This window comes from Scomber japonicus, chromosome 22 (assembly GCF_027409825.1).
Source record: "Scomber japonicus isolate fScoJap1 chromosome 22, fScoJap1.pri, whole genome shotgun sequence".
NCBI classification, from domain to species: Eukaryota; Metazoa; Chordata; class Actinopteri; order Scombriformes; family Scombridae; genus Scomber; species Scomber japonicus.
Genome location: NC_070599.1, coordinates 5412106 through 5537271, shown reverse-complemented (window position 1 = coordinate 5537271; position 125166 = coordinate 5412106). Strand labels below are relative to the sequence as shown.

Here is a 125166-nt window from a genome sequence, read left to right as displayed (position 1 = left end):
CAAGTGAAGGAAAGCAGGTGTTGTTTTTGGTGTTTGCGAGGCATTCAGGGACCTTATGGCATGGCTGTTAACAAGTCCGGACCAGTGGTCTGACCTAAATCGATGCATTCATGTACTGTTGGCTCAGGTGAAGGAGGAGGACATAGAGGATGTGGTATAGAAAGGTCCAGATGATGGCTCCCTTTCTTCTGGCTTTTCTTATGATCATTCTTTCACAGCTTGGAAGCATCTGTTTTGTGTGTATTTGAGTGTGTCTGTGGGTGTGTTTGTGTGTACGTATATATGAGAGGTATTTCATGAGGGCAGGGAGACAAATGATGTTGGTGAAAGAATGAAGGGACCCCACAGTTTGAAACAATGAGTAACGGTATATGTGCGCGGGTGTGTATTTTCTTTTGTATGTATGTGTATGTGTATGTGTGTGTGTGTGTGTGTGTGTGTGTGTGTGTGTGTGTGTGTGTGTAATGGCCACAGTGAACACCCAAGCAGAGGAACAGCTGTGCATGATGAGGCATAGTCTGAAAATATGATGACACAATGCAAATCTAACAACCTCAACAGCTATTACTCTTTTAGATTTGCTCTTTAGATCTGATGTTCAACAGCAATTCTACACTTTGGAAGACCAAATGGACTCAATAGATACACATCTATATTCTATTATAGTCCATTTAGATGAAACTAGTTGAAGAGACTTGTCAGCAGTGGGTGTTACTGGGCTCATCAAATGAACACCTCCCTTCAAAATGTCTTCATATTACAGCAGACCTGCAGGTCCTCCAAGAGATGCACTCAAAAACATTAAAAATGCATTACTTGGTCTTGGATAGAAATGGATAATGCACTCTAAATAGGTAAGAGAGTCATTTTCTAATGTAACATAAATAACTAAAAGGGAAAGTGTATTTTGAGGCCTTTTCCTACACCGATAGTTGAGAAAATAACTGCTAATTAAATATAAAGCTGCAATGATTAAGTGATTAATCGATTAGTTAATTGGCATAAAATGGATCGCCAACTTCTTTGATAGTCAATTGATAGTTTTGAAGCTATTTTGAAAGAAAATTTGTATTTTCAATGCCAAATTCTCCATTCCAGCCTCTCAATATATAAATGTTTTATGATCTCTTTTATGACAGTAAACTAAATATAAGTGTTGTGGACTGTTGGGACGAAGGAAGACATTTGAACACATAATCTTGGGCTTTAGAAACCTGTAACTATTGTCTGACATTTATAGACCAAACAACTAATCAAAATCAAAAACTGCCCTAATGATATATCAACAGATATTCAGATCTTTAATATAAACACATAGGACATCATATTCTGTCAATTAGTTGATGCATTGAATGCCACATTTTACAGTGCCCTCTATGGTCAATGTACATAATGGCAACAATACTGGACCACATTTCTGTAGTACGCTGATACTATTGTATCTGTGATAATGTATTATTGGCTTGTATATCGTTGCTCTAGAGTGCAAACCTTGTATGTCCGAAACTGTTACTTTTCAGGAAATTTAAAAATCCAATGGATCCAATGGTGTAAAAAGATTTAGTCACAAGCTATTTTTAAGCTAACCTTTTTTGTTAAATGATTGTAAAAACCCACAGATAGATATGAAGGGTGACCAATAGCATTGATTTATGAAAATGGTCTGTATGTTATATTTATGATTATTATTGAGTCAACAGTACCACAATGGTCTAACATGACATACATAAAAACTTCTGCACACACAGCATATGAACAGCTGTACAAATGTGTAATAACTGTCCTGTTGTATAATGAGACTTTACAACAGTATTATTTTGGCTTCACACTTTCTATTGCATATCTAAGGATAAACTTTCAAGTACTTTCTGATCTTTACTTCCAAAAAATGACAGAAGTTATGGTTCCTCGATCTCTGACACGACCCTTAAGCCTTTACTGAGTGGTACATCCTCTAAATAGAGACTCTCTGACTTAGCCTAGCATCTGTGAACCATTTCACTAGCCTTTAACAGGAGCTGGGAGCCTCATTCGAATGAACACCGCCCTTACAACTCGCATTACACTGCTCCCTGAAGGTAAGTGAGGTTGAAACTCCATCCGCTTCTCTTTAAATGCATCTACTTTGGAGCGAACCCAAGCCACACCACTTTACTCCGTTTGCTTTTCCTTGGATGTGGCTGAGGCGCTAACGATACAGTCGCTCTTCATCCCCTCTATCATCGTCTTTTCGTCGCTGGCAATCGCTGCCATGTGGGGGGATGCTGGTTAGGTCTGCAGTGCATGTGTATGTGAATGTGTACCATTATTAATTGTAGTTTTAATTGTCAAAATTGATATTACTATTATGACTAGATAAAAGGTGAAACTACTGGTACAGGCTTATCCAGGGGACACAGCGCTTCTTGACACAATTTTAACATGAGATGAATAAATACAGGATTGAAAATCACAATTCAAACTTTGGTCAAACTTTCAATCTTCAACAGTAATGAAGACTGAATAATAAGAAAATGTGCCAACACTTCTATTTTTAATAAGGGGACTATCTTAAGTGTCATTCACAAATACTGTGGATTAATAAACAGTTATCTTTCTATGCTTATATGATAGTATGTAAACCAGTGTTTAAACTGATTTAAATAGGGTTACATACTATCATATAAGCATATATGATAGTACACTCAAGGTAAAGTGAGATTGAAACGGTAATTTAAAAGAAGACTGGTTAGCATTAGCATGTTAAATTCATATCTTTAACAGTGTTTCAGTCGAAAAAACCTTTTAGAGCAAGGATGATTGTACTTAAGAGATCTATATGTTGATCTAAGTACATGAACACATACTACACACTTTTTTCAGGACAAACATTTCAGTTCCACCTAATGCATAAAAGTCAACATCAGATTCAGGTAGTAATTAATTGTGGGTTCATCAATAAGTGACCTCTCTCAAATTACACAGTGATTCAGTTCATGACAGTGAAAATGTGATTAGCACAGCTTTAAGTTATATAATATTGGTTTCTACTGTAAAATGTGTTAAAAAGTGATTTTCAGTAGAAAAACTTATAATGACGACAGTTTCTACATTATCTTTGCAGAGGCGGATCTATGAAAGGACCTTGATGTGACTGAAAGCTTGACCACCCTATCAGATATTCATGGGGGGAAAATTGCTTAAATGTTTCATTGTTTTGTCTTGAAATTTTTTAACGTATGTAACTACTTACCCTAACTAACTAACCCTAACACTTACACCGCTACATCACATTAGGTGCTGTCAGAAGGTGGTTTCGTGTAGCTTACGTAGCAGCTGGATGTAACTAAACATCTGTCTTGCTCAACTTAAGACACTTTTCTCCACAACAAACCAGATCCAGACGCGCCTGAGATCATCCGCGCTGACTAGACGCCCGGACAACTCAACGCTTCAAAAGTCGACACTTTGGATTACGACATGACATAATCGACCTTTTCAACCCAAAGCCCAGAAGACTCCTTGCGTAGGCAAAATTAACCACGGGGAAGACCTGGCCTGCTGTAGCATGTTACCATTTCAGTTTCTGTGAGGAAATTCTGAGGTGTAACATATTCGTTGTTCAATTTTTCCTCCCATATCATATTCATACAAAAAGTTACAAAAAAGTCCAGATTTTTCCAAGCCCACGTTCTATATCCACCACTATATATTTTAATGTCTGTACTATATTTCAAAAAATCATGATGAAAGACACCTACAAGACAAACTCCAAGATTTAGGTGAAATATAAAGATCTGTAGTGAAGTGAAAAGAAGGTGAACGTGGAGAGATTGAATGGAAATAATGGAAGTCTCTGTGGATGTTCAATGGACATATTTTACAGAGTGGATGAGAAAGACAGAGGACGAGTGAGACAAAGGCTCTCCTGTGTACCAACCTCATTGAACTGTGTGTGTGTGTGTGAAGAACTGACTATACACACACACACACACACACACACAGACAGCTCATACCCCCTCAGACAGTGACTCACAGCACCGGGGATTCATCTGTTAAATTCTTTGACATCTTACAGACACACAGACACACACAAACACACACACACACAACCCTCTCCATTATTTTTCACTAATGCTTTTCTTCTACCTGCCCTGCAGCAAAGTCTGTGTGTTATATGACATCTTAATGGAAGAAACCTGCCTGGCTAACACGCTCACTTATCACATGCTAATACACACACACACACACACACACACACACACACATACACACCTCTGTAATACTTGAGCTGATGTTGACTTACACGTTCTTCAACACCTGAAGCTAAGCCTATTATTTATCTTCACACACTGACAGACTAATGTTGACCTTTATTTGAAACCTATTTCAAGCTCAATAAAAGCTTTTGGATTCTGTGCAGTACACACACACACACACACACACACACACACACACACACACACACACACACTGTATTTATCTGTATATCAACCGTCTCTTTTGTCTGTTAGAAAATAATATAAAAATACAAATGTTTTGTTTCATCCCACCAGTAGTCCAAAATCCGAAGACATGCAGTTTATTATCATGCATGACAAAGAAAAGCAGTAAACGTTTTGCACTACAATCCACATTCACCTACTCACACACACATTCACTCATCAGGAGGAGACTAACATTCACTTGCTCCAGGGCACATCAACATGTGGACTGGAGGAGCCAGGAATTCAACAATTCTGTCTTTATGTTATTATATTATATTATGGTTCAATTATAACATGCTGATTCTGAGTCTAATACTGTGTCTCAAATCTCATACTTCTGTTAGTACACTGTGTACACTGTACTTACTTGTGTAGTGCGCATATTTTGACGGGTTAGTGTCTCAAATCAAACATGGCTGTCGTGCACTTACTGGAAATGGCGATTAGCGAGGTTAGCAAGCTAGCATAAGAATTCACGTTATTGTTTGTGGTACCAAATCATTACAGACTGCTAAATAAACCCAATAAACCTACTGATGGCTTATATGTGACAACAGTATAGTGGTGCTTAGTATTAAAAACACATGTAGCCTATGATTTACATTTGTATTGGTGAGGTTCACTGTAGTTACAACGTTCTCAGCTGCCATTACCTGTTTGTACTTATAGTGCACTGAATTTATCCATACCTCTCAGTGTGAACGCACATATGACCTCAAAATATTAACAGAAGTACCATATTTGAGACACAAATACATTAAGGCACCATTATACTGTTGTCACATATGCCATGAGTAAGTTTTTTGGGTTAATGTATCATTTGTTACAGCAAATGCTAACGCTAGCTTGCTAACGCGCTAATCATCATTTCCAGTAATTGCGCAATGGCCGTGTTTGATTTGAAACGCAAATGTCGAAATTTGTGCATTTCACAAGTACAGAATGTACACAGTGTACTAACAGAAGAGTATTAATAGAAGTTAAGACAAAGCATTAGTCTCTGAGAACACAAACAGTAACCTAGCACCATCTTGTAACCTTCTTGCACAATTTCTAATCTCTCTAATCACTTTTGGTGTTTCTTTTCAGTTGAAATGTTTCAAGATCACAGCGAGGGGAAAAGTACCAACAATCAGCTACAGATGATTGAGTTACAAAGGCTCTCTCACGCCTGGACGTGTGTGTATGTGTTTGTCTTCTCAAATGGTATTTTAAAAATGATAAATATGTGTGTGTGTGTTTTGCGTTGATGATGAGTGGAAGTGAAGAAAAGTTAGCAAGGAGATAACACACACACACACACATCCTTTCCACAACCAAAACACAGCCGCTCTCACTCAGAGAACCTGATGCTGAGGTGTGAGTGATGCTGTACGTTAAAGGCTGTTGACAACCTGTTGTTTAAGTTTAACCACAAACTTACACTTCAGACAGCTTCCTTCCTCTCATGTCAACTTACATCAGTTTTGTTTCCATTTTTGGCGATAAACTACTATTTTAAAATGACTGTAGTGTATTTATTGTTCTGTCAGTCATGGATGTTCCAGTTTTGGTGCACAGCTCAACTGATAATCCCCTGAGAGAAATCACAATGTGAGTTGAAGAAAAAGGGGAATGATGGTTTGCTGAACTTGTATTGACAAAGGCTGAACTCTCCAAACACATTAGCCGTTGCGCCGCAGATGCCGACCGTGTCCCAACTTGAAGTTGGGCAACCTCGACTTTTTTTTTTTTAAACACAAGCATTGCAATCATGCATTTCGTCTGTCTCCTCGCAAGCACCGACAGGCAGACAGAGAGAGGCAGAAAGACAGATGTGTTCTGCTAAATCACCTCAGAGCTCCGCGCGAGTGCAAAATGCCTCTTTTTAACTCATTATGGAGACGACTGCCTCAGCCTGACTGTCCTATAGGGGACAATATCAGGACATGATTTACTGAGCCTGGTAACCTAAAGCTGGGAACAGACACTGTTTCCACCAGCATACACAGATTTCTTTGGTATGATGTTTGAGTTAAGTTTGAGCAATCATCTATACTTTCAGATTGTATTATCATTATTGAATTAGATGATACCTCATTGGGTGGTTGCATACAGGCTGTATAGGTTTGATCCAATCATGGAACTTCCATAGCAATGCAGCATTAAGGCTTTTGTAAGGAGAATCATTTGTATCATTCATTTGTCTTACAGAGCACATTACCAATGATTCATTAAAGTCCCACTCCACTCAAAATTGCATTTTTTTTTTATTGTTGAAGTACTTTACTTAAAGCAAAAGTAATACTCAATTACAAGTACAAGTACAAAACTATTAGCAGTAATATGTAGTATGTAGTATGCAGTATTACAGTAAAAGTACTGCACTATTATGAGTGATGTAGTATGCAGTATTACAGCAAAAGTACTGCAGTATTATGAGTGATGTAGTATGCAGTATTACAGTATTACAGTAAAAGTACTGCAGTATTATGAGTGATGTAGTATGCAGTATTACAGTTAAAGTACTGCACTATTATGAGTGATGTAGTATGCAGTATTACAGTAGAAGTACTGCAGTATTATGGGTGATGTAGTATGCAGTATTACAGTAAAAGTAGTGATATATTATTATATATGACATCATTAGATTATTAATAGTGAAGCATCAGTGTTAGAGCAGCATGTTACTGTTTACACGACTTTATATACAGTTAGCTAGTTTAGTCAAGTAAGTACAAGAGTTTTTTTTTTGTGGGGAAAAGATATGTCAGACATGTGTTGTATTATTCAACGCAGAGAATCTTCATATGTCTGAACATGTCTGGAGGGGCCTTTAAAATAAACTGATAAGTTGAATAAAATATCATCATCAAAAGACAATCAGTCCCCTTCCCAAAATGTGCCTTCATAACAGTTTTAGAGCAATCATCTATAGTCTGGGTGTCCAAATTTTGAATGTCAAATTTATGAAGTATTTAAAACCTCCAAAACTTCTACAATGGGGTGAAAAATACTCCCATACTTCCTACTTTTGACAACAAAGGCTGTGAACTGTAAATGTATGTATCTTTTTATCATTATTTCTCTCTTCACAAATGTGACATTAAATGAAAAAAATATCCTAAACTTGATCTTAATGAGAGCATCAGGCTGTGACTGGTGAACACACACACACACACACACACACACACACACACACACACACACACACATACCAATAGGTGCAAGTGTGTGCATGTGTCAATGTAATACACCGTACAGTATGTGCAAGAAAAGGCTGCACATGCCCACAAACACTCACACACTACATCCAATATCTCATCTTTTTTTCTTCCTTATAACTTGTGAGTATGAGGGTAGAGTCCTCACCTGCAGGCAAACACCTGGACATGACAGAAGAGAGAGAGAGAGAGAGAGAGAGAGAGAGAGAGAGAGAGAGAGAAATATTGACTGGAGACAGGGAGCAGGCTGGAAATGTTGGCCTAAAGCAATGAGGATACAAATACTATGGAGGGAGGGAGGGGTGGAGACAAAAGGAGAAGAGACACAAAAGAAAGAGGGGAACAAAAGAATATAGAAAGAGGAGAGGGCCAGAGAAAAAAAACTGCAATTGCAATGCACATAAGACCTGTAATGTCAATCATATTTACGATATTTCGGGCAGCACATGAAGGCAGCGGTTGTAATGCTTGCAGCAGGAGGGGATATAACTGAACACATGGGGCTTACTAACAGGGGGGGCTGTGTATCAAATCTCAGCTCCCACCGTTACCATGGCATTTCAACACACACACACATACACACACACACTGGACCCAGATGTCCGATCGCGATGATGTCATCAGCGGGATCACCAGTATTGACAGGGCTGGGATAATGGAGCCAGCTGTTTTCTTGGGGTTACACATAGGAAGTGTTTTCCACATTAAAAGTGCTGATACACACAAAAAATAGCAAGCAAGTATATTTCTCATTTACACTGAATAAATCGAAGCTTGTGAAGCGCAGTTTCAGGAGCGGGAACACACCCCAAGTACACCCCTTCCGGCTCCTACAAACCCAACCCTCTTCCCCCTCTTTTGTTCTCGTATTCGAGTGTCACGTGCAGGTAGTCTCAGTCAAGCTTTCATGGTCATCCCAGAAACAGATCATACTTGAACAACTGCTACGATTATTACTCCAAGAGCCAACTCACCACGGATCATGAACTGCAGATCAACCCATCCGACTTGACTGAACATTCGTGTGAAACCAGTTCTCCAATCGCCACCCAGAAGCAGACCGCAGCCAAGCGTCCCGGCGGCCGCCTTTCCTCCATCAGCGAGGGCAGAAAACCAGGGAAGCAACGGGCATAGCCGCTGGAGCAGGAGCTTCAACAGTCCAGGTAACTCTCCACCACACCGAACTCGCGGCCCTCCATCCGGCGCCTTGACATCCACAAACGGACCCTGACATCAGCTACCGAACTGCCGCCTGCCTCCAATGATTCCGGCATAGGATGCATTCCCTATCAACCTCAGCTACATTAAACTAGCTTAATTGTTTACTCAGGCAACAACAGCCACCGGGTCTCCCGCGCGTCCGGGTTTTCGCCAAAGCCAAACACCGCACCGGATCGGCACGCAAGACGTCACAGAGTCCTGTAGCCCCACAGCCACAGCCCCCCATGGCGGGGGCCAGGTAGTATTGCGCTACTCATTCTACTCAGACTTTGTCCGTATTTATACCAACGGTACAATACATCAGTTCTACATCATACGTTATCCATCTCCACTACTTTCTAGTAAAGAATTCATAATTCATTTAAAGTCACTTCCACATTGTCTTTTTCCATTTACTAGCTGCAAGCTTCTCGTGCAGCTACTCTAACATCGCTTTGCCATTGCACACCATTACACGCACTTGCACATTTCAAACACAGAGTCACACATTGCTAGTTCATCTAGTCAATCGTCATTTTAGGCATCATCTGCCTTTAAATGCATGTTGTCGGACGTTACTAACACAGTTTATCACAAATACTAACCGAAATCACTCCGTATCGTCCACATTAAAGGCACCGGATTGCAAGCTACTAACACAACTCATCGCAAATACAACTAACCTGAAATTGCTTCTAAATCGTCTGCGTCATAAGCACCCCCTGCTGTTTCCTCACTACAACCACAGTGCTTCACTTAGACAGAGACATCAGGCCCCTGGATGCCTGTGACCCACACCATTTCCCACTACAACCGCAGCGTTTCGTTTAGACAGGGACATCGGACACTGTGATACCAACAACCCATGCCGTTTCCTCACTCCAACCGTAGCATTTCACTTAGACAGGGACATCAGACACAGTGATACCAGCAACCATGTCATTTCTCCTTTCTCATAGGTTCCAAGGGGGTCCTTGCTGCCCGGGCGCTGCAGAGGATCCTTCATACAGCCTCTCCACACCTCATCAAGAGCACAAACGATTCATTCAAATCTTGTTAACAAATTAAATAAATCTGTCAAACATATCTCATTGGTGGTGTGGCCCTTGCTCATGAAATAAACATATTGTCAAGAGGACACATTAATGTAATTATTAGGCCAATTAACGAGGTGTGGCTTTGAAGGCTTGGAGCCTCAAACTACACAAAATAAGCAATATCTCAATTAGCACCTGGCCGATATATATTGGTAAGGGGGGGCACATCCTCCTGCTGTCTCACAACAAGAGGATAGCTGGCTGGAGTCCTTCTGTGTGAACAAGGAAGTCCAAAAAAACAAAAAGAAGAACAGCTATTTGGCTAGTCTCTCACACCTACAGCAGGTCAACAACAATGTATCAGTGGACACTATCCACTCAGACAATACTGTAAATATTCCTAACTGTATTCCAAGAAACCATCTCTTCCTGTCCTCCACTGTCACACCAACCACTTGCATGTCCTGCTTCACCAAGTTAATAAATCTTCCTCTTTTCCTCTCGTCTGACAGCTCCCAATTCTCCCCATATGACCTGCTACCTTACTTCTTCTAGAGCCTTGTACAAGGAGTAAATGTCATTGTCTTCCTTCCTCTGTCCAGATGACACACCAAGTCTTTTGTTTGTTGGCCACAGTTTGACTTTCACTTAAAAGTACGCTAAAGATTGTTAAAATGGAACTCACATTCAGCCTCATTCCACGAAGTGTGAGGTGAGTCAAACCCCTCCATGTTATTTACTGCTCCTCTCTCCTCTGTGTATCTGCAGGTTTACACTGTTGGCTCACAGCTTTATCCTCTCCACAAGCCAGCAGGATGTATACACTTTGTCTGCCTGCTATTGTCCATTGTTACATAACCACCGGCTGTGGTTGAAGCTGGTCCCAGCCTTCCCAAAGCAGCAAAGGAATTACAGAGCCTTTGGCACAAGTATTGTACGCACATACAACAAAGAGTCAAAAACATAAAAGACAAGCAGCTTTTAGAAGTGTTCTTGGAATTCAAAATTAAGGATGGAAACATGTCTGATGAGGTGAAACAATGGAGGGCTAATCGGCACTACCTGTTTTGGAAAAAAGATGAAACCACTGCAACATCCTGTTTTTCAAATCAACATTTTGCTTATTTTTAGACTGCACTTTATTCCTGGAGTGTCCTTCCAGTAAAAGCACCTCAGCTGATGATTTTACTTCCACATCACGGCAAGTGTTCAGTCATCATCAGATATAAAGGTTCAGAATCAACCTGTTCTATTGAAAAGTGCTGAACATTAAAGACAAAAAAAAGACATTTAAAATTACGTATACTTTTTTTGTGCCACCTAGTGGTCGCAAAAGCACATGACAGTGTAAAACCCAGATGGCAGGCATCTTGGCCAAGTCAATCAATAGCCGATCCCCAGACAAAAGTGGACTAGGTACAAAACCTTATCAGATTTTATGGTTGAAACTTGTTTATTTATGCTTAATAATGTTTTTAGTTTGTTATGCTATACACAAGTGACTAATTTTAGCAACAGCAACAAGCTATGACACTGCTAATCAGGAAATATTATTGTTTATGCAAAGAGAAGCTGTAAATGTAAGGAAATAGTTCTATACACTGGTAAATTGTGTTATGCAGTACAATACTAATACAAAATATCTAGGAAAAATTAAAAATGCATTCGGAAGAAAAGCTTGAGTCTCAGGAGGTTAAAAAGATGGCATTTCTGTTACACCTAACATAAAGGTCATGGCAAAGGTCTTGTACAGGTGCTTGCTTTCAGACATTTAACATTGCAGAACTTGTCCTTCTTTCCTCAAATGTAAAAATTGTGGATTTCGAAGGGTTTCAAGAAAGTAATGCCGGATTCCTCTAGTGGTCTGTGTTGGTGAAACTGTGGTATGGTTGGGGATCATACCCATATTGTCTGGGACTGCCCCAAAATACAATCATTCTGGAAAGACATCAAGGAACAAATCCTTTAATTTTTTTAGTGGACAAAGCACCTGAACCCCAGTTTAGCATTGATAATTGATAATGCATATTTTGTTGATGATTGCAAGAAAAATAATTGCTATACATTACTCCTATAGCTAAAAATACCTGTATTTATAAGGAGATGGACACTTACCTATACCTTTATCTCAACCTTGGTTAAGACTGTCATTCTCTATGTGATGTATGGATCTATGGTGTCTATTTAGACCCTATGCAGCATTATTTTATATGTATGTAGCCTACATATGTGTGGATTTAAGCCCAACCTCAAGGTGATTTTGTTCTTTACAGTTAAAATTGTCTGTTAATGTTTATGAATGGCAATAAAGTAAAAAAATAAATAAAAGAAAGTAGTCCATTTTTTAACAGTAAAAATTAAATGATAGTGGCTCACAGCTGCCTTGTACTTTAGCATCAGCTCTGGGGTTTTCAATATTTGCGCAATATGTCATTTATTTCCAATAGAGCTAAAAGGATTAGCCACTATTTTGACAATTGATGCATGATAATGTTTTAAAGCAAAAAAGCCAAAAAACTTCAGCTTCTACATCAATATTCACTGTTTTTCTTTGTTCTGGATGACAGTGAACTAAACATCTTCAGGGTTTGGACTATTGGTCACACAAAACTAGCATTTCATAAATCAAAAAATACACTGATTAATCTTGAAAAGAATTGGCAGTTTAATCAATAATGAAAATGATTTCCAACATCACTTGAAAGCACCAAGTTCTAAACCTACTAAATAGATTTCTAACAATGGTGCCTGATGTTTTATAAGAAGTCATTTCCAGCTTCAGTTGATTTTTTTAATCCCATCAACAGTTCCAGACTAATGTCTAGCTGGTTATTCTATTGTATTTGATTAATTGGATCTGTTCCATGTGATTAAGCTGCAGGAACGCCCTGCTGCCATCCACAGTCTGTTGCATTAAACTGGGGGGGTGGTGGAGGTGAAGGTGAAGGGGGGGCACTAGCTGCTCAATCAGCTGACCCCTGTGGAAACTTTTTATCTCAAAGTGTAATTACTTTACACCCTCAGCTAAATTTCTACATTTTTTGAATGGAGTTTTGAATGGTGAAATAAACCCTTGTTCTATTCATCATAAACTTCCCCTCTTGCCATCCTCTCCTCTCCATTCTCCTTGTCTGGAGGTCAAAACATCTACGGTTGACAGACATCCCAGGCTCCCAGCTGGTCTCCCCCACCTCCTCTTCCTCCTCCTCCTCCCCCTCCCTCTCTGCAGGGCTGCTGATGCTGGGAGCAGCCTGCAGCCTCCAGCCTTTTGCACATCCTCAGTCAGCCAATTAATCACACTCCTCCCTCCTTCCCCTTTCCTTTTCCTCTCCTACACCACATGGTCCTTTGTACCCTCCTATAGTCCCATTCACAACACTGAAGCCCCTGTATTTCCTCCTGACATGTGTTTCTACTCTTATATATCAAAATAATACACTCTTAAACCAAGAGCATGAATAAAATCCATTCTATATCACAAAAAGGAACGATGTAGTGAGATAGAAACATTATGTCATTAGGCCTATGCAGTTTAAATATCATATAAAACGTCTAAATAAGAGGAAAATGTAACACTGACAAAGAAAATAGCGCTATTAAAGACAATAAAGTCATGACTCAGCACTACAAAGACACTAGAATTAGATTTAATAGTATTTTAGTGCTGCTAATTACATTAATAAAAATACCAAAGTGCACAAAATTGACCATTTATCATTATAGCAGCACCACATTAGTCCATAAAGGAATTAAATGTCAACATATTGGGTAGAATTATAACATGCATCCTTCTGCGTTACTTTAAAATCCATTCAGTCTTTTAAAAGGATACGTTCAGGTCAGCTGATCTCCGTCACAACAAACAAACAAACAAACAAGCAGTAAACAAACTGATGAATGAAAGTAAATAAATAAAGTGTTAAAAATCAGCATGAAGCTTACCTTTGTCGTTTTTCTGTGTTTCCATGTTTAAAATAAATATTCCTCTCGGGCCGGTGACAATAGAGGCAGGGCGGGTGCGCCTGTCAAACCCCCATTCCCAACTGTGATTGACAGCAGCGGCGGCCAATTATAGGCTACGTAAGAGGAGGCGGGCTTTGTGGCTTTTACAGCCATGTGGGACACCTTGCTCAAGTGTATCAAGCTTATTCAATCCAATACAACAACTCTGCTTTAAATTCTACCTTAAAGAAGTTTATGTGTGTTCATTTTTTATTGACACGTAATAATTCCTAATATGTTCTCCACCCCATTAAAATATATAAGGAGGGGGCAAAATATTAGGAATATTTTGAATTATGGAATTATATGGAATTATATTGAAACACCATTCAATATAATGCACTCCAGTACACCAGCAATGACCTCAATACTAAAGGTATAGTGAATTAAAATGAATGGATCATTAACTTTGAAGTTGGTATGATCAAGTTAATGCGCTTTATAAAGAAAGATTGGATTCAAAATACAATGAATTTCAAAAATTGGACTTAAAATATTGTAAAAAATATATATATAATTGTTGTAATTACATTTATAAGATAGATTTAAACAAAAGTCAATATATCCCTTTTATTACATTATATTATATGCGATGTGAAATCTTGGGAAATATTCCAAAACTTTCTAAAAATACAATATGAGAATTAACTATACAATTAGTAGAGTGTATACCTTGAATATTACATCATACAACATACATTTGCATAAATACATACATTTGGGAGAAAAGACACATTTTTTCCAAGATGTTTCCTATGTTACAGTCAAGATGTTACCAACAGTTGTTTGGCTTGTGTTGTTCTGTTGGCCTCCAGCATGCTGTCTGTTCTTATTAATGAAATGACATCCATGCAGCACCAGACCACAGACTGCTTTTCTCTCATAAAAATGAAAAGAAAATTATAATAAAAACCTCTTCTTTTATCTAACACCTCTGATTAATTGCAAATGTCTTTTATTGTATTTAATTTTGAAATGTTCTTTTATGCTGACTTTAAAATATGAAATAACATTTTTTAATTATTTTGTGATATTTTTCTACCTATTTCAAATGTCCACAATATACTGTAATATATATACTGTACTATAAATGTTATTGATTTACTTATTGATTACTAATTGCTATATTCTATATGAATTTGCTCTATAAGTTTTCATATCTCACCGTACAATAGGTAGACTGACACAAAGTTATTAATCAATCAATGTATGGTGACAGTTTTAGTTCCCCTGACTTTTGCTATAGCGCCTCCATTAGGTTAACATTTGAAGATTGTGAGTGAAATGCTCAATGTTATGTGTATAAAATGTGTCTACAATAACTGCAGTGCAATGCAATGATAGAAATATCTAGTTGGTGTGGCATGTGAACATAGAATTACAGCAGCAATGTAAAAAGTAGGTTGAAACCAAATGTAATCCAAAGAGAGATAGATCAAGCTCCCTAAATGCTGGGTCAGACATTTCCCCATAATGCTGTAACCACAGGCGCAAAGAGTCCTTTAATAGAAGCCAAAAGTCGGTGCACAGGAGATCAGTCAGTGAAGGCCACCATACAAAATCAGCAGGTGAAAGGCAGAGTCTAAGACAGAAACTGGTCAAAAAATACAAAAAGCTCACAAGGAATAATAATTAATAATAAATAATGCTGGAACACTGTCACAGGGGAACAAGACAAACAGGGAGGAGACACAATGAGACACAGGTGCAACACATTAGGGCAGGGCAGGTAATCACACAGGTGGGAAAAACATCAGGGCAGGAAGTGAAGAACCTAAAATGAGACTAGAGGTATCAAAATAAAACAGGAAACATACAGTAAGACAAGAGACACTAGGAGAAGCAAAGACAGGGGTGTGACTTATGTAACTCAAATGCAACTCTCTTGCCTCATATATACCCATCTTTCAAACTCTACATCCTCAGGCTTCTTATCAAAAATGTGAAGTCGTTAAGCCAAGCTGAGGTAACCCTGAAAACAACATCCTGTATGCTGAGTGGTATGGGTGACAATAGTGATGCTCAACTACTGCACATCTTTATGCATTCTTTCAGGTGGAACATTGTCTAATGAATGCAGTAAATTAAATATCAAAGCAATGAAACAATTTAATTATGCTTGGGATCCCTTAAGGACATGATACATAATATAATAATAAGGACATTTGGTTGTTGTAGCAACTAGAAGGAAGTTATGACACAAACAACTTAATATAGTACAGTCCTATAATACCACAACAAATGCATTGTTTGAGATCTTGGCACATGTTTGTCATTTCTAGTCATTATTTTAATACCAATCCATTAAAGGAGGTCATTTGTAACCAGAATATATCATTTATCAATATAACATTTATTATGAGATGATGATCAGATATCAGATTTGCAACCAATCTAACCAGGAAGCTAATCAGACAAAGAAATCCATCATGCATCAGACCTTTGACTTCATCGCAAAAAAACCCTAATATAACTGTCAAGATAAATCATAAATGGGGTGATAATACAGTTACTTGAATTCAAATGGCTCATAGGGTACACTCATTCCTCCACTTTGAAACAGATTTTTATTTCAACAGGCACTCTCTGTTCCTTTGAATGTCCGTATTGAGAAAGGAACCTCACAAATATTATTTCTCAAAGTGAATCTTACACCATGGGCTTTGTGCAATGTGTGGAGGTCCTCAGTGTTGTTTTCTCTGGGTCAGAGGCCTGTTTGTCTAAAAGACATGAAAGGTCTCGCTGTTGCAATCCAGCCTGGTTGGGTTTATGTCCACTCGCTGCTTTGATGGAGCGTCACACACTGTGGGCTTCATGCTCAATTTGAAAACCACTGCACATATTAGCTGTGTTGGCTTCTTGAATGTAACCCATATCTGATACCAACACATATGAAGCAAATGTGTTTCATCACAGCTAGAAGCAGTTATAAGCCTTTTCCATAAACATGTGCTGGCTTGGTTTGACTCGGTCCATCAGCCCAGCACAACAGGGATTGCATCTCTATCACAACAGGGCTGCCCCATGGATGTATTAAGAGAACTGGATAAAGCATTGGAGGTGGGGCATGAAGCCAAAAAAGCCTTGTAAAGAAATTACCCAAATATTGTTCAGGCTTCCTGGTCATTGGGTCCACAGAACATACGCATCAGAGACTTCTAACAGCCGAACCAGCTAACTTCTGGTTTAGCCCTCCACTAACTTGAAATGGTATATAATCATAGACTCTATAAAAGAAGTATATAATGTGACAATCCTCTTTCCATTTTACTTGTGCTTCCTGGCTCAGGAGCCAGTGGGTGGGACTAGAGGGACAAGAACGACCTGCACCTCTGTAGTTTGGCCCTCAGCCTATTTAGCTGACTGCTTTGTTAATCACTCTGTCTTCTCTTCCTTCCAGGCCTCCACCAGCCAGATGGGTTAGACTTTTGGTTTTGTTTGTTCACACCACACATTTCACTCATCCACACACAGCATTCATGACTGCTTTAACTAACTAGCATTATTGTAATTTAATTAAGTTCATAATAAATATTATTTTAGACACTAATCATTTCTGGTGGTTGTGACACTCAGAATGTATCTACAATTTTACAGCCACTGTTCTTCCCATGACCTGGGAAAAACAGTTGGACCTGGAAATTGTAATTACACAGTTTCGCCACTGTATCAAAATGGCTTCAAAGCCTGGCACCGTTCCTGGGGGCTTTTTGGGGGCCACCCACTTAAAGGTGTGTATTTAACTGACTATGTGCTTGTCTTGAGTCAATGACATTTAAAATGAGCGCCCTCTATAGTGCTGTTTACTCAAGCCCCCTGTTCTATCTCTTTGAGGGTCCTTAACAAGGAAAAGTTCAGGAACTCCTCGCCAAACTACATTTCAGTTGCTACATATACCAGAGGCAGTGCATGTTCCAACTCCTTGTGTCTCATAATTTAGACATATTAGTGTTTGTCAAAACACGTCATTAAAAGTAAAGTGGAAGGGTGGAAGAAGTTCCATCAAGATGCTCAGCCCATATGCGTTTAGAAGGCACACTCAAGAATGAGAATGGGTGACGGCCAAAAGCACTCTTGTCCTGCAAACCCACGCCCATCCAAGTGAGATACCAAGTTTTTGGGGAGTCCCCCATCTTGGATGCAACTCAGCACAACTCAACATGTTTAAACCGGTAATGGAAATGCAAATCAACCGCTATGCTTTGACTCGACGTGGCCAAAAGCACCAATGGAAAAAACACTATTTGAGCCTTTTTACTCCCTCATTAGGTTAATCAGTATAATCTTTAATAATGTCAGACCACAGAAGTCAGACCAGTGGAGTCTGACATCATGCCTGATGGTGGTTGGGTCCAATCCAATCCATGATCCTCCTTGATGCTAATAGATTGCCAATTTGGAATAAAGTATTGGGCAGCTGGAGCTAGAGCAAACTGTAAAGCCGTAATGATTACATGTTGTTTTTTTCCTGCTGTTTATTGACTTGCTGCCCAGCATTCTCACACTAGTCTTTACATGTAGGATATAAAATACTGCTGTAGTGTTGCAGACTTTTTTGCTGACAAAATGAAACATGTTTGAATCTTTTGGATGCTTAAAACAGCAAGGATGATTATTATTGTGGGTCAGACAGCAGACTTCTACACATTTACAGAGGGAGGCAACCTCACTACTACATGCAACAACATTCTACACAGTTGAACTTCAAGTCAGAGGTGTCCAAACTATTCTATAAAGAGCTCATGTGGCTACAGGTGTTCATTTCTTCATTGGCCCAGTTTGTTTTTGTTTTCATTTCTATCCATTTTCTATTATGTTATATTGTTGTTTATTTCATGCATTATAGATAATGAACATATGCAATGTTTCAACCTGATAAAATTACCTTCAAAACATGTATCATAATGGTTTTGGCAAGTTTTTTTTTTGTTTTTTTTAACTTTGCACATACAATGCATTGAGAAGATGGTATTTTTGCTGCAGTATGAACATAGCCAAACCATAGCATAACCTGTCTAGTTAAAATTCTGTTGGATTCTACTAAATGCTTTTGCCTGATAACTTTTTGGAGCTAATGTAACTGGTGAATTGATAATGTTTACTCTTTTTGGCCACTTGGGGGCATCAGAAAAAATAATGAACACAATATTAACAAATCATGTTAATTTGGTATTAACAAACAGTTGCTTATTTCCACATCTGGTAGTTATGGAGCAACATTTTCATTTATTTGGAATCATGATAATTCTCTGTAGAAATGTAGTTCATCACCATAAAGGACGCTTCTCACATTTCACACTGTCATTTCATATATTATTACAAAAATATGAATTATAGCTGCTTTAAAGTTAATCACCAATGACTTTTTTCTAAATTTAAGCAAGGTGACCACAATATTCCCCTTACCTTAACAAGTTGCTGTGAGTGCATAAGCATACTCATAATTAGTTCCTTTAGTTTCTACTGGCAGATATTTATGGAAAAAACTAAATGAAATTTGTTTGTTGGCTAATACATTCAGTATGAACATGTTGCAACATGGCACATGTGCTCATTAAAAACACTTTCTTATTATTTTCAATCAAAAACATAATCCAAATGGCATCAGTTTAGATTCAAAACATATTCACTGTTGTAAAATAGTACACAATTGTAATTTTTGAGGTACAAGCTCGGGCTGATTTTGGCAGTTTCTACTCCTACAACTGCTCTCTCTGGCACTAATCTGCTAATGCTTCCACAATTTTATAAATTTAGCACTAACCCTTAAATCTGACAGTTTCTTACACCAGCCAGTGTTTCAATACAATACACTCAATTTTTTCTCATGGAGATCTTTTAAAAACCATCCAAACATCTATGTTACACACTTTACTTGAAGTAAATAGTATATTATATTATAGTCATTCCATACGAAGAAGAAACTGATTTTTCACAATCATTTAATAAACACAAGCACTCCAATCCATGGCGACTCTGTAGTTTGGATAAAGCACTTTAATAGCAGATGAATATTAGAAAGAAGACATGACGGTTTATGACAACAGTTAGTGTGTTACTTACAGGAGCAAAATTTGATTCAACACTCAGATTAAACTCAAAATTTGATATATTTTTCTTCAAAAAAAAAAAGAGAAAAGAAAACTGTGGTGCCATTCACTCGACACTACACCTTTAAGATCGCAAAAACAATATCCCTTCCTTAATATTGCAATTAAATAAATATCTAACTCAAGCTAATGTAAGCAGCTGACCCGGGCCTTTTTATCTGATGTAATGTAACCAGAAAATAATCAATCACTCAAACCACATTGATGTTATTATTTTCATACATTTCTTAACTGAGGTTATAGGACAAAACCCCATTTTCCCATCCTCATGCATGCCTGAAGAGTTATACACCATGGCTTGTATACAGACAAAAATATCTGGTATATGTCCAGAATATGTTCACATACACCTTACAGTATGTTAGTTGTTGAGTTGATGGATTTACTGCCCAGAAATCAAGCGAAGCCAATGTACTTCAGCTTAAATGTGTAGCTTTGACTGTACGCAACAATTCTTTCAAACAACAAACATATAAAGAGTTAAATCTCTATCTGAGAAGGTATAACACAGTTATAGTATTGAGTTTTAAATCAAGCAAGACCTCACTTGTTATGCTTAAGTGCTGCTGCAGGTCTGTGAAGCTTAACAAAGTCAGCATGGGCTTTTTTGTCTTGTAACAAAAAATCATGATTTCTCTCAGCTGTGTCTCATGATTGCTTTAATGATCCTTTCCAGAAGTCAAAAATAGCTTATAAAAATAATTTCATTTCTGTTTTGTTGATGTGAGTGCCTGTCACTCTGGCAATGTTGCATGTTTGACACCTTTGAACGCCCTGAAACCCTTCTGCGCTGTATGTTTAGTGAGGGATCTGCAGGGCCCCGCATTCTCCTTTTTTATTCCCCCCTCCCTATCTGTGATTCACTGCTCTGTTGTGGCCCCTTTCCAGCCTTGGCTCCCCTATCTGCACAGATTTACGAGGGGCTTGTGTAAGATATGGGACTGCATTCAAACGTATCAGGGCACGCATGTCAAAAACTACCAAGCCAGTCCTCTCTGATTGAGCTTGAAATTGAAAACAAAAGTGTACGATAAGGTGCTCTGACAGTTTTTGAAGTGAAAGATCAGAGAAGCTCAAGTAGTTTTCTTATCTCTGTCTTTGGCCTTGGCATGCTTCAGTAGTGAACGTGTACGATTCTGCAGTCTCTTCACCATCCTAAAGTAATGGCAAGGGTGTAAAAATGAACTCAGTGCAGGGAAAACAACTTAAGATGATGGAGAGACAGCGAGAGAGAGAGAAGGCAAAAACAAATGATATGTAGACAGATAACATGATAAACCCTCACAAATTGAAAACAAACAAGCTGTGGGTGAAAAACTCAAGATAGAAACAGGGAGATAAGTCAAGATTGACAGAGTAGAAGAAGGCGCACATAAAACAGTCAGAACCACAGAAACCTGGAGGAAGGCCTGCACGAGAATTACAAAAAGCTGTTTTTTTTGTTGTTGTTTTTTTTTTTGCCAGGGAGTATGAAAGCGCCTGGATGGGCGGGTGGGGGTAGATGCAGAAACCACATAGGAGGCGAGGAGCATCAACACAGGCCATGCAAACGCAGCTCCTCCTCCGTAAAGGTTGTCAGTCAAACATTCGGACCACATCGCATACAAAAAGCTATAGATGCTGCCTCAACATCGTGAAAATGTTTCCCGCACGGAGCGCCTCTCCGTTGCATCACAGGCAGATGGCATTGCGTTTTACAGGTGGAAAGTTGGGGTATCATGGCGGTGCATATATAGATATTTCAGATGAGTTGTTGTTTTTTTTCTTTTATGCTTCCTTCCAGACAGGACGGGTGATTATTGAGATGTTGCTTGGCGCCTTTTTCTTTTGGTCTAAAAAAGGCGTGCCCTCTTCTTCATGTCGTTCCTCTTCCAGAGAGCCAGGCGGTCAAACTGATCCAAAGTCATGCCGAACACCCGATGGAAGTCTTCAGGTGATAGATGTCTCTGGAAATGCAAAACACAGCAGAGGAATACTGACTTAGTGCAAAAAGATCAATGTTGTATTAATCTTTAAAGAGACCAGTGGGGACAGTCTCAAACTCTACTTGAACACCACTCATTCAAAACATATTCCCTCATTTGGTTTATTGATGATGGAGATGGAGAGTGCTTGTTCAGCTATGCAATGTCTCCAGGGTGGATGGTTGAAGGGAAGAGAGTCTGACTTCGAGACTGAAGATCAGGTTTCTTGAACCGTCTTCAACCAACAGTCAATGTTTGTGTACTTTGACCATAAAGGTGATCCTTCTCTAACCTAAAGGACGTACTCTTGTAGTATTGTTGACTACAACTATAGTTTCTTCATCCAACTGATGATGGCAGCAGATCAGCAAATTGCTCACATGGTTTGTTTTGGAATGCATTAACAAGCAACTATTTTGTTATTTAGGTGTTATAGGATTTTAAGTAAGCTCCAAAGGGTGCTAATGAGTCGAATACACATTAATGATCTATATATAGTGGGTAATGTTGTCAATGCTGTTTTTTAAGGAAGCAAGCTGGCTAGCTAGTATGGCTAGGTATCAGTACTCAATACCTTTAAGGTATTGACCGAATAAATCGACACCAAGTAGTATAGAAACCTCTCCCGTCAAACGATACCTGCATCGATCCTTTTTGCAACCAGAGCTAGAAAATACAGCTATTTGTATGGACTTGCTCACAGCCAATCAATACAAGCATTCTTTAATTTAGTGCGACATATGATTGGTCCACTGCCACAGCAGCTACAACCTGTTTGTGGTGGTGAAGTCGTGGTGAATTTGAGTTAGGGTGTTTTAACAGTTCAGCCAAGATGCCACCTAAACTATTAGGGTACTTGGATTGGTACTGTTCTTGTAATGTTTTAAATGATACCCAGCCCTACTAGCTAGCTAACCAACAGCACCTATATTGTATGGGCTGATTGATAGTGGATACTGTGTAACTATATAACCTACATAAGTCATTATGGCTAGATAGAGACTTTCAGTTAATGTTTCTTCCTAAGAACATGGTCACACTATTAAGTGGTCAAGCAAAATAAATTGGTGCATCGTCATGAAACAGACAGACTGCAGGAGGCTTTATGTACAGTAGTGATTGCTTGCAGTTTGGCAGTAGCTACAGTACCATTAATCGTGGGTAGTTTCAGTTATGGCAAAATAGGTACAAAGAGGTGAGCTCTAACTGGCATAACTTTGCATTATGACAGGGCATGGTTATATAAAATTGAATGTTACAATACAGCTACTAAATAACATCCTCTACCTTGGACTCCTTATTGCAGTTGGTCAACATTACATATGTATGTGTTACTGCTCACTAAAGTTTAAGTACAGCCTCCATCCACTGATCGTGGCAGTTCCAGAGAAAATAATTGATTTTGGCTTGAATATGCAGTGTGATCAACACCAGCTTTCTCTTTGCTTATATTTGTTGAATTTTCACTAAGCTTCACAGAGATAAACCAAATATTCTACTAAGCCAGACAACATCTGGTTCTTTGGCTCAGTTCATCAGGGTTTTTTTTTTTTACCTGAACCAATGAGATTATTTTAGCCTCCAGCTGAGTTCTGCTGCTAAGAAACATATCTGGCACCTGTCTGCCTAAACCTGGCGTGTAATTTTCCCCGTGATGTGCTAATGAAATCTTCTCAGGAGACTCCAGTGTTTACAGCGAGACAGTAGCCAGGAGATTCCTAAATAACAGCAACAATAGCACACTTTGTCCTAGCAAAGTGTGCAATTAGCAAACCAAAGAACCTTTTGACTGATTGCATATATTACCCACTTCTGTTTTATGGTACATCAATAGCCTGCTTTCAAACTGGACTCCCATATACGTCATTCATCCAATCTTTAGACAATGTTTGTGTTCGCCACATAAACAGATGCTACATTGCCTTCTGTACTGAGGTTTAACACACTAAACTGAAATCTGTGCCTCAGAAGTTTATCCAAACAAAATTGCTCTCCAAAACCAAGCTTGGCTCACGCTGCACATTGCAAACTCCTCTGTAAATGTCAAGAATATACCATGGAACAAAAACATGCATGTTGCTGATTTAGACCCAGAACAAAAGCATAAGCCCATTTATTGTAAAAGTTTGGCCATACTGTGCACAGCAGTTGTGAGTCTCTCCGATGATAGTCATGGTAAATTAGAGGCAGGCTGTTGTTGTGTGATGGCCAATAACCTGGTTTCCATAACAACCTGAGTGAGGAATGCAGAGCGATAGATTTCCACCCTGAGGTAACAACATCCCGATCCTTTTTATTTTTGTACCTGTTATGCTGACAGGATAATAATATGATAGAAAGGGACCTAGTATACCATCTCAATTACCAGGAAAATTAGATTTTCTAAATATGTCACACAGTACAGATATCATTACTTGTACTATTAAATAATTTTTTTCAGATGGTGAAGAACCATAACCGTACCTTCTCAAACCACTACTTCTTATTGTTACAATTTTAACTTTCACAAATCAAAAGGTAAATAAGTAATGTCAAATGGTGTAAAAAGTGGCCTGTTTTACTACAGGAACTTTTCCAAGAACTTTTTGGGAAGAAATTACTTCTCAAACAACGCTGCTTTAAACACTCCTACTGGTCTAATTTGTCTAAACTTCACAATTTGTCAAAGTTACTTTATTTAGCTTACTTTAGTGAGGGACTCCTTCATTCCTACATAACTATTCAGCTGAAATGGCAAAATTATTTTACCAAATGGTCCAATTATATCAGCTTTTGTTTGACCTATTTTATCAACTTTTCATATACATACACATACATGTATGCTTGTTCAATGATCCTAAAGCACACTCAACGATGCCATGCTAAAAATGGTCATGACAACATAAACACTGTCTACCTGATGGGGTTATGAGAGAACTCTGTATAATCCTTTCTTCTTCTATTAAAACTAAAGTTCTTTGGAATAATGTATATTTCTAGTAATTTGGCATGAGAATGGTTGAATTTAAAGATATAAATACATGAAAAATATCAGACAACTCTTAATACTGAATGGTCTGTGTGAACTATCTTAGAACAGATTGAACTGCTCATATTACTGATTTACCAAACTCCATATGAGTTTGAACATGTCCTAAAATAATTTGTTATGAGATGTATTAACATCACATCTACAGATTGCTGTTTGTTGCATGCTCTTCACAGTAAATTACAAGCTGCTTCTATCAACAGACTTTTTGTCTGCAGGATGATGACAACACTGCTGGCATGTAAAGTGATGAGCAGATACTATAATAGAAGAAGCATGACACATACACACCCACGCTGTGCAGATACAGAGAGGGGAAGGACACATTTCACCACATTGTAACTCATTCTGAGGACAGATCCAGGCTATGGTATCCATCCTACTTGTATCCATCTTTTAACAAAGTGAATATGCACACTTCACTAAAATGTCCAACTATTCCTATAAGTTTTGCTTCTGTACTTTGAACAGCTACAGGTCAAAAATATCATATTTGGTTGAACCGCCTCATGGAAAAGGGTTCGGTCTTGGCTCTGAGTTTGAGTTCTGATACCGAGTTTAGCTGCTGATTAGTTTGGGTAAACCAACAGCACTTTGGGGTTAAGGTTCAGGAGCAGTGGTGGGTTAAAGAGAGGTTGAAATATTTCTTCAGCATTGACACGAATGACCGTACGACTGCAGTCTAGTGCTGTCAACCACAGAGGGGATCTCTTGCGTCAGTAACACCTCCACATCCCGACGATCCGACTCCTCTTGGGACGATATTCCCATAATCAAAATGCTCACAGGGAGTTCTCATGTTAAGGTTACAGAAGGTTTAAATGTTTTAAGGAGGGGGGGTGTTTTTGAAAGGAAAAAGTTCATGAAACCTCTTCTGGGGACATCAGAGCTACACCACAAGACTAACCAGAATTTGTGGTAAAGTTCTGAAATGGGATTTTTATCCGATGTGGAAGTTTATTTAAGATGACTAAAACATTTGCTGTTTTCAAGTGAGCAATGTTAATGAGAGCTCTGAATCTGTAAATGGGTAGTTACAGAAAAACAGCTGCAGGAAATTAGTTATTACAGGACATTAAGTCCAATTAGGCTTAATTTCTTCATTATAAGGCATACATGTGGGTTAAACTTGCTGTGACCCTTAGAAAGTGCTAGTAATGTAATACAACTTAAGAACCTAAAACCAACAGGACTGCCAATTATATTCACATTTTCAATAAAATCTGACAATTTATTCACTTTAATTTGCACAAAGTACAGCTCGAACTTAAGCATTTTTCTTGCAGTAAAGTGTGCCACAAGACCAAAAGTATGTGGACACCCGAATATTACACCCATATGTGATTGTTGAACATCTCTTTCCAAAACCATGGGCATTAATCTGCTGCTATAATGGTCTCCACTCTTCTGGGAAATCCTTCAACTAGATTTTGGAACTTGCCTGCAGAGATTTGCTCCCATTCAGGCACAAGAGCATTAGTGCGGTCGGGCATTCGCCGACTGTGAGCCAAGCTTTATTGCCCGAAGGTGTTGGAAAGGGTTGAGGTCAGGGCTTTTGTGCAGGCCAGTTCTTCCACACCAAACTGGGAAAAAAACATTTCTCTATGGAGCTGGCTTTGTTCACATGGGCATTGTCATGTTGATACAAGAAAGGGACTTCCCAATCCGTTGCCTTAGATTTCCACTAAATGAAACTAATGGTTTCAATATGCTAAAAACAAACTAGGTCATAGAAGGTTGTCTGACAGTGTTTATACCAGTTTATACCTGTTTGTAATGGCTATACTCAAGGTGGGAGTAAAAATGATCAAAAACATGCCAGTGGCACCTCACACCTTGTAAATATTATTAAAGAATGCAATGTGAGCCTACAGGGCATTGATACCTGCTGTCAACCTAATGTTAGTAATACTAATCACCGCCTACTGACAGTTTATTGTTGCTGACGTGGCAGCAGACAAAAGTGAAATATAATGTAAAGTGAAACTTTTTTTATTCTAAACCAATTCTTATAAAGGTATTTCTGTTTCTATATAGGAATCAAATTGAAGATGCATACACACAGGGCTGTAGCCAAGGTTTAGAAATACTGAGGTCCAAATTCTCCCATTTTTTCCCTATGTTTATTTATTCAGTCAACTGAGCAATTGGATTTTCTGCTGATTTTATCCTCCAAAATGGTGGTCTGAATGCAATTTCAAAGCCAGATATATAATTCTGATGGTGAAATACTAAATCCATTTATGTATTTTCATTTTTTCATCATTTTGCAGAAAGAAAAAAGTAGCAAAATGTCAGATCTTTTGTGTAAAATCGAGGACATGATGGATCCTGATGTCCTCAGTGGCCCTGAATGCATTATACCACCACCAAGATACCAACATTTTGTAACTTTCCTCTTAATTTCTAATATAATCATATATTTCTTTCTAAGATTGAAGCATACTGAGGCATTTAGAGGTCTAGGCTCATATCATGAAAGACAAATGACAGAAAACAAACTCCTGCCCATATACATTTGGCCATAATGTACATATATATTTAATACAAAACAGAAAATAAACTTTTATCCACCTTTACAGAAATTGGAGGTGGCATTTCTTTAAGCTTAGGCTTATACAGTAGCTTCCTTGCTGCCTTACCCACACTGCACACTTCTGACTTTCTAACTTATAACTAAGCTGTGCATTCTCATCCTTATTTTTAATGACCTGTGGATTGAAGAGAGGAAATGACAGAGCAGGGAGAGGAAGATTAGAGCTCACCTCCAGTCTGGTACGATCTATGTCTCTGGGAAGCTTCACTTTCACTCTATGCGTCACTGCCAGCATTTCATAGGGGTAGACCTGGCAAGCACACAAGTAAGCATTGTAGGAGATTTATTAGGGAACACAATTATAATCCAGTGTTCATATAATGCTACCAAGAATATTATTTCTAAGTATTAACAAATGAGGGAAATCTTACCTTGTACTCTGAGAAGGAAAGGAAAGAGAGAGAGAGAGAGAGAATTAACATGGTGGAACAATGAGATTTTATTTGAATTGTAGGCCTATTATGATACAGCCTGAAAATAAATTACAACTAGTGGACTCAACTCTACTTAGAAATATTGGGTTTCAAAAGGCGTCAAAAGCATTATAAAAGGTTGTTCTGCGCGCACACACACACACACACACACACACACACACTCACACACATAAACACACTTTGTTACGAGTTTGGCAACTTACTCTTTGCCCAAGATACAACCGGGACTGTACACACACTCACACAAACACACACACACATGCACACTTATAAACACACATCAATAATTCTGCAGCTGGAAAAATTACATCATCGCTCCACACTGTTACCTCCACTGACTGATCTAGAGCCAGAGCTGCAGGGCTCCAAATGCATGGGAACAATGTAATAAGGGATTGTAAACTGACCTTAGATCTGTACTTAAAAGGAAAGATGATGTGGCCTTTTTGCATATTATCATTTAAAATGTTAGCTAATACTTTTATCTGGAGGTGGGGATTGAATCTGTGACCTTTCCATTAATACTGCACATAGATGTACACACACACACACACACACATGTTGGCTCTGTATTACAGGATTTATAATGAAACAATAGAGTTGCAAAGTGGAATGAGTTCTTCAGAAGTAAAAGTCCTGTTTATTGTCTTTAAAGTAGCTAAGAGTTTGGCTTGAATGGACACAAAACTCAACTGGTCTAATTATCTGGACAGTTGCCATGCAACTATATTATGTGGTTCTCATAGGAACAAGTACATAAAAACTACATTGTAGACATGTTAATTAAATCTCTTTTCTGTTTTTAGTGTCCAACTTAATCATAGTCATCCTATTTCGCAATCTAAAATAATGTTGGAATGATTTTTAAATGATTTAATCTACACATTCTTTTGGAATTGAAAGAAAGAAAAAGGGTCTTTGGAATTCTATCGGGAAGGCTTAAACGCCGATGAAAGACGGTGAGCATTTAGCTAACTAACAGGGAGCTTAATCAGAAGCTTAAAATTACACAATGCAGAAAGGGGATAAAGCATTCAATCTAATTAACTTGGTTCACGTTCAAATTCTGGATCAATCTTTTGCACAATTCAACAACTAATGTGTTGTGTTTGGTTCTAAATGAAGTGAATTTACCACAGCTCATACTGGGGAAGTAGTGGGCAAGAAGATCTCCAGAACACCTGATACTCAAACTTTTACTTTATGACTATGATGTTATACTGCAGATTTAAGGGTTAACATACACTTAAATTAATAAATTAATCATGTGTCAGAAGTACTTTGCAGTTAGAGTCTGCATGAGGTCACAAAGCTGTATGTAATTTCAGCATTTAGCTGATGCACGAATGAGCAATGCAACAATGGAATAGGCTTGTAAACAACTTACATTAGCAAGACCAAAATAAAGAGCTAAGGATTAACAGCCCCACTCTCACCTCTCATGCCTCCCCAGCTCTGGGAGTCTGGGTCCACTTCATCCTCCACCATCTCAGCAGCCTGCAGGAACACACATATACACCTTTTAGACCACAATTCAGGCCAGAACATTGCTGCTTTTCATCAAAGCCTTGTTTCATTTGAAAGCTTTTTAGTCACCGCGTTTGTACTTAATTTGCTCACATTCCTTCAGGGTGACCGACAGGAAGTGAGTGTCACACATACCTCTGACCGTGAGCTTACATCATCTAGTTTGGAAAGACTAAAAGGCAACCGAGAAAAGAAGGAAGCAATCTGTTGGAAAGCGTTTTCCGTCTGCTAATGGAAATTCATAATCTAGGTTGAAAGAAACACGCTCACTAGAAACTGCAGCTAACAAGCTAACGACTAACATTTTGTTAGTAGTGACGTTGAAGAAGAATAAGGAGACACAATATTTAGAATCTAAACTTACATTTTAAGTAAGTTTTACAAGCTGTTCAAGATGCACTGACTAGCTAAGAAGATAGCTAGCCTGTAAATCGATGTACACTTTTTCCCTGCTGGATATTTATTTAGTAGCTAGTTGAATAAGCCAAGGTGGAATACTACACACGTAACCATGCTTATAGATAAGAAGTAGACATTACGTAGAAAGCTAATATGGATTGTGGTTCTTGAGACTCTTGTGTCACGACTGTTTTCTGGCTTTTCGGTCAGTATCACTATAAGGCATTATGGTAATAAAGCATAAATGATGGCAGCATGGCTATGTCAGTGACTCAACCACCTTGGTCTGTCAATAGTCACTATTTGGTACACTGTCATTGCTATTGGGCACATTGTCATTGAACTTACAGATATTTGTGGTTCCCAGCAGATCATTTTCTAATGACTAGGTGAAACCCTGACCTTTTCTCCAGCATCAGAATGACGTTCAAATTTTTAGTTTTTGGTGTAATATCTCAAAAATTATTGGATGGATTGGCACAAAAGTTGGTAGACATTCTTTGTTCTCAACACTTTGTGGTCTCCTGATATTTCATGTTGTGTCACTGTTATGTGCTGTAGTGTGTTTGCTTTGTGTCTGGTGTTGTTTTTTTTCCACTTTCTCTTGCCAGGTACTGCCCTCCTCCTCCCTCAGCTGATCGCCACAGCTGTACCCCAATGCAATCAGCCCCAGTATAAAGGCACCAGCTTCTCCTTTCTCTGGGCCAGCGGGCCATCCGGCAGTGCAGTTGTTGTTGCCTTGTGTGTGACTCTGTGTTAGTGACTTGTAGTGGTGCTGTTAGTTAAATTTAACTGACCGACTTCCTTATTTTAAGTGAAGGTTTTCTGTTTATTGTTCTGATTTCTTAAATAAATCTTTGGTTTTGCCTTCATACTTCAGTTGTCCTCTTGTTTCTGTTATTGGTAAAAACCAATTGTTACTTCCCTCCCCCCTAGATATTTTGGGTCTTAACAGTCAAAATCAGGGTACAAGCTTCATTATAAGATGCATTTTGTTTAATTGTAATGATTAAATGTAAGCATACTAATATACTAGTGTAATATGAACCTGGGAAACGATACAGTCTAAACATAATTTTGGGCATATCAGCATTTAGCCTCAAAGGGCTGCTAGCTTGGCTATAGACTCAGTCTTGAAAGAGAACACATGGCATTCAATTTATGCACTTTTTTATACCATAGCAGAATAAAACAAAACATCCAAGTAAGTGCGATCAAATTTTACTTTAAATGGAGATTGAGCACTACTGTATATCATTCTATATGTATGCAATGTGCTTGCACCAAAATGTATTGTATATTTTAAGTATAATGTTACATAGCTCCACAGTTAATAGAAAACAATATATCTCCCTTCATTCTGCTTCCAACACACTGAATCCACATTGTCAACAACACTAACCAGTCATGTCAGCAAGTGAAAAATAGTTCAATATCTTTTGTGCCATGAATCCGTCATGGCTCCTGAGCTTTCATTTCCTTCTCTGTTCTGTTTTGTCTGCCTGTCCTCTATCCATCAACAAACTCAGAGGGAGAGCAGCAACGTCACATCAGTGGATGATAGACTAAATACCCCCAACGTCCTCATAATAAACTGGAGCCCTGCCTGTGTGGAGTGAATGGTACCGACCGACCTCTGTGTAATGTGATACCAAAACTGTGAGAGAAAAGCTCATTGAAGTTGATTTTTAAAACTGTAGAAAACACTTAAATGGTCTTAAATGCTGCTCTGAAACTTCCTGTGTTGATTAGTGTGGGTGGGAGGTTGTGTGGGGGAGGGAAGTGTTGATTTGATAAAACCCATGGTGTAAACACATGAAGTTAAAGGCCTGTTAGATCAGTGTTTTTCAATTCTGGTCCTGGGGCACCCTTGTCCTGCATGTTTTAGATGTTTCCCTTTTCTAACACACCTGATTCAAATGATCAGCTTGTCAGCAACCTCTGTAGAAGCCTGATGATGACCCATTCATTTCAATCAGGTGTGTTGGAAAAGGGAAACATCTAAAACATGCAGGATCAGGACTGAAAAACAATGGTTGGACCACAGTGGGTGATAAAGCTGGAATAAGAAACAGCACCACCCAGTGGCCCAAATGTAACAGCAGTCAGCTCCAACCAACACCTCCGTCAAGGCCTTTTCTTTCTTTGATCAAGTAGCAAACCCAGAGAGCCAGACCGACTTCCTTCTTGTCTTACAGTTTGCACTTAGAGTTTTCCTGTGCAATGGGGTACTATTATCATTTCATGTGAAGTCAATTTTGGTTTTAGTTCCAAACAGAATGGTAGCTAATCTGGCTAAACTGTTTCTTTACAACTCATATGACCACCAGTTGAACCTATTTTTAGCTAAATTGCCATTCCGAGATCTCACCACTTACTTACTTTAGTGAGTCAGTGTTACCTTGCCTTACCCAGTCAATGACAGAACAACTGTCGATAGCTACGGAAATTGGGATTTGGGTATTTTTCCTCTTCTTCCCCTTCCTTGCAAATTCTCGTTTTTTTATGCTGCCTTGTTTGTCGAATAATTAGTCATATAGAGTCCCTTTACTGTCCCTTCTTTGGTTTAACAATATTTAAAGCTAACAGGTGTTGATTTTTTGATGTAGAAACATTGACATTATTATGATTGCATAGAGGGGCTTTATTTGAGTAATTTCTCAATTTCATATTTAAATTACTTGATTATCACTAAAACATTCTTCTGCTTCTCCGTCTACTTTTTTCACTACCCTACTGGAAACTTTGGAATACTTTTTTATGAATTTTTAATACTTATTATACCCATTTTGTACTCTAGTTTTGACCAAAGCGACCAAATTTGGCAGCTCACCTTATAGATTCCATTCCTTCCATAGCCAGGTAAGGATGCAGACTTACTGTAGGGGAAATCTGAAGAGAGACCAGACATTCATGTTCATTTTACACTCTAGTTTTTGGTCCAATATCTGTGTTGTTTATTTCATGTCACTCACACCAGAGTGAGCTTGTGATTGGCTACTCACTTGGCTGGGAGGTGTCAGTGGGCAGACTGCAGGTTGACTTGCAGGGGTCAAGGTCTTCTGGACCCATATGTCCATCGATCTCACTCTTCAAGATCATCCAACTGGTCCTCTGTAGAGAAAGACGGAAGGACAGAAAGAGAGACAGAGACAGGAAGATGGACAGAAGTGATGGATGATGGAAAAGAATGAGTTAGTGAATTAGTAAATGGATGTATCTGTAGAGTATTAAATGTGACTTGAAAAAAGACAGATATGGACAGACAGATAGACACTTTTGTGTAAACACATACACTCACACCCACCTTGCTATCGTCCCCATCCTGCCAGGATGTTCTAGAAGCTGTAAAACAGTCAGATGTTACAGGATGTCATAGTTAATGTGCTGGATCATCTGCCTCTAAGCTCCAGTGTACTGCACTATTAACTCTAGAGTAAATCACCCGTGGACCATGACATCATCAGCTGTAGACAGCACCTACAGTAAGCTCCACATGCATTGTGTAACTGTACAGTAAAACAGGGTGGATAGCAACCACCAACATTTGTATCAACATTGTTTTTAAAGGGATACACCAACATTTTGGGAGTTTGGCCCATTGGTCATCTGAGCAACTACAGCCCTGATTACCATGATATTTGATATGGATACTCATCATTGCCGTTTTTGACCCCTTGATCTTTCATTTAGTGTCACCATCTGGTGAAAACCTCCCTTTAACTAACACTTTTCTCCATGACAAGCTGTGTTATGGTATTGAGGTGTGAGCAATTTGGAACTCAGGAAATTACATTTTTATAGACCAAAGATTACTCTATTATCAGCAGAATAATCAATAATGAAAATAATCATTAGTTGCAGCCCTACTACACAACTGCTATGTAGTCCAATGTAAATACAGTAAAATAAACTGAGGATAGGTTATGGACACCTGAATTGGGCAGAAATGTTTGGATATACAAATTTAACATGTTTAAATGTGTTTTATATTAACATTGTGTTTTAACCAATCATGCGTACAGATTAGTAATATGGTCACAATACAAAAAGCAAATATAAAAGACCAACATTATGTCTTTAGGTGGCAATATTGATTACCTTCCTTCCTGCTTCATTTTCTCACTTTTTGAATAATTAATAACTAACTGTGATCACTTAACATACTGCATTTTAATGCATTTGCATGTACATCAGGCATAGGTAGCTAGATGACTTTTAATGGACAAACCCAAAACATAAGTGATGCCCTTTTAAAGGCTCTACTACTTAACACAGGTCCAAGGTTCAACAGTGTAGGAGCAATGTCTGTGAAGATTCTCAGAAAAACTCTTTCGAGGACAACACCATACATATTTTGGATAGAGAGGACAGATGGTTTGAAAGAGGAGTGATGGAGGCGATCGACGTCAAAGTAGAAAAAAACATCCCTCAACAAAGGAGGAAAGGCTACCACACCCCTTATGCCCCACCTACAATACTGTCCTTTGATCCCTTCCCAGGAAGCTCACCAACCATTCACATTTGAGCTCATGTAACAACTCTGAGTGTCATTTACACTTAACCTCAGCTGATTCCAACAACTCTAATGACTGTCATTACAACAGCCAGGAACACTAATGAACCAGGTGACAATGATAACTGTCCCACAGAGGTTAAAAACCTGGGACTCCCCAACAATCAGTTAGAACTAAAGAGGTCCATTGGATGAGTGGTTATGATATAGGTGATAGAGCTCCTTAAACTCCTATTTCCACGCAATCTGGTTGAACCCTTTCATGTGATTGACTGTGTTTCTTCAGAAATGCAACATGTAGCTGGAGTGAAACTATAGTGAAAACCACACACCACATTTCAGACACACAAACAATGGAGTAACAGTGATCAAAACAGTGACTGGCACAACACTAATGCCACCATACAAAGTGATGCATGTACCCAACCATTCACAGTGAACAAACAGTCACCACTAAAACCAACAAATGAGCTGGTGAGATGAGTGCAGACATGCATGAACAGGCTGAGCAAATTAACACCCAAAGGACTCAATCCCAATCAACTTCACTCCTAAATATGTTGTATTGTCAAAATACGGTTCTTTATGTCTACATCAAAATGTGGCCATTGTTTGAGTAAAACCCAATTAAGCAAACATTTCTTCTAAAATTTAAAATGTTATTAAAGCAATATTATATTATTAATATTTTCCCTGTCTTTTCTCTAGTTATTTTTAAATCTAAATCTACGAACTAAATCTAGGTATGGCAGGCTTCTGTAAAAAACCTCCTGTGACATCACTGATTAGAGAATAACTAGAAATGCAACCTAATTAAATGTTTCAGCCAGTAGAGAGCAGTACATCAGCCTTTCAAACCTACAGGAGGATTATATGCATGCGAGTGGCTCCAAATGGCAGTGGGAAGCTATTCTAGGTAATGACTACCAAAACATTTTGAGTGGATTAGTTAGAAATGAGCATGGAAACTTAAACTGAGAAATTCTACTGTTAACTTCATGATCGTCAGTATAGAAAATAAAATTTGAGGTAACTTTCCACAGATGTAGTAAGGTCTCAGTATGCTTCTCACAAAGTGCTAAATGTTAGGGGCACTCAATCACAATATCCAACCTTGATAGATTTTGCATTTGTCTATTATGTTGATTTATAGCCCTGAATGGGTGCAGAACTCTTTTCTAGTCCAATGCATGTATATCCATTGGGTCTACTAGACCAGTGCAGGCCCAAGTTAAAAGAAGAAGAGCTGGGATATACAGATGATGAGATGACTGACAGGCGACATGCAACACATCGTGCAGAGACCAGACCAGAGAAGGTAGTGTTAAAGAGGACTATACCATGCTGTCTGTAGATGGGGGGTTTTCTATAGATATTATCTTTGACCATAGTCTCTGGAGATGGGAACAGACGCAGAGGAAAGAAAATGGAAGAAGCCAACATGAGAGGGAGAGAAAGAAAGAGAGAGAATGGAGAAAAAGAAACATGAGTTAGCAGTTACTGGGGGATGGGATATTTTGAAGAAGCAAAGGGGGCGCAGCATAGCTCGATTCAACACAAGACATTTGTCATTTTTATAATGGCACATCAAAAAATCAGCACTTTTTGTATTATTCATGCAACATATTAAAAATAAGTCAATTTATTGGTCTTTGTTGAAGGGGAATGGGAGGTTATTTGATGCAGTTCAATTCATCGACACGCAAAGAATAATATATGAAACAACATATGTTTCCCAGGCATCAAACAGTCCAATTATATTAGCAAATCTTTTAAGAATTTCAAAGGATGTAATAATTGTAAAACCATTCAAAAAGGGGCATCTTAATTAGTAATATAAACATCACAACAATAAAGTTAAAAGTTAAAAGTTAATTTAGGTCATGTTGCGTTAACTGGAATACTAGATTAAGTTCCTCTGGAGGATAATGGAGATAGTATGTTCTTCCATAAGGCTGATCTAATCCATTTTAGTGTCAGTGGACCCAGACAGGCCCCTGACAGAGATGCTTAGTAACAACTGTCACAAATTAAGCCACAGCAGAAACATGACTCACAATAAAACAACATATGTGGGTCATTTATCTGGCTTGTTTCAGTGCCTGCCAGCATCTGAAACAATATCCATATAAAAGCAATAAGGACGAAGACTATGAAAGCCATTAAGTGGATAATCGTTGGCTGTTTTTTCCACTTAACTTGGTTCCAACATGGGAGGTTTTCTTTTTCCTCTGCATGACTGACAGTGCAATAGTCAATGAGAACAATATGTTACATCAAATGGATTTTCCTCTGTGAGAGACTCAAAGTAATGAAAGATACACTGTTTAACATCAATTCCTGTCCAAAAGTATTGTAAATTCTATTATAAGTGATGCAATCTCATGTCAGATCATTGATGTGTCAGATAGCAATTGCTTTAAAATTAGCAAACAGTAGGGACACCAGGAATTAAAGTGCCTGAGAGATCGAAAGAACCACAACCTGGAGGCAAGACATTGACACTACAAAGTACAAAGTGAAGACACTGGGCCTCATGCAAGAACCAACCATATGAACAGGTTAATAAAAATTATATTATAAATATATATACAAGCAAGCAGACCTTTACAAAAAGAGAGGTGTAGAACAAGAATATAAACTTGTTTTTGCATGAGGCCCACTCTAACCAATTTGGTATTAATAATCCAACATATGTTGTTAACTTCACAAGACTTATTGGCATATACCTGTGCAGGAAGAGGCCCAATTCCCTGGAAAATAAAAGTATTACTTGGTCAAAACTAACAATAACTTAACACCAACCAAAAACCTTGCACTGGTTGGCCTCCAGGTATTGAAGAAGTTTTGTTGCAGGGATATAAAAGTCTACACCTACTAACATTGTTGGGTGGATCAAAAGTACAACAGAAACTTTCAACCATTGGAAGGTCAATGAAACAATGCTTTTCAGCTGGGGGTTAAGAAAGTGGTTGGTAAACCAACCTAAATATCAAATACTGTAGACACATTTCTACAAGCAATTCTTGCTACTATGAGTGCAATAACAGTTTTGTAAAGCTTATTTTGTTTTTGTAATGTCATGATTTGGCAGCTTACCTGGTATTTCACCTTCACGCCACGTATCACAGCCTTGTCTATAGAATGTGTAGGGAAGATTAAAAGTTAAGCTGCGAGCCAAGCGGTGCGGTTATGGCCTACCTGGTATGTGGAAATGTCGAGGAGCAGCCACGTATGTAGAAGCAGAGGAGGGGGATTTGCCATCAGAGTAGGTGGATAAGCTTGGGGTACTCCGACCACTTTCACTACCTTCAGTTGGGGACGCAGTTGGGTGAGCAATGGAAATGAAATCAAAAGGGGAAGGGTTTGGGAGGAAAAAAAGGGTGTTGGGGAGCAAAAGGGTAGTGTTATGGTAGGTATATTGATAAAGCTCAAATATAAAGGTTTGATTGTGACATTTATGCAGGTGACTTGATGACCCAGCCATTTACTGTATATATTTGCTGTACTGAAACTATATCTTGAGTTTTTGGTGGAATGTAATGGTTACAACCCACTTATTAAAGTGATGAGACACAAAACTCATCCTGATAGACTTTTGGATGGTACCAAATCTCATTTTCCCCAAAAACTTGCTCTAGATCCTTTACCACACTCTCCAGTGAGTTGTAATCTCGCCTGCTTGTCCTAGGTTTGCCATAGGATCTCCCAGTCTGTTACATGTGAAACACCTCCATACAAAAGCATCCAAGGTACTTGAACCATCTGACCTTCTGACTCCTCTCACTGCAAACATTGCATGAGACCAGCCGTCCTTCACAGAAACCTTACCAAAGTGTCCATCCACTTTTAATCAGTTTAACCCAAAGCCTATGACTACTGTTCAGCATAAGAATGAAGACCCACCCATAAATTGATAGCTTTGCTTTGTAGCGAAGGTTTTTGTTCATCACCATTACCCACTGTAAAGCCTGGAATACCGCTGCAGGTGCTCCTAACTTGCAGTCAATGTCACAAACTGGTGATGTCCTCACTTGTGTAGAAGAACCCATGATAGAGAGTACCTTAAGTCCTGCACTTTGGGCAACTGTCACTGCCACCTGGACTGACCATTCCACCCTTTCGCATGACAGACATGGAGATGCTGATCTTGATAGTATAACACTTAGAGTTTACCACTGATTAAGCTAAAAGGACAACATCCCACATTTACCAACCTTTATCAGTCAAAGGTTGCTCAACATAGCCAAATTTGGTGGCAAAGTACATCATACAGCTGCTTTATTTTCTTCCTGTGCCTGCATGGGTTTCCTCCAGGCCCTACAGTTTCCTCCCACAGTCCAAAGACATGCATGTTATGTTAACTGGAGATTCTAAATTGCCCATAGGTGTAAATGTTATCTTTATTAGAGTGGCAACTAGTCACTATGCAGGATAAGTAGATGTGCTTCGCATAAAAAAGTGCTTTACACTTTAGACACTGAAATGGTTCATTCAGTTCTTGAAATCCATCCAATATTCACACCTAGGCACATCTGGCAAGTGGAAGTACAGGCTGTAGAACTGTTGATGTTGGATACAACTATTGGAGATGAGTTGGTATTGTTCTAAACAGCTCTTTTCTGGAAAGGATGGTCTTGGAGACTTTGCCCTCATCACTTACTAACTAAAGGTACAAAATCCCAATAATAATAATAATCAATAATAGCAGTGACCAATACTTATGTTTGATCTTTGATTTTTCCAGTGGGGTGTGTGTTTTTTTGGAACTGTGAAGAGTATTGAGTTTGACCATGACCAGGGTCCACCCCATTGTGTTTCGTCACAGGCAGGCTGGGTGATGGAGTCACTCACACCCTTGAGGCCAAAACTAATAAACACTCTACATCCAGAGCTTTGATGAAGAAATAAAGAGGAACTGTGTGTGTTTGTGTTTGTGTTTGTGTGTGTGTGTGTGTGTGTGTGTGTGTGTGTGTGTGTGTGTGTGTAAGTGTTAGTTGATTGAATGCACACTCTTCTCCCCTCAGACAGAGAGGAACCATCAGCAGCAATCTGGATGCAAGTGGATGAGATCACTGACGCACACAGCAGTGCTGTTAGTGCAGATCTGAGTGATCTCCTACACACACACACACACACAATCACACAATCACACACACATGCTCATAAACACACCCACCCGTGTACACACCAGAATACTGTTAGTGCAAGCCTAAATGTAGGGCAGATCCTCCATACAAACATCTGGTGCTAAGGTAGGAGGTGATGGAGACTTGGGGAGTTTGGGGAGGAGGTGCATTACAATTCTTCTGAACACATTACACATTCAACATAAGGTGCAGGTCATTCATTACTCAAAAACCAATAACACAATAACAAGATATAAAAATTGTTCTTGGGATAATTAACAATGAAACAGAAAGATAAAAACAAAAGCATGCATTATTCATCCTTGCAAGGTCACTTTCTCTTCTCCCCCTCACTCGGAATCACTTGACAACACATTTGAGTAGTTTTAGAGTGTTTTTAAGTCTTACTATAACAGTAATTCGTGTGAGGGAACCTGATAGTTTATTAAAACATAAGTCTGTTGCATGACAACAAATAGCCCTCTTTCACGGTGTGTTAGGAACCGTTAGAGCCTGAACGAGGCCAGCGTGCACTGTGTTACATGCCACTGCAACTGGCAACCAGACCCCAAATTACGGCTCGGCCAGCTCGGGCTATTTCATTCCTCAATTCCCCCTCCTCTCTTTCATCTTCCCCGTTGGAGAACTCCCCACTCAGCCTCTCCACCCTGTCATGGAAAAACCACCAAAACCCTGGACCACGTGTTCGTGATTTTCTGTGCAAATGTTTGAGTGGAAGTTCATTCCATTTCCCTCTCTCTACCTCCTCCTTTTAATCAAGCAATTTCAAGGTCCAGTGATGCACATGTTAGAAAAATGTGTTCCTACTGTTCTATATAGGACAGAAATTACATCCTTTTTGATGCAAAGGTTCTATTTGATATCTAGGTTCTAAAGGAGCCACTTCAATGAGGACTATCACTCTTTATTCAAATTGAAACTACAATTTGGGCATTACAGAAAATATAAAAATGTATTAGATCTGTTTAAATTAAACATTCTCAATGTAGAGGAGGAGCAGGTTGTGCCTTGTTCTCCAGAAGGAAATTAGCAAACTGTGCTTAACAGATCATCATGACACCAAACAGTCTCAGAAGTTATAGAGAAATAGCAGATAAAGGTAAGGCCATGCTCACACACAGCTGTAGCAGCGCTGTTCTTTTTTCTGTGTAATGACCAGGAGCTAAATGTGCACTAAAATAACTGATGAGATCCCAGAATGCTGCAACATCCTTAAAATACCCCCAACGGGGCAGCAAACGTATGATCAAGTGATAAACCAGATTATAAACAGGTGGCAGTTACTAATAAATTTGAGGTAACACTACAAACATACATGCAATGCCACTAATAATCCCTCATTGCACAATGTAACTGTGAAGTACACAGCTATTTTTTCTTTTAAAATGAATCAAACTAACCTGTGAGTTAGTTTTCAACCTGTTTCTTACCCTGCTGGACGTACTTTCAGCAATTACACTGGTGAGTACAATATCATCAGAACTGCTAAGAGAAAAAAGCACCTGGCTTTCAAGATACAAAAATAAAACCCAGGTTGTTATAAACTGTAATTTACCTTTAAACCATGTCATGGTGTATCTTTAATGTCTCTTATCTGTTGTAAAAATATGCTGATGATAACATCTGCAGATGGTCAGTATACCAGATGTATGCACTTTGGGTAATGATGCTGCAAAGTCTCCAAAGATTCTTGCTGACCAATCCCTCTTTCTTATCTCCTTGGCTTGCAGTTAAAACATTTCAATATTTGTCAGAGCTTTGGTCGAGGGAGTCGTTTCAAAGGAATGCATTTACTGATAATAGTTTGACATGATTTACTTACTTGGTATTATGTATTTCTGTCAAAAACAGCTAATTTTAACAATGATACTCATCACTCTGCCAATGAACCTCGATGTGCCTTTTAATCAGTCAGAAAAAAAACAAAGCCTGAACTCTCCTTTAGATTCACATCAAGGACAAGAAGGTGAACACCCACTTGATACAGTTGGCTACATGACAATGAACAAGGGATCATTCAGGAAAAACAACAGGGTAAATTATAGGTCAAAGGCAGGCAAGAAATTGGGTCAACAATCGGAACAAACAAGCACAGAAATGAAATCATGGATTACCCTAAACCTTTCCTCAATGAAACCCAGGTTATACTCAAATCTACATCAAGTTAAACCATGCACAACAACAACCACGTCCACAGACACAGGTGAACAGGGGCAAGCAGAATGAGAAAACTAAGTGGTCCTGTGAATTTACCTTGATGCATACCATGAAACCCGACAACACCACGATACCGGACAATAACATCACAAAACCTGCTAACCATTCCACTAGGGGACAGGGGGACACAAAGAAGAGAGAGACTACTGATGTTTTACCGTCAGGAGGAAGTAAACTGAGATGAAGGGATGTCCTAGGTTTAGGGTCAGGTAGAGGGTCCTGTTTGAACCCTGAAGGGCAAAAAGGGAGGTAGTTGGATAAGCCATTCTGTAGGGATTACAGCGTGCAAAGGGAAAATGTACAATACTGGTTTGTGATGTTGATTTCGGGGACATGTGGTATCGTGAAAAGCATTAACAGTTTCATGGCTTTGGTTCAAGAATTAAATTAAATAAACTGTCGTGTGTGTGATCAAACAGTGGTTAGAGCAGATCGACCGTAATGCAGCGCACACCAGGTCAGATGTTCTGTTTCCCATTATGACTCATGGGTCTATGGCGAACTAAGAGACTAAACGACCCAGAGTGAGAGTTTCCAACACATGGTTAATTTGGTGCTTAACCACAACCCATGCCAAGTGAAGTAAGGACCAATTTCATGGCCGTATCACAGCACTCCATTCTTTAGGACCTTTGATCACAGTCAAATACAGAGCGGACAGCAATCTGCTGCTTTGGTCAAATCAAGAGTTTCATGTTTTAGATTCTAAGTTCAACAGTTAAATGTTTCCTCTCTGTTTGTTCCCAATTTTCTGCCAAAATTCAGCACTATTGACAAATCTCCTTTCAAATACAGATTTTCTTTGACTTGACAGCAGCAACGATACCAACAAATAGTCCATTGTCTGTATTGGACCAGGTCTTGGTCTCAGTCTCGGCATGCTTTGATACCTCTGAAGTAAGGGATGAAGTTGTGCTGCTGCAGCATGGCCAGGGTGGTAGGGTTGAGGTGTAAAGACAAGCCTCCACTGCCACTTCCTGGTGTGGGTGAGAACTTGCCACCACCTCCACCAACACCAACACTCCCTTCAGCCCCTCCAGAATAGTGCATAGGGAGGGAGGATGAGTCCCTGGTCAAAGTGGAGGGGTACTTAATGCCACCCATGACGATTGGGGGCAAAGGAAGAGAATTGGAGTCACGGCCCTGGCTGGTGTATCTACTGCCAACGGAAGCGTCTGGCCCTGAATGTCCAATCAGATCACAGGAAACAAGTTGAGCCATGGATAAAATTAGAGATGTATTGACTTTGTTTATAGTTAAGTCTTTTTAATTGGGGAAAAAGGGAACAGTGCATATTTGCGGTTTTGAAATGTTTATCATTTTATAAAAAGGTCAACAGCACATACTGAACCCTTAAATACTGATCTGCAAATGTTATAAAATTTCACATTTAAAAAACTACACATTTTTATGTAAGGTTGTTGTAATTCATTGTTTAATATTCCAAACCAAAACTGTTAGGAACCATCCCTCTCCTTGCTGAAAGTCAGTGTAGGAAGCTTCCTGAAAAATTCATAGTGTTAGTAGTCCTCAGTCAGCACAATTCCAATAGGAGGGATTCTTAGATACTGGACCAGAAAAAGACAATACTTAATTTCTATTTTGAGCAGTGATACTGTAGGTAAATATTTCCAGTGTGCCATACAGGAATGAATGGGTGCTGTCAGGGGAAAAGTTTATCAGAGAGTAAAAATAGCAGACTTTTACTTAACCGGACAGCCACGCAGTTTTCCGATTGTCCAATGGGTTTTGACAGTGTAATATAAGGGTTGCAGATTTTAATCAAGCCGTAGAGGAGCATGTAATTTAATTTCTGGTTTTGGGTATATGGTCACCAGCAGGAAATCTTCTCAAAATACAGGGAGTGAGGAATCATTTGTGATGTTTGTAACAGATGTTTTCCCCTAATTACAGTAAGCAAGTGTTTTATCCTACCATCTTGTTCCCTATCATTCACTAAGAAGTGAGGGGAAAGAGTATGAATGTAATCTCACATGACTCATGGAAAATGCAATCCTTTAAAAAGTTTTAGAATTTCAAACTTGAACTCTTAAGTTTTCTTGTGATAAAAGCAATAAAAGGTTTGTGGGGTGTGTATGAGGCTGATACCTGCTCGGCTGTAATTCTGGGGGGAACGGGACGGGGTGTAACGTCCGTAGCCCCCCAGGGAGCTGTTGGAGCTGGGGCTGGAAGGTCTTCGTTGACGGGGTGACTTCTCCCCATCGCCCTGGAAACACACAAAAAAAGAGGACATTCTGATTATAAACATTCCAGCAAATATACTCCTCAATCACAGTCAGACAGGAATGTAGGAAAGAGTCCATCTGATATAGTTTTAATGAGACGGATCATGTTGCACAAGGCATACAAAGGTTCCAATATATGACTAATGATAACAAGATAACACAAATGTCAGGGGAAATACTCATACTGTTATATCCAAGAATACATGGAGCAACAAATGGAAAAAAATTGGGGGTTTTAAGTCATAAATGGACTAATACGTGTGCCAAAAAAGGTATACATGATCCAAATGATGATCACTATTAGTGTCTTATGGATACCTGCAGGCTTGCAAGACTGGATTAGCCACATCACTAATATTCTAGTATTTTCTTTCTGCAGAAAATGTATAATAATGGCACAAAGTTATTATTATTAAACTATTATTGTGCTTGTACTTTTGTGAGGTAAAAAGAGATGTCAAGTTGAACACAAGTATATTATGTATTTGTTTGTAACATAATATTAATAGCAACGTTTTTGTGCAGCGTGTCTTTGCTCTAGTACATAAAGATAATGGTCCAATTTGAAGGATAACTCACTTTTATTACTACTTGGGTCTGAATTGCAGCAATTATTTTGTTTCAATTCATTAATTCAACACATTCATGTTGTCTGGTTTGGAAGGAGATTATTTATTTTTTGTTTTGCCTTAACCAATTAGTAGTGAGTGATGTACCCATCTCAACAAGCCATTTTTACAATGAAGATCGATGCTGTAAGTAGCACTTGCTAAGAGGTTTTCTGACAATCAAATCTTAAAAGTTGTTATTTCAGCTATATCCTTCACATCCATATGTGTCATTATTTTCATGTATAAAGGTGTCATAAAGCTCTGATTACTGGTGTCCATAGCCACCAATCAGACCTTTTTGAACCAGGCTTGGTATGTGATGACCTAAGTCAAACTGTAATAAACTTGAAATATCCTTTAATAATGAATATATCGACTATGGACCATTAAAACACATATCAAGTCCCTAAACCCCCCCCCCCCACACACACACACACACAGACAGACAGGAGGCATGTTAAACTGATGAAGGATAAATGACATCCACAGTGAGACACGGTGCATTATATTACCTCAGTAGGAGTAGGAGAAAGCAGCAGGGGGGACTGCAAATGAAGAGGGGGAGAAAGCCAATGATTAGGACGAACTCATATGTGAGGTTATATGAGTTAAGCCAATGAAAGTGATCGTTCAATGTCAGTGAGTCATGACGTCCGCTGTTAGGACGTTCCTGATGGATGGAGGAGCTGAATGAAAAGTATACCGTTCCATTTCTACATGCTCGGGGCAATGAAAGTGTGACTGCACTGCAAAGGAATGGTTGTGTTTGTGAGAGAAAAGCCAGCGTTGATGAATGACTGTTGCTGATGTCACTGTCAGACTGAGGGAGGGTGATGGAGGGATAGCAAGGAGGAGAAATGACACAAACTGACTCACAACACAATAAGTAGATGACTAAAGAAAATCAGTTTCATCATATACGTATAATCTTATGGCTATAGTGGTTGTACAAGTTTCTAATATGGTGCATTTTATCACCTGAAACTTAACTAATTGGTGGTTAAACACATTACTGATACATTGAAAGATACTTTGGGCTCGTTAGGTTGTGAAAAATCTCTCATCAAAGACACCCTGTGGAGTTTTTTTTAAACATAAGTGTTTTTTACCACATGGTTCTTGACAGGTGTGTTGAATGCATTTCTATCCCCATAGAACGCTGATTGCTTTGCTTGTGTTTGTCTTTTTTTTCTGCATTGTTTACAGCCATGTTTGCTAGCTTGCAGTCTTATCCTTTCTTGCTTTTTCTGATGCGGTGTTGTTGCTACCAAATGAGTATTGTGTAGCAGCATGCTCGTGTGTCTGTATGTGATGCAAATGAAATAATTGCTCCATAGTGCTACTGGTTATTAGAAACAGGGTTCCTTTAATAAGGCGTCAAAAGTTTCCCAAGAAGATGAAGATACCTGCAGTTAATAAAGTTATTAAGTCATTAATAAAGGGTAAAAATACTAATAAATTACAAGTGAAAGTCTTGCATCAGTACTTAGTACAGTTATACTTTTCTCTTGTATCTAAAGTTGTTCCACTACTTGTGCCACTATCTATCATTTATAACAGTATGCGTTATTCAAAGTATTTAATTAATATTATCAATAAGAGTGTAAATTATTTGGTAATTACTGTATTATTGTCATGGCTAATGTAGTAACCTAACAGCAGGATTTTAACATTGTAGCCTGTGGAGGTGGTGCTAATTTCATACTGGTAATTTAATTACTGTTTAACAATGTATTTAGTTTTAAACTTGTTCTTTTGAATTGCTAATGTATGTCACAACAGCTTTATTATACTTATTTTATATCATTATACAATGCTTCATACAGTATTTTACATATATGCTCATATTTGATGTTACTGTAGATGTTATTGTAGTTGTGAAACAAATGTAATGGAGTGCTAATATAATATATGTCTCTCTATGAGGTGGAGTATGAGTTGGTATAAGTAAAACTGAACTGCTCAAGGAGTACTAAGATGTTGTCCTCCACTAGAAACTGGAGGGAAGAAAAGAGTTAGGAAAAAAGGAAAGAATATCTGTGAGTGGCTGCTCTACCTCTCCATAGTGCCTCTCCTCAGATGGATAGCTGACGTAGGGAGAGTAGGACAGCATGTCAGGCCTGTCTATGTTATAGATGGCCTTGGTCTTTGGAAGGGCTGCCAAGTCCTTGTAGTCCAGCATCTCCTCTCCTAGTTTGGCCTGGCAGCAGGAAGAAAACATTTCATCATTTATGGATCATTTACTGGTAATACAATAAGTTTAGTTCAGCATATATGCATCATGATGCTGTGAAGTAGTATGCTAAACTGTGGGCAACTACTGCTCCCTAGTGTTGAGTAGCGGTAATGTCAGCTTACATAGATGACTCTGCTGGGAGAGCCTGAGGCGCTGGATGCTGGGACTGAAGTGATGCTCTCAGATGAAGTCCGGGTCACCTGAAACACACATGCACACATACACAATTATTACTTAACTATACTGGTTGCTCATAGGTTGACGAGCTGCAGAGAGACATGTTGGGTATATTTTCTGCTCATCAAGCTCATGCTTTGTGTGAACAGCCCAGAATTCAATTAAAACCTGCCTCGTTCTGTCCCTTTAAGCAACCCCATTTACTTTATTTCAGTGCTGCATGTCCAGCAGTTGTGTTAGTGAAGCAATAATAATAATTTTGTTCATAAATTATTCCCTTTATTACTTATTGATAAACGGATTTCCTTTAGCCCAAGGTAATGTCTACAATTTGCTTTCTTGTTAAAACCAAAAGATATTTAATTAACAATATATTAAACATAGAAAAGCAGTTCCTGGTATTTAAGAAACAACTGCTTGGCTCTGATAAATGACTAAAATAATTAACCCATTATCAACTATCTGCCACAGTTTCTTTGCTATACCCAGTTGGGCACCATGATGAAGAGTTTCAGACTACTGGGAATGACATTAGCTTCAAAAAGAGCCCAACCTAATTAAGACTATAAGATTAGCATAAAATTGGACTAAAATTTGAATCCTCCTCACTTTTTGTGCAAGGAAACTATAATGACAGGCAGACAGTCTGTATACTTTTCTACTTTTTCAAAATATACTAGAAACAGCGTCGAAGCTTCAACTATTAGCTAGTGTTTTAGCTGTTAGCAATTCACACTGTTTCTCCGTACAAAATTCAAACCATTGTGCTTTTAGGTTTATGGAAGCTTGATTCCAGTTAGAAGTTACATTTTTAATTCCTATTATTGGTGTTATTTTAACACCAATAATTCCTATTGTTCCTATTACCAGGTGAGTCACTACCACTTCTGCACATTCAGTGTTGTGGCAAGAGGTGTAGGTAGCATTAAGTGTCTGATGGTAAATAAGTTAGCTGTCAAAAGTAACCCATCTATCACTAGCACTATGCTATAGTTCAAACCTACAAAAAACAGTAATATGCTCAAAACTTCCTATTAGCTTATTAAATTGAAGAGATGTAACAGTATTTTTGGTGCCCCATCCATATGGATATTAAATCAAGTTACAGCACTTACATCGTTTATCATTACCCAAAATTAGCACCCACAGGAGAACACTAATAGGAAGATGCAGACTATAAATAATATTCAAATAACCCTAACCAAGGTTTCCACATCACACCTGTTGAAGTTGCATACTGGAGCACGATTGGCTCCAAACTAGTTGTGATGTCACACATCATGCTCGTAGGCCCACCCCTTAAAATTGGATTTTCAATGAGCACAGAGAGACTTTCCACTTTCAGCAGATGAATGTGAAAATAAACTCTGCATATATATCATTCTAAACAGTGAAATCCAAACACACAACTGTAGGAAAAAGAAGAAAAACATATTTTTGAGTGGAATTAAACCAGAACTAAATATGACTTCAAAAACCGCACAAGCAAAAACACATTTTATTCATTTATGTTCAACCAGACATAAATACTGCATCACACACACAAAGTGCAATGGCTTTATTAGTGAAGCTGTGTTGGGTGTGGTCAATTGGCACCAATCAGTTATTGCTGTTAAAGCACACAAGTTGAAGACAGAGAGTGGACTTTCTACACTTTCCCCTTTATAACAAATTCAATATTAACAGGAGGAGGATGTTATTACTATTTAATCTTGAAATAACTCTGATTTGTCCTCTGTCTGTTCAAATTGTGTGAGTGTCACCTTCTATAGATAGAGACAATATATTCTACAGATGCAGGAACTGAGGCACACCAGTCATCTCCACTAACTCATTAAACCGCCCCTGTACATGCACAGACTAATAATCAGCATGTTACAGCATCATCAGTCACTGACCCAATCAATTCCATCAGTTCTGCATCACATCAGTAGTATTCAGTATTGTGTTTTTACAGTACATGGCTACTGCTCAGCATGAAGCAAATACAGCAGTAAAGTGTCAAACGTCATGATCAACCCATGCAGCAGATGACTGTGGGTGTGGGAGGGCTTGAGTGGGGTTTGGGCGGGTGCAGGGACGTACAGGAGCACCAACCTGTTGCTCAGGGATGTCATTGACCTGTATCCGGACCTGCTTCTGGGAAGGAGAGGGGTTATGATAAGGAATGAGAATGGGGGATGGAGGACGGGCAGGCCTTCTGACTCAATGGTAAAATGGTATTTTTGTACCCAGCTGTCAAATAAATCTCTACTCCTCATTGTGATTGGTCAGCCACATCTTCCTTGTATTTACTGAGTAGTCAGGAAATCTCTTTTAAAAGAGTTGAACTGTTGAGAGTCTCTACATCCGACAACTAATGTTAGATATTGTGCAGAATCTTGAAGACCAGAGAGAGAAGTGTATGTATGCGTCAGATACAATAAAAGTAGTCTTCATAACAGTGGCTTAGATAGGAGAGGAGAAGTATTAAAGCATTTGAACATCTAGACAACACTGTGCTGCTCAGTCTTATAATTGTATTTATCTAGAAATGCATATATTGAAACTTCTGGCAGTAGAGTGAGGTCATTTGAAAAATAAAACATAGTGAAACCTCACAGATTTAGGAAAATCTTTGGAAATTAAAGCTTCATTCACTGTTTTTTTGTTGTTGTTGATGTTGTTGTTTGTTTTTGGCCACTTGGGGGCAGTAGAGCAAGATGAAAACAAAACATTAAAGGCACCCTCTGGTGTTTTTCTTGTATACTAAGTCTCTACTACTACCAGTGTTACTCACCAAAAAATATAGTGTGTACCCATACGATTGAATACATTTCCTTCTGCATTTACTCTTTAAAACATTTACAAAGTTTATTTTCTACTTCACAGTTTGAAACCTACATGTTTGCTAACTGCCAATCTTCTTCTTTCCTACCTTATGAGCAACAATGCTATGTTTGTTGGCACAGCTGCCACCTGTTGATGAGTGGCAGGAATACAAATATATACTTATATACTATATATACTTGACTACACATGTGAATGTTTGCACATGTACAGTACATAAGAACAGACAAAACAGGGAGCCATATGTAAATCACTGCTCTGTAGCGCTCATAGTGGTCAAAAACACCACAGATAATCTCTATGTGATCACCTTATTAAGTTGCTGTTGCTAACATGTTTCACACTAGTAATCAGTGCTAGATAGTACATCTTAATAGTTTTCAGTTTTTCTTCAGTCTCAGAGTATAATTATAGTAGGATGTACATGGGATCCATATATAGAAAGAGATTTTAGACAAAATACCAGGCATTAACTGCGTGCCGCTTACTGATCCAAGTTGTAAAAATGTCAAAGTGGTCTACCACAGTACAGTAGTTGTAGCTACTCTTGACAGATAATAAGCAGTTTCAAGGTTTATTAGGCAGCAACATGAGGAACAAGTGAACTAATTCAACTACTCTTTAAGAGCTTTTAACTTGAACCAAGCCGCAAGAGTCTTATATCTTTCTGCAAGTACACAGCTGTGGTTTGATGATCATTTCCACCCACCTTACTCTTCTCCTCCTGCTTGGCTGCTTGTCTGCATGGAGGGTGCCAGATAGAAGATCCTGAAGAGACAGAGCGAGAGAAACTGTCAGAAATCAGATGTAGCCAGGCATTATCACTTTGATGTACTCTGTACTTGCCCACTTATAATCATATATACATGATTATTTTGTACGATATGGGCACATTTTATGTATTAGCTTGCAGATTCACCCAAGGAGACAACATTTTCGTAAATTGAATACAAAATAATGAAAATAATACCACTGACATATACACAAGACAAAGCCAGAAAAAACAATATGACTCATCTTTCCTCTGAATGAAAAAGGAAGACACCAAAATACATGCCTGACTCATTCCCTTCTCCGTTGCAATGAAATATCTTCATGGTTATGATTCAAGAACTCTACTCCCTTTACTAAATCAATATTCCCTTCAGTGACAAACAAGTAGAAGTTCAATAAGAGTTAAAACAAATCAAGCTCTTGAGGAAAAGCACCAGCTGCTACTTCATGTGAGTGCCACAGCAGCTGTAAATAATACCACCATGACTGTGTCGGCATGACTCAGGCACACAAATCATGAGTGTATGATTCATTCACTAATCTGCAAACCCAGTTGATTTAGAACTAGCAGACCCACAATGAATTGGGGTTATGCCGATATGCTGCTGTAGGTGAGTGATAGGAAAGAGAGACTGAAGACAGATTGGAATAAGAGAGTGAAGAGAAAGAGAACAGAGAGGCCCAAAATAAATGTGCCCACACCTGATTTTTATCGGCGATGTTCATTATCATCTAAGAATAGATGGTCATGTGTTTTTGAATCCTTTGTGGTTAGGCAGCAACAGCAACATCACCTGCTCTGAAGTTTGGAGCTACAATAAAAGAAGTCTTTCAAGGACCTGCAGACAAAATTAAAAGGGACCCAAAACTTGCTTTTACCTTGCAGGTACATTTCTTCTCCTTCTGCGAACATCTGCTCACAGCGGACACAGCGGGCACATGTGGGGTGATAATGCTTCTCTCCAGCCTGTAATAAAACAAGAGACGGTTTTAATAATGTAGCAGTCACTGTTGAATTTGGTGTCTTCTGGATATTGTGTTTTTGTTTGTGCACCCAAGAGCTGCTCTGCATGTTTGAATGCTCACTTTATTAGCATATTCATAATTAGTTCAATCAAAATGATGATGCAGCATGAATAGTCAGTCCCTGAAGTGTTGCTGAGCTTATTGTAATTCAGAATCCAATTAGCACTCCTTAATTAAGGTGCCACAAGCTAAAAATGACAAACAAAAAAATCTGTGTTTTATAATTTGACCACAAGGTGGAGCCCTAGGGTTGAGTAAGAAGCACTGCAGTAGTAGCGAAAGATGCAAAGGCAACATACATTCACCTTTACTCATCAAAGACTTACATAATAAACTCAAAATACAAGGAACATAAGCAGTAGCTGTTCATTTTAGGTTCAATGGCAAAACTGTCCTTTAAATCTAAACTAAAAACCTCCAAAAAGTGTTCAATGATCCTAAACAATTCGCCTGCGGTGGCTGACCATTTATCATAACCTGTGTGTTTAGCATGGACTTACTAGTATGTGGTAATGGGTATAATATGCTATCTCAGGGGCTTGAGGAGGAATCCACAAGGCAGTGTGAGCCTTCGTGGCCAGAATGGATGTGTCAGTGATATTGCTTTAAAGCCATATTGTGGCTTGCTTCTGGGCTTGTGAAACCACAGGAAACTGGGATAAAAAGATTCTCACCGATCCATTCCGTTCTCAGGTTTCAGTTACTAGTAAAAGAGTCGAGTTGGGTCCAAAATACTGCTTCCAATGTTGATGTTCTTTCTTTATTTTGGGTCAGTTTGGTTCTAATTACCCTGAGGCCTGACAGTTCTCAGGTCCCTTTTGGATTTTTTTTTTCTTTTTTTGAAAGATGGATTAATGCACTCTGGGTTTGTGTAGGTTTAATGTGTCTCTCATGGATCTATCCAACAAATGATGACCTCCAATGACACCTCATCAGTAGTTGTTGTAGGAGGGGAAAACATATTCCTTTTCTTGACTTGATTGTGTAAGTTTGCAAGTTTGTTCCATCAGTCTACTAGGAAATCCAAAGACCACACCATTTGTACCATCATTGCTCAATACCGATACCTTTTTCTTTCTTGTTTTGTGTTATGACAACAAAAAACACAATTGGAACCAAGCAGAATTATTTCATTCTGTTGGCAGATGTTCTTGTTTTAAAACATATATGATTTATGGACTCAGTAATGAAACAAATGACTTAAGATGGATTCTTTTACAATGAGACATTTTCTCTTCTCACAAAACAATCATCTGATGTCTGCTGATCTCAGCCTCCCAAAGGAACCCCATATTGCTTCAACAGCAGACTGATTGCTCACAAACCCTCTGAGGTCCCACCACTTTGCTGCGTCATGTCAATATGGAAAGATGCCAGAAAACAAGACGTTGACACCCTATTTCTTGGAAAACACCCTGTGTAATACTTATCTGGAACGGGTAGACAGCAGGTGTAGAGAGGAAGCAATGAAAGACATGTACTGACTGTACTAAAAACGAGCATGTGGACTCTAGGTTATACTGGGAGAAAAATACAAGTCAAGTGCTTGAGTACTGGCAGCACGTTGTGAACGCCATGCCAAAAGTTCATTCTTGAACTGAATTGAGACAGATAAATAGACAGAGGCCGAGAGAAAAGAGGAAGTTGACTTAGAAACATTGAGGCCCAGAGATAAAAGGCCGGAACTGGATTGAAATTCAAACATGGAAAGTATGAGGAGGCAGGAAAGAAGATAGCCCTGCAATCAAATCCTTCCTTTGTAAGAATCTGAAGCAGCAAGAAGGGAAAATTATCATATTCAATGTCCGGCAGGGCTGATAAGTCAAGGAAGAGGAGGGGTTGAGGATATTAGATGGGGGATGAACTTGAAAGCTGATGATTGGATGTTTTACTTTGGAATGGGGCTGTAGTTGGGGTGCCAGGATTGAGGTTTGTGGCTGAGGCTCCTGCCGAGTTTTGGGCTTACCCACACATCTGTGGTAGATAGCAGAAGAGATCATGGCAACTAAGTGATGAAAGGACAGCTGAGGTTACCTCTTTATTTACCCAATTACCTACAAACCATCTGCTTATCCTCTCTCTCCCGCCCTGTCCATCACCTCGTCTAGTAATTGCAGAAACCAGTCAGGCGAGGGAGATTGTCCATTTAGAAGATTAGAATAGATTTTGGTGAAGGCATTGCTACGGCACAAACGCACACACAAAATCAGTGATGTGTTTCATAGTCTAGGTCAGTGTACCGACATCAAACTCTGTATTTGAAAGTAATAATTTGTGACATTTTCCTACTCTCTGCATCACTGACTGGAACACAACAGAAATTAAATCAATATCCAGTTCAAGCTTGAACATTTTTTGTTCTACATACTCACACTCAAGGTCTAAGAGTACTTCAAACAAAGTAGGTCATAAGGGCTCAAAAAGGCTTCACTCGACGGCATGGCAACGAGAACGCAGTTAATGGGTTGATTACGATGCACACTGTCTGACAGACTTTCACGCACCAACGAAAAGTTAAGTAATCAGTTAAGCAATGAAGGGAAAACTTGCCTACTTTCTCACCTCCACATACCCAACCAATCATAGTGACTGGGATTGCCAGATTGTTTCATTAAGTTACAAAAATTGCTGGAGTAAACCTACACTACACCATCCCTCTGCGCTGTGTTCTTTGCCTCACTGTTTCGTAAGTATGCTCCTATCTCTGACTGACAGCAAATCATGACACCAGAGCACCAACTGACACTACAATGACGGGCAGGTGATAACTGGGACGAGCGATGAACACACACGACAATGAGCTCTGAACGGTTAAGATGAAGGCAAAAACAATCAGCGAAGTCTCAATTCGCCCTTTTCCACCACTGCCACCTCCAGTTATTGACTCGGTAAGTCCCCGCTGAACAGACTCTTTGATCTCAACCAAATGTCATGACATTTTGAATGCTCAGTCTCTCCATTATAATTTCAAAGTGCAACCCAGCACAGGTAGAGTGGCTGGAAATGGCTTCGATGCCCAATACACTCTGCATGGTGACATTTGATTTAATAATTTCACAGAATACCAAAGAGCTGGGCCTGTGTTCATTGAGTATGGCAGAATCTCTCAGAGGAACTGTGCTACAGAAAGTTAGATTGTGTGTCTTTTATAAACTTGCGTGCCATATTTAATATCATACAATATCAACTCACCCTTAGGTGCTGCTGAGCATGAAAATATGAGTGGAAGTGAGCCTAGTTAAGTGTCAACTTAGCTGGATGTCTGTTTGTAAGTTATTTGTACTAACCTAACTTGGTCTTGGCAGATACCCCATTGACTGATACATGCCTGGTTGACATAATTGGTTCGGTTTGTATATTGTTTTTACATTTTTGAATTTAAATACTGCTTGTAATGTGTTTTATATGATGACCTTGATGAAGGCCACAAGCTGAAACGTATTGTGTTGCTGGAGCTTTGACTTTTTTAACAACCTAACAATAATCATGATCACAAAATCCCTTTTTTATAGGCATATCTATATATAACTATTGCCATTTTTTACAAAATAAAATTGGGTTATATTTTGTTACAGCACTGTTGTAGCACTTAAATGGTCAACCCTAGTTGGCTTCTACTGAGGCTGGTTGGGCGATTTGAGCTGCTTTTTTACAGTTTCAGATTTCAATCACAAGTGAAATCAAGAGTAGATTTGAATTTCTGAAAACTTCTGTATGAATCTTTTCAAGATGTGTTTCAAAATGTATCCACTGTGGCCAAAATGATAGCACGAGCACAAACTGGTGAAAAAGTCAGTGGACTGTCAGTTATAAAGACATGTCTATCTGAAGTTTTTCTCAGCAATAAACACAAGACCACTTCACCACTCCCTCCTCAGTACACACACATGAACAAAAACACACACTTTATAGGTACAGGTCATTTTAGTTTTGCTCCACTGACTTTGGCTCCAGACCCTGCAGGGCCAAATGTAAAAAGTACACACCTGATCACCAACACAAAGGGAAAAGGAGGTGGATGATGTCATTTAAACACACACACACACACACACACACACACACACACACACACACACACACACACACACACACACACACACACACACACACACCGAGAGAAACCCAAAAACATGCTCTCATTCCATTTCTTATGTTTCTGCTGCTCTCCAGACACTGGAACCTGATAGGTGTTTATGAAAGGAGAGAATGTGAAAGACTGCCAATGTGATGAAAGAAAGCAGAGAAAGTGAGAGAGAGGGATTGTTGTTTGTCCCTATAATGCCGCTCTGTTGTTCCCGAGGTCATGGCGGGAGCTTCCAAGACCCCCCGTCTAAAAGCTTTCTTCCTCTCCTCCTCCCCTCAATCCCTCCATCCGCCCAAGGAGAGTATCTCGTGTCCGTTCCCTCCATCGCTACAGAACAACGGGTTGCTTCAATAAAACCACGCTCCCCTGCACTGATTTATACCTGTCTCTCTCATCCAGTCCTGTCCATCTCTCTCTCTTTTCTTACTCATTGTATGATTTTAGATAGCTCTTAGCATGGCTTTGAAGGCTAATGTTGGCTACATTTTGCTTATATGTTTTCATTACAAATCCCATTGATAAGACCAAACCCTTAGTTCTCTGTGTCATAGAGCTTCATTGTTGTCCAACACTTAAACACTTCTTAAAGCTTCTTAAAGTAGTCCCTGACGTTTGTAAAAACTACAACGCCCAGTCTTTTCTTAAAAATTCATATATTTGTGTAACATTTTAAACATAGCTGGTTTTGCTCTTTTTATGCAATTTGTTGAAAATAATAAAGATAAAGAAAAATGGTGGACTTATCCTTTAAGGTTAAAATAAAGAGCCACATGTGTTGTCCCTCTACCAACCATCTGAGCTGCTGATACCATGAATCTCATCACAGTTTAACAGAGGTTTACCTGTAAAATGTCTGTTCACCACTATCACTATCACTATCACAAATAGATATTTATCTCCAGCTGCTTCAAATAAGGAACAATATGAATGGAATCCCATTTCATTCAGCGTCTTTTCCACTAATTCACTATTTTGTGTGAAATATAATAAATTAGTTCTTGGTTATTATCGTGAAAATATAGTATATCTTGGAGGCAGGAGGAGATGTGTTTTATTATTTAGCATGACTGCATGAAAAATGAAAGCAGTATGCAGGTAGGAAACAATATTAGTCTCATTTTTCACAAAAATATAAATATTAAACCTTGGTTCCAAGATTCTAAGAAACACAAATTCATCGGTAAAAACTTAATAATCTCACCTCAGTGCCAGATCCATTGGCTGCCTACCAGCATGTCTTTTTTACTCCCATAATCTAGTTTTGCCTGTTCCACTATTTTTGTAGTGAAGCTGCTCTTTCTCTCCATCTGTGTATATATTTGTTCAGTAAGGCACACAAACTGAATCAGGTCACATGCATACAGTAAAATGACACACGTGACTTAATGACGGAGACAACCAAGGAATGACGTGTCTCTTCTAACATGTTACACCTTGTATCTAATAACACATTTTTTAAAAAGCGCATTGGAAAACCGGTGATGTTTTTTTTTTAGAGCTGTCTGTGTTTTCTAGAACAGGATGCTGAGTCGCTTTGTTTGGCGGCACAGAGAGGAATGTAGAGGTAGACTGTCACCTGAGAGTGAGTGACAGGCCTGAGGGGCAGAGGAGAGGAAACAAAGAGAGCCAATATGTCTGTGTGTGTGTGTGTGTGCTGTAGAGAGCGAGGTCAAAGCTGTTAGCCCACAGCAGAGAAAAAGAAAAAGAGATTGTGCTGAATAGCCGAGCAGATCCTGGCTGCCTGGTAATTCCCAATGGACCCAAACACTGCGAGCTACAGTGGGACTAATGCATAATCTTACCCCATTCCCCTCTGGAAGCTGTACTGTACATTGTCCCTTTTATAGTTAGAGGGCAATTCTGTTACTGATGATGTCAAAGCTTAAAAACTATAAAGTGACACATAAAAAAGGAGCTATTTCAAGATCTGTACAGAGTTGTAGCTATTCTATAAGCTCTTCTCCACGCATTTATTATGGATCTCTTCTGCATTAGGGCTGTATAAGATCTGATTAAATTTTAAACATGCCTCTGGGGAAATGAGGTCACCACTGGAGTCTATTCCTATGAGGAAAAATAAGAGCATAACATAATGTAAAGTAGTTACGGTGGAAGACAGAAACAGATGAACATGATGAACAGTATAAGTTTACGCTGTTTAAAGAGGAACCCAAGTGATTTAGTTTTGCACCTCAATAAACTGGGAACCCACAAGAGAAAGATTTTTTAAAAGAACTGTCAAAATTGGAGCAGCAGAGTCCCAGATATCCTGGCTTTTATCTCCTAGTATGGGTCAGGATCAAGAATCCTACATTTCCCAGAATGCAACATGATAGTGCCTCACCTATACATGCACCAAGTTTGTAGGCTTTCTGCAAAATCGTATGCAGTCCTCAATAGAATTTTAAGTTCTGTGATTAGATGTGTTTGCCTAAATGCACCTTGGGAGTTGTAGTCTCTTACAGGTTAATTTTTTATCATCAACTTAAGGCCCGTTTACGTATTATTTTGCATCCAACAAGCACGTATTGGTTGTATTGCCTGTGAAAAACAACCAAAAAAACTTTTATACCTATGACTTGTTTAGTCCCTATGATGGAGTGACACAGTTGAACCACATGCTACATCCTGGCAAGCTCAAAGCTACCGCTGAGTATTTATTCTGAATGTAACCCATCAATGCTGTGACCTTACCTCCAGGACTTTTCCGGTGATGTACTTCTTGCAGCTCTCGCACTGGATGCCAAACATGGCGTGGTAGTCCATCTCACAGTAGGGGATCCCATCCCTGGTGGCACAAACAGGGCAAGAAAGCAAATCAGAGACAGCGCAGGCGATCAGACAAGCTTCATTGAAGTGAACCGACAGGATTCAGCGAGTGCTTGGGGAAGGTGCTGGGTGTAGCTCCTGCTGCAGTCATTCAACAGTGAAAGACTTCAAACCATTCAACAGAAACAGCATCCTTTTCTGTCATAGCTGTAATGTAAAGTATGTAATACCTATTATTACAATATAATCCTGAGGATGGTATTACAGTGCTCATATATGAAATCATACCTTGTGTGAACTCTTTGTCTACTCTCCTTACTATTTGTACTCTAGTAGGCATTATAGTTTGAAATTACATACCATCACTATGAAACTGTGACAGAAAACAGCAGTTTCATTTTAATTTGAAGAGTATTGAAAATTGGTGTAATGTAGTGAAGACTTTTAGATTTATTAAAAAGAAAAAAGAAACCTTCAACAAAATCACGTTTTTTTGTTTTCAAGATTAGAAGAGGCCAAAATGTGGTCATTTTGCCTGTGCACAGATGGGTGACAATTCAAAAAACCCAACAAGATAAATTGCCCTATTAGAGTAATGTTTTTTCCACCATATGAACTCAGAGCTCATTTAGTGGAGGGGTAAAAAGCATCTTCCCTAATTTGGTGTTTTGATGATTTGGAGAGTGCTGTCCTGTCCAACATGTCATGTCTCATTTGTTAAGGCATTTCCTTTAATTTGATGGAAAGTTGGCAGCCAAATAAAAGTCAGTCTGGTTTTGATTAGTTCAGTTGTAAGACTTGTGTTAAAAGTGATGATGAACTGGATGTCGTTGTAGTGTTTGTGGTACTTTACTTACTTGCTGATGTACTCAGCATTGAGGACCTTGTTGCAGACTTTACACTTGAAGCAGCCCAGGTGCCAGTGCTTGTCCAGTGCTACAAGGGACTGTTCATTCTGAAACTCCTTCCCACAGCCGCAGCAGTCTGCACACAGGACAGAAAGATGAAGGGAAATCAGTTGATGAGAAATAATACTGAGGTTGATTGTCTCTGAGCCGAAGAATTCCCTGCACATCACTTTGATTTAAGCAAAAGGGCGAAAAGAACATTTTGGTTTGCTGTGAGGGGAATGACTTGACACAGTTTAAGAAAGATCCAATTTAAGAGATGGAGCAGAAAATTACAAGAAAAAAGACAGTTTGCAAGGGGCAAAAGTTTACTTTTGGCATGCTTTAGAGACAGAGAGACAGACATAAACAAAGTACTGACTGTGGACAGCCTGTATGGGTGCAGGGCTGTTGGCAGGGAGAGGCTGGGTACATTTTTGGCAGATACACTCCTTCCCGTTAAATGTCACTCGGTCGCCAGCCGGGAATGGCTGTCTGCAAACAAATAGAAAAGAGACAGAACAGGTGAAGACTTTGTCTGATATACGTATATCTTGTTTCTAAAAAGTTTTCAAATGTATTCTAAGCTTTTGAAGTAGGCACTGTTTTGTAGTCTGATGAGTACAATCCTTATACACCAGACCTAAAAGAATTCTCTGAACGGACATGAAGTAAAAATAATAATCTACTGATGACTATTGGTGGTCAGGATGGAGTTTCCTTCTAATCATTAGGGGATAACATTTACTGGACCTTTTAAATAAAATGTTATCCCAAAACTGCTGAGTAATGCAGTCCTTCATTAGATTTGATATCTAATTCGTACCATGACATTGATAAAAGGCATATTTGTATAGAAAGAAAGAAATGTAGCAGTGATAAGATTTTTCTTAACCTTGAAAGAAAAGTTCTGCTTTTCATTTGTCATATCAGGAATGAAAGGAGAGGCAGGTATTGACTATAGCCTGATTGATACAACAACAACATTAAAGCAGACAATAAATTACCCAAACTTTCTTTCTGAGATGGTGTAAAACAGTAAAGAACTGCATCATCAGCATAAAAGCGGACATCTGTGTTTGACACGTTCATTCAAAGACTTTGACAGTAAAAGGGAGGGGCCCCAATACTGAACCCTGTGGTACACAATTGGTCACATTAGATACTTTAATTCAACCTGCACACATTGTGATCTACTTGATAAACAGTGTGCCTCAATAGTGCCTCCAACTTTGTGGCAACATGCCACATGCGTGCCCCCACGCACAAAGTCAAGTCCATAAAGAAATGTTTTTCCCAGTTTGTAGGTGTAGAAGAACTTGATTGGCCTAAACAGAGCCATGACCTCAACCCCATCCAACTGGAACGTCGACTACCAACTATGCCTCATCACCCAACAACAATCACCAAACTAATTCTTGTGAATGGTACCAAATCCCTGCAGCCAGGTTCCAAAAGCTTTTGGGAAACCTTCCAAGAAGAATGGAGGGTATAACAGTAGCAAATCACTGCCTATGGTTTTCGGAAATGACATGGTCATCATTCACATTTAGGTGTAACATTTAGACACGGAAGCTGCTGCAAGGAAACGATCGAATCAGTGCGTGGTTTAATTGTACACTCATTCACCAGCCAACATCTTTTTAGAGACAAATGACATTATAATGCTAGAGTCAAAATAAACATGCTGAAACCATGTTAATGTCTCCTGGCTGGTAAGTGCTGCTCAAACGCAGCTGCTGTCGCTGAGTCAAGTACAGAAGGAATAACAATCCTTTGGCACGGCAGAGCTCTGACTGGCTGCCACGTGCTGCTTCCTAAAGCTTGGAAATGTGATATTAGAGCTGCTGTCACACTGTCACAGCCAGCTACTGAGGAGAAACACATCCAAGCAGACTGGGTGAGGCAGAGATAACTGGTTATTGAAGTATTATCAGTCAAGTTCTAGGGTTTTTTTTAGGGTTGGCATAATGACTGTACACATTTCCATTGAACTAAGATGATCAAGCAGCACATTAAATGGTATTAACTCATTCATGATGACTTGGGGACAGCAGAGGAAGCAATAAACATAGCATTGACATATTATCATCTAAAAGTTAAAAGGTGATGACATGTCAACCTTATGCTTACAGCTTTTTTCTGCCTTTGCTTGAAGATGAATTTATTTGGATGAAATATGCTTGGTGTTTTTCTGCGATTATTGCTCAGTTTGGAAGTGTTGCTGAATGAGTCATCTAATCCTTTCTCAGCAGTTTAACACAAATTGCATGCAGTGATATATTGGCGAATTCACAAATGCATTGCACTTGCATTGTGAATTTTGTGATAGCAAACATCTACAAAAGCAGACAGACAGAAAGACACAACAAAGCCTAGACAGCGAGAGTGAAAAAACAGTACTCTTGATGAATTATTGATTATCAGTACAGTGCTGTGACCGTGACACACACAAACACACACCCACAGCTGAACCAGATGTCTCCCTCAAGCTCTCTCAACCTCTGCATCGGTGCTATTTTTAATATTCCTCACAATCACCCTGTGTATTTGCTACCACAAAAGTCATATTTGTTATAAAAAGGAGCACAGGAGTTCAACGATCACATTACAAACCTCAAATGCCTCGCTGGAACATTCTGATCTCTGATTCGGCAGGAGGATCACCAAGATATGATAGCACGAAAACACACACACACACACACACACACACACACACACACACACACACACACACACACACACACACAGAAAAACCAACCCCCCCACACAGTTCAAATGACACTTAACACTAGCTGTAGGAATGGGCTAAGTGGCCGCACTGACTGACCACACACTTAACATTCTTGCTGGATAGAAGCTCCCATTACCTTTCTAGGCCTGAGACACAACACTGGTCATACACACACTCATTGCAGTCAGTAGAAGCATGCGCATGGCTGAAAACAGGTGAAGATGACATGTGACTTCATGTATGTCCCTATATTTATACATATATGGTCTAGTTTTATGTACTTGTAAATGACACCTGCAGTACACGAGAGAAGTTCTGCTGTTGTGTTGATGATGTGTGTGAATAACACACTGCTTGGTGCGATATCTCCGTCTGAAAAGATGTTTTTGTATTGTGATTTTCAGTCACGGGAAGTACGAGGAGGGGCCAGGCTACCAGCTGATGCAGATACATCAGTTTTGCATCACAGTCAGCCTATTCACCTCATAATGTTGCATGTAAATGTGGTGTAGACCTTTTATGACCTTTGTAATTATCTAAGACACTTTGAGATCTGTAAGAACCCACCGAGACACTGCACACTGTGTAAAAAGGAGTGCTCTGAGCTAATGAGGTTCAGGGTTTCGGTTAAAAGTTCACTTAATGATAGATGCACAACAGGCACACATCAGAGGAACTCCGATGTAGGAATGTCTGAAAATATCTAAAAGCTAAAACCCTAGAGGTGGATGTTAAGATAGGAACGGAGCTGATTTAATTCTGTAAGGAAACCTCAGCACATTCAGAATGCTGCTACTAATAAAACCAGCAAACAAATCTGATTACATAATTCGTAGGTTTTGGGATTAGCGTCCAGTGAAAATGCATCTAATTGACTGTAAATCTCTCAATAATTTAAGGGACGAAAGTACATCTTGGACTGTCTGAGAACCCCCTTGACCTCACAGGTCATCTTCTAGAGGTCCACTAACTGTTTTAAGAGACCTCACTAAAGATTAAGAAGCAGCATTTAGTTAAAGTCGGGGTATGAAGTGTTGGCTGCCAACGCCTGAAGGCAAAAACATTTCTAACTGCTCTGAATGGTCACATTCAAAGTCGGGCCAGCGTAGAGAGGGAACATAAAAACGGTGCATATTTTCAGACGGTCTTACCTCAAGACATTCTGGGTTTCGTGCTCGGTTGTAACGGAAGCAGTTTTGTAAAGAGGAAAAGTCCTGCCTACTTTCTAACCGCTGCAATCCTGATTGATCACTGTGTGAAGAAGGCGTGATCTTTGGATTGTCGTTTTTTTGGAAAGTCACAAAAATTGTCGGACGCATCAGAAAGAGAGTTTCAGATGCCGTTAAGACGATCCAACAAGCTCTTCTTCTGTGGTGCCTTTACTCTGCACCACAGAGTTGGATCCAACTTTTAAAAAATACAAGACCTGCCTAAAATTTGATTACCTTTAAATTCAGGGGGCAATATTCTCCACTGCCTTAATCTAACCCTTAAGCAGTAATCATCATCATCATCCATAACGTACATAATAATCCCTCCTTGCCCACAATTACGTCAAGTACAGTGGGTCCAAGTTGAACCAGAATGTCAATGTAAATTGTACTAGATATTTACAATGGACAATTTGTGTAATGATTTAAGCATTGACCTTTGTTTTTCCTTTCTAACCCTAACCCTTAAAACTAGTGTTTCCTGTACTGCCTGACTTCTTCTTACAATGCCATACTCCCAGATTTTAGCAATGAAGTTTTTTTTTATTCTTTGGGGTCGAAAACGCATCGACTTCAACAGAAGATGCGATTACATGAACCAAACATCCTTCATCCCTGGTCTCTTACTTGCAGGATGCGCAGACAAAGCAGCGGGGGTGGTAAGTCTTTCCCAGGGCAGACACCACCTCCCCCTCGATGAAGTCCTGGCAACTGAAGCAGCGAGTCCCGTACATCCGCTGGTAGTCCAGAGTGCAGATGTATTCACCCTGCCGCACGAAGAAGCCTCCCTGGGCCAGTTCGCATCCACACACTGAGAGAAGGCAGGGAGAGAGGAGAAAGGGGGAAGGGAAGGATGGACAGAGGAAAGCAAAAGTAAAAAAAAAGACAGATTAGACAAAATTTATAACTGGATACATTTCGAAATGAAAACTATAATACAAATGCATCTTCTGCAACATGAATGGCTTCAAGCTAAGATCAAAGCCATTGTGCAAAAACTGACTCACTCATCACAAGGACAGGCATTTTAGCATTATGACATTCTAGTATACTATATGTACAATGTACTTCCTTCTAATTATTTATTTATTTTCCTTATAAATATATATGATGTTGGTTCTATTGACATGCTATGTTTAAGCAGCAGGAATGTATTCACATAAATTAATAGACAATACATAGACTTACATTCATTTCCTTGAGACTTAACCTAACTCTAAGCATAACCACCGACCTAAAACTCAGCATTTTACCAACTGGAGATACAGCTTTTGTCCCCAAACTGGTCTCTAACTAGTCTGAAATGTATCCCTTAAAGTAGCTTATGACACACACACACACACACACACACACAGTCATGTTTACATCACTTCAGAGGACATTATGTTGACTTGTAATCCTAACCTCAACATAACTCTAAACTAACCGTAACTTTGAACCAAGGCTTCTCCTTAAAATGAATGATTTATGTTAAGGGGACTTGCTTTTTGTTCTCATAAGGCGGGAGAGTCCTTGCAGCATGACTGTTCAAACAGATTTACTTGAGGAATACCTGGCACACACACATACACACACACATCCATTTGAAAAGCAGTCAAATGAAGAGGAGACATTGTTGTGAGCAGAGCCAGTCTAACACGTCTGGCTGTTTTCAATTGGCAATAACATCACAGTGTGAAAATGGGTGTGTTATTAGCCTGTGTGTGAGTGTGTGTGTAAAGACTGCAATGTATCTATTAACAATGCATGACAGGACTTCCAAATCACAGTCACCCCTCTTGAAAAACACAATGATTACACACAGTAACCATGGCAATGGCATGACATCACAGGGCAGCCACGCCCTCAGGGGAACCCTCGCTCTATTTTTCCACTCCTTTAGCAAAAACAAAGCCTTTCCTTTCTTTCCCCACCATTCTTTCATTCTGGAAAAAAAAGACAGGAAAGATAAATGAGACGTGTTTGCGCTGGATGGAGTCGCGCCCTGGGACTGCTCAGTGAACTTTTAGCACACAAACACACACACACTGTTTCAAACTAGCAGGGATGTGTGAAGGTATGAGGTAAGACACATTTTAGGCAGGTAGGTGAGATCACACACACACATATAACATATGCTTTGCAGGACACACACATACATAATTGCAGGAATGTGAGAGGGTATGAGGTGACACATGTACAAAACGTGGATGAAATCATGCAGAACGTAATGCTGCACAGAATAGGCTCGGACACACCCAGGCACACTGCAGTAGTGCCTGTAGGTTTCCTAGCTTTTCATGAACGTATTAACTAATGTCCACGTTGCTGGTTTACAGCTCGACAACAAAGGTCCAACTGTCACCCTTACCCAGACCAAGTTTGAATCCATTGAAAACAGTTCACAACCTCAGGAGCAGGAGTGGTCACACCTTTGTTTAGCTGGATTTATCCTTGTTACGATTCAAAGGAGTCTATGCACATAGTCTCTGTAACTTCCTCAAAGGCTATACCAAAGTTGTTGTGCATCTCCTAACTATGTAACTATGTGTCAGGGTTACAATGGCCATGGAGATATCACACTGCAACTGTGCTTGATACTTGCTGACACTGACAGTGAAGATAACATACCATGTCCAGCAATTCCTTCCGATAGCTTTGGCACCCACAAGTTGCTTGATCCATATTCTTCATGTTTTCATCTATCTACATTATATGTTCATTCTGATTTCCAATACTGTCATTTTATTATTATGGTCTGCTCTGCACGCACAGCATCTACAACATTATTGCATGCCGGTCCATTCTGAAAGAGGGATCCTGAGATTTCTTATATTTACTTTTTTGATTTGGAATAATCTAAAATAGTCGTTTTTGGGGATAACAGCAATAAAAATGACAAAATCAGCCCAACTGTCTCGAGAAACAGTGTCCCATCAGTTATCAGCATGCTTCAAACAAAGTGCTCATCACATTGTCTCCAGCAGAGAAACAAAGGGGCTTACATTCTCAAAGCAGACAATCTGACAGTTACGCCGGCTTTACACTGTAATTGGCCATGTAGGGTTTGATCGCCTCTCTCGTGTTTCATGTGTTCAACCGAGTGCAACGAGTAGAGTACTGCCTGAAACTGTGCGCTGTTATTCCTATTTATATGATTCATCACCTGGAAACGACAAACACGCGAAAATAAAACAAGTCTTGGAGAGGAGTCAAAGAAGCCACGGTCCAAAAGGTATAAACTCTTTTGCCTTAAGACGTCATTTAATGATACGTAGAACAACATTGGAGTGTGTGGAGTGGACTGAGGCTGATCCATAAACCGCACTGTTGAAAGTTTGCAGTGGAACTACAGAAATAATCCTTGTAAGAACTGTTTAAAGTGAGGTCTGCAAGATAATCCAGAATAACTGGGGCAGATATGATGCACATTGGTTGCTGACACGACTGTTTCTCTGACTAATACTCAACCGGTCATCAATGGGAAGTCCTTAATATGAACTGATTGTATTGAGACATTTTCATCATATTCCACATGGTTAAATCCTGACGTTAAATCCTGATGTTTGGGTCTTTGAGCTGAGTTGTAGGAATAGTGTAGCTTTCTATTTCTCAAGTAAAGGCAATCTCTTGTTGGGATGTTGCACAACTGCTAAACGCATGTAGGGGATCAAGCTTGTGCATACAGGGATTACAGTGGACTCAAAATTGACAGAGAATGTAGAATGAAGCCAAGTTTGGAACATCTGATGTTTTCCATTTGTCTGCATTCACGTAAACTAACCTGGAACTTCCAAATTTCACATTTTCCCTGTAATTGTGTAAGAATCCAACTCTCCCACCCTTTTATCCTTGTGTAAAAACTTCGAGGGACATGTTGGACACCCCTTTGTTCAGCGTTTGCACCATTTAACTTTAACTCACCAAGCCTTTCCAGAGGTTACGCAAAGCTAATAAAACAAACCACAACAATACGAGCAGGAATGTTTTCTCAGGAAGTGGACGGAATACTTTCCAGCGGCTGCTACCGGCTCCCTTACATCCGGTTCAGATGTCTGGCAACGTGTCTAGAATGAGATAATGCCCTGGGCTGATGGAGTAAACACCAGCAGAGTGGAAAGCCTGGTGGATGGATAATTGGTTGGATGGATTGAAGGATGCAGGAGGTGGAGATACATGAGTACACCCAGGTCATGTTCTGAATGAACAGTTTAAAAGCATTCTGGAGGAACAACAACAGGAGGTTCTTTGTAGAAACTCAGTGTTTTGAATGAGTATCGAAACTAGAATCTCATGAGGTTTTAACATATGTGTAATTAAACTGAGCAAGACTTGAACTGAGACTTCTTCAGACAGAACTGAGACTTGATGTGAGACTTGAATTGAAACTTTCCGATATACTTGAGACCTGATTTAGGACTTCCTCCAGCAACTTGAGACTTGACTTAAGGGTTTAATTGAATCTTCCTCAGAAAGATTTGAGACCTGACGCTTCTTCTTCCCTACTTGGCAGTTGACTTCCACTTGTCTTGAATGATTTGAGACTCAACTTCAGACTTATTCTCACACTCCAGACAATTGACTTAAGACTAGTCTCCAATGTCTTAAGATTTGCTTCAAATTTGCTGAAAAAGATTTGAGAATTGCCTTGAACTTGTCTGAAATCACTTGCCCCAAAAGATTTAAAAACTGCTTTGCCACAGAAAAAGCGATATATCATGCTGAATAGAGATGGAGACAGAAATCCTCACTCCCAGTCCTGAGTGGAGCTTCCCGTCAGCTCGTCTTTCAGCCCTTCAATATTTATACCTGTGTTGCCAGTTGGCACAGAGACTCCTCTCCTCACTATATTATAACTCAGTTACTTATGCAGCTCAGCAGCTGCACCCATAGAAGCTAAAGCTGAAGCCCATTCATCATGTATAGACCAAATACCAGCTGAAAGCATTGCATCCAATCATTTTTTTTATTGTTTTCATCTGCAGTGCAGTACTGTGGTGTGTATACCGCACAGGAACACAAAGGTACTGGACTACAAACTAGTCTCTAATGCAGCCAAACAATGTGTGCCTGAGAGCATTATATAAGGAAGAGGAAGACAGATTATGCTCTTTCCATCTTTTCCTTCATTACTAATGGAAACCGTCAAAGCTGACTTCCTCTTTACCCCATTCTTGTTCCTTTCACCTCTCCAATCTGTCTCCCCCTAATCCCTCATTCATTGAGGGCTAGTGCTGAAAGACAATGAGAGGTCGAAGAAATGAAGCAGAGCCGTTTGAGGAAGTCGGTGGATGTTGTTTCATCGAGCGACGATTGAAGTTCACTTTCAAATGTGCTTTTACAGAAAGTGTAGTGCAACCAAACAAGGTGATACATTCTTCACTTAGAATGAATTGTTTGTTTGTGTCAAACTTTCTTCTACACAATGTGCAATCCTTCATCAGGTGTTTAAATAACATGAAAGAAAAGTAAAGTCGGTGCTAGCATGAGCACAGCTTCCACTTTCCAAGTAGCATTCCTCTTTAACAGTAACATAGATCCTCCTGATTATTGAATGTTGTAAAAGAACATATGTCCAATACGCAACCAACATTATGAGTTGGAGAACATTTGCAGCCTACAGATAGTTATGACATGCTGCAGTCTGTAGTACACTATGATATTTAACAGTACATCTTCTAGCATCGCTGGCCAAGAACTGTTTTATCCTCTTTTGACAAAGTGAGAAGAAAGAGCCGCTAACCCTCAAAGAACTTCCTCTTTGTATGTTTTGCTGTGTTTATTTCCACCCTGACAGAAATTAAACAGTATCTGTATTAGACATTTCATTAAAATGTATCAGATGTAACAGCCTTGAACCCTGCTCTAAACCTAACTGAATGTTATGTTCAAGCAGCAATTCCATCAGTTTGTAACAATTTTATTTCCATGACAACGGAGGGTGTGTGTGTGTATGTGTGTGTGTGTGTATGTGTTATCCTCTCACTTGGGCCTGTGAGTGAGATCATGATGCAGCTAATTAGTCTTTTTGTCCTCAGACTCAGCTGAGGGGAACAGAATGTGCCGGGCTACACGCCTGCAACCAGATAAAACTCACCACCAATCCCAAGAGGGTTTGACCTTTTGAACTCTGGGTGTGTGTGTGTATGATTAAGTGTGTGTGTGTGTTGGGCGGTATACCTCTTGAACAACAGCATGTAGATGTAACTTCATACTAAATATAATACTAAAATCTCAAAAGATAAAGCATGACTGACTCTACTTTGAACTCTATTCTAGTTCTTCATGATTACATGCAACAGCAGTGCTAACAGGAATATTAGTACTTCTCAGGTTGCTGGTGTGAAGTAGGTATAAAGGTTGCACTGCAGTAGGGACGTGATTACAACATTTTCCAAGGCTAAAAAGCAGATTACTTCACAGGAAACTGATTTACTTCCATCTCTGAAGGCTTATCTCATGCACTGTGAAGCCACTTACATAATATGAGTGTACTCAGAGGGTTCTCACAGGAATTCAATGCGCTCTCGAATCTGCTTCCTCTATGCCGGAGGATCTCTGAGCACAGCTTGTGTTGCTTTTCCTTGAATTCAGCGTGTAAAATTTGGGGAGGAAGCTGCAAGACTTGAATGGATGGATGTGGTACAAATTTGTTTCTTGTTGTGACTTTTAAATAAAATAGGGCACATCTGCTTTACTTGTGTAAACACTAGGTGGAGGAAGAAATACTATAACGGTATAATCATGGTATAGACAGTGGGGGGTTCAAATGAGAGCCCTACCCCAATATTTTGTTTAAATGCACCTCCCACAATTCTATGATATTTATACAGTATACAAACATACATAGTTTTGAGGACACTGACAGTTTGAATTCACATATAAAGGACTAGTCTGTTATTTCTCAACAATAGTGGCTGGTACTTCTTGAGGTTTCTTCTCGTTAAAGGGAAAGAGTTTTTCCTTGCCGTTGTCACCAAGTGCTGCTCATTGGAGAATGTTGGGTCTATATATCTATATAACTAAAACTGAACTGAACTGAACTGAATTTATGTATATATGTAATTTGTAATACTGTACTCATTTCTATTTTGTTGGTTTGTCTCTCATCATCATCTGAAACACAGCGTTCACCACTGTAACAAAACCTTTAGTAACTAGCTTGTGAAGTATGTGGTACATTTAGCAGCTAAAGATCAAAGACATTTTTCTGAGGAATTAGTTTCCTCCACATCAATAATGGATTTACAAGAATAAAGTCACCAGAAACACGACCTTAAATGAAACTACTGGAAATAGGCAAGTTAGCTAACATATTACTCACATGTACTTCACAAGGCCATGAAATGTTAAATGTGGCATTTAGCTTGATGCGTAATTCTGCCCCCTGGTGGCCATTTAAAAGCCATTTGATGCACTGAAGATTTTTAGATTTCAACAAGTATAAGTACTGAAATCGCTCTAGAATTTTTAAGGAAGCTCTAGTATAATGAATTTTTAAACTGAAACCCCTAGTCAAGACACAAACATGCTCATTTATGTTGTGTATGTGCATGTCGTCTACTCAACTAACCAAAGAACAAGAAAATAAAAGATGCAGCATCCCACAAAGGAATCTAATTTGCATGTCATGTAAGACATAATTAGACCTAATCCAATTCAGCAGCCCTGAGCTTGTTCTGGAGTATTAAAACACACAGACACATGTGAGGAGGCCTGCCCAGTGTTAATGTCTAAAAGACAGATTACAAAATGTCTTCAATGTGTCTTTCCAACACACTACGCCCCCAGGAGACCTTATTTACAGACTCAATATGTCTTCATATGAAATATATATCGGCAGTGTCCTTACATGAGTGTGACCTTGACTCTACCTCATGTTTCACAATGACTCTCACTGTACATATGTGTGTGTGTGTGTGTGTGTGTGTGTGTGTGTGTGTGTGTGCAGGGTTAAATATACATGTGCTATGTGTTTTCTGCCATGAATGCAAGACCTTGACTGCAACTCATGTTTTACAATGACTTGCCATCCATTTGTGTTGTCTGTGTGTGTGTGTATGTGTGTGTGTGTGTGTGTGTGTGTGTGTGTGTGTGTGTGTGTGTGTGTGTGGTGGGATGGGCGTTGTGGATGGAGTGTGTCATCTATTAGTCTATTGCATGACCTTGACGATACAGTTTTCGGCCCGCTGCCATCGATTGCGCCAGCTATGAGACTCTGCGTGAAAATGGAAACTATCCAAGGTTGATACTTTTGACAGGTCAGTTAGACCTACCACAGTCCAGGCTCCCTCTGTTCTGGCCTAAATTGCAAGCAGGCATCTAATGAGGCAATAGGCAGGGGAGGTCTGTCTATTGTCTAAATCACTGGGCTGCATCACACCCATCTCATAAAACACTCTTGACTAGCTTGTGATGGTTTATGTTGTTTAAGCCTGACTTATCATTTTCATTACAGACTGGGTTAATTCCACTAGTTTAAATAACATTTACAATTTATTACAATGTTATTAGATGTCATTTTTATCTTTTATGATGACAATGTACTCCCTGAAATGATTGCTGTGATTTGAGAATATTGCAGCATCACTACGATGAAGTCAGATGGGTCAAGAAACTCAAGTAGTTAATCACAGGTTGTAAATTATTAGTTCAACTAGATTATATGAATCAATTCATTTGTAGGTAAAACTAAAACTGAGGAAGACAACATGGCCATGACTAAAAGAAGTACAGTAGGTACCAAAGTTGAACCAAGATGTCAGTCTGTTTATAATAGACAATTTGGAAATCCATGACAACAGAGCAAATGTGAGACATCGCAAAAACATCTACTTGATCAGAATTAGAATCAGACTGAATTGCTATGTTGTTTCACTTAATTGTTTCAGACTGACATCATGCTCATCCTAGCTGAATCATGTTTGGGAGGAGTGTTATTTTGACATCGACATATTAGTCCTGCTAACGTTATTTGCTGTCAATGCAGAAGCTGTCATAGTGGTTGCTAGGATTAGCTGTTTTCACAAAGATAGTTGTTTTTCTCTGTAACAACATGTACACTTACATCCAATCTCCTTGATGCTTGTTGCCATTTTTCAGTTACTATTTTTCTTTGGTTTAGCTAGCTAGCTGCATAGGAAGGTGATTCTTACCCATTTACAAAGCTCTGACCGGTCAAATGTTACTCCAATGGGCCAAAATAGCCATCACTGTAATAACAGGGCAAAAACAGGTTTGTAATGCCAGGTTTCATGTCCCATCAGATTTCTTTATTACAATTTTACTGGAGTATCAGATCTCAGCAATTCATTTAGTGGATACAACATATTATTATCAACAGAAAGGATGATCAAAACTACAAAAAGTGGTATGAAACTTAATTTCCTTTTAAATGTTGGATTCTTTACTGGAAATGTTTAGGTGTGCAGGAAATGTAGTTTGCTACCATTAACATTATACATGTATATCCAATACCGCCTGTTTATTAGAAATTTGAATATCGGGGTTGAGCGTAGCTCAGCGGGTAGCGCTCCCGCCCCATGTGTTGAGGTCTTATCCTGCGTGTCATTCCCCCTCTCTCTGCTTGTTTCCTGTCTATCTCCACTGTCCTGTACATTAAAGGCAAAAAAAAAGCCTGAAAAAATATATACTTTAGAAATTTGAATATCAGTTATCAGTGAGTCTGTGTTGTCTAGAAAGAGTTTTATAGACTTTTACAAAATCACATCCAGCCAATAAAAAGGTGCATCATGCTTCAAATAACTCCAAACTACAGTGCATATATGATATGCACAATACAGCCAGATTGCTCTTCCACTCCCTTCAAGTGTGCATGCATGCTCCCTTTCTCAGCATACACGTGTATGTGTGTGTGAGGTCAGCACTCCTGGCCCAATGACGAACGCACACACACACTCCCCCTGGCTCCGTTCTGGTCAGCCTGCTTCCAAGAAGGAGACAGTCCAATAGCCAACACCCAACTGAGAACATCACAACCATCTGCTATTATAACACCACTGATCTGACCGACAGGACCTCCACATGTGGCCAGCAGCGTCTATTTAACACACTAACTTCCAGGAAGAAACGTGCTCTAGCTGGGTAGTTGTGTGCAAAAACAATGCACTCCATAAATCTGTCAAAGCCTCAAAGGACAAATGATTAGTTGAAATAAACATTCAACTCTGTAATTTCACACTATACACAGTAAACAATGTCACTGAATTTACTGACAGACTGCAAATGTCTATATACACTCAATTATAGTCCTCATCTCCTCACATTAGTTGACCAAACAATGTCAACTGAACTCAATGTCAATTATTCGAAGGCCTTTCAGGACTTTTTGTCAATATTGGCTTAAAAGTCAAGTTTGACGAAATTCCATCTGCTGATGAAGACCATGTGATATAAGAAAGCTTCATAACAAGTCAGTACATGGATTTTGAGTTGAGTTGTTTAGTCAACAATATTCTGGTGCTGCTTTTGTTTGAAAGTGAACAGTACTGATGAATCTCAGCTGAGCAGCAGTGGAACTTTGGGAATTCATTGGCCATAAAATGCCTTCAAATATATTGATGCCTGTATATTGTACAGTGAAATCTCACATCTTGGATCAAATATGGGAGCGGCTATTCTTAAAAACCTGGTTAAATCCCACAACACCCACCATTGTTGATAGCTTCAGAGAATGCCCCAATGTAAGTGCCAAGGTCTACTTGCTAGCTTTCAGAGTTTTCAGTCACAGCTCACTGTCTTTGTTCTATGATGGTAGCTGGTTCAATAGTCACCATGACAACTATTTGTCATATACAGAGTGGAGATTATAATCAGTACTTCATGGAAAGGTTGGGCTTTGGCTTTGGATATGAACGGATGGGCATGGACTCCTACTCAAACACCTTGACCGACTCTCAATAAATACTGAGGCTCCTAGACTCTTAAACTCAAACCTTTGAGGTTTCAAATTCTCTTTCCCATCTACTGTTTCAAAAGGCCAATGAATGAGCATCCATGCTTGAAACACTGGTGAAAATCAACTAAACTTTGTGATGATAATGGTCAGTTCTTATTTTTTATCTCTTCCCCACTAATTCCTATCTGGGACAACAACAAAGTCTGGCAACATTCTTATTTACCATCTCAAGGCACAGAATATTTTAAGTAAAAAAAAAGCTTCTATATGTTTATTTTTCCAAATGACGTGGATGTGGCATTGAAAGTCCCTCTGACTTGGCAGACTACACCTACTTCATGAATAAAACTGTTTTCAGCTTTATAGAGAGGCAAGCAGAGTGCAATAAAAGCTACCACTCCTGTGTTTTTGGGTCTGAGCATTCTTGAACACATATGAAGTGAATGTGGTGTGTGAATGACAAAGAAGGAGACTGTGTGTGACATAAAGGAGCCTTCCCATGGCAACATTCCAGCTCTTAGACTCTACATTTATCAGTTTTCATGCAGGCTTGCCTGCATTAGGGTGTGACTGCATATTTTTGCATTTGAGTATTCCCCACTGTATTCAAATACTATTTGGATGATGTGATGGTCTTTCATAAAAGCAAAACCAGATTAGGGATAAAGGTCTGTCTGAGTTTGTTTTGTCGTTATGTCTGCAGCTCTCTGCTATTATGCTGTCTCATTGTCAGCTTAATGTGTCTGAGAAGCAGACATAACAATATATAGAAGCTGGGCCAGTTGGTACCTAAATAAAACACACTTCCTCAACCACTGCGATGATGTCTATGAAAGCTACCATGAAAACAGCAGTTAGTGCTCATCACATGCTCCAGTGCTTACAGCTGCATCACATTGTGGCAGAGATTTAGCAGTACACAGCCAACAGAAGTAAAAACTGAAAAAAAAAATTCTACACTCTGATGACATTACAACTACGCAGCTACATCTCATAGACCCCAACTATAATGGTTAAGGCTTTAAAGATATAGTAAACATTTTCCAAGTTCTAAGCTAATGTACATGTCTTGTCAACCAGTCTTTTAAGGTGGTATTGACATGGTGCACCTTTATTAATAAATGTGTGATTACCCAAATTACCATAAAGGAAGTCAGTAGGGGCTCACATCTCATTTTTGCCCCTGGGCCCACTAACAGATTCACAAGGCTATTCTTTCTTCATGTTGCTATAAACACTGAGGCTATATTTACTGTCAGCAGTCGAAGCTACCTTGATATTAGGCCAATGAACTGTGCAATGCTAAAGAGGCTACCATTAACTGATATTAATCCAGTCATCCTCTCTGATCGGTGTTAATTACACATAGCTAGCTAGAGTGTTGATGGTTCCTCACTTCAGACCAGGCACTGTTAGCCTGCTGGCTAACACCCAGGCTGGTTGTAATTGGCGCTAATACAGCAATACAGTCAGGGGTCAGGGGCTTGGTTCTGTTCCTGGTAAATCTTTGACAGAGTGCAGTTGGTCAGAGGTGAGAAAGACCTCAGCCGAGAGTGTGTTTATCATCTACAGTTCAAACACTGATATGGGACGATATTTCATTTTATTGTCAACTGACATCCATAACAGAGCATGCCTAAAGAAACTTCTAAGCGAGCACTACAGTATACTATATTGTACTTGGCTGCCGACGCCGAGTCAGATGTCTTCTCTTCTCTTTGATGTTCACGGTTTGAACTGAAGATAAAAACTCTTTGAGCTCCACTCCGCCTGCTAAGGTTTATTTTATTTCCATCCGTGAGCGTTAGATTCCTGTCAGTACACATCTGGATCTTTTAATAGCAAACAACCCAACCCAACTCCCCACCCTAACCTCACAATCCTGGCATAATAAGCACATTAAATTGCGCAAATGAGTTGGATATTCAATTAATGCGGTCAAGCTTTGGATTTATGGACAGGAGGAATGTTTTGTTGTTTTCTGTGTGAACTGGGTGGAGTGAGCAGCGCCCGTGCATAGCTCTACACAGTATTAATACAACTCCTGAATTAGCCAGCACCACGCTTCCTACTTAAGCCCTTCTGAAAGGAGGCCAAATAACTTCATCTGATGAAGAAAACATGCTCCCTGTTCCTTTAATCATGACCTTCCAATAACTGCAACATAATGACTTTCAAGTATTAACATCTGATGTATTTATATATGTGACCTGAGGCGTGTAATCATCACAATTTGTTCATCTCTATTTGAGTCAAAGCCAGTATCAAGCCATGACACACAGGATATTTTATACTAATCAGGCTGCTTTATTAAGCTGTAGAAATTAATAAAAGGAATAAATACATATAATGGCATGCATTGCTGTCTGTCAAAATATGTTCTTTATACAAGGTGGTAGTCGCTATTACTCTATTATACTTTAAGTTAATATCATATGTTCAAAGTTATCCTAGAGTAAAAGTAGATAAGTATACTCTAAATTGACTTAAGTATGAAAAGTAAAAGTACTCATGATGAGTCAATATGACATTGTTATATTAAATTATTCACTTAGTATTACTACTATTGATATAGCACTGACTAATATTGATATATAAGCATTTTAATATTGTACCTGGTTGAGGTCAATTTTGACAGTCTACAACAATGCATTGTATTTCATAAGCTCATTATAGGTTTTTGGTACTACCTATACTATATATACATATAAACATACATACATATATATACACATCATACTACTCAGTGCAACATGAAAAATATTGCCCAACATAATTACTAGTATTACCACTTTTATGAGTTGTGGTGCTCAAAGCATCCACCCAGTTCATATTCATTGGTCTTTTCCCTGTACCGATAATGTTCCTTTATGCTCTCAGATAAAATTTGGTAAGGAAATCTTCCTTCAGCAGCAAAAAAAGTAGTATAAATATTAGCTGGATATGATATTATGCTTTTCTCATGGAGCTGAAAGCAGCTGATCAATCATGGAGTTAAAGGATCGTTCCAGTTTATTACAAATTGATCCTTTACTGCATGTGGGTTTGTTTAAATCCTTATTGTCTGACTGCTCACTCTTCTTGCCTTGCCAGATGTAACAATCACAGCTTGGTGAGTACAATGCTGTTGTTGTTGACTCTCCAAAATGACAAAAATAATGTTTAAATTGTTATAAATATGAATTATCCTTATGGATCTGGCTCAAATATGCTGATTATTGCATTTGTAACGTAAGTCTATGTCATCACCACAAATGCATCATGACTCTGCTACTTCATCCCTTCTTAATAGAGCAAAAGATGCATGAGGAGCAGACAGAGGGGTGTAGGAATGTGCAGACAGGGAGTCTGCTGGTCAGTGTAAGATTAAAGGTGATAAACTCCAGGAAGCTGCCGACATTGTAGCGACCCCCGCCACTCCCCCCCTTCCCTCAGTCGCCTAGCAACTGTGGTGTGTGTTGACAACAACAGCGGTCTGACACAAGGCTAGCGCTGGGAGTCTGGGCTGGGAGGGGCGCAAACACACACTTCTATAAAGCATGATCACATGTTAAAAAAAATAAAATAAAAACCCAACACCTAGCAACAAACATAGAACACATTCAAGTTTCATGTGTCTGACACTCCCTCACACACACACGCACACGCACACACACACACACACACACACACACACACACGCACCCGCACACACACACACACACACGGTTAAACTTGACCCACCCACCATTATTGAGTGTTTCACTGTATTTCCTGTTATTGCTCAACTATCAATAGCAACGTCATTACAAACAACTGTACAACAGTGAAAATGAAATATTGGTCACAAAGGTGCATTACATTAACAAACCCCCCCCCCCCCCCCCCCCCCGCCCCCACCGTAAGTGTTCAGTAATGGCTGACTCATACTACAGCAATGGCCTGGTCACGCTCAAAAGTGGCACAGTGAAGTGGCACGCCTCCTCGTAAAACAGGTGGTGCTAGAAGCCTGGTGATGTAGTGACTCTAACACTGATCATTCACACACAGCACACATATTACCATAAACTGCTTGCTGATCATGTGGAGCAGTCCGTACTTGTTTGAAGAACAGTGGTTTATGAAAGATGTAAATACTGCAATATGTTAGCCAAAGCTTCCTCTGATAAGGCTCATCATATCCAAAAAAGGTCAACAGTGCTAATTCCTGCAGGTGCATTTACCTGTTTGTACATTTCTTTCTTTAGAAGCACTATTTTTATTTATCATGGACCTTGTTAGTGACATGTGTACTTGTAAAATATGAATTTTTTCTCCATATCACTGCATTCATGACTTCTAAAAGTCTGTATTGGTATTATTTCAACATGCTGTCTTTTTTAGTTAGGCTACAAGGTTATTTGGTTAGTGTAATTTTCATGTAAATCTTCTCCATATTATTAGCTTCACAGTATCTCTTCTCAAAGGTTCTTAAAGGTATTTTCACCATGAAAAAGCCACATTAGTGTCTTTTATTCTTCAAAATGCTTCTATCAGAAAAATCTAAAAAAAATCTGTATTTTTGTTTAATGATTCATATTAACACATTGTCTCTTAAAGTCCAATCCAAAGACCATTAATATGTTCTTCATTACAAAATAACAAATGAGTCCCTTTACTCCCAAAGCTCTTAATTAGCACAGTTCCCTAATCCAAAAGTGAGCCACATTAGTCTTTTTCTACTCACAAAAGTTCACATTTCTGTTTTTTCTAAAGGGGTCCATGATAACGTTCATTTATTCATAAAAAATCCATTTGAGCGTATTTGGTCTACAAATTACAAAAAGGCACATATTGGCACAAAACCTCACAAACTGGGTTTTGGGTTTGATCTGACTGTACAAAAGGGGGAAAGTGAACTGAACTGTACCTTTACAGGCAAAACACTTGATATGGAAGTGTTTGTTCTGGACTCGGAGTGCCTCTCCTTTGCACGGCTTCCCACAGTTCTGACAGGGGATCGGGCCTCCTCCTCTTCCTTGCTTCTGCTTCTGCTGCTCCACAGGGCTGTGGACAGGCTGCGGCTGGAACACTGCAGGAGACACAGACAAAGACACGGAGAACACAACTTAGGATCTTGTTCAAGCGGGACAATATATGTACAATGCACACAACCAATTATGAGTACAACCAAACTGACATTTAAAATTAGTTGGATTTGGTGATAGATCAGGTAAGTTTCTGAAGACAGAGACAGTGTGGTCAACCTTTCCTTCTACACATACCAACATGTGAATAATATCTATATTATAGACAGAATAGCATAGCAAAGATAAAAATATAAATTATAAATGTCCATTTATTTCTGGGCAGTCTTAATATATGCTTTCCGTTCTGATGTTGGTCACTGATTATGCTTTTAAGTCATTAGTGGCATCTCATTTGACTGTGCCACATAACTCTGTGTTTGGACAGTCACTCCAAACAAGGGTGAAGTGGTACAATTGAATTCATCTCAAACAGAAATTACATTAGTAAGATTTAAAGGCTGTTCCACCACAAAAAGACAACTACTGTGTGAACATTACTGGCCTGAAAATATATAATAGCAAGTATCTTTGCTCCAAGAATATCTGCATCAATTCTAGCCTGATATTAGTGACTCATATTCATACACAGGATGTTTGACACATTTGAGTCATCAAATCCAAATTTTTTTTTACTTAAATAAACACACATATCTTATTTTTGAAATGTCATTCATGTAGTGAAATGGTTCTTTAATCCAGAAATATCCAAGTCATGTCAGAATGTCAGATAGAGACAAGACATGAAAACAATATTCTTTATTTATTTATTTTCTTTAAATCACACACATTTCTATCACTTCAGTGGACATTGCATTGTCATACACACCACTAATTCACAGGAACCCTACTCTAACACCCTAATCCCTTTACCCTAGCTATGACCTAACATTACCTATAACCATGAACCATCACTTAACCCTCAAATGTAAATATTACATTGGGTACCAAAGAGGAGGCGAGTCCCCACAATGCGACAGAGTACATAGTGTCCCACTATCTCTACAATGTGAGGATACTTGTCACAAACACACAAACACACACAATAGAAAGCCTACAAAATCTAAACAATGATGCTGGATGCACGTCATAGCTTTGACAAGGTATCAATCATTTTCCTAGCAGTTAATCTCCTTTGTTCCACACAGGAAAAGGGGAGTGTGCCAAGAAAAATATGATGTCAACATCAGCAAGGAAACACTACTGTATGTAACTGTAACATAGTAGAAGAACATCCCTGAGGTATCTGTGATGATGCAACACAAGAAGGCAAACACACTCCATTAAAGCCTGATATCTCCATCCTATCAGTATCATCATATCCCTGGCACAATATGCTCACTAACTAATCGGCCTTTCAATAGTGACTGGGGCATAAGCTGAATAAAAGGCCCTTTGTCTTCCCAGGAAACATTTGTGTCGTCCGACCGGTTTTATTGGGACTCCATGGTTACCAGTAATTTGTCTTGGAAAGGGGAGTTCATCAAATGAATTGATTTAAAGAAAAAGACGAGAAGAGAAGGAAGCATGGGTATAATCACTCTGAGCCAAACCAAGCTGCTTTCTGGAAACTTACCACACAATTTTTTTAGGTGGACATTCTTCTTCTTCTCTAAGGTTTGCTCTATTCATTGGGTGTTTATTGGGTGTTTTATTGGCACAATATTTTGACTAAGACTAAGTTAAAGCTACAATGTTTTTCTTTACTTCATACTGCGAAAAAAATAAAAAGCACATTTTATAGCAAAAGTAACACCCTGACTCTCCCTATAAAGTTAAAGTCATGTAGACTACAGACTGTTTCACTTGGGTGGTTTTTGTTTATGTAATCAAAGGAAGTAACTTCCGTTTCCCATATTTGAGTTGGATTTAAAAGATGGGTTCACAATGTTTTAGTCTTAAAACTTTAGCGAGAAGCCCAAAGGAACATTGAAACAGGTTTAATTATCTTGTAATCATTCCTTCTTATCTGCTCACACTGGCCATTCACAAGATCCATTTCTAATGAACTTCTATGTGATGGAGGACACATCCAGAGTCCTCCTTCTTTCCAAAGTCTAAAGGCATTAAATGAGTCTTCAGTAGTCAGACAAAACTTTTTTTTTCAAAATTATGCAGTTTCAGTAAAATTTTTACAAAATTAGATGCAACATGTGAATCAGTCAGCTTCAGAGGTATTGGTAGGTGTTTCTTTTTTTCGTTCTACTTTTGATAGTCCCTTGCTGTTTCTTCTTGCTTCCAGTCATCATGCTAAGCCAGGGTAACCATGTATGTACCTTACCTTCACACAAACAGTATATTAGGCTAATATCCAGGGTAACAGATTACATGTAAGGTTGTTACGTATTTAAAATATAAAATAGGAGTAACTGTATTCTGTTATAGATACAGTTTGAATTGGTGTATTCAGAATACAGTTACTTTCTTAAAAAAGATTACAATAAGATTACTTTACTGCACCACGCAGGTTGCACTGTGCAAATCAATGCGCTAGAGCACTTTCTGCAACACCAAATGACAATTGCAGATAACGACATGAACGAAGAGGAGGAGGACAAAAATGCCTTTTTGGCATGGAAATACAGAGAACATTTTACCTACACACCTGGTAAAGAAGGTCACAACACCAAAGTGCAGTGCAAGCTTTGCTTACCATCGAAACTCGACATTTGATTTGAAGAAGCATCTTGAGTTAAGTTGGCTCATTAGCGTTAGCTAGCCTGACAAACAACCTGGCAACTATTAAAGGAGAGCCCCCTCCGGCGGGGGCAACAGCGCCATAAACTAAAAACGTCTCAAGGCAGTTAAACAAGCGCAAATATAGTCATATGACACCATGGCTCGCAGAATAAACTGTCAAAGAAAAAATCGAAACTTCCCATTGTGAATTTACAACTACAAATTATGTAATACCTTCGCTGTTTTTATGGTTAAAAGTTGTGTCTGGTCGCATAATATTCCTTGTAACAGCTATTCCAATGTCATTGGATCATTTTGAGTCGATTCAAACCAGTTTGCATTTATTTACATGGCATGGAGGATGTATATATATATATATATATATATATATAGCCTGCCTCGTCTTTGTCTCCATCTAATGGTTGAACTGTGCTATTGTGACAGATTTAGCCAACTGCATGACTTTCTAGAGGGCGTGACCTTACTGCTGGAGCCCAATTTTTTCTTCATTCATCAATATTTATTAATAAAAAAATGTATTTTAATTTCTGAGCTGTGGAAATTAATAAAGGTAAAAGAAATTGAAGAATGTTGACTCTTGGATGCCATTTTTCTTTAAATTGTATCAGTTGCAGGACAAATCGTACCACATTTGTGTTTTGTGTATTTGTATAACTTTTTCTCTGAAGACAGGAATAAGATCGTTCTCTAAAGCAAGTGTTAACTAAAATCAGTGTCCCAGATAAACACGTTCAACTATAAGATTTTGAAGTAAGCTAAAAGTAATCCAAAAGTATTTAGAATACATTACTTTACTTGAGTAATCCAAGGGAATGCATTACAGATTACATTTTAGGACATGTAATCAGTAATCTGTAGGGGAATACATTTTAAAAGTAACCCTCCAACACTGTTAATATGAGTCTTTTAATATCACACTGGTCTTTGGTCTCTCTGCCTAAAGACCAAACCAAATCTACAGAATTTCAAACAAGGGATCCTTCAACATTTCTGTTTCAGTCACAAGAAAGCTGGATTTAACAACAAATGAGTCACTTTATTCCCAAAGACATGTTTCAAGTTCTAAGTGGTCTTTGAACTTGAAACATGGTTAGAAAAAATCTGACACTATAATGACTATAATCACATACAAACTGTCACCATGCAAATTAATAATAGCCAGTAGTGGCATTCTGGACACTGGCGATCTCAGCCTCATGCTGACTATTAGACACTTTGTCTAAAGCCATGTCACATTTCCCAAGCATGATTTACACCATGATACTTAAACAGTGGGCCCACTGAAAGATGTGTTAAAGACATTTGCTTGTGGGTCGGCCTCAGGGACTTGGGGTTAGGGCCATGACCGTGAACCACAATGCCCCTAATTCAAGTTCAATTGAGGCTGATGGATGTCATTTTTCATGTCCCTCTCCCCTCATTTCCATTCATATTTTTGCTATGTTATCTGATAAATAAATATCTGTTAAATATATAAAGAAAAAGACATGGGCTTGCACAAGATGCAGTGTGTTTGTGGATAACATCTTGTGTGTTTTAATTTAGGGGTGTCTCGATTTCTAGTTCTCCCCCACACACAAAGAGGCAATGGCCCATTTTTGACCTGCTTGGCTGGGTTCATATCTGACAGGGGAGTAAAAACAGCCACCAGACCATGTCCATGCAGACCTACAGTAGCACCACATTCTTCAGCAAGTTTTACAAGGACCTCTCACCCACAGTAGGGAACAAGGCCATTTTTCAGTTTTGTAGTGTGTGTCTGTGTGTCCAAGACAAACCCAGTCTCCAAAACCTTCTTAGATCTCCTTAGGATGATAACTTTTACATCATGTTATTTATCTAGGCTTCCTTCCAGGGTTTCAAATGTATGATCCCCAAATCAGTTTTGATTCAGATAAAAAGTGGATATGTCAAGTTCTCAGACAAAAGGGTAAATTGGTGATACTGAGCATTCTTGAGGTCAGCAAATATAATCAAAATAGAGAAAGGAAATTCTTCATTGAGTTTTCTTTGGAAGATGCTGAAGTCCACCAAGCTGTTTTCATTCAGTCCATATGTCTAGATTAGAATCTGATCTCTCACTTGAAAATGTGCTGACTCTCAAATTGAGTAAAGACAGGAATAGAAATTTTGGACAATCTTACATGGATCCTATTGTAAGTAGGAGGTGGGACTTTATTGAAGCTACCCGTGTTGAGAGTACATGTGGGCATGCTAACCAATAAAGACAAGAATTTAGGAGGGGAAAGTCTTGAGTCCTCGTAAAAAGGTCTGAGAACAAGTTGATTGCAACCATCTGGAAAAGACAACAGTCCAAAAGTGAGAAAGGGTTGGAAAGAGGGTAGGCAGCAGGGAATGGTAGTCACAGGGGAGCAGGGAGGGGTTCTGCCTCTTGATCTAACCCAGTGTGCATTGCTGCACCCTTGCACCTGTTGGGGGGGATCCAGTGTCTTTACTTCCTCTTCAAACAGCAAATAGAAAAGGGGGGTGGGAATGTGGACAAGACAGGATGAGGTGATCTTTTGAGCCAGAATCCAGAAAGTTGTTCCAGACATTAAGGCATCCACTAACCAAGACACTGTGATCAGGGTCCAATCATATGTCAGTTATGGTGGCGAGCAGTCAACTGTACAGTTAATTAATAATGAAAAAAATACTGGTCCACTCAAGCATCTTTTTTCAAACACTGCCACAAAATGTCTTTCCCAGATTTGAAAAGAGTCACCCGACCATCTTTGCCACTAGTCACCTACAGTAGTCAGTGAGGAACAAATCAATTAATAAAAGTGCACCAATGAAGTTCAGGTCCCTGCTAGCAACAAGTAGTAAGGAGGACAAAGGTTAAGACCTCAATGATCTAACAATTTAGTGCTCATGAACAATGAAAGAGGTTTTGAGGGAAAAGACAAAGTAGAGAAAAAGTAGGGCTTTTAAGAGGTCAAACAGAGAAAGTAGGGAATGGAAATTAATTTGGACAAGGGTGACATTTGGTACTTGTGGAAGTAATGAGTCTTCTTTCTATGATGAAGGACACAGAGTGACTGTGCTGTGCTGTGCTGTGCCTAGCAAAATGTAGAGGCCTTCCACCTCCATCACCACCCCACCCCCGATGCCTGCCAGTGCCCTGTCTTCTCCGAGCCCAGTTGTCCATATCATCAATCAGCCTTTATGGTGTCTGTTCTCTGGCTGACAGCCACTACTGATGCCGTTGTCCTAAAGGTTGCAGCCAGGCAGGCAGCTATCTGAGCAATGCAACACTACATGTCTGTACTGCATACAGTCACACCACTGGAAGCCTCTGGGAACACACATTGACTGTTGAAGGAGGTTTGTGGTTTACCACCTGCACCATGGTATACCATGCAACTGTCCTTACATGGGCATGTCATATTTAGCATATTACATCTTATGCACAGTCACTGACAAAAAATGATAAGGTATACATGCAATATGTTGCTCAAAGACACTTTAAATATATGAATGCTATAAGCTTTTTAGCACCAAGTTGGAAGTTCTGTAATTTAAAAAAAAACCCCAACAACCTTCAAGGTTAGGCTACAACATAGATAGGTTTTTAAGGTACATATACATGTAATAAAGAACTATTAACTACTACACAGTGGAACACACAAGCAGCTATATCTCAAATGCTTTTTCAAGAAGCCATGCTAAAGCACCTTCTAAAAATAGAGTGTTCTCTCAACTCATGGGGATCCCATGGTGCTCTGCAACATTCTTGGTGTGAACCATCTGCAGAGGCGGCAGGGGTGGGCAGGGGATCAAAATGCTCGTATTACCATGGGAGAAGTACCTTGTGGTGGCCAAGCTATTGACCTTGGGGACTCTCACTTTCTCATGAGACAACACATTAATATACCCCAAAAGATGTAGATTACCTCATATGGTAAAGCTAGTAAATTCTACAGAGTTAAATATTATTTGGTTTGGATATTGGTTCTATATGGTATAATATTGTCTTGCCAAAATACTGTAATGTAGACAATAAGCTTCTATGATGTTTATGCTAATATCTGAATTTATAAGTGCAATATATGCAAGCATGGAAATGTAATGAGATATCCCCTTTACATGGTGTTTGCATGGTCCATCAGGTTTTGATTCAGGTTAGTATCACATTTATGACCAGCTGACGTGACCAATAAAGGTGAATCTATGCAGAGAAAAGTGCATGAATAGCAGATTTCAGCCCAGGAACACGGCACATCAGGAATCTGCAACACTTTAAAGACCTATTAAACGAAAGAAAGGCTAAAGTGAAGGGCCTTGTGCCCAGATAATATGATTAACAACATGTGAGGACTTCTCAAAATCTGCTGACACCTGGACTTACCTTTCTACAGCATTACCTCACTGCTCAGGAGTTTCCCGTCTATCCTCCCAACAGAAAGCCACTCCATATATACCTCTAATGTTTATGTGACTAAAATACACATGGACTAGACACTATGAATGAGTTATGTTTTTTCCTGCTCTCCTAAAACCCGACATTCACCTGTGCACACATGCAACCTGACCTGAGCAGCATCTGATCTCTGACCCTGAGTTAAAGCACTACAGAAAGCTAACCTCTGACCTCTTTGGCAGATGACACCATGGCACCCTCGTTGGCTCAGGCCTTATACAGAAAGAGGCATGTGATATAAACAGAGAAGTGTAGGAAACTAACTAGGAAATTAAGTTAGCTCATTTCCTGCAGAGAACACAGTAGGAGGCTTATTTTGACACTGGAATCTAGAATTTGATATGAGTGCTGCTACTTTCATCATTACTATTACTACTATTTATATTTGTAACCAGAACCTTTTTTAAAATGATTCAGAAATCTTATTGATAGTACAAAATGAAGCTAAAGTAGCTGCTAATGTGCTTTCTTATGAATATGGTCTTTGTGCAAAACATATGATTCCTGCCATTCCTGTGACAGATGACTCAGTGAATATTTCTTCCACGTGGATAACAAACACCGCCTACAGATATGATCCCACGTGTCATTGCAGCTGGCTCAACTGGAACACTTCCATCTATTTGCCTCAAGTCAAACCACTATGAGGCCTAATCAGCATATATAAATACCATTTCATTTCCTCAATTTCACATTTTCATATGTTCAACACCTTAACCAGGAATGCAGAATAACTTGTTTAGAACAAGCTGTTAGATCTACTTTATCAAAGCTACAATGGGATCCGACACCACATGACCTGAAGTATAAACACACTCTATCCACATACTACTGTGTACTTTTGGTCTGGGCTCCTTTGTGAACATAATGCTGCATCACACAATGATATTTTAGATGTGATTACAAGTTTGTGGTGAAGGTTTAGGGAAAGCCCTCTCTTGTTTGAATATGATAACACAATTGTGGAACAATTTAAACCACTTTTTTGTAGTTTTGGGACGTGACCACCCATACTTTTAGTGTACTTAATGGTAGATATGACCCCATATCAAAGAGACAATTTTGTTTATTATTGATTAATTTATTAATTTTTGTTCCAATAATAAAACAGTTAAACAACCTCCACGATTTCCAAGAGTTAAAGGTGATGTTGCTGTCTTTTTCCAACAATTTTCCAACTCAAAAATATTTGATTTAATTTGGTGATTGATACACTCAATGTTCAGCCCAATGTCATTGGCAATTACATTACATAGAATCCAGAATTCAGAGCAAATGCAGGAAGTGTCGAGTTTTTTATTTTGATTGTCAGCGTCAGGGTCATCCAATATCTTGTCTAGTGGTAGGATTGGGTGTTTTTGCATAAGTGATTAATCAATCATCAATATTATATTCAATCTCCTTTTACAATCTACACATCATGCTTAGTTTCATTGAGATCTACCAGCAAAGAGAAAGACAGAGAAACAAGGACAAGAGGAAGACAAACTCAGATCAGTCTGAGCCTGAGGATCTAAGTTATTTTTGGACAAAAATGAAGATGGATACAATGAGATGACAGAACACTGAAGACAGAAAAAAAAAGATAAGGCCTATATGATGCTGTCATCGCTAGCCTGAATGAAAGAGCAGTACAATAGTAGGGGTCATTTGCCTGGAGTAGTGTGATGCAGCAGAAAATCACAGCACAGCTCAGCAGATTACAGTGCATTTGAAGGATGATTTGCTTTAATAACAGTTAATAATCTAAGAAAGCTGAGTGTGGAGGAACACAAAGGGCAATGTACTGTAGGTGGAAGTAAAAAGACAGTGAGGGATTGGAGCTGCGTGTGTGTGTGTGTTTCGCAGGCCATTTATTTAAACCCAGAGAGAAACACCATGACTCATGAATAGAGCCTCTCTGTAGAAAGCATTGTGTCAGCTGTTTAAGCAGAGCTAGTGCAAAAACACTGGCATATGCCAAGCAGGTTTATCCCCTAGAGGGAGAGAGCCTAGTACAACAGCGGTTGGATTCAAACACACACAGCCCATTATCAACATTCACAGGACATGACTCTACCTTTAACTGCACAAAGATACTCATGCAGTCGCTAAGTGAGCACAGAATGACCTCAATGAATCAAAATGTTCCTGCTATTTAAGAAAAGGTAGTAAGTAAATGAATGTATTATAAATGTCAAAGTCATTGCCATAGTACATTGTGAAATGACTGAAAAACTATGAATTACCATCCAACACTGCAGTTTCCTTCAAACCACATGGTATTTTTAGCCTCTTTTAGCTCAATGTGATGCAACTGTTTCATCATACTATTCATAGGTTTAACATTAACATGATGAACTGTCCAGCGCTCCTGAAGGTCACATAAGTAAGTATGCTCTTTGGGGATTTATTGACATTTTAAACCTGCCACTGTCTGCCAATTGATTTGTGACTAATGACAAAAGAAAACAAGAAGATACCTTTTTATTTTCAGCTCTATATAAATATAACAGTCCTCAGGGATAGTGAACGGATGGATACACAGACGGTTTGTTTACTGGCAGGTTCCGAATAGTGACGGGCGTCGCTATGACTGCTGACGAGCAGCCAGTCATTACATCACATACCCAGGATACACTGTCCTTGGCTGGAACTGAGACACAGCCTGAAGTGGTATGTGTTTGTGTGTGCATGACTTTATGCATGTATTCATGAGCCTATTGACTGAAATGCCTAATGCCAAATGCCTCGACTTATGTGCATTCTATGTGCACATGAATGAAAAAAACATGACAAAAGATCAAGAATACTAGAAACAAGTGAATCATTTTAGTGTAAATGCCTAAATATAAAAATATCAACATTCCTACATGGACCATGTGTTTCTATATGTGTACTATATGTGTGTGGAAGCACGTGGCCTGTGTGTGTGTGTGTGTGTGTGTATGTTACATGTGTGTCCTCACCACCAGACTTTACAAGCTTCGTCACATTGAGTTGGCAGTGTACACGCCTCCCTGCTCTATACAAGTTACAGCCCTGCATTTAGAAACCAACACACACTGACAGCTTAACACTGGGCCGACTTTAAAAACGCTGTTGAGGACAAGACACTGCTGGGAGAGGAAATATGTGTGATGTGTTTATGAGAACTAACAGTGAATCTTCTTTTTACAGCCAGATGGAAAGGAGTCAGAAAGTACATTTACTCAAGTACATAAGTTGCACTTCTTAAGCACTCTTTGCTACTTTGTCTATTCTACTACACTTCCTCATGAAATGCTGTATAATTAGCATACTTTACTACTTTCATTTCATTTGATAACTATAGTTATTGGTTATGCTTTTTTAACAAGAAATGTAGAACAAAATCAGCATATATAATGTTAAAGCTTAAACAACCTAATAATATAAAAAGTAATATAATGTATTTGTCTTAATTTGGAGGCTTTGCAAAAAATGTTAATGGTTTTTAGAATGATAATTGCTTATTTGTGGATTAGACCAATACAAAATTCCAGTCTCACAGTGACTCTCTATGGAAATCCATACATACTACACAAACTATTACTGTGCAAATACAAATACAATACAAATAATAATTAGCAGGAATGCAGTGCTTTGACTTGTAATAGAGTCTTGTACATGGTAGTATTGCTACTTTACTTCTAAGTGCTTCCACCACTGGCAGGGGTTGATGATTGGAGCATGTCAATTGCATGAGACAAAGTGTACATGGATGCTGGTATATTGTTTTTTGCAAATCAAATTAGTTAAGTTACTGTAAATAGACAATATGGTACAAAATGTGCAGAAAACATTAAGTCCCCATTGGTATGCACAGCACATGCAGAGAAAATGAAAGCTGATTACACCCTAAAAGATAACTACACCCTTATTATGTAATACCAAAGACACTCCATAAATCACAATATTCATATCATAGTGATTTCTTCTCAGCAACTGGCCCTCACCCCTTCACGAGCAGCCTAAATGGCTGAGGTCCCAGTGTTAGAGATGCAGGCTTGGGACCAAGACAACAGTGCTGTTGCCAGGGATGTTGCAAGCAGGCTGCATATCAACCTGCAGCATAAGCATTCAGCCTGCTACTCCAGGCTTGTTGTTGTCATTCACATACGCACACTATGTTCAAACAGAAAGTACTATACAGTTCTGACTGTGGTTAGATAATAGGAGGCCTGTTTAGCTGTAGGTACTGTACAACTTACGTAGAAAAGCACACATGCTGCGAACACAAACACATTCATATGACCTACAGCTTTTAAATGATTTCCATATTAAGGAATTATAATATGTAACTATCTGTCATTGAACTACACATACCTATTTAAGATGAGAGAGCAAGTTGAATGGTAAACAGTAAGTCCTGTTTAGTAAAAGACAATCATTAACTACAAATCCCTCTGTGGCAGGTGAACACACCATATGAAGCTTAATAAAGGTTATAAAAGGTCATCATTACCTTTCTCCTCTGGCATTGTCACTCAGTTGTTTTCCCAAACTCGATATGTATTTATTTCCTTTAGTGATAATAATTATAGACGATATCCAAAAAATCTTTTCAGAGCCCTCTGATGGGGTTGCGACACATCCTCCGCACGCTCCACAGCTCTGGTGTAATCATAAATGGGAGCACAGAGTGAGTGCTCTGTCTGTCACTATCTCTGGAATGAGCTGTGGGTCATATGACTCCCTATGTCTCTCTCTCTCTCTCTCTCTCTCTCTCTCTCCCTCTCTCTCTCTCTCTCTCTCTCTCTCTCTCACCTCTCTGAGTTATTGCGGCTATCTGTTATAAATAGAAGCATGTGAAGCTCAAAGAGAATGACACCTCCTCCTGGTAATCTGTCACTGGGCGTGTCCCAGTCTAACCAGTGCACACCAAACTCAACTGACAGTCCAATGATAAGAAAATTGGGGTCCAGAGACAAGTAAAATCAGTCCCTCGAAAAACAAAGGTAATGACTTGCCTGTAAAAGAAAGTGCAAACCTAGCAGAAACTGATGAAGACAAAACAAGAGCTAAAAGGAGAGTGAATATTGGACACAACCACAACTCTAAATGAAAGCTAATGTATCTCTGGATGTGTAAATAGGCACATTAGACAGCTTAGCGAGGTGAAAGCAGGTCACATTTTTCTTTTTAAATTTGCTCTTTGTATGTAAGTGACTGATTGACTGACTAAAGATAGACACAGACCTACAAACCAGCCTTGTTGCATACTGTTGCATCTCTGTGTATGTATTTCGGCAGACGGGTGGTACATCAACAGCTAAAATTCTGCGAGCACAGAATCTGAATAATGATGTACCATTAAGTTCAAGGACAAGAATAACTTTCCCCAATAATAAAAACTTCCATTTACACTCCAGCAAATGTTAATACCATCAGTCACTGTGTGATGGTGTACCAGACTTTTAAAAGTATGGGACTTGACATAGGCTGTAGATAATTGGATATAACTCAATTGAGACTACATATCCTTCACAAAGCTGTCAGTTGGAGAAATGTAGATTACAAACTATGAGCTACAGTGTGAAAAATGTGGCTTTTAAGCTACACAAGTAAAGACTTATTATTCTTAGGCTGTCTACACATGATCGGTGGTGTGTGTTGCTCATGACCACATTCCCAAGGTAGGACAGATAGTACGTTTACTATCTTTCCATTCAAAAAACTGGAAAAAAAAAGGTTGCCCCATCTCAGTGCTGAATTCACACCAAAGTCTTCCTGCCAAGATCCTTGGCCTGGTCCCAACAAGATCAGAGTTGAATCTGAGGTGTAAAACCACAACTCCCAAGGTAGTGATTTGGCAAGGATTAGGGCAACGTCGCATTCTCCATAGGAAAAGTGGTGTGTCCTGTGTAGAGAACCTAAACGCTTTCTTGAGTCTAAAAATGAGCTGTCTGTCCTGATAGTGGAGTTAGTTAAAGGTCAGGAGGTCATCAAAAACTTTAGAATCCATCTGCTGGGGACTGGAAATTCAAAGAGTAGTTTTAACTGAAGTGCCCTTTTGAGATAAGGGTTTAGGTACAAATCATCTAATTGGGAACCTGGTTTTGGATGTAATTCTCCTCTCAATTCCTGCCATCTCTTTGCCACCAACCCATTAAGTCATAAAATGTTCATAATATTGGCCTTCTTAAAATTATGATTATGAATTATGATTATATAATATGATTATGGTGAGATGTATGCTGACCTTGAGAGGACTACATTATAAAAATAAAGACTCTTTCTGGAACAGCACAGGGAGATCAGTAGTCCTGATTCAGAAGAGCTGATTAAAGGCAATAACTTGCTTGAACTTCATGTCATGTAACAGTGTAATGTAAAAGCTACCACAATACTGGGAAACATTAGCAATGCTTAATACTAAGCAACACTACTGCCTGAGACTGGTAAACTGTTAGCTCATATTGGAAATTCGAAAAATCAGGACAATTCTTTAAGAGTTTAAACACTCAGGAAACCATCAAATGAGCCGGTCTGCAATGATATTACCAAAAGACCAAGATGTTACTGCCAAAAATGGCATGGGATAAACATTGACACAAAAAACCAATTTGTATGACTATAATAAATTCTCTTATATAGATTACAGATAGAATAATTAACCAACCACCTCCTTAGCTGCCTTGTTTTTCTGTCGCTATGCAAGTATTAACACTGCATCTGACTAGATTTATGTTCAAGGTGGCTTCATATTGAGTGGCTGTGTGTTTGTTTGTATCTGGAGACTGGCTTTAACTCTCGCCATTGATCGTAGCTGATATGTAATCAATATCCAGGGAGCCACAACACTTAGCTGTAGGGATTCCTCGCTGCTGCTGTACCGAAAAATAATTTAATACACACAGAGGTAAGAACAGATCTGACATACTGTGCCCACGGAGTAGAGACATGATAGATTAACGTGAATACATTAACACAGACTACACTGATTCTCAGTTTGGAAGAGTTCACCAAAGTTTTAACATCACCATAACAGCTAATGTAAAGTGTTTATATGTCAGACGTTGTTTTTAAAAATTGCTCTGTTGCCCTCATGTGGCCAAATCTAACAATCAGTACTGCTTTAAGAACATTAGACCTAAGCATACTTTGAATTACAGCATATAAAACGTTTTTGTGATGCATCTTTTTCTTTTTCTTTTCTAATTAAAATTACAATTTTCTGAGACTCTTGTTCTTCCTGTGCTGGGGCGGTCCTCATGAGAGCCAGTTTCATCATAGAGTTCAGTGATTTGTGCAAGTGGACTTGAAGAAACTTTCAAAGTTCTTGAACTTTTCCAGATGAACTGGCCATCACATCTTCAAGAAATGATGGACTGTTGTTTCCCTTTACTTAACTGAGCAGCTGTTGCCATAATATAGATTACTACAGTAGTCAAATATGGCTATTTGCTTCTTCAGCAGAACAAAAAACACATAAGAAGGCAAGAAATTCCACTGATTAACTTTTGATAAGACAGACCTCATTGAAAAGCATTTCAGGTGACGACTTCACAAAGCTGGTCAAGATATTGCCAATATTGTGCAAAGCTGTCATCATAGACAATGGCTACTTTGAGGAATATAAAATATCATATATATTTTATGCTATGGTTATGATGTCTTCACTATTGTTTTTACCATGTAGAAAATAGTAAAAATGAAGAGAAACCCTGCATCCAAACTCATGTGCTGTACTGCATATAAATATATTCAGCTTTTAAAGGGAAATGGATGGTGATGATGTCCCTTCAGAGCAGATTTTACATACATAGATTAGTCTACTTGTCACAAGAAATACTACTCAGTCTGTGAGAACACCCCTGAAGCAGCTTTCCAATGTGTCAGGATATGTCGTCAGGGTTATCTTGAATTAGGCTTTAGACTTCACAGCTTTATCTGAACGCCTGTGTTACCACCTGGGGGCATGGAAGGGTCTAATGAATGATGCTGTTGAGTTGCATTATGGAAATGTTAGAACTTAACTTTTACAAGGAACTGAAAGTCAGGAAATCCTACCCTCTACTGAATCAGTCTGTCCCTTGCCCAAGTTCCACAACTTTAGGTAAGGCCTGAGTTTGTGTTAGGTTTCCTGTAAGTTATTTTATAATGACGCAAACTGCTGTATCAAAGGTCTTTACACATAATAAAAAATATGGCGTGACTTGAGCTCACTAATCAACTTCATGAGAAACTCGGTACTCTCAAACAAACTCTCTGGCCAAAGCATACAGCAAATAGTTGCGTGATGGGACTGAAAACCATATGGACAGTGAGAAACAATGAGGTCATTCTTCATTCAGCTGGTGTTGGGTCACCTAGGGTTAATGTAATGATCTTGGAGCGTCTCCATCCTCTGTGTTCCAACAAAACAATAGCCACAATGCTGAAGTAACTAGGCAGATTCATTAGGCGCTGAGCCAAGCATTGAGAACATGACTGAACCAGATGACCCGATGGGAAACATTCTGCCATACGATGAAATAAGCGACCACTCCTTTGGTGGATCTGCCTAAGTTTTACTTCTTTTTATTAGCCATGCTAGCAAAGAGGTTCTACAGATGGCAATGTCCTTCAATTGGTTGGTCCACCACTTTGGTCCTCACTGAAATATGTTAACAACTATTGGACGGATTGCCCTGAAATTGTGCACAAACATTCAAGGTCCCAAGAGGAGGAATCCCAATTACTTTAGTGGTCACCACCAGCAGGTGACACATTTCCATTTGTCCTGTAAAATATCTCAACAGCTGCAATGGATTGCCACCAAATTTGTTACACATGTTTACAGTTACAAAATAACTTTGGTAATGTTCTAACTTTTCCTCTAGCACTACCAGCAGGTCAATTCTAACTACTCCTGACTAAATACATGCAAAATTCATAATTGTGTTTAGCGCTTATTAGCAAATGTTTGTATGCAAAGATGTTAAACACACAAGGTGAACAGTGTCATTGTGAGTTGTGAGTATAGCTAATTAGCATTTATCTCAAAGGACAATTGTGTCTACTGTAAGCGACATATGACCTCACAGAGCTGATAGCATAGCTGTACACTTTCAGCCTTTTTACCCTGTGGAACACAAAAGCTTTTGAAGTTTTAAGAATTGGCTGAGAAACAAAGGATGTCACTTGAACTCTTATAGAAGGACAGGCTGAGTATGAGCTACATTCAAAACCATGACACTGCAGGTGAATGGTTTCTAGCCTGCCAAGCCAGACGAGCTGGTTTCCAGACAGGAGGTTATTAAGAAATTGCCCAAAATAACAAACAGGATGTTCCAGAGAAGTATAGAAAAGCTGAGATGACTGTCAGTGAGCAGAGACACATGCCAGAGGGACTGAGCATGGCCTCATTTCATCTCTGACACTGTCCCTCTTCTTCATCACATCCTTTATTCCTCTCTTCTTTCTGTCCCTGTCGTCTGAAGCTGTGACGGATCATCGCTGGAACATAAATTAAAAGGATGCTCAGTAAACGTTGGGAAGCTTCTGGGGGAACAGCATAGCATGGGGCCGCTTGCGGACTTTGCCATGTGACTCAGCAGCCGGCACCACTCGTGTGTGTGTGTGTGTGTGTGTGTGTGTGTGTGTGTGTGAGAGAGAGAGAGAGACAGAAAGACACGGGATCTGCATTGCAAATCATCCAGCACCAGAGTTGCCAAGGGTTGTCTACAGCAAATCCAAATGTGGGACCAAAACAGAGCGCTGCCGCTTGCAGTCAAGCCAAAATACTGGAGCAACAACACGATTTACCGCCTCATGGTGACATTTACGAGGATCAAAATGCCGAATATGATAATAAAAATACCACAATGAGCTTTTGTCATAGGAATTTATGAAGACTTTGTGGTGTATTTCAAATAAATGCCACTTTGCATGTGAAAAAACTAACTGGAAAACAATGATTCAGCTGCTATCCCATCTGACTGTCATCAATGACAACCTGGGCTTAGCTTTGCAATGATCTCACAACAACTTTCTGCAATGTTCTCCAGAGGAGAATGTCTAGCATGGCGCTGAAATGAATATTGAAAAGGAAAACTGCCAGAGAACAAATACAGTAACAAGCTCTTGACATTGCAGCAAGACATGTCAGCATAAAACCATCTTCTCTCTCTTTCCTTCAGTAGGGAGTATTTGCAGAGGTTTGGGAAGATTTGTGTGAGCTGGAGCATTCTGTAGTCATCTATCATACTCCACATGCTTTATTAGCCTCTTAGAGAGGGTCACGATAGCAGAGAAAGAGAGAGAGACAATCGAAAGACAAAGTACATACTTCCTTCATGCCAGATCAGCTAAAAGGATGCTGTGGACTTCTTGACCTAGCATCTTGACCTTTCTCACGTTACCATTTGGTGCAGCCTCGTTTTGTAACTTCTAAAATAAATGCAGACGTTTAATCAAACAGCATGGTGTACCCCCAAAGATTCATCTTGACAGTTGCACACAAACTCCCTGGCTGTGCTTCGGTCTGTGGGTTGTGAGCATATGACAGCTAGCTAATCACAGAGAGCTTGAAAGTACAAGTGAATCGGACCACTGTTCTAAATTGAAGTGGGTCATGATGTTTGCAAAAAGCTAAGATTCCACATTCAATTGAAACTCTCACGAATCTCTCTAAGCTAAATAGCTGCATTCTTTTAGTTCCAAAACAGCACCAGCTGATTAGGTCTGTGTCCATGATGGTTTAGTATAAAATCAGCTGTGTTAAAACTTTATTATGCGAATTGAAAGCCTTTTAAGCTAAGATTTAATTAGGTTTGATTATAGTCCATAAAAAGTTAGATGCAAAGTTGACATCTTGTAACTGACACTGAGACTAACTAAAGTATATTTGAGTTGCAGTTCATCAAAGTTTGAGAAACTTGAAACGACAAGCTGGTTTTAGAGAAGTGAAATTGATTATAGAGAACATATGCAGGAAGAAGGAAGATTGACAAAAGGATCATTCCAGTTCAGTAACAAGGACATACTACACCTACTACTACAAAAATTCCCTCTTTGCGTTTCCTCGAGCAGTGTTTCCTTGTTGAGCTGTGGTGGAAGTATGGTAACAAAAAGAAAGACTAACACTGAAAGATACCTACTTGACTTGACTCATTTGGACTGCTGAAGCTTCATATTAGCTTCAGATCAACTTTGTAATGGATGTTTACAACTGACCAGTTTGTATAGTTTGTTATAATTTTAACTTGACTGTTTTTCTTTTCCAAATCACATGGTTGCCTTAGCAATGTCACTTCAATGCCAGGTCACAGAAACTAAGTTGGTGAGCAATGGTATACGAATAATGACCAAAACTGAGGAGAAAAAACCCAAAACCCTGCATCATTAAGCAGGTTATATAGTGAAGACATTTGAAGGAGAGGGCCATAATAACTGCTCTAATGATACAATAAAGATATACCTTCTCAGGACCTTTTGGACCTTGACATTATTTAAATCATTCACCACTCCCATGCATTTTCCTACAGTCATTGTTAATCATGTCACATATGCACATACCATGCAAAGCATTCTGGACTTAATCATTACACCATGCAGTGTTCTCAGTCTAATAGGAAACCTCTGGGTCATTATACAGCAGGTTAATGCATGAGAAGCCTGCAGCACTAAAGTGAACCAGCCTATCGTAAAGAGCTTCACTTCAAAGGCTCAAATGACCATATCACTACTGGGAATACTGGTGTGGGGGATAATGGATAATGGAATGGGACGGAAGCCCAAAAGCTCACTGAGAGCCCACAGAGGCTGGTGATGTGGGTCTCTCTCTCTCTCTCTTTGTTGGTTTATGTGAGCCTCTGCAATGCACCAATGACCCCAATCCCAAGTCCACCTCCTGGTCATAAAGCTGAGTTATAAGCAGGACTTTAAGCTATAGGTGATATGGCAAATGTGAGTATGTGTAACTGCAAAACCTTTAGACAGCTAAAAGGAGTCTATGACTGAAGGTAATGTTATTTAACCTCAATAAATTCATCTTCTCTTGTCACTACTGCTCCACTAATGTAGGGCAAGAAATACAGGTCATATTCCCATTGTGGTAACAAGCTTCGTGCATGCCTACACCAATCAGAATGACCAATCACTCTTAAATAATAATGATGTTTTATGATGTGACAATGCTGGGGTTAAGGTCTGGGTTGGTTTAGGCACAAAAAACACTTGGTTAGGGTTAGGGGGTTACGATTATGGTTAGGGCAATGGTTACAGTTAAAGGTTTAGGACCAAATAATCTCTTGGTCGGAAACAGTGGTGTCCTGCTAACCTACGTCTTGCCATCTATTTATCTAGCCTTCTACCTACAACCCACGTTGTCACCTTATGTAGACATCATTGGTCTCATGGCGTACACTGCATATTTAAAAAAGGAGCATCTGTAGTGTCTTCATCAACCAAAATAACCAACCAAGGCTAGGGTTATCACGGTTTGGGTCAAACATGGTTGGAAGCAAGAAGCAAACAGCTGTCTCCTGCTAAGTCCACTTCTTGTCATCTATTTATCTAGCCTTCTGCCTATAACCCATGTTGTCACCTTATATAGACGTCATTGGTCTCATGGCGTCTACTTTATACATTGTAGTAGTTCTATAGAAGTGTATCGGATGAACCTGCATGTTTAAAAATGACCCAATGCATTAAAAAGTGGCACCAAGGGCCGTGAAAAAAGGTTCGGTATTTGATGAGCTGGGAGCCTGCTCCACTACATTTACTTGAAAGCTTATTTAAAAGATTCAGATTTTACATTTAAAAAACCAAATGATTAAACTACTGTGCATTCCCTTGTGCTGCTTAGTTGAATTTCTCAGTCTAAACTCTATAATTGCTTCAATTTGTATATCTGATGTCTGGATTTGTTATCTGAATGGATAGAAGAAATGCCAAATGAAAGTCATGAAATTGAGCTCAGGACATTTGCTATCTCCCTTTCCCAGATTACAATCACTGTAGTGAGGGTGGTTCCCCATTGTATATGTGGGTGTGGATGGACGTGTGAGTTCAAATGAGAGGGAGAAAGTAGGTGCAACTGTACATCATAGTTATTTTGCTCCAGCCCCTTCCTGAAATGAAATATACAATGCAGTAGATACCATAAATTAAAAACTCTGCAGTGGTGGAGAGCTGTTCTGTGATATCAGATGGTGTGTCTTTATGTATTCATGTAAACAGCAGGGAATACCCCCCTATTTCAGAGTCAGTAATAAAGCAGATTATATATCTAACACATTCTAGAAAGAAGCCACACACATACATGCATTGACACACTGTCAGTTCCAGATTTACATAGGAGGGAGGAGGAGGATAAATGAGGCTGTAACCAATGGCAACGAGTGAAGGAGGGATGGGTTGAATGAGCGCCAGGAAAGGAGGAGTCACTGAACTGAAACCAGCTCACTACAGGCAATGTTGTATGACCTGAAATGACTCTCAACTCTATTCTTCTACTCTTCATCCTGTCTTTCTCCTTCTTGACCTCTTTTTCCCTTTGCTCTGTCTCTCCATCACTTCTTTCTCTCTCTCTCTCTCCCTCTGTCTCTCTTTGTCTTAATCCCATTGAGCTTTTTAGCCAATTTAATTTCTCCATCAAGAGTTTAGTAATGCAGAAAGTATTCATGACTGTAATCCATCATCAGAATGTTCTTGCTGGGTTTTTATGTTTTAATGCATTATGTAAAGCACTTTGAATTGCTTTCTGTAAACTTGCCTGGCCCCATCCTAGTGCCATAGTGTTTGAGTGGGAATTGTTCTTGTATTGACTCACAGTGCAGAAATCTGACACCACCAGCCTCAGTGAGACGGACTATACAGTGGTTGGAGAAGTAGAATATGATAAAAAAAATCTTATTAAAAAGGCAGGTGTTGACGGTTCAAACAAACAAAGGCCAGGCATAATAACATTGCCTAGACAGCTAAAATTACACTGAGGGGTGAATCTGTCCCTCTTTGTAAATTCAGTTTTTATGTTCATTTTCAGAGTCATGTCACAACTTCAATTTTCCTTCTCTCAGTTTCTCTCTCAGTTTCTCTTTTTTACCAGAAATATTGTTTATATTCACTAATTATTTTGGATTGTTTTATTTTGCCATTCTTTTGATCAATGCTAAGCTACACCTGTCACAATAATGATGTTATTGACTTATTGTGCAAGAACGTAATTATCAACATCATCTTGTCTATGACACATGGACATGACCTTAGATAGTTTTTTTAGATAGTTATCAGTGGTATAAAATGATCTTCAAATGACAATAATATCGTTTATCGCGATTATTTCTGAGACAATATATCGTCCAACAAAAGTAGTTATTGTGACAGGCCTGTATTAAACTACTGTCAATACAACAATTTCTGCAGATGTTTCACATTAAAAGCCCAGCAAGAAACATTATGATGATAACAGTTACGATTCCATACACAGTATATATAAACTGGATAATCAGGGATTTATAAGTAAAAGCTTGTCTTTAATACAAACTTATTTCTAGACATCTTGATATTTCAGTTTTAATTGGTTTGCATTTTGATGGAATTTAAAAGGCATTCCTCTTAATCTGTATATGGATTTAAACATATTATATCTGCATTATCTTGATCCATGTCTAATAGCTTTAATCATGAAGAGAGCGAAAAAATTAATTTGTGTTCTATAATAAGTAATTTGTACTCTTGATTTGTTATATTATTTACTTTGCCTCTTCCCCGCTGATAGAGGGCAGCAAACGCCTTTGGCACGGTCGCTTTCGGTAAGCCAGAAATTTGATGAAGACGCCGAAGAAGACATTTAGGCCCTACAGAGTTTTTATGAACTGTGTGGCATTTGCAGAATCATCAAAGTTTTTCATCACCCAGTGAAATATATTTAAGGGATCTCAAAGATAACACAAAGTTGTGTTAAGGAAACCAAAACCCAAAGTGTATCTACTAATAATACAATAGTTAAATCTTAATTGAAATTCCTGGTTGTTATTAGAATGAAATGTGATTTAAATACTTTTTATGTTTTTGTTGATCTGGATTTGGCTCAAAATCTGATGTTAGTGTGTGTGTGTGTGTGTGTGTGTGTGTGTGATTATGATGATGTATGCATATAAACAGGGGGGAACACCCTGCAGTTAAACAGCATTTAATTAAGCATGCAGCATACTTAGCATATCAAAAAAAGAGAAAAGCACACACATTCAACCTTAATTAAACCTATATTGCAAAACAAACTGCAAACTTATTGTCCTCATCTTTCTAACCTCATCCTCATGCATGTACCAACACACATTTCAACACACACTGTGCAGCTTCAGACTGAAGCTGATGCTCAGGATTAGTGATCACTAGGGAAGCGCGGCATGAAGCAAATCTCTGTTCTTCCCGTCTTCAGCAGAGACTTAACACCAGAAAAAAGAAATCACTTGTCTGACCCACATTTAGGGGCCTACTTCGGATGCCTTAATACTTAACATGACGCTCTATGTGAAGTGATTCGGGTGTGATAATCTGCTTAATTGGTTCAATCGCTGTAGAGGCTGTGAGGTTCAGATTGAGACATGAATGCTGGAATGTCAAAAGAGAGAGCAGAGAAGAGGAGAGGAGAGGAGAATTGGTAGGGTAAAGGAAAAGAAATAGGAGGGGAGAAAAGGAAAGGGAAGAAGGGGAGAGGAGACGGGATGTGGGAAGCAGGGCAAACAAGATAGGGAGGAAAGAGGATGTGAGGAGAATTGAGAAGAATAGGACCGAATATAGCAGGAGAGGAGAGAAGATAGTGGGAAGAAGAGGAAAAAAAGATTGGAGGAAAGGAAGGAGGAAAGAACAGGGGAGGGAAGAACATGAGAAAAAGAGTAGAAGACAGGGGAGAAGATGGAAATGAAGGAATATTTTAGAGAGCTTAAGTGCGTATTGAGACATTATACCATACATCAGTACATCAGTGTGTGTAACAATGGACAGCCAGCAATCCAGTCTGCAGGAATGATCAATCACAGTACAGCAACACACACACACACACACACACACACACACACACACACACACACACACACACACACACACACACACAGAGAGAGAGAGAGAAAGTGATTTGATGAATAATTCACTGGTGCTCATTGATCTTTTGTGTCTTTCTCCATCTCTCCACATAGCAGTAATCTGATCCAGGTATAAAGTGCAGACTTAGCTCTCAAGGTAGCCGCACACATTCCCATGATGCATTTCACGAACACAAAGGACAACATGTCCTGTTTTCTCTTACCAGTCACTACAAATAGCCACGGTAGACATATGTTCATCACATTAAAATAGTTACAGAGTTATAATTAGGACATAATAATCTGTGGCTGTTTTTAGACTACAATACAGTAAGTTTCTAGTTACACATTTTCCTCATTACAAGGATGTTTTTCCAGCAGGAAGTGAAACAGCAATTTATCTATTTGGTTCATTTAAGTTTGGAAAGTCTAGAATTAGAGTTAGTTTCCTTGTTAATTATTTCATTCCATTCATGTGTGCAGCAAGCCGACAGGAAGTTAACCCAGCCAGTGACAGTGATGGATGCACACGCTGCTTTATGAGCCCAAAACAAGGAAGCACAAGAAAGCCCAAAGAGACTTCTTCAGTGTACACACCCAATCAGCATCTTTGATAGGAATGAATAATGCACCATTTTAGGCCACCAAGAAGGGAAATCATGACCTATTCGGCTTTCCATACTATACAGACACCAAAGGGAAACTTGTGTGTATGAGGTGAAAAGGGGCTTGATAAAGTGTCGGTATTTGACGACTTGGAAATGGGGACATAAACCATGCCTGTTTTGTCAAGCAGAGTGGGGTTGTATAAAAGTGGATGGTGCAACACAGCTAAAACACAATGGCAACTCTCTCTGATCTCTGGTTTGACTGGATGTAAAGGTTAGAGCCTGGCTGTTACATCGATTTGGCTGATTTTAGCTTATCTCAGATATATATCTAAAGAATTTGCAGTAAAAAATGACAAATACTGTAAATGTCACTCCAAAAAACCACCAAAGGGAGTGCCTTGCTCAAATACTCCAGTGTCACATCATACTTCCTACAAAATTTGACTTGTTAACATTATCAAAGCTTTCTCAAGAGTCCAATCATTTAGTTGTACACAGAAACAAAATACTGATTAACAATGTTAAAATAGTCTTACATATTGTATCTAGTACACCAAGAATCGAGAAGCCATGAAGACACCCAATAATATTGAACAATAATATCTTGCTTCTTGGTGCCCAGTAACTCGCAATGACACTCACTGACTCTGCAAGTCCATTAGAATTTGACATTTCTGGATCAGTTGTTCCTGTTTTAAATTTGATGCAAGTCAAGGACAAGAAGCAGTTCAAGTATCTCAGGGTCTTGCCCAAAAGTGAGGGTAGAATAGAGGCTGAGATCGACATGGATCAACACGGATTGACATAATAAAGGGGGAGCTGAGCCTGAAGGCCAAGTTCCCAGTTGACCAGTTGATATAGTGACTGAAAGATTTAGATAATGGATACATAAAGGGGAAAGGATATCATGTATAGGACATGTGGGCTCACCCTTAAGGACGGGGAGAAGTTTGGACATCCAGAAGAGATACAAGGTAGAATAGCTGCCCTTTGCTCCTTCACATTTAAAAGAGTCAGTTAAGGCATCTGATCCACGTAAGGATCTACCAGCATGCCCCTCTAGTGCCTCCTTAAAGTATCTCAGGCATTTTTAATGGAACAAGACCAAGGGACAGGCCCTGAAGGTCCTGGATGGATTACATATCCCTTCTGCAAGAGGACGTGACAGGGGAATGGAACGACAGGGGAGTGACGACCTGTCCCTTAGCGTGTGACAAGGTGGATAGATGGCATGCTGACAGGTGTACCGTTACTTGCTAACTTTTCATATTTTGAGATAACATACCTCAAATTTAACATGTGCCGTATTGGCCCTAATCAAACAAGGATTGGTCATGAGCTAAAGTGTTTATAATGCCAGTTGGTGACAACCTTCCAAAGTTAATGGTTTAATTGGTAAGTCAATGGCTTAAGTTTGTTCTTTGTTGCTCTTTATGGATTATCTTTAACTCACAGTTGAACTGTTGGCCCCAAGCGATTCATAAACACCAAGTAAGTGCCAAGGTGGATTGTATTACATGACAATGTTGTTAGCCCTTTCTAGCTAGGAGCAAATGCTAAAATAAACCACACCAATTCACCAATATTCACTTCAAAAGATTGCCAATCATTTATTTATTTTATTGAGGGTTTGTAGTCTGTACATAATTACATGGTAATGGCCTTTTTCTCAAGATATAACTTGAAACCAAAATACACTGGTTATTCAGGTGAAGGTTATTTCACTTTTCTAACAATGTACTGATTTTGCTGCATGCCCAAAATGAATTGTTGCATGGGAAAGTCACATTGCAGCAGTATTGTACAAAAATGCTTTCATATCTGATAGATCTAACATTAATTTTGAGTCCTCAAGATTGTGTCAGCAATGCTTGCAGTGTCGCACAATAGAATGGTGACAATAGAATCCATTTGCTGTACTGGTGAAGGGAGCATAGTTAGTTATTTATAATGGTTTCATATCAGTGTAATTATTCATTGTGCATTATTAAATCTGGATCATCTCTGCTGAAAATCCAACACTGCAGACACTTCACTGAAAGTCTTAAACAGAGGCAGAATAATAATAACAATATACCTTATTCATAGAGCTTTTAAGGTACTCTAAGGTGCCTAAAAGATCCTAGTGAACTAAAAACACACTCAAAGCACAATACCTCAAATCAAACATTAAAAACTGTTCTAAAGTGAATTTTCAGTAACTTCTTGAACATAGCAAGATTGGCACAGTCATGGATGTGTTTGGGGAGGGTTCCAAAGAGGTGGGATGGCTATGGAGAAGCTTGGTTTGGTGATTGGTCCAGTATCGTAGGAACACAACATTGGCATCAGAGGACTGGAGGCCACAGAATGGAGTGTGGTGATGGAGAGGGTCAGTGAGGTGCAATAGGAGGGGGCCTGGTTAATTCAGTGGCACTGTACAAATCTACCTCCATAAAGTTGGGGCTCTTGTGAGAGACCCAGGAAAATTTGAGATGACATCACTATGATATCATCAGGGTTACATTGTATGACTGGCTTCTCCACCACTACTAAACACTAAAACACTAGAAACACAACAGCTTTTATAAGGATGAGTAGTAAGCTGGTCTTGATGTGTAAAATCAGTTGAGTGTCATTTGCAACACTTTGCCTGTTTCAGATATCACCCTATAAAGAATCACATGAACAGTTTCCCCATGTTGTCAGCTCATTTAACTACATGGCTGCGGTGATTGAGTCAACATGCTATGGCTGTTTGATCATGTCTGGTAACATAACTCTGTGTGCTATATGCTCCCTATAAAATGCATAGCTGACCTTGATTGCTGTCGTCACACCTAAATGTCACACACTCAGCATGTTCAACACAAGAGGACTTCATTAAAAGGACGCTCCATGCTACATAGTGGAGCTGTGAGGTGTGCTGGGAAGAATCAATACGAACTATATGACTTTCCCTCACTTCCAGTTTTAATGTTGTTGATGTTAGTTTAAACTCAGAAAGTGTACACTTCTTAATCTGAGTCCCATGATAATCTAAATGCACTTTCAGGTGTTCTCAGCAGGTGTTCCACCCTAAAAAGAATAAAACCCTCCTTTTATATATTATACCAATCCAAAAATATCAGTCCACTGAAAAAGTGTTTAAAGTATTCAGTCCGACAAGGCACGCAGGATAAACAACATGCCATTCTTGCCTTCATCAAAGGCCCATGTAAAACAGCAGGCTGCAGGGAAATGTCACGAGCCCACACCACATTGCAGGCTTAATTACTACTGTGTGTCTTTGTGTGTTTGTATATGTGTGTGTGTGTGTGTGTGTGTGTGTGTGTGTGTGTGTGTGTGTGTGTGTGTGTGTGTGTGTGTGTGTATGTGTTTGTGTGTGTGAAGCTCCAGTGCAGAGGCTTAGCACCAGTGAGGTTGCCCAGTATTTATCCCAGTAAGAAAAGCTGTGGTGTAAGCCTGAGTCTGGATCTGCCCACCAGTTGTGCCCACTGTGCCACCCCTACAGCAGCACCAGCATGACTAGAACTACTAGAGAACCTAGACACAACATCCAAAAAATTAATTAAAACTAAAATAAATATTTTTACTCAAATTACACAATTCAGCTTTTTACAGTGAAAAAAAACCACAAATGCAAATAATTAAATTAATGATGGTTGAGGGTCCTGGTATTGCACATGCTGGCTCTCTGTCACACTGTCATGACTTACTGGGACACTTGAATCAAAGGTGACTAGTAACACCTGTGCTTTTTATTACATAGGCCAGTGAGGACATGTTCATTGGCTTAATGCTAAAAACAAAAATGACAGCTTTTATTATGACTTACAACCAACAGACAGCTTATGAAAGGTTTATATTGGTTGTTAAAATACTAATCAGTGGTCCCTATTTCCTACTGTCTATAGTCTAGCTGATATTTCACACAGCAAAACACCAACAAACTGACCATTTCACCCTAAAGATGTTGCAAAAATCAAGTAAAGCACAGCTGTAGGTTACCTATACATGTAAACTGATCACTTGAATGCATTTAACCAACTCCAAGCTGATATTGTCAACTAACATCATTTAATGACTTGATTTTAATGTAAAAAATGACAGATATTCAGTGTTGTCTACAAAATTGTATAATTCATGGATTAAGAGTTAGCGTAAAGCAGATTAGCACACGTCATTTGCACAAATATGACTGTTAGATTCAAGGTTGTAGGTTTAAGTTACACTGGCATAAATATATAGAGCTGATACTTAATGATAAATTATGATATATATTTGCATCTTTACTACAGAATTCTTTGGGCTTTACTGCCTTGTCTTTGACTCTCCAATTCTAGCGTCTTTGTAAGAGAATGCTAGGTTTTAGCCTACTAATATAAATATTAATTAAAAAAAAAAAAGATTTAACACAATTTTCACCCAAACAAACAAAACAGAGGAGATGAAAGTACTTTGCTAGCAGTCTCCTTCTCAGGAAAAACTGAGGGTGAGAACATTTTTTAGTCAGTGTTTTTTTGTCCACAACAGCCAACTGTATAAATATTAGCTAAAAACTAGCTAGCAGACCTATGTATCCAAAGCAAGTGTGCTGCCCTGTAGCTGACCCTGAAAGCCAACTCTGATCATTTCCACTTTTTCTTGTCTCTGTACATTCCTAAATTGAAGTCATAGAACCTAAAGATACGCTTAAATAATACATTCAAGTGGAAACACATTCAACCCACACTGACATGTCTCCATTAACGACACACAGGGTGAATCCAAATCCGAATCTGTGATACACTTAACTTCAAAAAGTTAGTTAGGGGCCAGTAATTACTTTGGATATAGTAGTGTGAACAAAAAAATACTATAGTACAAGGTCCATATTGAACTGGGCCAAACTGTTGGCTATGGCTTCACAAGGATTTCCTGCTTGACTTGTGTTTCATATAATTGCAAATGAATTAACTTTGGTTTTACATAATTGAGATTATGTGATTATCAGATTAATCAATGACAGATTATCAAAACAATCTTTAGTTACAGCTCTAATTACAATCTATTGTTGATAATATTACATGGGAAAGGCAAAGATGACTGATGTGGCATTAATGAATTTGGTACAGTAATAATAGTAATATGTACAGAAATCAAATAAACTGACAAATCTATACATATTCCTTGTAGAGCACACTAATTGACCAATATCAGTGCGGCACAGACACACACACACACACACACACACACACATATAGGTAAAGTATCCTCATGGATTACCAAACATTAATAATTCATACAGAGATCATTTTCTTCACTCTTTCCACTTTCTTCTCCCCTAAACAAACACTTCTTCAAGCACAACCTGCACATGTGTAAACACATTTATTCTCTTTCCTGACAGAGAACACACAGGAAAGCACACACACACACACCCTAGAGGCACAAGCCTTTTGTGTTTCGGCACAAAACTCCTGTATACAACTTCAATGTATGACTTGTGACACGCGTTGTTAAATGGCACAGGGCCAGAAGGAACCAGCGTCACTACAAAAGTACCACAACTAACAAAAGATAATCATACACATGTCTGTTTGTGGGCGGTTGTCACTGCTCACTAGCTAGTACTTAACCACAAGTTCCTGGTTATTCTCTTGGTTAAAGATTTTTGAAATATTCTACTAGTTAAGTGTTATACTGAAGCAGCAAAAATGCATTGTTGTTGCCAACAGGGAGCACAGGTTAGCTAATATAGTTATGTAACACATAACTCCCATTTAAACCTAAATGTGTTATTTAAATTTCTATTTGTGCAAACGATAGTAAAAAGGTTAGATAAATGTGTACACAAATAGAAACAAAATGCCCCATGAAACGTGATAGAGACAGTGAATGTGGTGTTAGCCTTGCAAGCTAATGGCCACTAATGAATACACAAAGAAAAAATACAGCTTTGGCTCATGTTGGGGTCTTAAATGGACCAGTCTTTTATAGTTCAGTTGGGTCAAGTCAAGTCTATGGTTATCATGCTAACTTTGCACTCCAGATCTGTTATAGAGATTCAGGGAATTGAGGATTTGCGCAAAACCCTACTGAGCCTGCCAAAGATTTCAACATGAATCACTTTAAACACTTGTCTCTGAGTCAGACCTAAAGTAAGTAACCACCTGGAATATCCATATTATGGCTAACTTCAGGTATCAACATCCGGGGCAACTTTCCAGGAACTAGACGAGAATGTTCCTTAAAAGATGCAGATACAAATACAATCCAGGTCCAGGTCTCAGTTTTATGCCAATCCTGAACTGGATCGATTAACTAACATCTGTGTAGAGTGAGGAGGTGATGAGGTTCACTCAGGCCAAAGTGTTACTGATGGTGATGCTGTGTGTTGACATTCCTCATCATCTTTCTTTGTGCATCACTGGGCAATTTACAAATCCACAGGCCTGCATTGCCAATATGTTTTATGTATGTTATATTGATTCCAGCTGTCCTACACAACGAGTACAGACATATCACTAAGAGGTCAGCAGGTTCAGCTGTACACAAACAGACAGAACCTGCTCAAGAAAAGCAGTATTGATCAGACCGCTCCTCGTGTGACCTGTGACAGTAATCTGAGCCAGAATTAACAGGCGATTCTCCGATCATCCATCTCTTTTAGTCATTCCCTGTGGCGACGGGGCTCAGATCTGTCGATGTATCTCAGCTTAAGGAGATACCTGCGATCTAAACACAAGCATTGTTAATAATCTAATCAAATATAAGTCTTTCTGCTGCAAGACAGACAGCAATCAACTAATGTACATTGTATTTTTCTGGGATTAAAAGAATGCAGACAGGCTTGCAGATTGATTATGCTGCTGAGCTTTCTCTCAGGGTGTGTTCATGCCAAGCCTGCTCTAAGTGGTTTATTTAAACTCTAGTGTACCACTCCTTTACCATGTAAACCATGTTGAATACCAGTGGCACCAAACTCTGAGATGCCTGTAAATGGAGATCTCTGATTTCTCTCAAACAGAAAGCTCCAAGAAATTATATCAGACATTTTACCCAATTTTGTGAGATTTTATAGACAAAACAAACCAAGAAAATAAATGTCAGATTAATCAATAATTAAACAATCATTAGTTGCAGCCCTAAACCCGACAAAAGAAAACCCAAAGCACATATTCCACAAACCTACAAGATGCTCAATCACCAAAGTAGATTGTTAAAGTGAATTTAAAGTAAATGGAAGTTGTTTACAGGGTCTGGTCCAACAGGATCTCTCTCTATGTACATACACACACAAACACACACACACACACACACACACACCTGAGTCTGTTAATCAGGAGCAACGTGGCCATACATGTGGAGACCAGCTGTCATCACACACAGGTAGATTTCTGAAATGAATTTTCTGCTCACACATCCTGCCAACATTCTTTCAAGAGGTGAAAGGTAAAAAATCACAAAAGCATTGCAAGGGAAAGTCAGACAGACAAACGACGTCCCACGTTTGCCTCAGTCTCGGTCAGTTTACAGCAGTGTGCTAATTAATCTCTCCTGTCTCCCATCCCAGACCAACTGCAGCACTCTCATTAGCTGCTCCAGCAGCAGCCCAGAGCATTGATAGGTCCATTTAGTACTACTGAGGGGCATCATGCTTTTTATATATAAAATATATTGATCATAATTCCAGCTTGGAAAAATAATAGATGGATGTCTGGAACTGAAAATTCTCGTGTTATTCCAACTTTGGGAGCGTTTAAATTTTATTCCAATATGGTTATCCCCAAAGCTAGCTTAAAATAAACTGCTAATATCTTCTTTACCCTGTTATATATTTGTAGCTGGTATTTAGCTCCTGTTTAATGGTCTAAATCGACTGATTACAGTTACAATAGGGCTTTGTTTTGATGTAATGCTAGCTATTGCAGCTAATTTTGCCACCGCTTTTTTTACAACTCTGAAGTTATTTTTGCAAAATATGAGATAACTCATATCTCCAACTCTGAATTACAAGCAGAAATCTACTATGAACATTTTTTATTTTTTTTTACCAATTTTATTAAATATTAATGGTAAATGCAGTCGGAGGACTGTTAACTAGCTAGTTAGCATACAACCTGAAATTGTGTAAGTTGCTAAGTAACATTTAAAAGTTCAATGTTTATTAATTTCCTCAATAAGTGTGTATTATGTTACCTTGTTAATGTGAGCTAAAGGGATAGCATTTTACACCAAATTCTAATTTAAAGGGACAATTTTTTTTTCTTCTGACTTTCAGATGTCAGAAAAGCAGCCTTGCCAGTAGTTCCCAATGTCAGGTCTCCAAAGGTCCCTTTAAAGCACCCTAGGGACTCCTTACCATAATGTCAGCTAATGTAACACCAGTTTTAAATTACTTAGTATTGATAGGAATGATCGCAGAGTATTATTATTACACCCTAGCAATAACACAAACCATGTAGTTTCATCTTCATCCAGAATTTGGATGTTATCCTTTAACATTAATCTTTATGACATTTAATTTTCCAACACTCCCTAAACTCAGAGGTGCCTGAATACAAGAAGTTGTAGAACTTGGTTAACAACATATATTTATTTACATATGTAAAAACACACAGGAACTACACTGCTGGTGTAAACACAGGTCTCATATAAGGATCGGCCTCTTGTTAAATGTGTTGTGGATCCTCCTCGGGGACAATAGCCAGCTGTGACAGTAATCTGGCCTGCTGTAACAACACACATGCCTCTTTAAACCAGCAGTGACTGCAGAGCAACATGATGAAAAGAGCCACCAAACCCACTGTGGGCGTTTCTACATCCCGTCTAATTAGCCCACATGACATTCATTTTAACAGGGACTAATTTGAAACCGTGTCTTAACATCAGGCAACCTCAGCCTCAATAGTAGTGTCTTATATTCGGGTGCTGCTGGCTCCATTGGTACAGAAAGAGTAGGAAGATATAGTATTCTAACACATTTATGGATATGTACATTTCACACAGGGAGTATTATAGTGATGCCACACAAGATGAAAAATGCTTGAATTGAGACAGAGACACAGTATTGATCAACACACCTATATTGAAGGTGTTACAATGATATTAATGGAATTATAACAAGGATTAAACCAATGGAAGAATAAAAGTCAATGTAGAATATAAAAGGTCTTACCAGTGCTGCTCATGGTGCCAGTCAGATGTCTTCTCCAGTCAGATGATGCACAGTAAATAAGCCACTATCCACATTGGCAGTGCATGGATGATTCCAGCAGCCGCAGAGCGCACACACGCAGCGGGATGAATGCGGGGTGGTGGGTGGGAGGGGGGAGTGATGACAGTAGGGGCGGGAAGCACAGAGCCTGGTTGTCTCCGGCTGCAGAGAGCTCCTCAAACAGCCGCACCGTGAGGACAATGTCCAGCATACACTGCGGGGCTGCGCTGCCTCTGTACGGCAGACAGTGCAGGTTGGGTGTGGGCGCACGGTGGACAAACGCGACCGGTCAAGTTAGAGAGAAGAGTGAGGGGCGTTTCCGGAAAGCAATTTCAAAATTAAAGTCCGGTTAAAGGCGATTGCGATCCAGTGGCTTTAAAATCTCTTTAGTTTGAATCAGAAATGTAAAGAGCCTAAATTTGTTTCATTGTCTGATATTACACAATATAACACAAACTGGATGATGTCACAAAATATCATATTTAGGACTGTTGTGGAAAAAGTACAAATAAAGAATACATACACATTTTTTCACTTTCAAATATGTGCAATACTACTATCACACGTAGGCATATTATCATTCTGACAACAGCAATATTACTCTTGTACATAATTAGTTACTTTTTTTAACTATATTTTTTACTACTGTTGTTTTTATGCATGTGTACTTACTTATAATGTATTATTCTTTATTCTTTTTATTGATGTTCTTTCTATTTTTACTATCCACTTGCTGTAACACTGTAAATGTCCCCATCATGGAACTAATACAGGATTATCTTATCCTATCTTATTTTGTGGAGCAAATCTTCATCATGGGTAAAATTATAAAATCATTTGTGGATCCAGGGCAAAAGTCTGTCATCAGCTGACACAGGAGAACAACTACTACGTCAATTACTTTCTTCTAATTTGATTAAAACACAACTTTATTCAGGAATATGTACCATCATGTCAGCACAATAATAAAAGAATGCAGACTAATTTAGATTAAAGTGATTCATCAGTAATAACACAGAGTGCTGAGGAGGACCATGTGACACAGTAAATAGCTCCAGAAGAGGACTTTGTGTGATTGATTTATCAGCTGAATTAAAACTAGATTTTGACACAAGCCTTTCTATGAGACAGATGATGATACTCTTGTTTATACTCTACAAAGCAAATTTGCACTTAATCAAATTAGTCAAAGTCTTAGACTGGCAGTTAATCTGGAGGTTTTGTGATCCATGGGTATCTAGGGTCATGTATGGAGAAGTTGGTATTCTAACCCAAAATTCATTTTCATAGCACATGTACAAAAAAAACACATACAGTTATATTCAATAGTTATATAGTACATGCCCATGCAAGATACCCACTGTTCATGTGGCTGCAGAAATACAGTGAATCAGTGAAAAAACAATCACACATTTCTGCCTTGAAAAATAAAACAAAGTTGATCCACTCCATATGTATCAGTTGGCTACCAAAAGAAATGTATGGCACTTGCCCAACCTCACACTGAGACCACATCTGCCACATCTGGAAAGTATCTTCTTTGACAATGCAAGTTTTGTTGCAGTTGTGAGTATTTTGATGTCATTTTGTTCAACAATGCTTATTATTGCATTCTCCATCGTCATCCTAGGTTTATATTTGTGCTTTTCTTGCTGAAGGAACTCACGCACAGCTTCCTGTCTTATTGTAGGTAACATCCAGCAGCTTGTCTCTGCGCTGCTTCAGCATCCAGCAGGCTGCTCCTGCACCGACCATCCCTGTGCTGGCAGCGCCACTGCACTGAGCCGTGGGATACATGGGAAATGTAGTCTTTAAAGGACAAAACAACCATTTTAATGCGGAGCGTGCTGGTGATTTTGGACTACAAGTTCAGCGTAAACAAACTGCATTGTGAGAGAGGGACTGGCAGTGATGATTTTTATGTCACATAATCAGTTTCATATAATGTCTGAACCGTTTATTTGAACTATTAAAATTCCATCTCAGTAACATTAAAGATGTTGAACACACATGCTCTTATTTTTATTTACTGTTATAAAGCATCATCATCATAAAGCATCGTCTTTATAACTGGGCCAGTGACTCATTAAATGCCTTTTGGGAACAAATGAGGCGGAGACACTGGAGGAAGATGTCAGCTCTAAGCAGGCTGAATTATGGATCACTGTTTTTGTGAAGACTTTTATGTCGAGCACATCTGTCTGATCCTGTTACCAAGTCTGAGCTAATACAGTCCCTCTCTATAGACTCTGTCTTTCATTAAATCATTCCTTAATGCCTCTTTGGTATATTTGCATTCAGTAATAAAATGGCTTTCTATTTTCTGTGACACATTTCTCATTGCTATTATTCTAGAGAATCAACAGACATGGGAAAGCAGCTGCAGAGCAATTGTTTTTTATTGCATAAAGAAAAAAGAACATTATCCATAAAAGTAATACATGTAGAATTTTTGGCATTAAGAAAACAGTAACTAACAAAAGAGAAATGTGCAGAAGCAGCCAATAAAACCCATGAGGGTTCACCGTATGGCTCTGCTATGGTAAAACAGACAATATAAAGACAAGAGTAAAGAAATACAGACAAACATCCAAAAACTAAACACAAACATAAAAAACTAAGGTGTTACAAGTGTAACAAGAAAGGAGACAACTTACCTTCACACAGAATGCAAATTGTGCATGGAAAAGCAAATGTGTGAATATTTAACTAATAACTAATATTTAATCATGGTTTTTAAACATATATATTGACAGGGTAAACAATCATTTCAATAAATAAATAAATAAACCATTCTGACTGAACAAATAATAGCCTTAATTAGCGATAGCATTTTTAACTGCAGCTTACAGTCTTCCATGATCAGTATTATTTATAATTGTCTATGATAAAGTCAGGAAGCCTACTAAGGAACATTTAAAGAATGAATGAATAAACATATTTCTATTAAAAAGCCATTTTAGCCCACATCAGGATGACTGTTGCTATGGAAATGTATCCATTACAATAAAATCAGATGCAGTCATAATGATTTTACACTAAAGTACAATAACAGCAGTTTGACTGATATTAAATGAGTGAATAATAAGATGAGAGTCATAGAAGGCATTTATGACGCTGCTTTGGTTATGATCATAAACAAATACACGCGCTTTTACCGCGACAAAACGTTCATGACGTCACACGCGCGCGCCGCTTAGAGACAGCATGGCTTCCACTTAAAACACTCAGGCTAATACATCCATGAGCTGAAGTCTGCTGTTAACACATTTTAAAGTGAAGTTCATAACTGTGCTACCTGTTTATCGACATGGACACATCTGCAGCTGCCGACGAGTCGTTTGGAATAGAAGTGATTATTCCAGAGGGAGATAAAACAGCTCCGTGCTGCCCGCATGGTAAGACTGAACAAACCAAACTCCAGCAAAAAATCTTGGGTTTTAAAGTTACTCTGCTTTTTAGTACATGCACTTACTTCATAATATGTTTAAATAAAACTATATGAGTAAATAGTGTCTTTCAATAAATTCGGCATACATTTATCCAAAAGAAATTAAATGACATAACTTTATGGTACTATAAGTGTAATTTCACAGGATTCACAGGAAATAGTAACAGTAATAGTTGGTCATGTAAGCCGAGTTGTAGTTAAGAATGTTTTGCATCTTTATGGTTATTTATTCTGTGGATGCACTTGTGAGAATTTATGGAAATAGCAGTAGATTAGTTTTTAGAGCCTTTTTTGAATAGAGTTTGGTCCCTGGCACGTTGATAACTAACATAACATAACCTAATGTGTGCGTGTCTGTCAGGTCCAACGTTGTTATTTGAGAAAGTTGCCAAAGGAGGTGAGAAAGGCCGCAGGTTTTATGCCTGCTCAGCCTGCAGAGACAGAAAAGACTGCAACTTTTTCCAGTGGGAAGATGACAAGGTAAGGTTTTATGGATTTATATGTGTTACTATATCAAAATGTCAAATACACACTTTCTTATTTGAATGATCTTTATTTTGAAGGTGTCAGAGGCCAGGTTGTTGGCCAGAGAGGCAGAGAACAAGGCAAAGAGGCCCCCGTTCAGCCAGAAGGAGTACATTAAAAGGTAAGAAGTCAACTGCCTCCACTGAAGAAGAGGATATATTGTTATAATGGATGAATTTGTTTCATATTGTCTCCATGCAAGCAATTTATTACTAACCATAATCCTGATTTTTAATGACCTTTTACAGGATTAAAATGGGTGTAAACTCCCATTCAAAAAATGTGGACTTTAACTGACATTACTTCCATTGTCTGTAACTCGTCCCTTAGGTTCAAAAAGTTTGCATCCCTCCAGCTGCATGAGAAGAAGTTCTGCGAGGATTGTCAGATGCTGCTCCTATCAGGAGATCTCAGCACCCACTACTCCCACAAATCCAAGGCCATCACAGCGGCTGAGCTGAGCAGGCCCAGCGCGCTGCTGCGTCCACTGGACAATAAGAAGAGCAACGCCCAGTACCTGTTTACCGACCGCAGCTCCTACTTTCTGCTGGATACCCTGGCTGGTCTGGGATACAGGAAGGTGCTGAATGTAGGAACACCCAGGTGAGGAGATTTCTGAGTGTTTTAAAGGGTCACTCCACCAATTTAGTTAAGGAGAACTGCTCAGCCTGTGAAATCAGTTGTATAATATTTTCTGTCAAATCTGAAAAAATAACCCTGATGATGTCATAGTGATGTCATCAGCTATAGAAACTACAGATTTGTAAGAGTTGGCATCACAGACTTAAAAACTATATTTGAATTTGAGAAGTGTGGGCGTTTACCTGGCAGTAAGATCCTACACAAAAAGTATAAAAATATGTGTTTATAAATGAATAACTACTGGTGCATTCATATAAACCAGTCTTTAATAGAAATGTACATTTATTTATTTGAATGCTTTTCTTGGTTGTGTTGGCTTTTTATTTTCCCGGTCCATCTTGATTGATAATGATAACAGGTGATTAAAATCAGAGGAAGGTTAGGATTAACAATAAAAGTGTTAGATTGAATATTTTTCCCCATGGTCCTTATTTTAAATGGGTAATTTAAAAAAATCAATAATTATCGATATCAACTGATATGAAACACTTTTATTGTGATACAGTTTTCAGCCATATTGCCCAGCCCTAGGTTTAATGGTGACTGAATGGTCACATTTTTATTTTTGGTCAAACTTGTGAACACTAGAACACTGGAAATAACTGATCCTCAAAAACTAATATCAGTCAAACTTATGTCAAATAACTGAAACACTGTTTTAAATCAGTTTTATTCATGTTTTAATCAGTAATGATTCTTGCTGTTTGCATTAGACTTCACGAGATGATCAAGCTGAGAAACCTGGAACAGAAACATGAGCCAATGAAGAGTCTCCTGCTGGACATCGACTTCAGGTTGGTTTGCTATAATTGATAAGATATATATACATGGACAGGAAAGATAGCACATATAATAGTAAAACATTCTACATCACTGTCTCTGACGGATGACTGCAGCATCATAGGTGACAGAGCTGCAGGTGGTTTGGCCAGGTCTGGGTCTCTGGTGGTCTCAAGAAGCGTATGGCGGGATACAGAGGTGCTGTGAACTGGTGATGAGCCCGGTCAAACACTGATGTCACGGCTGCCGAAAACGACTGCAAGACAAACATGCTGTCTGCGTCATAAAACGTCAGCTTGCCCTTTTCATAATTGACCCGCACTCCCACTCTTTCCACCTGCGTTTGCCTGACACCCTGACACGCCACATGCCGGTCATTGTGCCAAGCAGACAGATGCCCGTTCCGGAGCTCCACGCACCACGAGTTTCTGTTTCGGCCTAGTTTGGAGCCCTTGTCCCGGCCTTTTCTTACCAGGTTGCTGTAGGCTACACCCACCGCCCAGGTGGAGCAGCAGCGCACGTCCACCTCCCAGTAGCTCTGTCCGGCTCTGACAGGAGATGAGCCCAGAGCGCAGCACACCTTATCAAACTGCAGGGGGTGCTCAGGAACAGAGGGGACGTCGCCTGAGAAAGACATACCACGCCCCTCTGAGGTTACCACTATCTGTCCATGGCACGTCTGCCTGTCAATCACCATGGGCAACCAATCTAAAAATCAAACACATATGCAGATGACATGCTGATGTTTTTTCCTAGACACAAAGAACCAAACTTCATTAACTTCAACATCCTGCTGCCTTAAATGAGTTAGCACGATATCGTGTAGAAATAATCATCTCAGTACCTAACAGTAGAGTCTTCCTTTGCAGCTGGGCTTTCAGGCTTTTGTAGATGGAGGATAATGTTTTTTGGAGCCTTTCAAATCTCTCTTCATTCAGTCGGATTTCCCTCTCAGAGGCATCTGGCTTCTTATGACTGGGAGAGAGATCAGATTAAAGTAAAACGGAGAGGTTTAAACAGAGCTGGAGAGGAAATGGTTTAAACTTTTTATCTAATGGTGCATTTTACCTCAGATTCTCAGACACACCCTTGAGAAATGAGACACAAAGAGAGAAATAGTGATGAAAACAACAGACAATTACATTCTGTCACTATATTTTGTGACTGTGTTGGCATGGAGAGTCTCACCTCACTGTCTGCCCCGGGGCTTTTGCTCAGTGCTGTCTGGGTGCTGCTGATGCTCTTGGAGACCTGGTCCAGGTGTTGTGTCCAGTCCTTGAGAACCTGGTCCAGTCTGGTCCTGGTCTGCCTCAGGTCTAGCTCCAGAGAGTCCAAGACCAATTGTTCGTCCTGCTTCAGGATGAGCCGCATGCGCTCGAAACGATCTCGAACCTTCTGCTTCATCACATCAGCGCTCCTCTTCGGGGGGGAATGGAAAGCATAAGGGGGATCAAGCTACTTTCAGTCCTCCATGTTGGTGGTCTTATGTGTATAGCTACTGTTTAAAGTATTGGGGGCACCTGGTTCCATACTTACAGACAGATCTGACTTGCGTTTCTTTAGGGACTGGATGTGGGCCTCACTCTTGGCTCTTTCTGCCTGCAGTTCCTCTATACGTCTGGATAACTGCTCCTACAGAGGAAAGGTTAGGGTTATCTTTCAGTAAGCTTAGGGGCGGGCAAGGTTAAAGTTGGACTCGGAAAACGAAAAGAAAAACAGCAAATCCTACAAACCTAGCATGTATTTATTATGACCTAGTGAAGATATCTTCTTCATTTGCTTGTGTTTTGTCATTTGTTATTTCCATGTGTTTTTTTAAGTGGCAATGTATTAAAGGACAGGTTCACAATTTTTCAAGTCTGTCTTAAAACAACAGTCAGGAGTTCAAATGATTGTTTTTCTGGCCACAATCCCTGTTCATACTGACCATTAGAAGATCCCTCATAATGCACTTACAATGTAAGTGATGGAGGACAAAAATCACAGTCCTCAAGTAGATATGTTTCAGTGTTAATCTTTTTAGTGCTTCCACCACCTTTGTATTGTTTTTTTTAATTTCTTTTTAGTATTCCTTTTAACAAAAAATGCTGGCTGTGGAAGTGGGACAGCTGAGGCTTTATATTACCTTCAGATAAAAGTTTAAATACATTTTTGCTCAAAACAAGGACTGCGGATTTTGTCCCCCACCATTTAGATTCTAAGTGCATTATGAAGAGATTTTCGAATGGTCTTCTAATGGAGAGGAGGAACGATTACAGCAAAAGGTTTCAATGTTCAATGGGCACCAGACAAAATTGTGAACCTATCCTTTGAGCTCTCTGAGCCACTGTACTTTCAGAGGAGGAATGATCACAGGAGATATGCAGCTTTGATTTAAGTTAATGTAAAACCACACCGTCAATAAGAAGGTGCACTGTACATGTTTAGCACTGTACATCTTCTCATTTGACTTTGTCAAAGTGCAAACACACTCAGCCTGCCAGATTTCAACCGCAGTTTTAATTTCTAGTCTGTGCTCTCACGATCTTGTGAACCTCACTGGTGTGGCTGATTGTGCTTTAAGAGAAGAAAGTAGGAGACTGAAATATATCTCTGAACTGCTCCACTGCATCGTCTCATCATTACCTGGGAGGGTTGTGCAGCTTTGGCTATCTTCTTCTGTAGTTTTGGTGATCTTGGGAAAGGCTGAACAACCTGGTCACTGTTGTAGTCCAGTGGAGTAAAGCTCATTCCATCCTGCAGTACACTCTGAGCTCCCACAGAGGGCGCCGCGAGACTGCTCTGTGCTGACCGAGCCTCTGTTGACTGGCTATTACCAACAGATATTGCTTTCTTTTCTGCCATTTCTAAGGAAAACAAACACGTTAAACATCTACCTGATGTATTTTCTACTACTTTTGCACTCTCTCAAGCATTCTATGTGTTTGAACATCGGCTGTGTTTGCAGAGTGAACCAGTCTTTCAGGTTTTTTGAATGTGTGTCAGAAACAAACAAAGTGTATGATAGTAAAGTCAGCTGTTTGCAAAGAGTCTGTCCGAGTGATGGTCTCATTTATTCTGCAGATTTACAAAAAAAGTAATCCAAAAAATAAATCAAGCAGAAAATTATTTTCACAGCTGTCTGAATATTGTACATTTAGATTTATCATGTTTTTTAGCAAGGTCCTCACTTCCTATGGAATAACTTTAAGTCCTCTATATGCTGTTAAACCAGTATAATGCATAGTCAAATAAAGACTTCTTTTAACATACTTATATAATGTTTTCCTAGCAGTGCTTACCTGAGGTCTGGTCTCTCTGTCTCTGCCGTTTGTAAAGAATGTGCAAGCTAGAGAGGGTGTGTTCCTGCGTTACAAGCTTCAGCCTGCACCACACACACACTCAGACACCTTATCGTCACCTAGATACACACCTCAGGATCCACAGTGTGTTTGTGTAGTAGATAAGTTCAGACTTGCTCTTGTTTTCCTAGCTCGCTATTACACAAATGAAGCAGAACAGAAATAACCTTTTAGAGCTGAATAATACAGCGTATGATTTCTTTATGTTTCAGGTACGCCCAGTTCTACAACAAGGATGAGTTCTGTCACTACAATATGTTCAATCATCACTTCTTTGATGGAGAGGTAGGAGTTTAAAAAAAAAGACTTATTTTCCATGGTTTGGTTTCCAGTGCTGCTTAATAATAATAATAATAATAATAATAAGGATATGTTCATTGTTAGGCCTCCAGTTCAGTCCTGCAGGCCTTTCTCAAAGAGTCTGACGGAGAGAAGGTGGTGATGGTGGCTGACCCTCCGTTCGGTGGCCTGGTGAAGCCTCTGGCCAACACTTTTTCTCTGATCTCACAGACGTGGAGGAAGCTGCAGAGCTCTGGTCAGTGTCACTGAGGAGAGTGACTCATGTTTTTTAATAATAATTCCACTCCCTATTATTAAAATATACACATATTTTGCTCTGTTCTTCAGATTTGCATTGCAGTTAAAAAACTATAAAACACAATAAAAATATTAATCTCAAAGCCAAATAATGTGAGCGTTAAGAATGCACATTGCCTCAATGTTCAATTGTCCAGTGTCTGAAGCTAACACCTGATATGTTTTATGCGTGTAGACAACAGTGATGTGGACATGCCAATGATCTGGATCTTCCCGTACTTCTTTGAGCCTCGTATCCTGGAGTGTCTCCCTTCATTCATCATGCTGGACTATCAGGTATCAGCAGAACACCTGTTTTAGCTAATGACTCCTAAGGATGATTAGCAGATTTTGCCTCAAGACGCTTGCAGTAGGATATAAGAATACATCTCAAGAACTCTTTTCTGTTTGATACAAATGTGCTGTATCTGGTTTTGTTGATGGGTCTGTATCAAGCATTTAACAAATGTACATGACCTAAACTGCTACTGTAGACTATAAGCAATAAAATAAATATGTATTATTTGTCTCACCAGGTTGACTATGACAACCATCCTCTGTATAAGCATGGGAAGACGGGCAGGAAGCAGTCTCCTGTCAGGCTGTTCACTAACATCTTTCCCAAAGACATCGTTCTTCCCAAAGAAGAGGGCTACAGGTATCAACACGCTCACTCTGTTGTGTTGAGCATCAAAGTTCATCGTTAACCATAGAAACAGTAGTTTTTCCTCGCGCTTTCAATTCCATCTAATGATCCTGATCAGCAGCTAGAGTTTGCTCAGTTGTCATGGAGACTGTTCAGTTGTTTGATCTTGGACTGGAAACAGGGGTTATGATGTTCCTCTACACAACATACATTTTAAAAACTCTGCTAGTATGAATTTTCAGTAGTTTTTGGTCCAAGACTGCATGAATACTTTTAAAACTGTAAAAGGGTGATTAAGTTTATATCGATGATCTTCATTGTTCTAGATTCTGCTCTATATGTGAGAGATACGTCTGGTCCCTCAACAAGCACTGTGCTAAATGTAACGTCTGCCCATCCAAGGTATAATACCACAACATTACATACATTATTCTTTATGTTGCTGATTCTTTACAATTTGAAAATATGCTACAACTTCCAATTCTTCTTTGTGTCTCCAGGATGGTCGTGAGTGGAAGCACTGCTCAGCATGTGGGAAATGTGCGAAACCATGTATGTATATTTATACACACAGTAATCATGTCATTCAGAATTTGGATGCACATTTAACTACAAGTTGGGTTTTGGCATGGCATTCTGAATTTTATTGAGGGTTTTACATTTTTTTCCCCCTTCCAAGCATGGAGACACTGTCAGTCTTGTGGCCACTGTGCCCTCCCAGACCACCCATGTGGCCTCAGCCAAGGAAAGGAGGGCTGCTTCAACTGTGGAAGCCTGAAGCACAAACGCAAAGGCTGCCCTCTCAAAGACTCGCACAGGATCAGCAAGTGAGTTCAGAGAACAGGCCCCCATTATGGATAACCGCACCAATACGATTAAATATTTACACGTCTTAACTTGTTCCTCTGCATGTGTCTGTCTATGTTTCAACTTTGCAGTCATTGGTCCAAAGCCAAGAGCGGAAACAAAAATGTATCCCATCGTCCTCTCTTCAAGCCCAAAGCTAAGAGGAAGTCTGGAGCAGCTCGCAGAGCAAAGAAGGCAGCGGCTCAGTCGAAGTGAGCTCTGTGTTCATGCAGTGTCAAGTCAGCCGTGGAGTCAAAAGTATTGTTTAAACTCCAATCCCAGTTTATTACAGTGTTAACAATTGTTGCAGTGAAATAAAAATAATAGAAAGAGAAGACCTTGTACTCATTTAAATTATGTGATGCATTTGCCTCAGCAGCCTTAATCTGAATAAACATACTTATAAAATCACATCTCAAGAATATACATACCTGTTCTTATCCTTTCATTTAATGTCAACTCCTTACCTTTTCATTTGTAGTGAAAAACTGTTTAAAGATGCGTTAAGTTGGCGTGCAGGTAGTCCAATGGTTAGAGCGCATGCCACATACACAGCCGACCCCGGTTCGAATCCTGGTCGGAGGTCCTTTGCTGCATGTCATCCCCCCTCTCTCTCCTGTTTCCTGTCTATCTACAGTTGAATAAAGGCGTCTGTGGCGAAAAAATCTTAAAAAAAAAAAAAAAGTTGCTTTTTTTGGCCACTGGGGGGCAGTATGAAGTAGAATAAGCTATAAATAAAACATTTACATTGTATCACCTTGTTACGGCTAATGTATTAGCAAGCAATTACCTATTTAACAGATCCAGCACATACAGAGTAACATTTGAAGTAATTTTAAGTTGTGTCCCGTTTATAGTTTTAAGTTGACATTTACTCTCCTTGTGTAGCTCTATTCTGATCAGGACCAACAGTCTTTTTTGTGTTTGACAAACTCTGCACACCTGTTGTAAATCAGTGATAATAAGAGAGTTCTCGACATTTACCTTGCCTTGTATATGATATAAGCTACTCAGTATTTTGTCATATTTTTATATTGGTTAGTTTATGACTAGTTGAGAATTAGACTTCCTCTATCTAATGTTTTACCCATTGACCCAGTTTCAGGTAAGCATAAGGTATAAATTATCACTAAATGTGTTACACCTTTTTAGCCAAATTCATTTCAACTTATTACCACAAGTTTTACACTTCCCAAGTTAAAATTGACCCAAGGACAACAGGAGGGCTAAAATAGGCTAAAAGGTAATGTAAAATTGAGGAGATAGACATCGGCAGTGATCATTCTTTTTGTACTCATCACTGTGAGCAACACCTTTGACATTATACATGGTTTTTTAATCCATTTTAAATGTAGAAATATGAATTAGTGCAGGGTTAAATATGTCTAACACTAAATGTCTGCACTTTTACACCTTGTTCAAAATGTGTAATCTCTAGTCTTGAACTGTGGTGTATGCGAGTCCCCAAAAAGACAAGGAAAGTATAAAGGCCTTTATTAATTAGCCAGTTCTTAAAAGTTCTCTAATTTCTTCAATTTTAGGGTCTCCGCTTACCCACTCTTACCAAATAGGGTGTAAACTAATATAATCCAGTAGTCTTTACTGAACACAACTGACAAATATCTTAAATAGTGCTTTTATAACCACTATCTAAATGCAGCTCAAGGCAGAGTACAGTCATTAGCACAATCAGTCAGACTGGCTGGACTGACAGGTTTTCCTTCACTTAGTTATATTCCATATGGGGTTGTCTTGAAGACTCTTGAATTTGACATCTGCAACCTGAACTGACCCTAAGTCATGAGCCAAAAACAGCAACATTTAAGAAAAGCAGTGTTACTTTCTGATTGTACTGCTGAGTTCAGCTTTAACCACCAGATGGCAGTATTGTTAAAGCCAAATAACCTGTTATTTAGTGATTAGTGTTTCACTTGGATTTATGTGTACATGCAGTATACGTTGTGTTGATAATACAACAAATACAGCTATATTGGTTTTGTCTGAGTGTGACAGTCCCACTCCCCAGTGACACTGCTGAAACACTAACACACACGCA

The 125166-nt window shown here is 39.1% G+C and overlaps 2 protein-coding genes across 2 annotated transcripts; one reads left to right on the top strand and one right to left on the bottom strand.

The window, feature by feature from the left end:
- Nucleotides 1-20859: 20859 nt before the first annotated feature.
- ablim2 (actin binding LIM protein family, member 2) lies at nucleotides 20860-91139 on the bottom strand. The gene is made up of 22 exons (XM_053343003.1): nucleotides 90964-91139; nucleotides 79219-79380; nucleotides 64061-64244; nucleotides 59871-59983; nucleotides 59459-59585; nucleotides 58527-58620; nucleotides 51602-51689; nucleotides 50658-50716; nucleotides 47065-47142; nucleotides 46763-46906; nucleotides 45219-45251; nucleotides 43959-44076; nucleotides 42740-43030; nucleotides 37684-37791; nucleotides 35823-35876; nucleotides 33274-33311; nucleotides 32972-33080; nucleotides 32800-32858; nucleotides 29477-29537; nucleotides 27978-27985; nucleotides 27776-27856; nucleotides 20860-21964 (listed from the first exon to the last, which is right to left on the bottom strand). The coding sequence occupies exons 1-22, from the start codon at nucleotides 90977-90979 to the stop codon at nucleotides 21851-21853; spliced, it is 2139 nt and encodes a 712-aa protein (XP_053198978.1). The 5' UTR covers nucleotides 90980-91139; the 3' UTR covers nucleotides 20860-21850.
- Nucleotides 91140-115502: 24363 nt separating this feature from the next.
- On the top strand, nucleotides 115503-123415 carry zcchc4 (zinc finger, CCHC domain containing 4). Its single transcript, XM_053342995.1, has 13 exons — nucleotides 115503-115701; nucleotides 116116-116234; nucleotides 116318-116400; nucleotides 116610-116882; nucleotides 117635-117715; nucleotides 121255-121327; nucleotides 121427-121577; nucleotides 121815-121915; nucleotides 122155-122276; nucleotides 122591-122666; nucleotides 122765-122816; nucleotides 122944-123091; nucleotides 123203-123415. The coding sequence occupies exons 1-13, from the start codon at nucleotides 115614-115616 to the stop codon at nucleotides 123324-123326; spliced, it is 1491 nt and encodes a 496-aa protein (XP_053198970.1). The 5' UTR covers nucleotides 115503-115613; the 3' UTR covers nucleotides 123327-123415.
- The last annotated feature ends 1751 nt before the right edge of the window (nucleotides 123416-125166 follow it).

Bases quoted from the DNA above. Each gene is read 5' to 3' on its own strand.
- ablim2 (XM_053343003.1), bottom strand. The intron at 59,984-64,060 runs GTAAGAGACCAG...ATTTGTTTGCAG, and splicing joins TTTGTCTGCGCATCCTGCAA to ACAGCCATTCCCGGCTGGCG. The intron at 46,907-47,064 runs GTAAGCTGACAT...TCCTGCTGCCAG, and splicing joins CTCCCAGCAGAGTCATCTAT to GCCAAACTAGGAGAGGAGAT.
- zcchc4 (XM_053342995.1), top strand. From the start codon at position 115,614: ATGGACACATCTGCAGCTGCCGACGAGTCGTTTGGAATAGAAGTGATT. The intron at 117,716-121,254 runs GTTGGTTTGCTA...TTTATGTTTCAG, and splicing joins CTGCTGGACATCGACTTCAG to GTACGCCCAGTTCTACAACA. The intron at 121,578-121,814 runs GTCAGTGTCACT...TTATGCGTGTAG, and splicing joins GAGGAAGCTGCAGAGCTCTG to ACAACAGTGATGTGGACATG.